This window comes from Astyanax mexicanus, chromosome 2, assembly GCF_023375975.1.
Source record: "Astyanax mexicanus isolate ESR-SI-001 chromosome 2, AstMex3_surface, whole genome shotgun sequence".
Classification (NCBI taxonomy): Eukaryota; Metazoa; Chordata; class Actinopteri; order Characiformes; family Acestrorhamphidae; genus Astyanax; species Astyanax mexicanus.
This window is the reverse complement of record NC_064409.1, coordinates 1,665,852-1,787,747: the sequence shown is the minus strand read 5'-3', so window position 1 is coordinate 1,787,747 and position 121,896 is coordinate 1,665,852. Positions and strand designations below refer to the sequence as shown.

The 121,896-nt window shown below is 35.7% G+C and overlaps 5 protein-coding genes across 11 annotated transcripts in view; 1 reads left to right on the top strand and 4 right to left on the bottom strand.

The window, feature by feature from the left end:
• Positions 1-638: 638 nt before the first annotated feature.
• Positions 639-13,186, bottom strand: prdm4 (PR domain containing 4). 2 transcript variants are annotated; one of them, XM_022671731.2, is made up of 12 exons: positions 13,112-13,186; positions 12,214-12,262; positions 11,561-11,676; positions 11,258-11,446; positions 8,764-9,522; positions 7,937-8,086; positions 7,155-7,273; positions 6,077-6,162; positions 5,821-5,948; positions 4,279-4,704; positions 3,215-3,383; positions 639-1,942 (listed from the first exon to the last, which is right to left on the bottom strand). In XM_022671731.2, the coding sequence occupies exons 3-12, from the start codon at positions 11,673-11,675 to the stop codon at positions 1,594-1,596; spliced, it is 2,490 nt and encodes an 829-aa protein (XP_022527452.2). In that variant the 5' UTR covers position 11,676; positions 12,214-12,262; positions 13,112-13,186; the 3' UTR covers positions 639-1,593. The 2 variants fall into 2 exon arrangements, with proteins under 2 accessions (XP_022527452.2, XP_049330957.1); XM_049475000.1 differs by lacking the exon at positions 12,214-12,262 and having other exon boundaries at positions 13,112-13,155.
• A 763-nt stretch (positions 13,187-13,949) lies between these two features.
• psmc2 (proteasome 26S subunit, ATPase 2) lies at positions 13,950-25,975 on the top strand. Its single transcript, XM_022671737.2, has 12 exons — positions 13,950-14,117; positions 15,365-15,402; positions 15,539-15,620; positions 15,917-16,016; positions 17,180-17,311; positions 17,408-17,480; positions 18,665-18,760; positions 20,394-20,558; positions 21,143-21,230; positions 22,156-22,358; positions 24,379-24,475; positions 25,676-25,975. The coding sequence occupies exons 1-12, from the start codon at positions 14,048-14,050 to the stop codon at positions 25,831-25,833; spliced, it is 1,302 nt and encodes a 433-aa protein (XP_022527458.2). The 5' UTR covers positions 13,950-14,047; the 3' UTR covers positions 25,834-25,975.
• Positions 25,976-27,709: 1,734 nt separating this feature from the next.
• Positions 27,710-57,913, bottom strand: slc26a5 (solute carrier family 26 member 5). 2 transcript variants are annotated; one of them, XM_022671730.2, is made up of 19 exons: positions 57,790-57,913; positions 54,450-54,702; positions 53,255-53,394; positions 52,890-53,000; positions 46,030-46,202; positions 44,931-45,095; positions 43,591-43,743; positions 42,312-42,394; positions 42,062-42,209; positions 41,763-41,876; positions 40,332-40,409; positions 39,215-39,310; positions 38,490-38,596; positions 38,120-38,189; positions 37,343-37,435; positions 35,102-35,233; positions 33,229-33,441; positions 31,495-31,549; positions 27,710-30,405 (listed from the first exon to the last, which is right to left on the bottom strand). In XM_022671730.2, exons 2-19 carry the CDS (start codon positions 54,614-54,616, stop codon positions 30,266-30,268), a joined length of 2,238 nt encoding a protein of 745 aa, XP_022527451.2. In that variant the 5' UTR covers positions 54,617-54,702; positions 57,790-57,913; the 3' UTR covers positions 27,710-30,265. The 2 variants fall into 2 exon arrangements, with proteins under 2 accessions (XP_022527451.2, XP_049329050.1); XM_049473093.1 differs by lacking the exons at positions 52,890-53,000; positions 53,255-53,394; positions 54,450-54,702; positions 57,790-57,913 and adding an exon at positions 49,480-49,599.
• Positions 57,914-64,179: 6,266 nt separating this feature from the next.
• Positions 64,180-76,998, bottom strand: pwp1 (PWP1 homolog, endonuclein). Its single transcript, XM_007230684.4, has 15 exons — positions 76,836-76,998; positions 75,754-75,812; positions 75,227-75,408; positions 74,703-74,788; positions 74,114-74,210; positions 73,894-74,004; positions 72,067-72,194; positions 70,983-71,047; positions 70,794-70,890; positions 70,017-70,078; positions 68,863-68,974; positions 68,648-68,738; positions 67,545-67,666; positions 67,274-67,379; positions 64,180-65,629 (listed from the first exon to the last, which is right to left on the bottom strand). The coding sequence occupies exons 1-15, from the start codon at positions 76,899-76,901 to the stop codon at positions 65,538-65,540; spliced, it is 1,476 nt and encodes a 491-aa protein (XP_007230746.3). The 5' UTR covers positions 76,902-76,998; the 3' UTR covers positions 64,180-65,537.
• A 9,486-nt stretch (positions 76,999-86,484) lies between these two features.
• The window catches only part of cacna1c (calcium channel, voltage-dependent, L type, alpha 1C subunit), a 326,406-nt gene continuing 290,994 nt past the window's right edge, over positions 86,485-121,896 (bottom strand). For 2 of the 5 annotated variants that reach the window (XM_049473023.1, XM_049473052.1), the window contains exons 31-47: positions 115,778-115,825; positions 113,435-113,572; positions 111,302-111,367; positions 109,954-110,045; positions 108,865-109,021; positions 106,921-107,048; positions 106,198-106,294; positions 105,161-105,263; positions 104,496-104,597; positions 103,932-104,059; positions 102,560-102,694; positions 96,677-97,014; positions 96,004-96,129; positions 94,080-94,198; positions 93,903-94,000; positions 91,650-91,979; positions 86,485-91,212 (exon numbers count right to left, since the gene is read on the bottom strand). In XM_049473023.1, the coding sequence (XP_049328980.1) occupies positions 90,847-91,212; positions 91,650-91,979; positions 93,903-94,000; positions 94,080-94,198; positions 96,004-96,129; positions 96,677-97,014; positions 102,560-102,694; positions 103,932-104,059; positions 104,496-104,597; positions 105,161-105,263; positions 106,198-106,294; positions 106,921-107,048; positions 108,865-109,021; positions 109,954-110,045; positions 111,302-111,367; positions 113,435-113,572; positions 115,778-115,825 (2,571 nt within the window). In that variant the 3' untranslated portion in view covers positions 86,485-90,846. Of the gene's footprint in view, positions 91,213-91,649; positions 91,980-93,902; positions 94,001-94,079; positions 94,199-96,003; positions 96,130-96,676; positions 97,015-102,553; positions 102,695-103,931; positions 104,060-104,495; positions 104,598-105,160; positions 105,264-106,197; positions 106,295-106,920; positions 107,049-108,864; positions 109,022-109,953; positions 110,046-111,301; positions 111,368-113,434; positions 113,573-115,777; positions 115,826-121,896 lie in introns of all 5 variants that reach the window. The other 3 variants (XM_049473038.1, XM_049473045.1, XM_049473030.1) reach the window with 2 other exon arrangements.

Here is a 121,896-nt window from a genome sequence, read left to right as displayed (position 1 = left end):
AAAATGAATTTTGTGCCAAAGATTTAATGCTAACAAATATAAAATCTGCTAGAAAGATTTTAAGAATCAAAAAGAAAAAGTGTACCTACATATTGCACATTCCACCAAATCTGTAACATAACTTTTTGTCCCCATGAAATGACATGTATAAATATGCGCACAAAATAACTTACATTTAATAAAATGCATTTTTTATTAAGCATAGTGTTGCGCTACGACAGCGTTTTAAAGTAAAAACTCGAGTTTACTTTGAGAATAAAGACATAATATTACAAGAATAAAGAATTACTATTACGAGATTAAATGTGTAATAAATGTGTATTAAGAGAATAAAGTAAAAAAAATTGTATTATATAACAAAGATGTATATTTAAATATTCTTGTTTACTTCATTATTCTTTTCTGTTAATGGATTTTGCCAGTCTTTGCTTTCAGTTTTGTGTTTTTATAGATTTTCTGTGGATTTTAGTAATAAAGTATTTTGCTTCTGGGATCTCTTGATTGCTTTATATTTTTTTGCTTTTATACGTAAATAATCTGCAATTTTGATCAGCTAAATCAACTTTTCAGTTACATTTTTGCAAACGATTTCTAAGAATTTCTTTTTAGATTTCAAATAAAATACGACACACGTGTGACCATGAGTTATAGAATTGATTTTATTTATAAAATAAATTACATAATTCTATAACACGCCTCGTCTGACAGAAAATAATGCAACAAATAAATAACAACCAAGGCAAAGTAGTACAGAGGTACTTGGTGAATTCATCTTTTAGTACTCAATATATAAAGTAAAACAACATTAGTATGATAAGCAGGCAGTATGTTCATTGGTTCCCAGAACTTCAGACTATTTATACTTATTTGAGTATCATAATGTGTTGATTTTAACCCATAAGAGCCCAGACCTACTTCGGAATATTGATGCCAAATTCAAAACTGAATCAGATTAATTTAGAGAGCAGCTCATTCATGTTTTCTTATTGTGATGAAGCACAATATTAATATTTTATAAGCATAATATTTTAAGGTTGAAGTCCTAATGTAACATAAATGCCACACTTATTTTCTAAACTGTGTTTAACAGTTTGTTCTAAAAAAATCAGGTCAGAATTAGGTGTATAGAACATAGCTAAAACATTTAATTGGTAGCTATCTAGCATTTGAATGGTTAAATGGTTGGAAAAGAGCTGTAGAAGCTAAAATACACTTTTTTAAAAAGGAGTTATTTTAGTTTTATCTCCAGCACTATCCCTAAAGCTCTCCTTAGATACTTTAACATGAGTGACAGAAAGAGTTATGTAAGGAATTTTAAGCAGATTTTAAAGGGTCTGTGACACATATATATCACAATGGGCTCTTATGGGTTAACTATTTATTACCATTATTATCATCATACATTGTTTTCTTTTAGCTTAATTTGTGGCAAAGAAGATTTTATCTTTCTGAAACTTTACAATTCGAAGTAGGATGAGTATCATCACACACCAGTAACATGAATTTTGGCAACATCATGAAATCAAAGATGAAACAGAAAGAAAAAGGGTTAAATAAATAAATATAAGACACAAGGTGAATCACAGTAAAAGGTTACAGGGTCTTGTCAGCGGAGTAACTCGCCATTCCAATGCCACAGTGTTCCTGATCATCTGGTCCCCTGGTACTTCTTTCTTCTTCCTCCTCTTCCTCCTCCTCCTCCGCCTCCTCCTCTTCATCCTCCTCATCCTCCTCTCCTTCCTCCTCGTGGGAAAGTCCTCTGCCAGTCTTCGGGCCCTTGCAGATTTTAAGGTGGCGCGTGAGGTGGTATTTTGTAAGAAAGCCCTTGTTGCATTTCTCACAGATGAAGTCCCGTTTCCCGTCATGGGAGTTCAGGTGCTTCTTCAGGTGATCGGTCTTGAGGAACTGCTTGTCGCACTTCGGGCAGGTGATCTGGCGGTCTCTGTAGTAAAAAAACGACAGCAGACAAGTGATGAGAGGAAAATTAAAGGATAGATCCAACAGCTCATCTCTGTTCTCCTTCAGCATTCCCAAATACAGCACTTTTAGCCAATTCTCCCAACACGCATATAATGCTATCGATAGAGGCATAGATAGAGTTACCCATGCAAAAAAAAAACAAACACTTATTTTACACCATTAACAACAAGCTCAAAGTAGCTCCACACTTTATTAGTAGAATTTCTAAAGACCCTGACATTTAAAATAAACTATCTGAAGGTACTGTGTGTATAATAAACAGTGTTTTTAATCAATCAATATGTTCACTTTTAAAGTTATCACTGTCTCGTTTTAAATGTCATTGCCAACAAAGTCTGAAGCAACTTCGAGCTTGTTGTTAATGGTGTAAAATGAGTGATTTATCTGCATGGACTACACTATGCCACTATCACTAGAATTGCACTGTATTTGTGAATATACCATTATTTTTCCTCTCGTCTTGCTGCTTTACTCATATTATTGGTCACATTGCATGTGTCTTTATTACAGTAGCACAAGCCACAGCACTATGTGCAAGCAGCTGCTATTTATCTGTATATTTTCTTAAATACACTTTATTACCTTCAGTAAATCACTCACATGATAGATGTTCGAATTTGCAATTCCACCTTAAATGCTGCCAATTTACTATACCACCTTAAATGCTGCTGGCTGAAGATGAGTTTTTAGGTGATTTGAAATTAACGTCTTCAGCTTTTAAGGTGGAAAAGACCATTCAAATAAAAATCTGCCTTTTAAAGTGGAAGGGAAACATTATAAAATAATATAAAATCACAAGATTTATTATGACACAATATTATATTGATTATTTTAGTCAACAATAAAGTCATGTTCAATACCTCAAAATACGTCACGATACGATTCTTGGCGTCTACAACCAGCACAGAAAGGAATCGTGCAAATAATGTTTAACTGCGTGTAAAAAAACGCATGCATCCATATTTTTGCATCAAATCGATTCACTGGGTCGCTTACAGTTTGGATCGATGCATTGATAGATACAGATTGATGTATTGTTACATCACTAGAACAAACACAAGCAGACAAAACACTGCCCCCAACTGTCATTGTATAATTCAGACCCTGAAAAGTGGTATATAAAAGGAGAAATGTGAAGTCAATTATAACATGGCATTAATTAAACATGCAGCCATTGCATGTGTGCAAGTGTGCAATATTTCAATATACAGAGAGAACAGCTGAATATACTTACAGTGAATGTGAATACATGTGCTGCTTAAGGTCCTGTTTCCTGTTGAAGGTCTTGTCACAGTGATCACACTTGATATTCTTGCCACCCGTGTGAATTACCATATGAGACTCCACATGAGCTTTCTGAGTGAAAGACTTCCCACACACAGTGCACCTGAAATTCTTCTGACCTTCAGGACAGAAAAAGAAAGAGTTAAATACCAGAGGGGTAAAGTAATAAAATACAAATACTTGATTATGTTACTTAAATAGAAATGTAGGTTATCTATACTTTACTGCAGTAATTATTTGACATTTTCACACAATTATCTGAACTTTCTGCTCCTTACATCTGAATAAAAACAGCCTTATTACTATTCACTATTTCATATTATATTTCATACTATACTATTGTTTACTATATACGCTTGTTTTTATTATGCCTTCTCATTGTTCAATAAAAGAAGAAAAACGTATAGGACCCTTACATTACTTTTACTTTTATACTTTAAGTAGTTTTGAAACCATAGCAGGTAATACATGGTGTCACCATGTTTTCCTTATAATGTGGAAGGGCCTAAGTAAACAGAACTTAAATTACTTTAAACGAGCGCTGGATGTTAATCTACACAGATTAATCTCCGAAAAAAATTATTTGTGTGAGTAAAGCGCTTTTATTTATTTACAGTAAGCTTAAAATTCCCATATTTTGTCTAAGAATTTGCAGTAAAGTTTCTCCAGCACTAAGGCTTGGTGCAGCAGCATTAGCATTAGCTGCTAATCACAGACTGAGGAACCCTGAGTGTTCTGTAACCCAGGGCGCTATCAGCTAACGGTTTGTCCCATGTAGCTTGTTTGTTTTAACACGTAATAATGCATACTACAGTCTAATATACTTCCTCCTGAAAGGGGCGAAAGAGCTAGCGTTGCGCTTAGCGGCTACTGCTAATGCTTCTGCACCCAGCCTTAGTGCTGGAACAACTTCACTGAAAACTCTTATATGAACCCTTATAAAGCTTTACTTCAGTGGAGTGACTTTACTGCTCCTTATTACCTGACAAATTTTTGTATAGAAGTGTGAAATACCTGTGTGGATTCTCAGGTGCATCCTCAGGTTGCTCGGGTCACTGAACGCCTTGCTGCAGTAGCTGCATTTGTGTGGTCTCACCCCCATGTGTCCCATAAAGTGCACGTTCAGCTTGGTGGACGTGGTGAACGCTCGTGAACACATGGTGCACTTGAACTTCCTCTCTCTGCCGTGGCGGTGCCCGTTGCTGCTGGCCTGCCCATCACTGTGGGAGTGGCACTGCCAGGACGGGGAGGAGGTGGGGCTGGGGGCTTCACTGGAGAGCTTCTCCTGAGAGTGAGTCTGGCTGTGGACAGTGCGGTTTGGGTCCTCGTGGGCGGGGCTCTGACTGCGGGCGTGGCTGCTGAGGTGAGATTTCAGCTCGGAGAAGGAGGCACATTCTTTTCCACAGTGACAAATCTGACCCTCTGGCACCTGGGGAACACCTGAGGGATTAAGAGTAATAGTACACGTCACTATTCATCAACATTTCTCCCAAATCCCAAATAAAATATGGTCATTTAGAGCATTTCAGAAATCAAGTTCAAAAATCAATTTTTAGTGGAATAACCCTGTTTTTTAATCACAGTTTTTTTCATGCATCTTGGCATCATGTTCTCCTCCACCAGTCTTACACACTGCTTTTGGATAACTTTATGCTGCTTTACTCCTGGTGTAAAAATTCAAGCAGTTCAGTTTGGTGGTTTGATGGTTTGTGATCATCCATCTTCCTCTTGATTATATTCCAGAAGTTTCAAAGAAACTCATCATTTTTAAGTGGTGTCTTATTTTTTTCCAGAGTTGTATAAAAGTTATTTAAATAGGTCATTTGTATTGGAAGCCTGTGCTTAACATGTACATCTTATATTTAATGTTGATGTTACAAACCATCTTTAAACAGTAAAATAAAAATGATGAGAAGAATAAATAATGCTGTTTTTTTCCCCAGTTCAGTGGGCAGGGCTAAGCTAATGTTTCATTAGCTTGTACACTTTTTCATTGGCTGGTTCTGATGGACAACGTGTTTCAATTAGATTGTAATTGTAATTCGTATTAAAATATTTTCTCAAACGAGCGCTATATGTTAATCTAAACAGATTTCTCTCCTGAAAATGTGCTTCCATTAATTTACAGCACAGATTTTCAATATTTCGTCTAAGGGTGAGTCTGCTGGGTGCAGCAGCATTAGCATTAGCTGCTAAACACAGCCCTAGCTGGACGTAAACGCCACCCGATAGTACTAGACTGAGGAACCCCAATAACCCAGAGCACCATCAACTATGTGGTTCATTCCACATAGCTTGTTTTCACTTGGTAAACACACAGACATTTTTTGGGAAGATTAAAGAATTTTAAGTGCGACATATAGTCTAAAAAATATGGTACCTATAGCCCTATTTTATCAAAGGGCACAGGGACAAAAAAAACAAAAAAGTTACTGTGGGTTAAATAGCCTGAGAGTTCCCACACTCTATAGTATTACTCCCAATGAATCCTCATATAACCTACTTTTCTTTTTTTGCTAGAAATCAATTCCCTCATGAGTTGTGCTGAACTCTTACCGAGCTGTCGACTGTAATCTCTGCTGTAATAGAACAGCAGCTCCTGCTCTGGGAGAATCTCTCTGGAGGTGCAGAAATAAAGCTTCCCATTATCAATATATGCCACCAGATTCTGCTCCTCTGAGCTCCTGCAAACACAAAAAAAAACATTTTTTTATGTATTAAATGAGACACTGAGTCAAAGATACTGTTCAAATATACTGAAAACTGTCACTCAGTCATTGGAATTATAATCTGTAAGATTAAGAAGAGTTACCTTGCTTTTCTCACAAACATCATCCAGTTGCATTCGTGTTCATCTGTTGTTAATATACAAAACTCCAGGAGGTCATTGTGGAACATCTGAGAGTCAGAAGCAGGAAAATCTGATTTTACCTTTAATATACAATAATAGTGTGCGTCCGTTGTAAGACATGGGGGAACATTTCTACTCATTTACTAGTGTTAGAGTCTTAAAGCTGGTTTGGAAGTCTGTGTTGAGTCAAAGTGTTGCCTATGGCGAAACCTGAGCACCCTATGCAGCCAAGCATGGTTATACCTCTGCATTCGTGCATCTGCAACTCTGCAGTTTAAATCGTAGAGCTGGGCGATATGGCCCAAAAAAAAAAAAAATTTGATTTTCAATTTAAATCGATTTTTTCCCCTACTAAAATCTCCTAAAAGTCGCTAAATGACGTCGTCGACTAATTTGCATAATACATGTTTTTAAAGCTGTAAAGGATTAACATTGTGAAAGAGAAAAAAGTGAGTAAAAAACACTCTAAATATGTCAGAAATGCTACAATTGAACTCCAACAAATGAACAATTTCTGTTGCTTTTTAAATAGGCAGTCACGTCTCAAAATAACTTTATTTTTACGTAAATAATATTTTTATTTATTACATAAATCAGTTTTTTGCCGTGTTGTTAAATGTTATTATAAGAGCAGTTTTTAATTTTTAATTTTTTATTTATTATTATTATTTTTTTTTTTTAGCATTCCTAAGTTTTCTTTAGGAAGGGAGAGAGGGGCGGGGCTGCACGCGGGAGAGAGGGGCGGGGCTAAGATCAGGGGAGCGTCGGTGGTGAATATTAAAACTCAGAGAAAATCGATTTTCATAAAAACACATCGTCCTTAACTGTAAATTCGAATTAATCGACAAAATCGATTAATCGCCCAGCTCTATTAAATCGTGAAGACGGGAAAATGTTTGGGTAGCTCCGTAGACCAATCACAGCTGTTGCTGTCCGCGTTGTGTGACGTGTGGTTACATTTTTGGAGAGGTGTGCATTGCAGGTGTGAAGCAGAAGTATAATTTGGGCTTTAGGTTAAAGGATGAGGATGAACAATAACCTTCCACAGCTGAGGCGTGTCCTTATCAGACCAGTCTGTGAGTTCCACACTGCTACAGTGCTGCCCAACCATTGGTCCAAAGCAAGTCCTGGTAGGGATGGTCTCTCGTGCAAAGACACCTGGGAATGATATATAAGGAGAAAAGGGTAGCAAGAAAATGATGCAAAGTCCTGATCCAATATGAAGTAAAAAAAATAAAAAAAACAAGTTTTATTTTTGATTAATTATTCATACTAAAACAATGATGTTAAACCATACAATTTTTAGTACTAATTAGCCGTATATACTAATAAAAGTGTATATAAAATCAAATATCAGAGAGAAAAGCCTCGCCACGAAAAACTGCAAACGTGCATTTTAAAAATTAGAGTTTAAAATATGTTATAGTTTAAAAATGTGAGCTGATGAATATTCCCTGTTAATCTGTTAAAATAATGCCTAAGTAGCGTAATTCTACAACTCTGATATTTATTTTTACGCATTTTTGATAAATCAGTGATTCAGATCTTTCTACCCTATTCTGATCCTTTGAAAATTACATGATCAACCCCTAATTTCTGATCATATAATCGGATGAGGGGCATCCCTTTTGTTTTATTCAGGGTTTCTTCAGGGCTACAAAGGAATACCTGGTGTTTTCATACATGTAGTGCAATAAAAACAAGACTAAAACATTATTTAAAAGGTCTTTAAAACACTAAAATTAATCGACTTTCAACTTTTTTAACATTTAAAACATGAGAGCATCTAACTGCAGTATCCCATCCCTCATCTGTACTCACCACTGGGCTCATCAGCCACAGATACTCGAAGGCACAGCGGGCGGGGTAAAGAAAGGCGGGCCCTGCTCTGAATGGGCGTGTCTGGGATAAAGGTGACGGGTCCATGCTCAGGACAGTCTGAGCTGTAAGATCTCTCACATAAAGTGCACCCTGTTCAAAAAACAGAATTAGATATGATAAGAAAATATGAAACGTATGCAAACCAAAAGCTCCTGTGTTATTTGTGCAAATAACACATCAGTGTTTATATACTTTACCCAGTAATTCAGAGCTAAGAAACAAATGGTTAGAATTAGTCTATGGAGGAAAAACACCACCAGCCAAGTACTATTGAGATAGGTAAGTGTAAAAACAGTTACTATAGGTTTAAATAGGATCTCCGGTGGATTTGGCGTTTTACTCTGAGAGACTCTATAAGACTAGGTCAGTGGCTGAACTGCACTTAGCAGGGCATTATTACACATGTTGTAAAGTAACTTATGACATAGCAAAGACTGTGTGTAAAAGTGTAAAAATGTCTTTATTTTAAAATGATTCTAACTGTTGTTCGTCTCACTGCCTCACAGTGCTGTTACCCAATCAGAGGTGATATGTTTGCATGTATGAATATTCACAAGCAAGAGCCGAAATCCCAAAATTCAAAAAACCCACTCCTCCACAGGACTAAAGCAGTGTTATTCCGGATCACCGGAGAATATATATATATATTTTTTTACAAAACAAAACAGCTCACATGGCATTCATTTATTCATATTAGAGACCACAACTAGACATTTTTAAATGAATGAAAAACGATGGAATAAGACTTTTAATTTTAAAGGACTTACAGATAGTAAACACAGTAGCTATGTTCTCCTTATTAGAAGTTGAGTCCTCCAGTTGTAGGGTTGAATTAACCAGCACCAAACTGTTATCAGGCCCCAGAGAAACCTCCGCAGTGATGGGGGACACATTCACGGGCTCCAGCACCATGCCTGAAGCTCCGTGCAGTGAATCCAGCTGAGTCTGCTGAGCCATGGCTCCGGTGAGCACCACGCTAACCACCCCCGAGTTCAGCTCTCCACTAGAGTGCAAAGCTTCACTCAGAGTCCCCGGACCTCCGGACGCAGCCGAGCCGTTCCCCACCCGTCCGCTCATATGCTCCTGTTCCATCACGACCGGCAGCTCCAGCTCAGAGCCGTGCAGAGGCATGACTCCCCCCGACGCGTCCACTCCACCCAGGCCCTCGTGGGTCTGAGTCCGGGCCCCTAACTGCTGCTGGGTCTCCGCCACCACCACACCGTCGATGCTGCCCAGCTCCTCTCCCATCCCGTCAGGAGACATGGGGCTGTTGACCCGTGACTCCATAGAGAGTCCAGTGGTGTCCAGCTGTACTTCGTGACCTCCTCCCTGGTGGAGATCAGCCTGGCCCCCAACCTGCCGCGAGTCTATAGACACCATCGCTTGCTCCAAAGGCCCGACCTGGCCGCTGTAAGGGTCCAGGCCAGAGGGATTATTATTAGGTACAGAAAGAGTCCCATCCATGTTAAGGCTGCTGGGGTGAATGTACTGTGGTGGAGGACGATCTGCCAGATACGACAGAATTCCTGGAAAACCAAAACGATAAACCATAATCAGTCATTAAAGGAGAATTCAGGATTATATTCAAGGGTACATACATTTTTTACCCAATAAATTTCCATGATTTTTTCATGACAATTCTAGGCCTTCAAGGCCAATTTTCAGGAGCATATGATGGACAATAAAAAAACAAAAATCAACTAAAACTATAATCAAAATGTATTATAGTCGGTCTAAACGAATCTGACCCACAATCTTTAATAATAAAATGTGTGTCAGATTCTGAGAGCTCCATTGTGAAGTGTTAAATTACCTTTGAATTAACTTTGAACTGATGTATTCGTAGTTCAAAATAGATTTTCTATGACTTTTCCAGGTTTTTCATGACCGTACGAACCCTGATATTCGCAGTAGTAAATGAAAAAATTATCAGGATTTGCCATCAGATAAGGAAACACTACTGTAAACTGTTGTCAGCAGAGCCGTATTTTATTACTATAAACTGTGCAGTACGTTAATTATATTTAAAAAACAATTTATAAACAATTATATCGCCAACATTTTTGAATATTAGGAACAATACTATACCTTAAAATATGGTGCCATATCACCCACCCCTAATTATCACATCAGGGTTCTACTTTTTTACTGTTTTTAGCAAAAGAAAAATTCACACTGTTCTCATTTCCCATTATATATCTACTGGAAACAGATTATATCTGTCCAGTATCATTTATTTTACTTTAATCCCGGATATATGGAGATATGTGGAGTGCATTATTAGTATTATCAGTTTTATGATATTCTGGATCATTGAGTTCTGTTACGAACCTGATAAAATTCTTGCTTATTTTTTATATCTCAGTTAGGGGTGTGCCATATCATATCTTATAATAACATTTTATATTCATTTTGTTGCAGTAGTGTATTCCTGAAATAGATTTTTTCAATTCAGTGTTTTTTCATATCACAAAGAGTATTGTTATCGTGAAAATACCATGAAATTTCATGATATTATTTTAGTGGCATACTGCCCACCCCTAGTGGATGTCAGGTTAAAAAACGCAACATCTGAGCTACAGCCATGGAAGCAGCCATTGAAGCTAGTAAGCTAATCTTAGCTGCTACACACCCTGAGAAGCCTCAGGATTCATCCAAAAAGCTCAAGGACCAACATTAAAATAAAACTAGAGTAAATATTAGCAGTGATTCGACAGATGGAGTATACTTCGAACCCAGAAGGACTACAAGACAGAAGCTGAGCTGGCTACTTTCATCCTGAACAAGTAGTTAAGCTACTTCTGCCAGGTTGACAGATTTCTTACCTCAATAAAAAACAAGTAACGGTGAAACATTTAGCTACAAGCTAATGTTAGCTATGTTAGCTGCAGACTTTACTGACACTAGATCTAACTGAGATCTAGATCAGGATGCAGATTTTAATGTTAACTGCTAATTTAAGCACTTTATTACTAGGGATCTGTAAAGTTTTTACTTTTTAGGGATGATTAATTAAATAAAAAGGTCAATATGAAATATAAAATATTACAAACAGGCTTCCAATGCAATTGAAATACAAATTTAGTTAAATCTGATTTATTTGCTATACAGATTGTATAGTATCATATTAAAAGTTTTTTCTGTGCATTACAGACAGAAAAACAGCATTTTTACATTATTTTTTCATTACAAAAGGTAATTTAGATCTGAAAGGGTTAAATAAGATCAGCATGAAGGTTAAGGACGTAACAAGTATTGTACCTGGAAGGATGTGTCGAAAATAGCTGCTCTCGAGGTGTGGATACGGGGGAGGCGGTAGTGTATAGTTCCTCTCTGGAAGGCCACACATCACTCCTCTGTCTCCTAATGGACCCATGGGTAGCATGAGGGACAGGGCAGAGGGCAGTGGTCCGAGAGATGGACCCAAGCTTGGTATGGCAACTGGCATGCCTACGACAGGATCAGTAGATTAGAAAGACATTTAGAGAGAACACATTAGAACACACAACACAATAAAATAAGAATATTAAAGAGGAAAACTTAGAAAATATACTAAGCTCTAACCTGGAGTGGCAATGGGGTTGTGAGTAGGTGAGGTAGGAAGGCCTAGATGACTGGCACTGACAGATGGTACACTGAGTTGGTCCATGCCCACAGGGCTAAGGTTCATGTCATTCATCCTGTGCCAAAAACGGAGCAAGATTCAATAAAGCATGAGTTATTTTCAACTATGCAGTTACGCAGTGTTTGCACATAAAAAAAAAAAAATACTAGAAATTATACCACAGTTAGTTTCAACCCTGCAATTTGATTGGCTGAGAGTAGTTCTATGAGTGCCATTATCAGCTGTTAATGCACTGTAACCTAAGCTTTTCATGTATTACTCTGCCACATACAGTTAACGTAGCAACAATGCAGCGCTTACAAGCCAAACAGCGCAGCTACAAACAGAGCAGCAATGGAACTATTTTAACTAGCGGCGTTTTTATTACCAATCACATACTGTTTTCTCCTCCTCTTTAACTCTTTTAAATCTTTCAATAAACAGTGATAACGTGACTTGTATAATCGTAATAAATCACTCGAGGTTCGTGCTATAATGTGTAATACTGGCACCACAGTAATGTCAATATTACACGTTATAGCACTCCCTCTAGTGTATTACTGCTTAAATTATGTCAGAATGTGTTGAATGAAAATGTAAATTATGAGATTACCTGAAAGACTCCTTTCAGTTGTGGCACTGCAAGGGATACATTTTTGAAACTGAAAAGTAACGGTAAGATTAATCTTCAAAAAACATAGATAATAGCAGATCTGTGTAATGTTGTTTAACCATTTCATAAGCCTTAAATAATTTTAATTAAAGTAATAATATCAGATCTACAGATTAACAGTCATTCAGTCTAGACATATGTTACAACTAGTTTACACATAAAAATCTCTCTTCTCTATGATTATTATCAAGAGAAAGATGGATGATCACAAGCCATCAAACCAAACTGAACTGCTTGAATTTTTGCACCAGGAGTAAAGCAGCATAAAGTTATCCAAAAGCAGTGTGTAAGACTGGTGGAGGAGAACATGATGCCAAGATGCATGAAAAAACTGTGATTAAAAACCAACCAGGGTTCTTCCACCAAATATTGATTTCTGAACTCTGAATGTTCATTTTACTCAAACATAAACCTATAAATAGCAAAATCAGAGAAACTGATTCAGAAACTGAAGTGATCTCTTCATTTTATCCAGAGCTGTATAAGCTAACTAGCTATACTATAACTTAGCTAGTTTAGAGTAAAGTAAACATTTCTCCAAGCTATAACGTTACCTATAAATGTATATTAGTGCACATTAATAATACGAACAATCTGCACTTTAAAACATTAACTTAACTCCAGCTAAATTTGAATTAAATGTTTTAAGGCATGCTAACCCTAGCTGACCAGCTAATGCTCTGGTTAAGCAGTTTGTTAGCTATTCTAACTATATATAAAGGAAACTAACGCCTGATAGTCACACTGCAGTGTTTACTCCACCACTTCACAAACAGCAGCACACTGAAACAACCCAGAAATATCTGTATCAACAATTAATACAGGTGAAAATACTCACAATCCAATCTGAAGTTAGCCTCTCTGCTAACAGAAAATACAGAGGAAAACAATAACATGGCTCACAGAGGGACGGTATTTCAAAATAAGAGCCTCAAAGCGCTTTTCATTGGATATCAGTTTCCCTCCCTACTACTGAAATTATTTGATTAAACGTTACAAAAGTGTACATAGCAAAACAAAAAGAAAACGATTTATTATCACGTCTTATCACTTCGATCACCCTCTTGTTAGGCTGTTAGTTGTAGAATATGCATTTATGAAAAATAAATCAAGAATTATCACAGCCTTATTTATTTATTATTATTATTATTATTATTTGATATATATATGTAATTGTCTTAAATTTCATTTATTTAATTCATTTTAATTTTTTTTTGCAATTGATATCGCTAAGCAGCTTTACAGAAATGTAATCACTGGGCGGAGAATCAGACAAATCATTGAACATCCAACACAGGCTTTAATGCCTACGATTTAATTAACTGGTCCCCACACCTTAATAAGTCATAGCCACGCCTTTTGATATCTCGCTCCCACGCTTTAGGATCTCTTTCCACAACCTAATTATCACATTCCTACGCATTAGGTTCTCGTTCCCATGCTTTAATAAGTCGTGGTCATGCAATTGTAGCTAAAATTCAATTAACGTTAACTCGTTCCCATGCATTAGGATCTCACTCCCACGCCTTAATTAGCTTGCTTCCACGCGTTATTTTTTTAACATAATGTCACCTTATAGGCTAAATAAATTCCGTGTCTGAAATGCAGCTGTTTATAATAAGGGACTTTAATTTTGAAGCTTTGGGTAACCGAGTCACCGGAAGGTAGCTAGGCTAGGCTAACAGTACTAGCTAAAACCTGCTGTGTAATCTCGGCAGCGCTGCGTTCTGATCAGTCCTGAGGAATAAAGCCTATAATCTATAATCTATAAAACATGCCTGATTATTTAGGAACCGAGCAGCGCAAAGTGAAGGAGGAGGAGAAGGACGACGGGCCGATTCGGGGTAAATTCTAATTAATGATTTGCTGTGTGTAAATATATTTACTGTAAATTCATCCCAGCGGTGCTGCGGATCTGCCTGCTAGCCTAGCCTAGCTACTGTGCTGCTCTCTCTCTTTGCTAAACACAGATAAATCTAGAGTTTATGGGTTTATATACAGATTAACCTGCTTAGAAAAGGAGATAAAGAGCTAAATATGAAAAACTGTCCATTAATAACAGTTCAGGTAACTCTGAAGGCTTACTGCAGCTTTACCAGCGCTGATTAAGGTTTTAAGCTACTAGCTAACGAGCTAAACGTCAACTATTCAAAGTCAATTTACTATATTTTAGCAATAAACTCATTTAATCATTCACTATTCAAGGTATTTTTTATAGTACATCCTTATTTTATTTAATTTTTTCATGTCTTACCTTTTGAATAAACGCCAGTTTTGTATCACTACCCCTCTAATGCACAACATGGGTCAAAAACGACCAGCATTAATTTTCTATGCTAATTAATGTAACAGTTATAGCTGAGGGTTTCTATAATAAAGCTTTGGAAAAAAGAAATAAGAGTACCTAAAATTGATGAGATAATCAAGAGAAAGATGGATGATAACAAGCCATCAAACCTTACTGAACTGCTTGAATTTTTGCACCAGGAGTAAAGCAACATAAAGTTATCCAAAAGCAGTGTGTAAGACTGGTGGAGAACATGATGTCAACATGCATGAAAAAAAAACTGCGATTAAAAAAACAGGGTTATTCCACCAAATATTGCTTTATAACTATTAAAACTTTATCAATATGAACTTTTCATTGCATTATTTGAGGTTTGAAAGCTCTGCATTCATTTTTACCATTTTGTATCACTATCCCTGTAATGCACAAAAAGAGTAAAAAACGGCCCATATTTATTTTCTATGTTAATTCATGTATGGCTGAGGGTTTATTTAGCACAAATTATTATTTTTATTGTCTTTTTTTTTTACTTTATAAAGTAGAAGCTTTTGTATGTAAACATGTATCATGTTTACACACACAGGTCAGATATGACCCACATTTACCATTTCCCAGCTCAGCACAGCTCCAGTTTCCACCATCAGAAGTACACTGAACAGCAATGTTGTGCATGGAGATTTGCAAGGAGAAAGTCATTTTAAAGCTTGATGTTTAGATTCCGTTGTGTTAAAGTTTTGTCTAAAATTGCCTTATTGTACTATTAAAAATGATTATGATTTTATTTTTTGCTTTGTGTTTTTACAGCTTTGGATGAAGGTGATATTGCTCTTCTGAAAACTTATGTAAGTTGGATATGTCTGATATCTAGCTAATATAATACAATATTCAGCCATACTCTGAATTATATTGTCTATATTCTATTGTTAAGCACTGAAATGGATCTGTGACCATATTTTCAAAACTTGTATAATTTCACAGGGTCAGAGCACCTATTCTCGTCAGATTAAACAAGTGGAAGATGATATTCAGCAGCTCCTCAAGAAGATAAATGAACTCACAGGTATGTGTATTATGATTGAGCTTGTAGAGATATATAAGGAAAGGTGATATCACAACAATTAACCCAACATGTTTGACTGAAAGTGCTTAGATCCATTACCAACTGTACAGAACTAACATAAAACACAGGAAATAGATATACATTGGCAGTTTGGCTGCTTTAAACATCTAAAAGACTTGTTTTATTAAGATAAAATAATTATAATTGTTTTAACTCATGTGGACTGTTAAAGAGGTACTGGTAACATTTTGTTTTAATGTTTTAAACTTCTTAAATGTCCTTTACTGTGTGTGTAGGCATTAAAGAGTCAGACACAGGGCTGGCCCCTCCTGCATTATGGGACTTGGCTGCAGACAAACAGACCCTGCAGAGTGAGCAGCCCCTACAGGTTGCCAGGTATTGCAAAGAAAATGCATTAAAATTATTTTTAACAATATGTAGTCAATAATCGTTAACTTTAGGGTTTATTGTATCTCTTCAGAAAGGGAGCAGATGATGCAGCAATTAATTATTAGAATCCATTCCTTAATTCCTCTGTGATATGGAGCTGAAATTAGCTTTTATTTTATTTTTATTTATTTTTCCATTCCACCTTAAATTAAGCAGTTTCTGTTCTGTTTTGCACCATTTAAGGTGGAATGGGAAATTTGGCTAGCTACAGTTGTGGTCAAAAGTTTACATACACTTGTAAAAAAACATAATGTTATGGCTGTCTTGAGTTTTCAATAAGTTCTACAACTCTTATTTTTCTGTGATAGAGTGATCGGAACACATACATGTTTGTCACAAAAAACAGTCATAAAATTTGGTTCTTTCATAAATTTATTATGGGTCTGCTGAAAATGTCACCAAATCTGCTGGGTCAAAAATATACATACAGCAACATTAGTATTTGGTTACATGTCCCTTGGCCATTTTCACGGCAACTAGGCACTTTTGGTAGCCATCCACAAGCTCCTGGCAAGCTTCAGGTCGAATGTTTGACCACTCTTCTTGACAGAATTGGTGCAGTTCAGCTAAATGTGATGGTTTTCTTGCATGAACCCGTTTCTTTAGCACTGTCCACATGTTCTCAATGGGGTTTAAGTCAGGACTTTGGGAAGGCCATTCTAAAACCTTAATTCTAGCCTGGTTTAGCCATTCCTTTACCACTTTTGATGTGTGTTTTGGGTCATTGTCTTGTTGGAACACCCAACTGCGCCCAAGACCCAACCTTCGGGCTGATGGTTTTAAGTTTTCCTGCAGAATTTGGAGGTAATCCTCCTTCTTCATTACAGAGACGAGACATATTACTAACGATTGGTTTATGCCTGTTTTAAAGAAAATGGCCATAAAACATTGAAAATATACAATAATTTATTAATTCTTATAATTTTTTTATTTAAAATCTAATACTCTTTACACTTTACCCTAACCCTTAAACCAAACCTAACAAGAATCACCCTACCCTTAGCTGTGAATGTATATAAAAAATAGTAAAATGAGATCAAAATTAAGATTTATATGAGATAAAAGATTTTTTTTTTTACATTTTTAATGATGTAATCTCAACTTTTTAGATGTACCAAGATCATCAATGCTGACTCTGAGGACCCAAAGTACATCATTAATGTGAAGCAGTTCGCAAAGTTTGTGGTGGACCTGAGTGATCAGGTTGCTCCCACTGACATCGAGGAAGGAATGAGAGTTGGGTAAGCAGAAGAGAGCAAGACTGAGGGATCAAGAGTCATTTTTTAGAAAGTCTGGATTCGACTTTAATGTTCTTGCATTGTTTGCTTGCCTTCTAGTGTCGACAGAAACAAGTACCAGATCCACATTCCCCTCCCACCCAAAATTGATCCCACAGTGACCATGATGCAGGTGCGGAGAAATTACCCCAGTATAAAGCATGCAGAGATAAATGTGCACTATGTAAATGTTAGATTTAAGTTTTTGGTTTTTGAATAATGTGAGGTGGAAAGTAAACTGAACCAGTTTTCTGAGTTTATGTTCACATTACAAGCCACGTTGCTCAAATCCGATTTTTTGCACAGATCAGATTTGGCTATCTTGACGGTTTAAGCCAGGTTAACACTACATGACGCAGGGTCGCAATTTACACGATTTCTTCGCTGTGGGAAATCGCCGACTCACCTCACAGCTCTCCAGAAACACGTTAATCACGAGAACACCAGAACTAAACACACGAGAGAACTAGTGATGCCATGCAGAGAATCTCTATAGTGGAGAATACGCACTTAAAGTGAGTCTAACATGAATAAGTTCATATAAAGCAACTGAGTAAAATCAGATTTTATAAATGTCTAATCAGTTTTATACTGAAATATGTACTTATGTCCTCCACACATACTTTTTTTTTATTATTATTTTCATAATTAAACATGCTCTACCTTTAGCCTTCAAGATCAGCTCACCAACCAATCAGCTCACAGTAGCAGTAATGCTTTACAGTGCTTTACAGTGTAAAACCTGTTTTCTGTAGATAAACTAAAATATACAGGCACGCTTTTTTTTTTAGCTTCTTTAGTAAAATACTTTCTTCTACTTTCTAAAATTAAAGAAATACTCAGAATAAGTAAATTCATTATTATTTTTAATTTAAACTTTTTGGCTTTTATATTCATTCACCCCTTTATAGAGGGCTCGCTCACTTGTGAGTTGAAGTTATTTACTGATATAACAGGAGGACAGAATGTGTTCAGACTCTCTCTATAAACGGCTCTGGTGTTTTTTGGAACCGTGGTTCTCTTTCTGTGATCTCATTGGCTGTATGTAGCTGCTGCTCCTGACTCCCAGTCGCCGACTGAGTCAGATATTAAACCGATTTGACCGTTCACAGTCATGTCGCATGTCCATGGATCGGATATGTATCTGATTTGGGACTACATATGAAAGTGACTCAAATCTGATTTGAAACAATCGGATTCGGCACGTTCACACAGCCATGAAAAAACAAAACAAAAAGATTTGACCCACATTAAGCAAAAAATCTGATTCAGCTTGGTAATATTCTCAAATAATCCTATTTTTTTCTTGTTAACTAGGTGGAGGAGAAGCCTGATGTAACCTACAGTGATGTGGGCGGCTGCAAAGAGCAGATTGAGAAGCTCAGAGAAGTAGTTGAGACTCCTCTGCTGCATGTAAGTCATACATTCTGAGTTCTCCTAAATGTCACACATGATTAAAATCATCTAGTTCCCCTCTGAGCTTTATAACACCGACAAAGGTTGCTAGGAACCTGGGTGTTCTGGTTGATGACCAACTCTCCTTCACGCACCATGTGGCCTCAGTTGCTCGGTCCTGCCGCTTTGCGCTCTATAACATCCAAAAAATTAGACCGTTCCTGACGCAACAGGCCACCCAAATCCTGGTGCAAGCGGTCGTCATCTCACGCCTCGACTACTGCAATGCCCTGCTAACTGGCCTCCCGGCCTGCGTAGTAAAACCACTCCAGATGATCCAGAACGCAGCAGCACGTCTGGTCTTCAACCAACCAAAACGGGCACATGTCACTCCGCTGCTCATTGAGCTCCATTGGCTACCAGTTGATGCTCGCATCAAATTCAAAGCTCTTACAATCGCCTACAAGGTGATACAGAACAGCTCCTTCCTACCTGCACTCGCTCCTGAAGGCTTACGCTACCTCCCGGCCGCTGCGCTCCTCCAGTGAATGTCGCCTCGCTTTGCCAAACACTCACACAAAGCAATCCAGACTGTTCTCATACAGAGTTCCCCAATGGTGGAACAAACTACCTTCCACTACCAGATCAGGAGAATCTCTCACTATCTTTAAGAAACTCCTGAAGACTGAGCTCTTCAAAGAGCACTTACTCTCCTAACACCTCTAACTAACTACCTTCTACTACCAGATTAGGAGAATCTCTCACTATCATTAAGAAACTCCTGAAGACAGAGCTCTTCAAAGAGCACTTACTCTCCTAACACCTCTAACTAACTACCTTCTACTACCAGATCAGGAGAATCTCTCACTATCTTTAATAAACTCCTGAAGGCAGAGCTCTTCAAAGAGCACTTACTCTCCTAACACCTCTAACTAACTACCTTCCACTACCAGATCAGGAGAATCTCTCACTATCTTTAATAAACTCCTGAAGACAGAGCTCTTCAAAGAGCACTTACTCTCCTAACACCTCTAACTAACTACCTTCTACTACCAGATTAGGAGAATCTCTCACTATCATTAAGAAACTCCTGAAGACAGAGCTCTTCAAAGAGCACTTACTCTCCTAACACCTCTAACTAACTACCTTCTACTACCAGATCAGGAGAATCTCTCACTATCATTAAGAAACTCCTGAAGACAGAGCTCTTCAAAGAGCACTTACTCTCCTAACACCTCTAACTAACTACCTTCTACTACCAGATTAGGAGAATCTCTCACTATCATTAAGAAACTCCTGAAGACAGAGCTCTTCAAAGAGCACTTACTCTCCTAACACCTCTAACTAACTACCTTCTACTACCAGATCAGGAGAATCTCTCACTATCTTTAATAAACTCCTGAAGACAGAGCTCTTCAAAGAGCACTTACTCTCCTAACACCTCTAACACACTAACTACTTCTAACCTCATTTCCTTCTTCCCCTCCTTCACTCCTCTATCCTATTATTCCCCTTTGTCCTCCTTTTATCCCTATCCAAAGATGTTTTTCCTTTAAACTTATTTTACATTGTACTTGACTATTGTAAGTCGCTTTGGACAAAAGCGTCTGCCAAATGTAATGTAATGTAATAATTCTGTCTGTACCTGCAGCCGGAGCGCTTTGTGAACCTGGGTATTGAGCCTCCTAAAGGAGTTCTGCTGTTCGGACCCCCAGGAACAGGAAAGACCCTGTGTGCTCGGGCTGTGGCCAACCGGACCGATGCTTGCTTCATCAGAGTCATCGGCTCTGAGCTGGTACAGAAGTATGTGGGAGAGGTGAGTTTTTTTAAATAGCCTTTAGCTGGAAAAAACCTGTTTAAAAGTTAAGACAAGATGTTTCTGATTGAACATATGGAACAGTTTGCACACTGGCACAGTTTGGTCCGATTAAAACAGACTCTGGTTTAGTTGTACTCTTGGTGTGGTTTGTTATAAATAGCTGTTCAGGTGCAATTTAACCTGATTTATGACCCAGATATTTACCATAGCTTTGAACAAATGCTGTGCTCCATGCCAAGCTGTTCACATGCTGTTTAGCGTTCACTGCATTACTTATCTGTACAGCGTATTTCATTAAAAACACAGTTTTTAAAAGCGCAGCTGCAAATTATCAGCGTTCAGTGTTAAAGCAGCTTTACATACATGCTGCACAGATATACGTACTGGTCTGGAACAGAGGACCTTCTTGCTGTTTTTTCTTTTTTGCTTCTGCGCCATACAGCTCTATCCAATCAGAGGTGACATTTTGATGCGTTTAGGATTGTGCCTGCGTGAAGAAAAACCAAACCAGACCATAGGAACCAACTACAGGAGTGAAAGTACAATAGTAATTACTGTTGAATACGTTTTTCTCTCTGTAGGGTGCCCGGATGGTTCGAGAACTGTTTGAGATGGCTAGGACTAAGAAGGCTTGCCTCATCTTCTTTGATGAAATTGATGCTATTGGAGGTACTGTTTCCTACTGAGGTCCTTTTATAGCATGAGATCATTTGCACATTAAGCTACATAGCATTTCACAATTACGGTGATAATGATCACAGGAATTCAGAATTGTTGACATGTAACACAAAGACTGCTAAGTAATTCAGTAATTCATTTGAAAATGTAAAAGTGATATATTGATGTATTACACACAGAGTGATCTATTTTAAGCATTCATTTCTTTTATTGTTGATTTATCGGGTAGTGTGCCAAATCCTGCTGGAAAATGAAATCTGCAACTTTGGACTTGATAATAAAACACAGTGGATCAACACCAGCAAATGACAGACATGTCTCTCTACAAACCATCACTGATTGGTGGAAACTTCACACTAGACCTCAAGCAGTTTGGACTGTGTGTCTCTCCACTCTTCCTCCAGACTCTGATCCTTTGATTTACTTTAAATGAAATGTAAAATGTACTGATGATCAGTGATGGTTTGGAGAGACATGTCTGTCATCTGCTGGTGTTGATCCACTGTGTTTTATTATCAAGTCTAAAGTCAGTGCAGTTTTGTTTTCCCACAAAATCTTACAGCACTTCATATCTTACAGCTTCCCTCTGCTGATAACAACTTTTATGGAGATGCGGATTTCATTTTCCAGCAGGACTTGGCACACTGCCCACACTGTGCCACTGTACTAAAAGTACCAATTGATCTTATATAATCTATTTTTTTTTTATGGCTTTTGGGTTTCCATTGGCTGTAAGCTTAATAATCATCAACAATAAAATAAATAAACACTTAAAATAGATCACTCTGTGTGTAACACAGCTATATATAATATGAGTTTCTCATTTTCAACTAAATTACTTTTCAATGATATTCTAATTTTTGAGATACGCCTGTAAATCACAAATCTAATGGTCCTGCTCTGGTGTTTTGAACAGGTGCTCGTTTTGATGATGGAGCTGGAGGAGATAACGAGGTGCAGAGGACCATGCTGGAGCTGATTAACCAGCTGGATGGATTTGATCCAAGAGGAAACATCAAGGTTCTGATGGCCACAAACAGACCCGACACTCTTGACCCGGCTCTGATGAGACCCGGCCGTCTGGACCGAAAGATTGAGTTCAGTCTGCCGGACCTGGAGGTGAGGGATTTTTATTTATTTATTTTATTTATTTTAGTGTTTTTTTTTTTAGAAATAAGACACCCGCTGGCCAAATATGGTCTAATTGTCTAAAAATAAATAGGACAGAAGCGTGCTTTGACTAAAAACTACATTTCCCACAATGCACGTTGATTGTGTTACCTGCAGTTACAGCTTACCTCCACTACACGGCAGTGTAGTCATTGATGTGTTTATTGTAATTAGGCTTGTCACAATAATTGCAATATCGATTTATCGTACAATAAATGAACATGACCTCTATAAGTTTTGATCATTGTGATATGGTCTATTGTGTTTATTTGTATGTTTGTTCACATATATAACAGTGAAGAGTATTTAAGCCAGTCATGCTGTGAGTCCATACACTCAGTGTGGACTAAACTAGATGAATTATAAAACTAATTATAATAAATAATTTATTTAAATTTTGTTGTACTTAAAGTGTATGCATGCTTTTTATGATATTCTGTTATCATCATATCTGTGGCATTTAATAGTCTTAAATTTAGAAAAATATCGTATATCGCAATCATTTCTGGGACAATATATCGTCCACAAAAAAAATCTTATCGTGACCAGCCAAATTATAATCAAAGCAACTCATTAGTTTGATGCAAGTCAATTTTTTGTCACATGAACACATGTTCTTAGCAGCTTACAATTTTTCATTTTGTATTAATTTAAACTTTTCAGTATATCAAATGTTTTGATTAAAGTTAATATTATAACTTGTGTTTGATGATGTTTTTTTTTTATTCACTTGAATAGTTTGATCCTTGATAGATTGGAGTTTGTGGATTTCATAACATGACAATTTAAAAGGATTTATGTTAAAACAGAGCAACAAACAAACATATATATATTTCCCATGCAACTGTAATGTTTTAATTGGGTAAGGTTTCCACTTTAAAAAAAGACTACCTTTATAAATGTTTCATACATGGTTTACAATTAGTTTATTAATGGTTACTAATTAGGTTGTAAATGCCTTACAAATCATTAATAATCAGTTATGACACATACATAGAAAGCACAACAATGACCTGTTGTTTATAAATGACTAATAAATAGTTAGTGGTGGCATTTACAACCTAATTAGTAACTATTAATAAACTAATTGTAAACCATTTATAAACCCTTTATAAAGGTAGTCTTATTTTAAAGTGGTACCTGGATAAATAATACATTCAACGTTATTTAACATTAGGGGCTAGTTACATTTATTTTCTATTACCGGTACATTTTGTTAAATTTATAAGTTACCTCTGGCCCTTTGAAGACAGCCGTTATATAATTTTTTTAAGGTGGTATTGTAAAAATGGACAGAGTAAGCTGGAGCAGTCAGATTATGATGTTTTGCTGCCATCTACTGATGAAGAATCATGATTTCATGTAAAACAAGTGTCAAAGTGGTTTTTATTGTCATTTCAGCTATATACAGAGTACACAGTGAAACGAAACAACGTTCCTCCAGGGACCATGGTGCACATAAACACAGTGTAGACAGAACAATAGTACAACAGTACAAAAGTGCAGACAGACAATATAACACAATACAGACAAAGAATAATAAATAACAAGACAGTGTGCAAATTATGCAGTGTGCAAAAAAGACCAGTGAGGTAGTAATTACTCTATTACACAGTGTGCAATAGAGTCCAGTGAGGTAGTAGGGTTTTTAGTGCTTTCCATTTTCTGGGGTAAGTGGGGTAAGAGTGTGTGTGCATGTACAGAAAAACCATCAGTTCAGTCTCTGCAGTTGAGGAGTCTGATGGCTTGGGGGTAGAAGCTGTTGCAGAATCTGGTCGTGCTGGACCGGATGCTGCGGTACCTTCTTCCCGAAGGCAGGAGGGAGAACAGTTTGTGTGAAGGATAGGAATATCACAATAGGAAGTAGGAAATAGGAAATCACTAAATGAAGAACTGAAAGTGAATGCAGCACTGTGCACAAATTACCCACAATTACCCTAATCCACTGTTTCTCTGCTTCTGCTTTCAGGGAAGAACTCATATCTTTAAAATCCACGCTCGGTCTATGAGTGTGGAGAGAGATATCCGGTTTGAGCTGCTGGCTCGGCTCTGTCCCAACAGCACAGGTACCTTTTATATAAATTACTTTAATAAAAAGTTTCTTTAATAATGCAAAATCCTCAACCAAGCCTTTAATATATGATCTCATATCTGACAAATTTCAGTTAGTTATCAGTTCAGTCTCTTCTGGGTTCTACCTAGAGCTGGGCAGTTCATAAATACATATTTAGATTAATCAAATTATTGTTTTACTGCTGTTTTTTTCTTTAATGAGAGAATGGAGAGTTGTACATCTTTATAAGTATAGAACGTTTCCTTGTAAAAGAAAATTGTATTTAAGTATATATTTTGTTTAAGTATTATAAATACTTTTAACATTAAAATTAGTACATACTTAGTAAATACTAAATGCACAGTTTTGCAGCAACTTATAGCAATGTAAGTATATTTTGATTTACGCTCTATTTAAATACAACATAAAAGCATTAGGTTGTGCTTTTGAGTGCTTTTTTCGAATATCTTCTGTGAACTTCTGTTTTTTTAACATTATTTTAATACACTTGAAGTATTTTGAAATTTAGTATTTTGCGTCTTGATGCACATATTGTGTACACCTTAATGACACTGGAAAAAAATATATATTTTTTACTAACACAATGTTTAGTTTAAAGCATATAAAATAAATTTTATGAAAATAGAGTATATTTAATTTGTATTAAAACAAAGTTTATTACATTGAAAATGTACTTTTAGTGTTCTTTCCTAATTTGGGCTACAGGGGAAGGTGATACAAACCCCTTTTTCTGCAGTAAAATAAGTTATTTACAGTATGAAAACATTTTATAATTTCTATTTATTATCATTATTATTATTTTGAATAGAAATCCTCAAGATATATGTTTGTGTAATATCAGGCACAAAATTGATAAAAATGCCTAGCTTTTAAGGGTTAAAGAAACCTGTAAAAACACACATATCTGTCGCTGATTTTCATATTTTGTACTGTTCTTTAACTCAAAAGTAAGCTTCTAGTAAGGCTGTAAGGAGCTGCTCTCATTTCTCTTTTTGCAAAATGTAAAATTAATCTTTTAGCTCTTTTTCAATTATTTAAGAACTAAAAAAACAAACAAACACAGGTCAGAATTGCAATGGAGGGAGAATCGCTTGAGATTTTTATTTATCTATACAATATCGCCCAGCCCTCGTTCTAGAATTAACCCTGTGTGTGTGTGTGTGTGTGTGTGTTTGGTAATGTCGTCCTATAGGAGCTGAGATCAGGAGTGTGTGCACGGAGGCGGGCATGTTCGCCATCAGAGCTCGAAGGAAAATCGCCACAGAGAAAGACTTCCTGGAGGCCGTGAACAAGGTCATCAAATCCTACGCCAAGTTCAGCGCCACGCCGCGATACATGACCTACAACTAGAGAGATCTCCCCTCCACGCCTTACTCTTCCTTATTTGTCCTTTTTCAGCTCCTTTGCTAAAGATCTAAGCAGCGTATTAACAGTTAATCACAGTTTAATGTTTTCTTCAGTGTTCTCAGTAATTAATAAACATAAAAATGTACGTCTCGTTTGTAAGCATCTTCTTCTTTTATAAACTCTCTGCTTCTGAAAGCCATATTATTATATATATTTTATCTATTTTATATATATATTTTTTTTATTATTATTATTTTATCATCTTATCTGTGATATCTTTATTACTGCAGTTCTTCTTCTCCTGTCAGATTAACTCTAATTCTAATTCTTCTCATCAGTTCTGCTGAAACTGAGACTCAGTCCTTATTAATCATGTTAATCTAAAGAGCTAAAGGCTAAAGCTGCTGTTTCCATGTGGGTCAGCCAGACGTCTTCCTGTAGCAGTATTTTTTATCTCCAGTTTCCAACAGTCTTTTTTAAAGATGTAGGAAACCCAAACCAGGATTAATTTTAGTTTTGAACTGTATACAATTTTAAATGGTGATTTTTATATATTTTTTCCATTTACAACTGACCCTTTATTACTGTATTTACTGCGCAAGTAGCTGATTACTCCCTCTGTTAGTTTGCCTTGCAGAGACTCTTCAATTTCAATTAGACTATAAATTCAGGTCTTATTTTTAATAGTAATAAAAAACAGTCTTGTTACTCCTATTTAATTTCAGCTGGTTTTCATTCCGGCTTCTCATCGTTCAATAAAATAAAACCCCTATCCAGATAAATCTCTCCATCCAGATAGAGTGAATCTGATTGTGATTGGATGTAGAGAATTATAAACATATACCATTCCCACTCCCTATTGGTTTATACTGTGATCCTAAGCTTTTTTTTAAATATATATTTTCTGTGCAAAATCCCATATTATATTATCAACATTTACATTTTAATATTTTAACATTATAGGTATTATAGCTTTTAGAAAAATGTGTTTTGGGGAGGGGGGGGTGTAGTGCACTATAGGATTTTGTTCTTAATAGCTTTATTTTTTTCTCTTACCATTACTTTTACTTCTATACTTCAAGTAGTTTTAAACTTTTAAGTACTTTTACTATACTTTTACTTAAAGAGTAAAAAGCTTGAGTTGATGCTTCAACTTTTAAAAAAGTTGTATTTCTTTTTAAACTTAAGTATCTATACTTATACCTAAAGAGTAATGAATATAGATAGTTTTCACACCTTTGCCTGTGTTAAATCAGTTTTGGTAGTTATTATTATTATTAATACTATTAGTATTATTATAAGCGTGTTGAGCTGTTTAATGATAATGTGCTAACAGCATTTCTAGACAACACGATTCTTTGTTAGCTTTTGTTAAACAAAACAAAATGGCTTTAGGTTTTTTAGATTTATGAGCAGAAGAAACGAGCTCGAACCTTTCAGAAAAAAAAGATCCTTAAAATGATGATCTTTACCTTGAGATTTCTCTCAAATGCACAGAAACAGCAGTGATAATGTAGAAAAAAGGGCTCTGTGGGCGTGGCCTAAGCTTTTGTTCTTAATGGCTTTATTTTTTCCTCTTACATTACTTTTACTTTTATACTTTAAGTAGTTTAAAAGTTTTGAAAGCAGTACTTTTTTAAAACACTTTTACTTAAAGAGTAAAAAGCTTGAGTTAATACTTTTTCAACTTCTACAGAAGTATTTTATTAAACTCTAGTATCTATACTCTATTCTACCTACAGAGTAATGACTTTTAAAACATAATTCTAAATCATATTAAGATTAAATTAGTGAAATATAAATCACAATTTTTTTATTTAAAAACAGCATTTTTCAAGTTAAATTAAGAACATATCTAAAAAAGATGAAGACAACACAATTCTTTGTTAGCTTTTATTAAAACAAAATAAAATTCACAAAATATCTGCCACTTCTTTTTGTGGCTTTAGGTTTTTTCAAAGATTTATAAGCAGAAGAAACGAGCTCGAACCTTTCAGAATAAAAAAAGATGCTTAAAATGATGATCTTCACCTTGAGATTTCTCTCAAATGCACAGAGACAGCAGTGAAGACTGTTCACCACCAAACGAGCACCAAATCACACTGGTTTGGCCTTCAGTTGGTGATGAATTATTATGATAAAGATGAAGAATGTTAATGATCTTACGATGTTGAAGCTTTTTAAATAACTGCATTTGATAAATAGTAAAGACTTTACTGCGCTGTGTACAAAAATAACTAACTTCAATTTTAATATTTCAAAGAAAATGTAGAAAATAAAAATCAGCATTTGGATTACAGTGCCATAATATGATCCAGTAGAAAAGGCCTTTAAACTCTCATGACCTACTTTATACAGAACATTTTGAGAGAGAGAGAGAGAGGTTATATATTGAGGTTATGGCCTTCAATATATAAAATATAAAATCGTACTGCGTTTAAAACTGTGTCACGAGGCTGTATCACATGCATGACATCTAGGTTAACAGCATAAAAAGTAAGTACAGAAATTTGTGTGGTTGATTTTGACTTTATTGTAACAACTAGTGCATCTCAAATTAGAATTAGAATATCATTGAGTTACTTTAGTTTCTTTATTTTTAGTAATTTAGTTCAAAATGTGAAACTCATTTACCATATAGATGTATTAAACACACAAAGTGATCTATTTTAAGCGTTTATTTATTTAATTGTTGATGATTATGTCCAAAAATCATTGTTTCCAGAAAATTCGATTATTTTATAAGACTCCTTGGTACTTTTGGAGCAGTGTGGGCAGTGTGCCAAATCCTGCTGGAAAATGAAATCCGCATCTTCATAAGAAGTTGTGGATCTAGTTAAAAGAGACATTAACAAACTTTCCAGCACTATATGATTTATAGTCAAGAAAATAAAACTAAAGTTAGAACAAAGAAATAATAAATTCTACCAAACACAAATTTCTTCCTTCGTTTTTGTGCAACGCTTCAGTTCTATAAATAATAAATAGGCAATAATGAGAAGTTCCCATTACCAACATTTATAAATCACTGTAACAGTCTATATCTACTATCTATAATCTCAGTTTTCATGATGGATATTTGACCTTGATGAATAAATATAGTGCATTGCCAGAAAAGCACAGAAAAGCAGAAAAAGAACAGGATATAGACCCTTGATTTAAAATTCATTTAAAGTAATTTTCTGTTCATCCTATTACATGTAAATACAGCTCTGGAAACAAAATAAGAGAGCACTTAAAAATGATGAGTTTCTTTGATTTTACCAAATTAAAAACCTCTGGAATATAATCAAGAGGAAGATGGATGATCACAAACCATCAAACCACCAAACTGAACTGCTTGAATTTTTACACCAGGAGTAAAGCAGCATAAAGTTATCCAAAAGCAGTGTGTAAGACTGGTGGAGGAGAACATGATGCCAAGATGCATGAAAATTAAAATTGTGATTAAAAACCAGGATTATTTCACCGAATATTGATTTCTGAACTCTTAAAACTTAGTTGTTTGTTATTTCAGTCATTTCTCATTTTTTGCAAATAAATGCTTTAAATGAGAATATTTTTATTTGGAATTTGGGATATTTGAAATGTTGTCTGTAGTTTATAGAATAAAACAACAATGTTCATTTTACTCAAATATAAACCTATAAATAGTAAAATCAGAGAAACTGAGGTCTCAGATTTTTTTTTCCAGAGCTGTATTTATCTAAGTTAAAATAAATCAGCAGTTTTTTGTCAATATGATTTTTTTTTTCTAAATTCCTCAGATATAGACTGTTTTTTATTAATTGCACTTCAGGGAATTAATTGAGAGTCTGCACACTGTGTAACTAAATGTTAGATATAAAATTTTAGGCAGAAACAGAGATTATTTTGTGCTCAGTACAAAAATAAATCAAAAATGCTGAGGAATGCTACAGAAATCCATAAATATGATTTGATATCTACTCCACACCCACGTGTCAGTTCTGTCACTGCGTCAGTGCTGAGGCCTGGTGGAGGCAGCGTACCTGAAAAACCTGGACGTTTCTCTGTCTGCATCTCTCTGCAGCATCCACAATACTTCTACAATACTTCGTTTTTTTTCTACACAATATTCTATATTTCTTGGATTTCTGTCTGTAGAGGACGTTCTTTAGTTGCAGAAACCACTTTAAATAAGTTTAAACAGCCGTAACACTGTTTAGATAATGACACTTTAGAAAATATATTTATTTTATTCATCCTTAAGGTCCCTCTTTATTCTTTTTATTTCTGAGGCTGCCCTTTTAAAGTCCTTATAAGAAATAAAAATAAAAATAACACACACAGGCAAAGGGCAGCAACTGCAACACTTATCAGAGCAAAACTAGATCTAGTGATCTTTCCTTTCCTGCACGATGACATACTCTCACCACATAGCCTCACTATCTCAGGGCTGGCATTTCCTGTGTTCTCATTGGACCTCGGGGGAGAGAAGGAGGGCCCTCTTGTGTTGGCAGTACAGAACAGCATCGTGAATAGTTGGGAAGATGATATCTGTGGTCACGGGTCCACTGAAGAATTGCATTTTCCTGAGGTCAGACAGCAGAGTTCCTGTTCAGGACAAGACACAAAGTTACACACAGATCAAAAGATCAAAACAAGATCAAAAGAGATTCATTCGTTTTAAAAAAAATTAGGTTTAGTTGCATCTGATACTGAACAATCATTACCATGATCCACTTATATATCTACATATATTTTAAACTATACTGTGTTTTGAAACCTAAATCTCTGCACAGTACATACTGTACAAATTTTGTGTACCTTTAAAGGACCTGTATATACATAAGTGTTTTTTTTGTATTTACTCAGGTTATATTTGTCTTTTATATTTGTCTAAGTATAAAATAAGTATGACAAAAATAAAAATAAAAAAAATCTGTAAGGGGGCAAAACTTTTTAAGCCACTGTGTGTGTGTGTGTGTGTGTATATATATATATATATATATATATATATATATATATATATATATATATATATATATATATTACTATGACACTGGTGGTGTCAATCGCTTAAAAAATTTAATCAGATTAATTCTATCAAAATTCCGTGATTAACTGAGATTAATTGCACTTTTTACTTTTTTTTTTAGTTTCAGTTTTATACTGGATATTTAAATGTAATTAAATAAATAAAAAATGAATGTCAAAGGTTTGGATACGCCTTAAATTCAGTATTTTTCCATTATTTTAAAATGTTTTGTAATGTAATGTGATTGGCTGAGAGGCGTTCTATGAGTGACGTTATCAGCCGGTAATGCACTGTAACTGAAGCATGTATTACTACACTACATACAGGTAACCTAGCAACGCGTACAACGCTTATGCAGCGCTTACAAACCAAACAGCACAGCTACAAACAGAGCAGCAATTAAACTATAACTTTAACTATTGGAGTTTTATAACCAAACAGGTCCTATTTTCTCCTCCTCTTTAATTCTTTAATTTTTTTTAATAAACAGTAATAATGGAACTGTGGTATAATCACAATAATACACTTGAGATTCGTGCTACTGTAACAGTAGAGTAACCTTTATTTCTGTGTATTATTGCTTTATCGTGCAGCCCTAGTTTTGAGGATATTGGATGATTTACACATGCCAAGAAAATATATAGAATAAAAATATAAACACTCACTGTTACAGCCAGCAAGGACCACCCTCACGTCTACAGCTGCATACTCCTTAATAACCTGCGGAATAAACAGAATTAAAAAATCACAGATCAGCCACAATCAAACAAACAGAAGCATATTTATAATAAACATCATGATTACAGTACCTGTATTACTCTAGATGGAATAAGGACCACCCCACACAGTAATAAATAATAATCACAGCGCATTCACGCTGCTCGAGAACTGATAGCAGCTGTACAGAGTATAAAAGTTTGGGTCTAAAGCAAAGTATCAGGTGTGAAAGAGGGAGTGAACCACGATCTGGAGCCAAGGAACCAGAGGGTTCTTCAAACCTAAGGAATCTGTCTCCCCAGCGCGTCGCACAAGATTAACCCTTATTTATATTTATAAACAGAAATAAAAGAAATCTAAAGGAGAATCTTATATCTTATTCTGCTGCAGGGGGCGCTGTGTGAACATGAAGGGGAGTCGGATTCTGACAGAGCGCTAGAATTCAGCACAACACCTGAAAAAGCAAAGTAATTGAAAGCCGAACTCTATTTTTATAATGCACATTTTGGGAAAATCATTAGAATGTGCTCAGTGTTATTTTTCATGTTTTTGCTCATTCTGTGCTAAAAACTCATTCCTGTTACTTTCATTCCTGTTACTCAAAACATAAAAAGTAACAGGAATGAGTGCCAGTAACAGGAGAGATTTTTGTCATAAATATTAATTCTTTGAACATGCAGTCAACTAAGAGTTTCTTACATAGGTGCACTCTTTTTAAAACTGATTTTTTGGGGGGGGTATACACCAATTCTTGTTTTTTTTGTGTGTGCACGCACACTTTCACTACAGAAGCTATGCAGAGTTTTATAAATGAGGCTCCTAATGAATGACTGGACAGAAAAAAGTTCATATATATTATATATATATATATATATATATATATATATATATATATATATATATATATGATTTTAAAATAAATACTGTCCACAGCTTTAACAAGTACAGGACAGATCCTGAAAAGAAAGACTGAGCACAGGTTCATGCTCTTCGTTTTCGGTGCCCAAAATACACCACGGTACTCTGGAGTGCAATCTGACACTGGCCTGTTGAAACGATTGGCTGAGCCAGTGCCAGTGTTGTTATCACTGAGCCTCACAGAGTAATGGTGTAAATGTGTAAATCACCCAATATCCTTAATCGAACTTCTAAAATAAGAGTATTAACAAGTGACACCAAACCAATCAGCTCAAAACAGCTCCGTACAGAGCGCAAGGACACTGCCAGACCTTTAATGGTACTTTTTGGTAACTGGTAGCAGTCCTGGCCTAAATGATACTACCACCACCATGTTTTATAAGGCTCTTATGCTGGAATGCAGTGTTTTCCTTTTTCCAAACATAACGCTTTTATTCAATCCAAAAAGTTCAATTTTTGATCTCAGCAGCCCATAAACTTTCTTCCAATAGTCTTCAAGCTTGCTCACGTCATCTTTATCAAACTGCAGACGAGCAGAAATGTTCTTTTTATTTTTATGTGTTGGTATATATTTATTGACTGCTTATTAATGGGTTTTAAAGTATTACCTATTTAATAACCAGTCATAAAGCCTTTATAAAGGTGGTCTTATTTTTTTTTTTGTAAGTGGTGTCGTTATTTCCTGTCTTGTCCTGTAAAGTTGCTGTTTTGGAGATGCTTGTTTTTCATTGGACGGTGACGATATGTTGCAACTATTTACTCACAGCTTTGATGGCCTTGATTCCTACAGAGTCCATGAAGTTCACGGGGGTGAAGTCCAGGATAATGGAATGAACAGGACAGAGCGGCTGTAGAAACAGGACCTTCTCAGAGTCGCAAATTTCAGACTGAGCTTCAGGAAGTTGCCCATTACCATGAAGTTCCACCTGCTTCTCAGATTCGTCCAGAACCTCATGAGCCACGCCCAGCTCCATATCCTGCCAACAAAGTGAGGGAGATCTTTACGAGATAGAAGAGTCAGTATCTGCACATGAATCCAGGCTATCTCACTATCTGCTCCAAGCTCTAAATCACAGCATGTGCCAAACGCAGATGCCTGAAAATATGGGACCACATAGCTGGTAACTCTATCCAACAGAGTTAAGAGCTGATCTTTAGAAAGCCACGCAGCTCCAACACGAGTTCCCCACCCTCAGTACAGTCTATTCCCCACAGACTCCATGTGTTCAGGAGTATGATATACTAGTGCATCTAAAAAAATTAGAATATCATTGAAAAATTACTTTAATTTCAGTAATATCAGTCATATTATAAAGAGTGATTTATTTTAAGCATTTATTTATTTTTTGTTGATGACTATGGTGTACAGCCAATAAAAATCAGTGTAAAAAAAATAAATAATAATATTATATAAGATCAATTAATTACTTTTGGAGCAGTGTGGGCAAAAAAAAAAAAAAAAAAACTTCTATGCAGATGCAGATTTCATTTTCCAGCAGGATTTGGCACACTGCCCACACTGCTCCAAAAAGTACCAATTGTTCTTATATCAGATTTATTTAATACATTTTCTGAGAGACAGATTTTTTTGGGGGGGGTTCATTGGCTCTAAGCTTCATAATCATCAACAATAAAAGAAATAAACACTTAAAATAGATCACTCTATACATCTATATAATATATATTTTCTTAATAATAAATTCCCATTCAAAGCCTAGTTCTGCACCATACAGCATTAACAAACAGCTACAGACTCCATGTGTTTAGGAGTATAATATACTAGTGCCTCTATAAAACAATAGAATATCAGTGAAAAGTTACTTTATTTCAGTAATTCAGTTGAAAACAAATGTGAAACTCATATTATATAGAGTGATCTATTTTAAGCATTTATATGTCTTTAATTTTTGATGATTATGAAGCTTACAGCTAATTAAAAAAAAAAAATCAGTGTCTAAAAAAATATTAATATTAAATAAGGAATATTAAATATTTTGAAGCAATGTGGGCCGTGTGCCAAATCCTGCTGGAAAATGAAATCCTCATCTCTCTAAACCATCACTAATCATCAGTTAATTTTCATTAAAATCATTTAAAAAATAAGAGACCAGAGTCTGGAGGAAGAGTGGAGAGACACACAGTCCAAACTGCTCGAGGTCTAGTGTGACGTTTCCACCAATCAGTGATGGTTTGGAGAGCCATGTCTGTCATCTGCTGGTGTTGATCCACTGCGTTTTATTATCAAGTCTAAAGTCAGTGCAGTTTTGTTTTCCCACAAAATCTTACAGCACTTCATATCTTACAGCTTCCCTCTGCTGATAACAACTTTTATGGAGATGTAGATTTCATTTTCCAGCAGGACTTGGCACACTACCCACACTACCAAACGTATCAGTTGTTCTTATATCATATTTATATAATACATTTTCTGAGGGTTTTCATTGGCTGTAAGTCATAATCAACAACAAAAAAATAACACTTAAAAAAACTGTGTGTAATACATCTACAAAATATGTATTTTTTCAATAATAAATTCAAAGCCTAGTCCTGCACTATACAGCATTAACAAGCAGCTACAACTTGAGTTCCTCCATGTGTTTAGGAGTAACATATACTCAGATAAGATAATATTCATACCAGTTTGGCAACTGCATTCCTCTTCTGTGGAGAACTGCTGTCCTTCAAGTTTTTCTTCTCCTCCTTCTTTGTTTTCGCGTGTTTCTGTTGAGACTTTCTCTCAGCCAGCAGCCGCGTTGGATCAATACCTGTCTGAAATGACAAAATTCACACCACTGAGAATAAGAATTAACATATAACTTCAAAATGCTGAAGAAAAATCTAAGAAAGATATCTAAAATATTTGCGGATTTTTTTTGCTAGTTAATTCCTTGGTTCCATAGTTTTTTTAATATATTATACATTTATTAATGGTGTCAAATTATTAAAAAATGTTTTGTTCTTCTTAAGACGCAAGTCTTTATAGATGATATTTAAATATAAATTAAAGCATGAATGTAAGAAATGTAAACTGCAATTATATTTATATTAGTGGTGTCATTTAAAATACTAGTATATACAGTAATTGTATGTTTGAGGGGAGATAAAGCCAACGTGGGGCACTGGAATAAAGAATGCATGATAAATTAGATAAAGGACACTCTCAGCTTGGTGGTTAGGATTTCTGAATTAGAGTATGAAAAAGCGTTTTTACACCCGTAGTTGTGAAAGTTTCTATGATCCGGATCAGTTGATGATAATGGTGTGACGAGACACTAATATCAAGAGATGAGACGAGACAAAATGGGTTTATGAGAACAAGACGAGACGAGATTTAAAAATAACATTTTAAAGCTCACCTTCCGCGAAAATCCGATTTTTCTTGTTTTTTTGTGGAATACAGTAGGTCTCTCCGAGTTGAATGTGTACACCTGCACATTAAACTGTTTTGCAGCCCCCATTGTCTGCAGGAGCTAAGCAAAGAAATCCCCCCTCCCCCCCTCCGAAAAACGGGTGAATTTTGAATTATCTTTCTGCCTACGTAGGCAGAAACTCACAGACCAGCCCACCTTGGCTCGAGAAACTCCCAGAGGCGGAGCTGAAGCGACGCAACATCACCGCTCATCAGTTAGGAGGTGGGAGGCAGTGAGCGGCAGAGCGGTGGAGGGGCGTCGCAGTGCTCCTAGCCAATCAGAGGAGAGATATTTGCATGCTGTTTGCATGTATGAATATTCATGAGCAAAGCTGGAATCCGGTCATTTTGGACACACCCCTAAAACAGTCCATTAAAAAAGAGCTATACAGAGACACCTGAGCACTTTTTTTTTTACAAAAACGGCTCACATGTCATTCATTCATACTAGAGACCACAACTAGACATTTTAAAATGAAAGAAAAAACGACGGAAGGTGAGCTTTAAAGAAAACGTCAAAAATGAAAAAAGGCTTGAAAACTAAAGTTTTATTTGACAAAATCATATAACGCAAACTTAACAGACTGGTTTCTCTCACATATTGATTCTATAAGAAATAAGAATAAAAAATAAAAATAAAACTTTTCTAGGTCTTATATAGTGCAAACAATAAGTGCAAACCATAACCAGTCATATTAAGACTATGGTTTGTGTTTTTTTTCTTCTAAATCTCTTGTAATTTAACTATGAATAACCATAACCAGTCATATTAAGACTATGCTTGAAGTGAAACAGAGACAGAACATGATTTTAAATACAGTACAGAGCTAAGGGATTAGTACAGCTGTCTATGAAACAGTCACGTGTAGGATTTACTTACAGCATTTACTAGGGCTGTGAATTTTTGGGACAGTAGAAGCTTTTTAACTGTACCGCGGAGCTCATCTACTGTTTTTTTCCCGCGAGACAGGTTTAAGCTTGACGAGAAATATCGTCACGTTTTAATCTCGCGAGATCTCGTGGCACCCTTAGTTGATGATTGGTTTATTTGGAGCGTTTCTCGCTCTGTTTGGTTTGTTTTCACACAGGCATAAAAACCTAAGCGCATTTTCCCAAATTTTACTATAATAAAAAAAAAATATATATATTCCTGTGCCTCTCCAAAATGAAATGTCACTAATCTTGACAGAACTGCTACCCAGGCTGCTGCTAGTGTCAGTTTTCGTGAGGTTAGAGCCAAGAGATGTTTGGAGGTGGTTTACAGGTGGTTATTTTAGATTTATTTTAAATCCGTCTTAAAATGTTAGGGATACTGAAGCTCGGTTGGGCTGGTGGGACGGCTCAAAGCGGGCGGGGGAAAATGTCCCTTATTTTTAAATCCAAAACTCAACAGGACCGTATATAGATAAGTACAAAATCCCATTTAAATAATTCCAAATAGCAGTGTAAACAGCAGTTTTAATACTTACTTTATCCTTGAGATGATTTACATACTGGTCACTATTCGCAAAGTAGATGGAAGAATTTGAGTGGAAAATCTTAACCCCTGAACATTCAGAGGCCTGGAGCAAGTAAACAAACAAATAATGAGAAACAACAGCTGAGAAAAACATACAATATCACAGATACAGTAACAAAAATTAACAGTTTGGCCACACCTTCTTATACATAGTAAATAAATAGTGAAGTGATCTATCAGATTATAAAGGAACACATAAGGAATCATGTAGTAACTTAAAACCAGTGTTAAACAAACCTAAATACTCTGCGTACACATGTTTCGTATACATGTTGTACATGTAACCTGTACAACAGAGGAAACTCTCGCTCTGGGGCGGTCCTGATGAGTGCCAGTTTCATCATCATTATGTTTTTTCTTTATTTAGTTGAGTAGTTCTTTGCTTCTCATAATCTGAACAGTACTCAAATATTCACTATTATTCACTGTATACCTGTAACTCTACCTCTTCACTACTTTACTTTAACTGATGCTCTCAAACTTTACATTAAGAGACAAGAAATTCAAGTAATTAACTCTTGATGAGTTCAGCACAGCTGTTAACTGAAAGCCTGAATTCCAGGAGACTCTACCTCATAAAACTGACCAGCAGAGATGTTCAAAACTCATCATCTAAACAAGATGAGCTACTTTATAGAATCTAAAATCTAAAATATAATATCCAGTATTAATATTCAGTATTAATATACAATGCAGATTTTATTCACAAACCAGTGCTATATGTTACCTCTTCATATTCATCGATGTCATAGTAGAGTCCAGTGTTTGGGATCTGTCCAAGAATAACACTTTTGGGTCTGAAAATTTTAATAATTCAGGATTAATATGATTAAACAGCATAAACCAATTCTATATAACCAACAGGAATGCATCATATCGTATATATCGTATCGTACGCAATAATATAACCAACATTTTTTTAATATAGCGAACAATATTATACCCTAAAATATGGTGCCATAATATCACCCACCCCTAATTATCACATCAGACTACTCCTATTTTCTGTTTTTAGTAAAAGAGTCTCGAGGAGAGAAGCAGGATCGGTAGGAAAAAACAGTACTTTTTGAGGTTTCTGAGCTCTAAACTCTTCTTACCTTTGTGTTCTATAGATTACCGTAAGTATGGCAAACCCAACTGCCACCAGCAGACCAAAGTCCAGCCCCAGCAGGACTGATGCCACGAAGGCCACCAACCAAACCGCCTTAAAAAAACCACAAAATCAAATATATATTAATGTAAATGTATCCAAATAAATCTAAACAGCTTTATTTTTAAAGGTGTTTTCACACCAGCACTATTTGTTCTGGTTAAAACAGACTCTAGTTGGGTTGTACTCAGTTATCATATATACTCTTATATACTTTTATTTGAGCTAAACTGTGGATTAAGCACAGTTTAATCTGAAATATTAGCTGCTGCTCCATGCTGTTTACACACTAGGAGCGTGGTATGTGCAGCGTTCACTGTTTGCAGCCAAACGACTCCGTTCAGTATGTGTGTATGTGCACATTTTTTAGCATTCTTCACACTGCACAGATATACAGATATACACACTGAAACACAGAATCTTCACACTATATTTACTTTTTTTGGAGATTATATGCATGTGTGGTTTATTGGTGTGTATTTTGGTGCATTTAGGTTTATACCTGTGTGAAAACAAACCAAACAGAGTGAGAAACGCTCCAAATAAACCAACTTATCAACTCATCCAGACCATAGAAACCAACTAGAGGTGTGAAAATGCCTTTAGATGAGTAACTTTTCCTCTAAAACTGTTTACTCTCTCACTGTTGATTAGACATGCTTTACAACTCACCAACTCTATTTTGCTGGTCCTCCACAGAGCAGGAATGTCTCTCACTTGTTTGAACATGCCCAGCAGGTTAACCATGATGATAGCAGCCAAGACAGTCTGTTACAGGAGAGAAATATACTAAATATTTAAGGTTTTCACTGTGTGAAAGCATTTCAATAAATGTATAGACTTTTCCATGCTAAAACTGGCAAAAAAATATTATTAAAGGTCTTATTCCATCGTTTTTTCATTTACTTTAAATTGTCTAATGAAATGAGCTGGTTTTTGTGAAAAAAAGTGCTCCGGTAATCTGGTATAACACTGCTTTAGTCCAGTGGAGGAGTGAAGGGGCGGGGAGAAGCGTCAGGATTTCGGCTCTTGCTCATGAATATTCATACAGGCAAACATATATCGCCTCTAATAGGCTAACAGACAGACAGACAACAGTTAGAAACTTAAAATATATATACATTTTACTCTGTTTTAATAACAGTCTTTGCAATGTCATATGTTACTTTACAACATGTGTAATAATGTTCTGCTAAGTGCAGTTCAGCCACTGATCTAGTCTTAGAGTCTCTGTAAAACACCAAATCCACCGGAGATCCTATTTAAACCTATAGTTACTTACACACAGAGGTGGGTAGTCCAAGTCCAGAAAGTAAAAATCCTCCCCCTACCCATACACCTACCTATCTCAATTGTACTTGGCTGGTGTTGTTTTTCCTCCATAGACTAATTCTAACCATTTGTTTCTTAGCTCTGAATTACTGGGTAAAGTATATAAACACTGATGTGTTATTCGCACAAATAACACAGGAATGAACTGCATGCTGTTCCTAGCGCTGTTAGTTATCTCCTATCTGACGAGACGGCGTTGCCGCCCGGCTTCAGCTCTGCTCTGCTCTGTCTGTGGGCGGTCCCGAGCCGAGGTGGGCGGGGCCATGAATACTAATTCACGGGTTGATGTAGACACGGCTTTTTCTGATCGACTTGTTTTAATGAATATTTTCTTTTACTAGCTGCTGAGTTTCATGTGCAGACCCACTGTATTTCACAAAGTACAAGAAAAACGTGGATTTTAGACCTTTAAACCTAATAATAATAATATAATAAAGAGGGAATTGATTTGATTTACCTGTGGCAGGGGCTCGAACATAAACCCGATGGCCACGATTACCAGCAGAACAAGCAGGGAGCCCAACAGTCCAGCAATCTATACACACACACACACACACATATATATATATATATCTGTAGAAGCATTTCACTACAACAGAAGCAAGGACTCTATATCTAATCTCTATTGCTTTACAGCTGTAATTAGGCCACTGTCATGAGGTGATCAGTACAGCCTGCACCACCTTAAACAAAGCCCGCACACAGAGCATAAACCAGAACATAAATTACTTTATTATCTCCATATCAGTCTGAAAACAAAAACGCCCATTTCCAGGAGGCATACAGTTTTATACAGTATATCCACACAGGAAAGAGAGGAGAGAGTACGGGGAAAAGCAAAAGAAAAAAAACTTATTTTAATGTTTATTACATTTACTTTAAAATTTTTCATTCTAGGATGAGAGTTTTAAGGGTGCTGAGCACCCAAATAACCCAGTCTCACCGCTCCCCCTTAAACAGTACATCATTATTATTTTTAAGTCGCTTTGGGAAAAAAAGCATCCGCTAAATGCAATGTAATGTAATATAATGTAAAAATATTAATGCGTGTCTTTTATAGATGACTGTAAGTATGGCAAACAGAATTGCCACCAGCAGGCCAAAGTCCAGCCCATGCAGGACTGAAGCCACGAAGGCCACCAACCAAACCGCCTTAAAAACACAATCAAATATATGAATGTAAATTCATCTAAATAAATTTAAACAGTTTTATTTTTAAGGATGTTAAAATCATTAATAATCAGTTACAGCACATACATAGAAAAGGCAATAATGACCTGTTGTTTGCCAAATAGTGAACTATATTACACAGCCGTCTATATTGTTGCCCTTTCTAATAATGTGTTATAACTGATTATTAATGATTTTTAAGGCATTTACAACCTAATTAGTAACCATTAATGAATTTATTGTAAACCATTTATAAACCCTTTATAAAGGTAGTCTTATTTTAAAGTGGTGCCGCCATATCATATCGTATGCAATAATATAATTTAATCTCTATTTTGTTGCAGTAGTGTATTCTTAAAATATATATATATTTTTTTAATTCAGTGTTTTTTCATATCGCCAAGATCAGTATCGTTATCGTGAGAAAAAACAAGAAATATCGTGATATTATTTGAGCTGGAGATAAAACTAAACTCTCATTTTATTTTATAAGAGTATTTTTGGCTTTTAAAGCTCTATAAAGGTTTTAGGTTTCATAGAACGCAAGTTATTACACATCTATAGTGTCAAAACTGGTTAATTAATTCAAATGATTAAATTGTGGATTTTTTTATCTATATTTAGAACTGGCTCTGTGCTTTTATGGGTTAAAAATGTTTCATTCTCCTGTAAATTTGGCATTTTAGAGATGTAAACATGTTGAATGTGTGTGTATTACCTGAGTCTTCCCCCCTGTGCTCTCCTGCACCAAACTGCGAGACATAGAGGACGTGATGACGAAGGTTTGGAAAAAGGAACTGGCAAAATTACACAACCCCAGAGCGATCATCTCCTGCAGTTACAGATCAGAACATCATAAGGTTACACTGGCTTAAAATCAAAGCCGTAAAATACTCTGGCATTGCATAACGACAGAGTTTACAGCAAGAAACATCACACCAAAGCTATAAACATTACCCAGCACTGCTTTAACTAACTCCATATCCCTTTAACCCTTTAAACTTCGTAACTTTTTACCTGGTTTCCATCAACGCTGTAGCCGTACTTCAGAGCGAAGATTTTAGCCAGAGAGATTCCCATCGAGAAGCCAACAACTGCTATAGCGACAGCATCCGCCACCAGGTTGGGGAAGAGGGTAAAATCTGGAATGACGGGTGGCAGCAATCTGGAGAAGAAAGAAAATAAGAGAATAAATATATTAATCAAGTTTAAAAGCATTAATTGAGGTCAGAAGTTCATCAGTAACTGATTCAGTACATGAGCTTACCCCACAGGGATACTCCCCACAATGTCCACCTGGTAGTTCTCAAACAGAGCCATGCCGTACGAGACGCCGGTCGAAACAATCACCTTAACATTAACAGGAGAAAAATAAGCATTTTTGAAGCATATACTAATGTGAATAACTTGCATTCTTAAAAAATATAAAATGTTTTTTTTAGAACAATTCCATTGAAGAAGAAAAAACACATTTCTGTGATGTGTATGATCTATTTTAATTTAAATAAGGTAATTAAGGGAAGTTATTATGGGAAAAAAAGGTAAAATGGTAAAATATAGCGATGTATTTGGTATTTGATTTTGAGTATTTGCCGATACCAAGTCCCGATTCGATATTCGTGTAAACGAGATAAAAAAAAAGAAAAAAAAGAAAAATGAGTATTTTAGCAAAAAAACAAAACAAGTAATAAATATTGATATAATATCAACATTCCATTTAAATCATTGCATCTTTTCTTAAATAAAAACACTAAAAATGTCAGACAACAACAATTGTGATTAATCATAATTCAGACCAGTATTTATTTTCGTTTTTCAGGTATTTGCCTGTATTTTTGGGAGGGAGACAGTAGGCTAGATTTAGATTAGACATTTTTTATTGTATTACAATATCTTAGTGTAGATTTGATGCTTTTTCAACTTGAATAGTGTAATTTTACTATGTTGTTGAGTCTTCAGCACAGTGACTCGTTTTGACAGTTCGGAGGAAAATGAAGTGTGGATAAAACTAGCGGATGGCTCGAAAGGTAACTTAGCATGTTTGCTAAACAAACAGCATGACAGTTACACACCAGGAGGGTGAAGACTAGCACACGCCTCCTGCGATACATGTGAAGTCAAGCCTCTTTTTGAACTGCTGATGATACAGCGACTCGGTTCTGATACAGCAGCTCACAGACGCAGCCTTGTGCTGATCCACATCACCCTAGGAGTGATGAGGGGAAAGAGAGAGCGCCATCTACTGTACTGTACCCACCCAGAGAGAGAGCAAGACCAATTGGGCTCTCTCAGACTCTGGCTGCTAATGGCAAACAGTATGGATTCGAACCAGCAATCTCCCCGATCATAGTGGCACTGCCTTAATTTGCTGGACCCCTCTGAGCTCATACAATACATTTTTTGATAAATCAATGATTCAGATCTTTTCCACCAGATTCTGATCCTTTTAAAAATATTTGATCAGATTGGGGACATCCCGAGTAAAATGCATTAATTTAACATTAATTTAACATTTATTATTGCAAAGCAAGTGAATAACCTCTTACCACTATGATTTCTCCAGGGATGGGTATAGGCAATTTCTTTTTAAATCTTTCATTTACATCCTTCACACTGTAGAGGAACACAACGCACACCAAGCCCACGATGAGAGTGGTGACGTTAGTGCTGGTGATGTCTTTAAAAACAGCGATGAGACTCTGCAGAAAAAGAAAGAGAACAATCACAAAAAACCTAGAATCTACTATTTAGAGAAATTATGTTTCTCAGCAAGAAATACGAGGAAAATAGTAATTATTAATGTTAACTGTAATTATTTGGTATAAAACTTGTTTAAACTGAATACAGATGATTTTGTGAAACACAGAACTGCCAATTTCAAGTTTATCCTTGATTCTTAAGTTGACTATACTTTAGGCCCAATCCTATTTCACCTTTTGACCCCACCACTTACCCCTACCCCTTCTTTTCGAGTGTAACCCCTCCCCGTAGAAGAGAGTTAGACGAGGAAGGGGTAAAGTCCTCCTACTAAGAATTTGGGAAACTCTTCAAAAGCACCACCTATTCGTCATCAGGAGTGCTGAAGTTCAGCAACCGAACTGCTGCTGCTGCTTACTAGTTAACTTTAGAGCATATTTTACTGTACGTCTTTACAAAGTGGGTAGATGTTGCAGAAAATTTGTTGCACCATTTAAGGTGGAACGGGAAAGTTAGATCTTTTTATGCTTGTTACGAAGCATTTGGCCATATAACATTTTAACTACACATTAATACCTTAAAATGCCCTGTCCTGTATACAGGTTTCAGGTGTAGGTGATACAAAACCCTTTTTTCTGCAGTAAAATAACTTATTTACATTCTGAAAAGTAACAGTAACAGGAATCAACCCAAATTCTGCAGGTTAAAAAAAAAAAAAGACAAAAAAAAACTAGACAAACATAAAACTAAAGGTTTGGAGGAGATTTGTATTCAGGAAAATATTAATTTTAAAATGGATTTCAGGAAAGAGACAATTTTTGATTTTTTTTTTAGCAGATTTACTTGACTATTTTTCTATATTTTCTATTATAATTACAATTATGATTTTCAGTAATGTTTCTTATCAAACATGAAACCTTTTTATGTAACGCTTGACAAAAAAATGGACAAAATCCTTGGCATGTTAAGGGGTTAAACTATGGTAATATTAGTGCTAATCGTTACTTTTATCAAGGAAAATACTGAAATTTATGGGTTTCTTGGCGTGCACTCAGAGTGAAATGGGATTAGGCCTACACAGTTATTAAAAAAACTAAACAATGCTGTATCCACAGGAAAATAATCACACGAAGCATCAAAAACAAAAGAAAGGATCTTGAGATTAAGGTTAAAGGAGGAGGTCACTCACATACAGCACAGACAGAGGACCACTGAAGCGCTTGGTTTTAACCCCAAACAGGTATTTGAGCTGAGAGACAAACACGTGAATAGCAGCTGCCGTGGTGAAGCCTCTCACTAACGGTTCAGCCAAATAAATCGCCACGAAACCAAACCGCAGCACCCCCAGGAACAGCTGCAGAGAGGAACGATGGTTAATCAGGGTACAACTTTTTAGCTTTGTATGGCAAAAAGGAAAATTCACACTTTTCTTATTTGATATTACATAATATCTGCTACAGAAAGATTATGGATTATATCGGTCTAGTATAATCATTATTAGTATCATCACATTTTGGATCATTGACTAATAATAATAAGTCATAATCTTGTGAAAATCTCAATTAGCAGTGTGTCATATAATCTATATCATATCATATGCAACAATATTGCCAAATAAACCTTATTATTCACAGTTTTGCAGGAGAGTATTCCTGATTTTTTTCTCATATTTCTCATTTCTTTTTCTTTTTCTATTATTTTGACACTAGTTAGGATGCCTACATTGAAGTGAACTAGGATGTCGCCATGTTTCCTTTCTAATGGGGAATCTGGGGAAAGCACCTTAGTAAACAAAACTGTAATTTCTAAAAAGAACACTTTCGTTTAAAGTTAAACGAGTGCTGGATGTTAATTTACACAGATTTCTCTCCTGAAAACTTATGTTTATTCGGTTGAGTAAAGCACTTCTGTTTTTTTACAGTAAACTTAGATTTCCAATATTTTGAGGGTGAGTTTCAGTGAAGTTTCTCCAGCACTAAGGCTGGGAGCAGCAGCATTAGCATTAGTCACTTATTGCTAATGCTAATGCTGCTGCACCTAGCCTTAGTGCTGGAGAAACTTCACTGAAACTCACCCTGTATAACTCTGTACTTCAGTGGAGTGTCTTTACTGCTCCTTAAGTGCGTCTTATAGTCCAACAAATATGGCAAATGTGCTATTACTGCTTCATTTTGTCCCATAACACCTTAAATATAACTGCTGATATTTTATTGATCATAAATGCTACTAGTAATGGTTTAAAAGTTCATGTTTTTAAGGTTATGAGTGTTGTGAGGGTGGTGCTGTACCTGAATTAGTCCCACTAGTGTAGTGAGGGCTACAGCAACCTGCACCCTTCTGGCGTCTCGCGCCTCGAAATCCACCAGACCCGTAACATTGGTCCCATTCAGAGGAAACATGGAGTCCGGGGCTTCCCTCACAGCCACGCCCCCAATCATCAGACTGATCACTGCAAACGTACCTGCAGCACAGAAGAAGAGCCTTTATTATAGGAATTATAACCTACAGAACTACAGAAAGCCACGTTACAGAGTGTAGAGTATTGTCTGTATTGTATAAATCTTTTTATATAGAATATACTTCATCAGGACACTGTTACTATGCACCTCTGAGGGATGACCGTTAGTACCTAGAGTCCTTAGAAATCTCCAGGTACTCCAAGATAGAGAAGAACGAACAGAACTTGGAAACTACAGCCAGATAGGGACTTGAACCCAGGACCACAGCACTGGGGGGCAAACATGCTAACCACAAAGCCACCGTGCCACCCCTATTTCATTAACAAAATAATAGCAAAAGCATGAATAAATGAGGAGCTAACTATTGAAAATATAGTCATAAGACAAATAACAGACACATTCATAGACATAGAAGTGAGCATAATTCTACAGACATACTTAGATATAACACAAGACTAATAATATATTAAAATAACAAAAAAAGATCTATTATTGTCCTGTTAATATGAATATGTATGAACGCAGTATAATCAGTTGTTAGTAGTTAGTAATTAAGTGGTTTTAATACAAATATATACAGAGATTAGTCTTATCAGGGGATCATGTATAAGCGACGGCCTTGTGCTGTTTGTGAACAATTATAATAGTCTCAATTATAATAGTTATATGATGTGATGTCAAAATATATATTTTATGCACTAATTATGGTACACCTACATGGCTTGTTAAGACGTTTTTGATTTAAACAGCTTTTTTTATTTTAGTAGTATTAGTATTTTAGTATTTTAGCGTGACCACTTAATGCTGGAAGTTAAAAAAAAAAATCATTTGCAGTTCTTTACAATCTATAAAACATATTATGCAACTGTTGTGCATAATAATTTGGAACTGTGCATTTTAAGTTTTTATTTAAAAATTACTATTATTATCATTGGGAGGTTTGTTAAAAAGAAATGGATTTATACTTAATGAGTCGTGACATAAAAAAATATACTAAAACAATCTGAGAAAAAGATAACTTGCATTATAATTTGGAGCACGGTGTAATGTGCACAACTGGTAAAATATGTTGATCCAGACTTTATTAAGTGGTAGAAGATATGTAGAGGCTCATTTTTGGTCTTCGGTTTTCATTTATTAAAGAAAAAAAAAATCCCATAGTAAATTTATTATTTATGTTTTTATATTCTCTGTTAAAAGACAACTTTTATGGAGATGCAGATTTTATTTTCCAGCAGGACTTGGCACTGAGATACTGATTTTTGGGTTTTTATTGGCTGTAAGCCATAATAATCAACAATAATAATAAACAAACAAAAAAAAAAAAAAACGCTTGAAATACTTTGTGTGTAATACATCTATATAATATACGAGTTTAACATTTTTCACAACTAAATTACTCAAATAAATAAACTTTTAAGTGACGTTTCCATTTTTTGAGATGCACTGGCATATATTTATTGCATGTTTATATTTGTTTTATTTTATATTGAATTACTAAGGGGAGAACACTGAAAATAAAGATATTCATATTCAATTACAAAGCCTGCTGACTGATTGGCCTGTCCTACCTTCTTTTTATGCCACTCTGAGCACTGCTTTCCAACAAGAATTTAAATTACTATTGCTCTTATCACCAAATGCAAATAACATGTGTCAATACTCTGTTAATACTCAGGAGTAGGAAGTAGACAGTCATAATCAGGTGCTACGCATGTTACATTATTTTAACCCACATTTCAAGAAAGTGAATATTATTATTATAGTGTTATTATATTATTACAGCTTTAATCTGATGAACACAAGCACTATTACGATCAGCAGCACTGATATATATTCATTATAGAGATTTAGTTTTATTATTTAATGGCATTTCTCAGTCATCTGTCGTCGTATGAAATTCCTAATCTAATCTAGAATGTGATCACAATCAGATCATCAAGTTCATGATCTGAAAAGCATCCAGTGCGTTTGGGAGCGGCCAGAATAAGGTTGGTCAGGTGAAGGAACATTATCATGTTACACATGCCCACACCCTCAGATGGACCTTAGAACCTCAGATCTGTTTATAAATCTATTATAATTTCAAGAGATTGTGATATTCATGGTTTATTTTGTTAAAAAACTGTATTTATTTGAGATAAACTATGTTACAGTAACTCAAAAGCTCATTTTTTAAATTTTCTTTTACATAATGTACATGAATATTACAGTTTTTTCACACTATGATTGATGACACTTCCATAAAAGTTATGTTTTTTCTCAATTTATTAAAAAAACTAATAAAGAATGCAAAGCTCATTCAAGCAGCCAATAGTTTGCAGTACTAAAACATGATTTAAAAAACCCAATCACATTCCCAACATTTATTATTGTCTCATATCAGTTCAACTTAAATTGTTTTATGTGTGCCAGTGGTGCTTCCATTGCCTTATTATAGATTTATTACTGCATTTTATTGTCTTTTCTTTCATTCTGTGACTGTTTGCTGAAAGTTGTTCTTATTGTAGAACAACTAGATTGGACTTTTAAGTGTGAATATACATCGTCATCTCTGAAATACCAGAAAATAATAAACATTTTTACCTATATTTTTAGCATTTAAGCTCTGAGGAAAGCGCAGCGACTCGGTTCTGATACATCAGCTCACAGATGCAGCCTTGTGCTGATCCTCATCACCCTAGGAGTGATGAGGGGAAAAAAAGAGAGCGCCATCTACTGTACTGTACCCACCCAGAGAGAGCAAAACCAATTGTGCTCTTTCAAGGCTCAGGCAGCTGATGGCAAGCTGCATGACCGGGATTCGAACCATCAAGTCTTTGTCTGTAGTAAAGCAGTGCTGGACACATTCACACTTTCATCATAATAACGGTGTGTACTGTTTTCTACACCTTAAATAAAGACTCTTGGAAACTGGAGAAAAAAACTGCTACAGGAAGACATCTGGCTGACCCACATGGAAACAGCAGCTTTAGCCTTTAGCTCTTTAGATTAACATGATTAATAAGGACTGAGTCTCAGTTTCAGCAGAGAAGAGTTAGAGGAGGTCTGGCAGGAGAAGAACTGCAGTAATAAAGTTATTAATAAGATATAGATAAAATAAAAAAGGAGCTTATCTGGGCCAAACAGCACTACAGCTACTGGACTACTAAACTATTGGGGCGTTATTACCTTGCGAAATAGTAAAATGCAATATATGTGTACAATATATGGTTACGAAACTTTGCATGTGACAGTTTGAAGCAGAAGATTCCTATCTAACTTTCCATATATTTTCACCTGGCATTTGCAAATATGTTGCTGAGGGGACAGCCAATCACGCACAGCATACTCTCAACCGGAAGTTTAAAACAGCAGATTCCTATCCAACTTCCCACATACAGCTCTGGAAAAAGAGAGAACTTAAAAACGATAAATTTCTTTGATTTTACCAAATTATAAACCTGTGGAATATAATCAAGAGGAAGATGGATGATCACAAACCATCCAACCACCAAACTGAACTGCTTGAATTTTCACACCAGGAGTAAAGCAGCATAAAGTTATCCAAAAGCAGTGTGTAAGACTGGTGGAGGAGGAGAACATGATGCCAAGATGTATGAAAAAAAAAACGGATTAAAAACCAACCAGGAGTATTCCCCCAAATATTGATTATTTCTGAACTCTTAAAACTTTATGAATATGAACTTGTTTTCTTTGCATTATTTGAGGTCTGAAAGCTCTGCATCTTTTTTGTTATTTCAGTCATTTCTCATTTTCTGTAAATAAATGCTCTAAATGAGAATATTTTTATTTGGAATTTGGGAGAAATGTTGTCTGTAGTTTATAGAATAAAACAACAATGTTCATTTTACTCAAACATAAACCTATAAATAGTAAAATCAGAGAAACTGATTCAGAAAATGAAGTGAAATCTTCATTTTTTCAGAGCTGTATTTTCACCTCTCCCTTCTGTGGTTGTCTGTGTGGCACTAGCAAATATGCTGATGAGCAGATATGTGTGTGTGTGTGTGTGTGTGTGTGCTGTAGAGGTTAGCAAAAAAGGTCACACACACTAGTGTAAACACACAAACTCACGATAACTGGATCACAAGTCATGATAAGTGCTGAATACAGTTCAGTACTCACACTGAAGCACTACCACTCACATGAATCATGTAGTGATCAGACTGGTGTCTCCAAGAAACGATTATGTGATCACTCTGGATGGTATTTGAGGTGTGTCTACAGTATACAGGATTTGCTTGCGTCACTGTGACAGTTGGCTGGACTGATAACATCTACAGAACGGGAGGTTTTACACGCAGCAGCAGCATGGTGTCCTACTGTAGGGTTCTGTGAGGAACATGTCACGCCTCTGTAATTAGGGTTTCTACTGCAGTTACAGCAAAAATATCTAAATTCTCCATATAAAAGAGGGTTTTTTTCCTATGAGGGAAATTTCTTATATGTCAACATGCTGTGCAAAGAGTGTGAGTTCAGTAAACAGTGGACAGAGCTCTCTTGCACAACTCCTGAACAAGCAGATACTTCCCCAACAGGAGAAAGACCACCAGACTGAAAAAAAAACAATCTCAGTCTTCTTTACAAGCTTATACTCAAGTTATGGGACAGATTATTAAGTACAAATACTTTGTTTCCTTACTTAAATACAAATGTTGGTTATCTTTACTTTACTGTAGTAATTATTTTCACATTTACACACAATTATCATTTTAAAAACAGCCTCGTTACTCCTGTTTCATTTTAGCTGGTTTTCATTCCAGCTTCTCATCGTTCAATAAAATAAAACCCCCTATCCAGATAAATCTCTCCATCCAGATAGAATCAGTGAATCTGATTGTGATTGGGGTTTTTTTGTGGGTGTGGCCTATGCTTTTGTATCTAATAGCTTTATGTTTCCCCCTTACATTACTTTTACTTTTTTACTTTAATTGTTTTGAAACCAGTACTTTTTTACTTTTACTTAAAAAGTAAAAAAGAAAAAAAGCTTGAGTTGATACTTTTTCAACTTCTACAGAAGTATTTTATTAAACTCTAGTATTTGTACTTCTACCTACATTACATAACATTACATTACATTACGTTACATTACATTTGGCAGACGCTTTTGTCCAAAGCGACTTACAATAGTCAAGTACAAAAGTAATAGAAATTAAAGGTAAAAACATCTTTAGACAGGGCCTAAAGGAGGTTAAAGGGAGGAGGGGAAGAAGGAAATGAGGTTAGAATAGTTTGTTAGAGGTGTTAAGAGAATATAATAATAAATAAGTAAAAAAATGTCTTAGAACCCAGTAGGTTCTACGTCTGACGTACTGTAGACTTCAGTTACTGTTGTATTTGGCAGCGGTCGTGGAAAACTGACATTTTATCCAGCTGGAGTCCGCAGGAGTCCAGAATCAGGGATCAAGGCTGTGTTTGTTTTCCTGCTGATTAGTTTTCATTATAGCGGCTAACAGATAGAGCCCTTTAGCCTCGGCTCCACAGTCATAGCTACACAATTTACACTACCGGTCAAAAGATTTAGAACATCCTCATTTTTCCCCCTTTATTTTTGCCATTAAAGCTCTTCGGATCCAGTCAATTACAACAGTAAAAAAATAAATCCAGTATACAAATTTTTGCAGTGAACTTCCAGGTCCTTTAATGGGTAACTAAACTCCCTAATTTTAGCTGACTGCACAATCATCTCAAATAAAAAAAAATGCAAAAAAATAATAATAATAAAATAGGAGGAGTATTTTGGGAGGGGAGGGGCACTGGGTGATGTATGGGTTTAGAGCTGGGACAGGAGGGAGAGCTTATTGGCTGAAATCCAGCAAATATTCCTTCTTAAAAGGTCTAAGCTTTTAAATGTATTGATACTTATGTTAAGATGCCATATATGCAGCTCTGGACCACTTCAGTTTCTGAATCAGTTTTGCTGATTTTGCTATTTATAGGTTTATATTTGAGTAAAATGAATACGGTTGGTCTATTTTATAAACTATTGTTTTTCTGCATTTATTTGCAGAAAATGAGAAATGGCTGAAATAACAAAAAAAGATGCAGAGCTTTCAAAAATCTATATTTGGTGAAATAACCCTGTTTTTTTAGTCACAGTTTTTTTTCATGCATCTTGGCATCATGTTCTCCTCCACCAGTCTTACACACTGCTTTTGGATAACTTTATGCTGCTTTACTCCTGGTGCAAAAATTCAAGCAGTTCAGTTTGGTGGTTTGATGGTTTGTGATCATCTATCTTCCTCTTGATTATATTCCAGAGGTTTTTAATTTGGTAAAATCAAAGAAAATCATCATTTTTAATTGCTCTCTTTGTGATGATGCAGCATATTTAACATAGCTCATATATATAACATATTCATCATATATATATATATATATATATATATATACACACATTGTTTATTTATTTATTTATTTATTTATTCTGAACAAAGCTTTTACTGCCTTTTATACCAACTGAAAGCAAGGCACTGATTATTTATTTATTTATTTTTTAAGATTGCGTTGCTTCTACCCAAAGAATGTGAGCAAAGATGCACAGAGATACTGTATATAGGTCAATAACAAACTTAAGCTTGTTTTTAAGGGAACAATGCAAGACTTTAGACTTCAGATGTCCACATTTTTAGACATTTTACAATAAAAAAAGCTCTAAAACCAAAAGTGATCTATAAGCTACTTACCCATTGATATGTGTCTGGATGTACCGAATAGAGTGTACAGAAGAACAGGGTAGAATGAAGAGTAGAGGCCATATACTGGAGGAACTGCTGCTAGCATGGCATAGGCCAGACCTGGTGAAAGAAAGAAAGGGAAAGAGCGACATGTCCTACGTATTATAAACTCACTATAGAATTTGTTCCATCACTATCACTCAACAAATAAATGGCTTACAGAGAGAAAGCTTAGCTGCAAGAGAGTATATAACATTTGTGCACATAGCTTTTGATCACTGTCAATTCCAGCTTACAAAATATTAAAATAGAAAATATTATAAAGTGCAACATTTCATATTGATGCCATATATAACACAATAATCTGAACTGACCTTGCGGCAGCTGCATGACTCCTGTGCTGAGGCCAGAAACTATGTCCCCAAACAGGTACTCCTTGACCGGGTACGATGGTAGCCATGATAGAATGGGCAGAAAGCTGAAGATAGCTGACTTGGCTCTTTCAGATGAACAGCTATGAGGGAAAAGTGAGTTAAAAGTTATTAAAAAGTTTTTATTTCAGGCATTTCAGAGTTAATATAGACCTATTAATCTACACTTCTCTGTTTTACAATGACGTCAAATTAGCATTACTATACTGATAACAGGATAACAGGATTGATAGCAGCTCTTTTTCAGTCAGGTTATACAATGCAATACAGTTTAAGATCAATTTAAAGTGACAGTCTGTTGGTTTTTGGTGAAAATGAGTAATAGACTATGTTCTCTTTCTACTTCAGCTCTATTTCTGCATTTCTTTGGTTTAAAAAGTACATTAAAGACTGAGTTTGTCATTCTGATATCCCTATGTGTGCAGTAGCTCTTGTATCAGCACCATATTTAAGATAACCAGAAAATGTTATATGTTATAGCCAGAAAAAAAAAAAACACCAGACACCCTGTTTTTTTAGAATTAATATACTAGGGCATCTCAATAAAAAAAATAGAATATCATTGAAAAGTTAAGTTTAAAAAAGTTTGTTTTAAGTATTTCTTTTTTTTCTTGATGATTATGGCTTAAAGCCAATGAGAACCCCAAAAAATCTGAGAAAATTAGAATATTATATAAGATCAATTGGTATTTTTGGCAGTGTGGGCAGTGTGCCAAGTCCTGCTGGAAAATGAAATCTGCCTCTCCATAAAAGTTGTCAGCTGAGGGAAGCATGAAGTGCTGTAAGATTTTGTGGGAAAACAAAACTGCACTGACACATGTTAAGCTAAATGTATTAACTTGTGTAATATATTGTATACAATACATGACTCCTCCTATATCTAGTGATGCCCCAACACAAGCTCCGACAGCTGATGGCAAGCTACATCACCAGGATTCGAACTATTAATCTCCTAATTATAGTGGCAGTGCTTTAGACAGCTGGAGCACTCAGAGCCCTTAAGGAACAATAAATTTAAAGCAAATCACAAACACACAAACAACAATTATAAAACTGTAAAAACAAAAAATGATATTTAATAAACACAATTTAAGCATAATTATTGTGTTTATAGCAGTATAATGAACGATCTGCTTACCGACAGCTTTCGGCTAATCTCTGCCCAATACTCTTGGGTGTTCTTTCCTTCTTGTGCAGAAGTTGCGAGCTGAGATGCTCCTCATCAAACACATTACGCTGGACCCGATACTCCAACACAGCAGCAGCAGCAGCAGGGGGCTCTTCATCAGCAGTTACATGTTCCATAACAACAGAGGAGACCTTCGCATGACAGACTCTCAAACTCCGAGGATGCAGTCAGCTCTCCTGTTCTCTCGTTCTGTTCTTTATTCCTGATTAAAGGGATAAAAATAATGGACATTAAATGAAGAGAGCGATTCAGTTTCTGAATCAGTTTCTCTGATTTTGCTATTTATAGGTTTATGTTTGAGTAAAATGAACATTGTTGTTTTATTCTATAAACTACAGACAACATTTCTCCCAAATTTTAAATAAAAATATTCTCATTTAGAGCATTTATTTACAGAAAATGAGAAATGACTGAAATAACAAAAATGCTAGAGCTTTTAGACCTCAAATAATGCAAAGAAAAAACAAGTTCATATTCATAAAGTTTTAAGAGTTCAGAAATAATCAATATTTGGTGGAATAAGTTTTTATACATCTTGGCATCATGTTCTCCTCCACCAGTCTTACACACTGCTTTTGGATAACTTTATGCTGCTTTACTCCCGGTTCAAAAAACATTGTGAATAGTGGAGTTCCACAGTGTTCAATTGTAGGTTCTATGAAACTGTAAAAAATTGAAGTGTCCAACAGGTTAAACACTAAAACACAAACAAAACTGACTGTGAGAAAATTTGTATAAATATTTTCTATTTAACTATTATTAGCATGTAGCTGTTTTAGTTTTTTAGGGTTTCTTTATTATTTTCTTTCTTTTTTCTAGTTTTTCCTCTTATTTATTTATTTATTCGTTTTTTTTTTACTTTTTCCATTATCTATATATTTTTTCTTGTTTTTACTGTTTTTAAGCTATTGATTATTTATATGATATGTGTCAAGTTAGTTTTATTTATTCATCTGTTGTTGCCTTTTGATTTATTATTATGACTTTAGATTTTTTTTATAACTCTTATTCTTAAACTTTTATTTGTATTATTTCTTGTACATCTTATTTTTATATCTTATATATTTGATTAACTTTATTTCCTTTTTTTCTTTAACAATTTCTACTTTATGTTTTGGCTCGACTACAGTGTAAATGAGGGCCACCTTCAATGTACTCAGATTTTAAATAAATGTTGTTTGATTGATGAACTGTAATCAGTGTGTAATAGTTTATTAATCTGTATTCAGTGTCTGACAGCAGGTTATTGAGCTCCCAGCTTCCTCTGAGAGTGATATTTAAAGCTGTAATGATTGCTGACAACCCGTCTGTTTTCATAGAGACTAAAGTGCTGAGAAACAATCGGGGTGAAGCAACAAGCTGATAAACGCAGGAGAAGGACGGACTGCTTTAGCCTTTACTGCTGCCAAGACAGAGCGGAGGGGTGGGTGACCTTTCAGAGTGAATAGTGAACACACAGCCAATCACTACGAATAAACGAATAAAACGGCATTGTTCCCTCACTGTTTACCCTGCGAACAGAGTGGACACAGATTTGTGGATCTACTTTAATAATCTGTGTGTGTGTGTGTGTGTGTGTGTGTGTGTGTGTGTGTGTGTGTCTGTAATTTCCTTTAGAACACACACTCATACACATACACCTTCTCATTCAATGGTTTTCCTTATGTCATTTATTTTCAACATTTTAGACTAATATTAAAGACTATTCCAGATGACACTTAAAATAATCTAAAAGTATAAAACATATTCTGGTTGGTTTAAGACTTTTAGCTTTAATACAGTCTTTAAAATAAATGTACAATGGAAAAAATAAATCATAAAAAGCAAAGAAGGGGTGTGTCTAGGCTTTTGGCTGGTATTGCATATACACAAACTGTGTGGAATATGGAGCTACACTAACATTTTATTTTTTGGATTAAAAAATCTCAGTTAAACTCAGTAACTCAGAATATTACAATATTCTAGTTTAAAAAGCATCAAAACTCCCCTTAAATATTATAATACAGTTAAACTAACCTGAGACATTTAATTTTGCTGTAACTTTGGGAAGGAAAGAAATGTAATTTTAATTCTCTGTCCTACACTAATATTTATTTCCTACAGCAATTGAATAAGAAGAAAAGGTGTGTCTAAGCTTTTGACTAGTATTGCTTGTACACAAACTGTGTGGAATACGGAGCTAAACTAACGTTTATTTTCTCCATTAAAACTCTCAGTTAAACTCAGAACATTACAATATTCTATTTTAAAAAAGCAGAAAAACTGCACTTAGATATTATAATACAGTAAAACTACCCTGAGATATTATAGTACAGTAAAACTACCCTGAGATATTATAGTACAGTAAAACTACCCTGATATAATATTATACAGTAAATCTAAGATATTATAAATTACAAATTATATTAAATTGTATTTTGCTGTACTTGCTATAACTTTTGGAAGGAGAGTAATGTAATTTTAATTCTGTCCTACACTAATATTTATTTCCTACATTAAAACTCTAAATTAAACTCAGAACATTGCAATAATCTAGTTTAAAAAACACCAAATATACCTGAATATATTATAGTATAATAAATCAACCCTGATATATTATAATACAGTAAATCTAACCTGATATATTTAAAAAAGCAGTTAAAAATGTAATCATTAATTTATCCACAATTTTGTCATGGTATTAGCACCATAAAATACAAATCTAAGTGTTTCTAACATGTATTATTATAATAATATATTTCTTTACATTTAAATACCCATTATCAAAAGATTAGCCTTAAGAAGGAAAGGTTTGATTAATCTTATGAACTTTTACGATTATTTTTTTTTTCTTTGAATCGATTAACACCACAAATATATACACATAAATACATACATACATATATACATAAATACATATATACATATATACACAGAGAGACCCTCACATACTCACACACCTATAGGAAATGACAGCTCGCTCCAGCAGGAGCAGTAAGTTAACCTACGTGATGCTAATCACAGCCTTCAGAACCCTAACTGGACTTCTGTTCCCTATCTAAGCGAGGTTCCGCCTGATCCTATCGATCCAATCTAGAACCCCTAATCTAGATAAATAAGAACAGTTCTAGATAACTCCACAGGCGAGTTCTGTACAATCCAGCACTTGAACTTCATTGGCTAACTACCTATTCCAGCTAACCCCCAGTGGATGGAGGCGGATGTTCTCCCCCCGTGCTATCAGTGATCAGAACCCCGGTACTGAGGTTCTCCGCGCGGTTCTGTTCAGCAGGAGAACCGCAAAACCTACCTGAAGATCTCCAGCCTGAGACAGAGGGATGAGACACGCGGACCCGAGCTGGATCTGCCGCGGCGCTCGCGCATCAAGTGTTCGGTTACAGTTTAACCGGGGAATGTCCTTTAACTCCGCCGCAGCTGCGCAGTACGACCCCTGTGCGTAATCCGCCTGGTGCTTCCTGGGAAATGTAGTTCAGTACAACTCCCACCATGAAAAGATGCGCAGTAATGCTTACAGAGCATAAATTAAAATTTTTAGAGTTTACTCCTTTTAGAATCAACGCTTTAGAATTAACCATTTTAGAAATAACCATTTTAGAGCCTGTGATTGTTTTAAATTAGTTTTTAAATGAGTTTATCTTTTTCTTCCTATTAAATGTTTTACTTTTGTTTTATTTTTACTTATTTATTTATTTGTTTATTTTTGGATTCCTATGTTCTCAGCTCATTTTACTTTACTTTTATTAGTAGTATTTTATTATAGTTTTATATTTTATAACTTTTTTGTGAAAATTAATTTTTTATGGTCTTCAAGAATTGTATTTTTTTTACACATATATTTTATTTATTTATATTGAAAGTTTATATTGTATTTATACATTTTATATATTTTTTCTTTTATTTATTATTGTTTTACTATTTTGTTCCTTATTATTTCTAATTTCTTATTAAATAACCAATAAATATTAATATAAAAATATTATAACCAATAAACAAATTTACATGGGTTTTAGAACACTTTTTAAATCATGTTTGGGGATAGTTTGTGAAAGATAAAGGTCAATATCAAATATAAAATAAAAAAGTATAAACATATACCATTCTGACTCCCTACTGGTTTATACTGTGATCCATCACACCTGCACACCTGCAGAGATTCAAGGACTCTGTGGGCGTGGCCTAAGCTTTTGTTTTTAATGTCTTTATTTTTTCCCCTTACATTACTTTTACTTTTATACTTTAAGTAGTTTTAAAACCAGTACTTTTACACTTTTACTAAAAAGCTTGTAAAAAGCTTAAATAGATTCTTTAACTTATACAAAAGTATTTTATTATTCTACCTACAGAGTAATTAATGGGTAATTAAGTATTTGTACTGCATTATTTCATATTTCTGAGCTCATCTGGCTCAGTGTTAAATGTAATGTGCTCGGCTCGTCTGTGCAGCTTAGATAGGTATCTTATTTCCCATAATATCAGTCTTTGTGTCAGTTTAAACTATTCTTGCCATTCTCTGCTGAACTCACTCATCAACAATACACCTCTGTCTACAGAAATGCAGAATATGAGCTGTATTTTCTTAATTGCAGAATTCTGAATAAACTCTAGACATTGTTGTGCTGAGAATCTCAGGAGATCAGCAGTTCTAGAAACTCTCAAAGCAGCCAGTGTGGAAACAACAATTACACCACACAAACACTCAGCATAATCACATTCCTCCTCCTGTTTTACTTAAAGTTTCTGGTCTGTATCTGCATGGTTTTATGCATTACACTAAAGCAGGCTGATTAGATAATTATATTATTAATTCTATTTTTAGGTTTATGTTTGAGTAAAATGAACATTGCTGTTTTGTTCTATAAACTACAGAGAACATTTCTCCCAAATTAAAAATATTGTAATTTAGAGCATTTATTTACAGAAAATGAGAAATGTCTGAAATAACAAAACAAATGCAGAGCTTTCAGACCTCAAATAATGCAAAGAAAACAAGTTCATATTCATAAAGTTTTAAGAGTTCAGAAATAATCAATATTTGGTGGAATAACCCTGGTTTTTAATCATAGTTTTAATTTCATGCATCTTGGCATCATGTTCTTCTCCTCCACCAGTCTTACACACTGCTTTTGGATAACTTTATGCTGCTTTACTCCTGGTGCAAAAATGTAAGCAGTTCAGTTTAATTTGAAAAAATTAAAGAAACTCATAATTTTTAAGTGGTTTAATTTTTTTCCAGAGCTGTAAAAAAAAAATCTCAAGATGTTTTTCCACCAAAATTCTTTCCGGGTTAAGGAACATCTTGTTGCCCAATTAACAATCTGAAACAAAGTCAAAGTCATTATAACTTCGTTTTTTTTCCACAGACATCTGAGTGGGATGCTGCTCAACCCAATATAGAAATAAGCAAATGCTCATGATCACGCTTCACACCAAACCAGAAATACACCAAAAACAACTAAGTTCACATGAATATGAGTTATTTGGGTGGTATAATGAGAAGTAACATATTTAAAAATATATAATGAAGTGTTTTCACCCTGCTGAAATTACACCACTGCAGTTTTAAACAGTCTCCTGTCATATGTGGGAACAATAACGTCACAAAAGTATGATGCTCTGAAATGAGGGGGAGTATGTTAAAAAACAAGTGTTGTAATTACCACATACAATAAAACAAATACTTAAAGTAAGAAAGTCTTCAATTTAATGTACACTTTCATCACATCTGATTGGTTGTATGTGGTTTTCTTTTTTAACTGTGAAGCACAGCAGCAGATCAAGGAAACTTGTTTATTAGAATGTCCTTTAATTTTGAGTATGTGCCGATACTGAGTCCCTGATCTGATACGTTGGCATTGCAGCATGTATAAATATATATATATATATATACATATATTATTATTGAAATATCGGCATCAATAGCCAATTTTTAGCACAAAATACAAGTACTAAAAGTACTAAATAGCCATATAAATAATGTCCATATAATTATGCATCTTTTTTTAAACAACCAAACTAAAAAAATGTCACGCCACAACAATTCTGTGATTATTTCTAATTAAAATATTATCAATATTAATGATTTAAAAAAATGGTTGTTTCTTTTTCATTTGGTAGGGAGAGAGTAATAATAGTGCAGTTTGGTTTATTAGACTTTGGATGCTTTTCAAATGATGTTTCAATAGTAATGTGCTGAAAATAGAGGAGATGAACAGTAGCGTAGATTCATATATTGCCTTTTTTTATATACATTATATTGCGCGTGTCATAAATACACTCATGACACAAGGGACTTATATTAGGGTCTATATTGAACTTGTGGAGTAACAATGTAATGTTATGTTATTGATAAATAACATGGATATTCCCGGCTTCACCACCGTAAGAGCAGACAGAGACCCCAAACGGAGCGAAAAAAACAGAGGTTAGGGACTGTTTTGAGTCCACTGAATGGAGTGTATTGCAGGAGCCATACGGTGAGGACATTGAGGGGATTACACATTGCATGACGGACTACATGAACTTTTGCATGGACATTGTTGTTCCTGTGAAAACTGTGCGTTGTTTTGCTAACAACAAGCCCTGGATAACCAGCAATGTTAAAGGCCTTTTAAACAAGAAGAACAGGGCCTTTAAAGAAAACAACCAGGAGGAGCTTAGGAGCGTACAGAGGGAGCTCAAAGTCCATTTGCGAGAGGCCAAGGAGTCCTACAGGAAGAAGGTGGAGCAGAAGCTGAGGGAAAATGACATGAGGGAGGTATGGAATGGAATGAAGACAATCACTGGCTGTAAGCAGAGGATGGACAGTGCTGCAGATGGTGAAGTAGAGAGAGCCAATGAGTTCAACACCTTCTACAACCGGTTTGACTGCCCTGTTCAAGACCCTACAGCTCTGGCAGACACCTCCTCCACACCCCCCCTCATCTCATCAAGCAACTCAGCCCCCGCTCCCCCCTACTCCCCACACTCAGCTGTCCTGACCACCAGCACCACTGTAGCCCCCCCCTCCTCCTCCCCCTCTGCACACCTTCACTGCTGACCAGGTTAGAGGTGAACTTAGGAGACTCCACCCAAGAAAGGCAGCTGGCCCAGACAAAGTGTGTCCCAGACTACTTAAGTCCTGTGCAGCTGAGCTGGGGGCTCCCCTGCAGCACATCTTCAACCTGAGTCTGCATTTGGGGAGGGTCCCCACACTGTGGAAGACAACATGCCTGGTTCCAGTACCCAAAAAGACGCATCCCAGTGAGCTCAATGACTTCAGGCCGGTCGCTCTTACATCACATATCATGAAGACCCTGGAACGTCTGCTTCTACACCACCTCAGACCCCAGGTTCAACATGCAATGGACCCCTTGCAATTCGCCTACAGAGAGAAAGTGGGAGTGGATGATGCCATACTGTACTTTCTCCACCGGACCCACTCTCATCTGGACAGAGGAGGCAGCACTGTGAGAGTCATGTTCTTTGATTTTTCCAGTGCTTTCAACACCATTCAGCCTCTCCTACTGAAAGACAAGCTGGTGGGGATGCAGGTGGATCCATATTTGGTCTCCTGGATCACAGACTACCTCACTGACAGACCTCAGTATGTCAGGTTGAAGGACTGTACATCAGAGACTGTAGTCTGCAGCACAGGAGCACCACAGGGGACTGTGCTTTCCCCGTTCCTGTTCACACTCTACACCTCAGACTTCCAGTACAACTCTGAGACATGCCACATGCAGAAGTTTTTGGACGACACTGCTATTGTGGCATGTATACGGGGAGGAAAGGAGGAGGAGTACAGAGACCTTGTGGAAGACTTTGTGGCGTGGTGCAATAGGAACAACCTGCTGTTGAACACCTCCAAGACCAAGGAGATGGTGGTGGACTTCCGCAGAGCCAGGCCACCCACACAGCCAGTATCTATTGTGGGAGTTGATGTGGAGATTGTGAAGACCTACAGGTATCTCGGACTGCATCTGGATGATAGGCTGGACTGGTCAGCCAACACAGACATCCTCTACACTCTAAGAAATATAAGTACAGATTTGTACTTAAAAGAGTACAAAGCTTGTCGCTGGGGCTGTACCTTATATTGAGGCACAAAAAAGTACCTTTCAGTGAAAGTCCTTTTTTGTACCCATGGTTTTTGTGGCAGTAAAGATCATAAAAATTATAAACATTATCATCAACTAAATATGGCTCAAAAACTTGATGATACAAAATTGTCTGGCTTTCAAATAAAAAATGTGCAATTAAAATATATATTGTTTATTAGTACAGTGATGCAGAATACTGAATGTACCCTTTGGCTGGTTAAATGGTACAAATTTGTACTTATTGCTGTTAGAAATTACTTTGTACTTCAGAGGGAACAAATCTGACCCCGTAAAGACCAATACTGTACCTTTGAGGGTACAATTATAAAGAGTGTACCTTCGAGTACAAAAAAGTACTCATATCGTACCTCTGTTTTTTAGAGTGTACAAGAAGGGACAGAGCCGGCTCTACTTCCTGAGGAGGCTGGGGTCTTTTAACATCTGTCGGAAGCTCCTGCTGATGTTTTATCAGACTGTGGTGTCCATCTGTCTTTTCTATGCTGTGGTGTGCTGGGGAGGAAGCATGAAGAAGAGGGACGAGATGCGTCTGAACAAGTTGGTCAGGCGTGCGGGGTCCGTGGTTGGCGTGGAGCTGGACTCTGTGGTAACGGTGGCAGAGAGGAGGACACTGCACAAACTACTCTCCATCATGGATGATGATGGTCACCCATTACATTCCATCATCATGGATCATAGGAGCAGTTTCAGTGGCAGGTTCTTGTCACAGAGCTGCTCTACGGACAGACTGAGAAGATCGTTCGTCCCGAGAGCCATCAGACTCTTCAACTCCTCCCAGTGGAGCCGGAAGAGAGAAGACAGATGAGAAACAAGGCTCATATGTGCTTTCTTAATCACAGCCTTTTTTTTTATCTGTACTGGAAAAACACCATACACATCTACACCCTGAGACTCTTTTGCCTCTTTACTGTATATACTGTTTATTTGCACTCCTGGACACTTGTCACTTTACTGTACATCCTGTACACTTGCACTCCTGGACACTCTACTGTACATCCTGTACACTTGCACTCCTGGACACTTTACTGACACTTTACTGTACATCCTGTACTTTTGCACCCCTGGACACTACACTACGCACCTAACTTAAATATAATACTTGCACATGTTTATGTTTATGTTTAATAGTCATATCTACTAATACCTCCTATACTTTAGTTTATTCTTTTACTGCACTACCTCATATCTACGACTGTTTACTTCCACACTTTCTATAGTTTTTTTGTATTTATATATTTATGTATATATATTTTTTTAAGTCTCAATTTAGAATTTTATCCCTCAATAAGTGTATTGTACTACACTTATTGTTTGTTTCTACTGTGTATTGTTTTTGTTTCTACTGTGTTGTGTAATTGCTACTGGCTGCTAAATTTCCTTCGGGATCAATAAAGTATCTATCTATCTATCTATCTAAATCATTGATTCTGATCATTACCACCCGATTCCATTCCTTTTGAGAGAAAAAAAAGCTTGATTGGCCCTGATTTCTGATCACATGACATCCCTATTGATTTTGAGATTACACAAGAAGAAAGAATCATAATCATCATTATCTTGTACTGAAATAAAATAAATAAAAAAACACTTAAAAATGAATTTTATTAATTCAGTCAACTGCTGAAAGGAGCTTACAGCTGTTATAGTTGTTATATGTCAGGCTGAAACAGGCAATATTTATTCTGCTCTAAAATGATCATCTGCTGATAATAATCAATAATAACAACAACAACAACTCTGTGGCTGCCTCACCTCCAGTCTTACTGAATCAATTAATCAATTAATTAATAGCCTAATTCAACTGCATTCACTTCTGAGACTTTCTAACTGAAAGTAACTGAACATTTCCATTCTTATTTCTTCTTTTTAATTCACAAAGAATTCCCAAACCATTGCAGTCAACAGTAAATCTGCGTAATTCAAATGTATTGTGGAGTTAGAATTACCGTATTTTTCATACTATAAGGTTCACTTAAAATCCTTTAATTTTCCCAAAAATTGACAGTGTGACTTATGTATGAATTTTACCAGTACTATTAGCATTAGCCGCTAATCGTGTGAAGCACTAGCTCTTTGGCCTTCCAGAGGTGAGTATTATCAGCCTGTAGCCTGCTGCTAACCTCAGCTAGCACTTCGGGAGCATCATTAGCATTTCTCACTAACCGCGCTAAGAGCTAATACTCCAGCTTTTTTGGAAATCTGGAAATCTAAGCTTACTGTAAATAAACAGAAGCGCTTAACTCACCCAAATAAACAGTTTTTAAGAGAGAAATCTGTGTAGATTAACATCCAGCACTTGTTTCACTTGTATGACTCGTCTAAAATATTTTTTTTAAGACAGTTTACAGTTTTGGTGACACTGGACACCCCTGTTCCTTACTAGAGTCACATAAAAAGCACCTTATATATAAAAATAGACGAGAAAAGAGATGTTTATTGATAGTTCGCCTTATAGTGCGAAAAATACGGTACTTTTAAAGCCAAATTACTTTCGCTTTGTGTTGCATAAAAATGCATTATGAACATCACACCATCCCTTTAATGTTATCTGCTTAAATAAAAGCATATCATGACATATTAAGTTACTTCTCCTTAATATTAATTACTAAGTACATGAAGAATTGTCAATGTGAAGTCAACATATGCTGTAAACCTTTTACCAAAAGTGCATACACAACAGATCATTTCTGTTTGAAGCAAATAACAGCATAATATCTACAGATTTTTTGAGTGTTTTTTTGGTGTTTTGGTCGAAAAAGAAAACCACCAATAAGATCTTCTGATTATTCAGCAGCGAAGTTCCTTTACTTAATGGTCCTTTGTTTCTCTACATAAATAAGTTATGGAAAATCTCCTTCCATATAGAGTCAAGTACGGACTTGGGATCTTCTTTAAGGAGGAGTATCAGTTCCTCTGGTGTATTTGAGTCAAATGCAGAAAGTTATGAGACCTCCATATCAGCAGAACCACTGCTGGAAGCTCCAGACACCGCGTTAGCCACCAAGCGCTCCCGACCTCCGAAAACCTCGGACACTGTGGATTAAAAAAAGAGATTAATTAGCTATTTTAAATGTTAAGTAATTAATTTTACTGTAATATTTTACATAAAGAACAATTTAATAATAGATAGGTAGGGCTGCAACGCAAACAACAAATGAATATGGTGTTTTATTCTATAAACTACAGACAACATTTCTCCCAAATTCCAAATAAATATATTGTAATTTAGAGCATTTATTTACAGAAAATGAGAAATGGCTGAAATAACAAAAAAAAAAAAAAGATGCAGAACTTTCAGACCTCAAATAATGCAAAGAAAATCAATATTTGGTGGAATAACCCTGGTTGGTTTTTAATCACAGTTTGTTTCATGCATCTTGGCATCATGTTCTCCTCCTCCACCAGTCTTACACACTGCTTTTGGATAACTTTATGCTGCTTTACTCCTGGTGCAAAAATGAATTCAAGCAGTTCAGTTTGGTGGTTTGATGGTTTGTGATCATCCATCTTCCTCTTGATTATATTCCAGAGATTTTCAATTTGATAAAATGACAAAAAAACTCATCATTTTTAAAAGGTTTAATTTTTTCCAGCACTGTAAAAAAAGGATGTTTTCCCACCAAAATTCTTTAACGTAAAATCAATAACGTAAACCCTGTGGGAGGGGTAATGAGCTCAAACACTCTGATCTTTCTTCGTGACTCCAAGAATGTAAACACACCAGATATGAGACAAGACAACACCCAGACTCATCACTGTATATCAGCTCACGTATACATATAAACATATTCTCAAGTGTTTAAATCCCACATATAATAGCTTCTGTTGTCTCTGGAGTGATAAAGAGAGAAAACAGGCAGAGAGAGTTATCAACAGCTACAGCCAGGGTTGCCAGGTCCACCAAAAATCCTGCACAAAGTCTGTCTGAAACCTGCCACAATATCCAAGACATTCAAAATACAGTACATTTACATTTTAAACAGTTCGCAATGAAGGCTTCTTGGTGGCTACAATAAATATAAAAATAGATATATCAAAATAATATGAAATAGTATATAAATATAAAAATAAAAATAAAAAAACCCTTGTCCGTTTAATAATCCACAATTCTGGCAACTCGGGTAACAGAAGCAATTCTACAGTGCAATGAAAAAGGAAATATTAATAATAAAAGAAGTAAATACCAATAAATAAAATTAACTAATAATATAGAAATAATATAGAGACTTAAATGGAGTTTACATCAATTACATGACTATAATCTGATTTATAATATTAAACATATATCTAAAAAAGCTATCAGAATGTTCTGTAAAATCTGTCTAGGGCTTTAAAAGTTTAAACGTCAAAATGTAGTAAAACATGCACTGAATCACCAATAGGAAACACAAATGTTTCCAAGAGTAGCATCACAGCGCTAACGCTCGGAGGAAAAAGCGCAGTGACTCGGTTCTGATACAGCAGCTCACAGACGCAGCCTTGTGCTGATCCACATCACCCTAGGAGTGATGAGGGGAAAGAGCTCCATCTACTGTACTGTACCCACCCAGAGAGAGCCAGACCAACTGTGCTGCTCTCTCGGGGCTCCGGCAGCTTATAGCAAGCTACATAAATAGGATTAGAACAGGCAATCTCCTAATCATAGAGTCTTTATAACTATATAAACATGTTTCATACCAGCAGCTACATCACTGATGTCCCACACTCGCAGTCCGTCCTTCTGTCCTCCAAACGCGTAGACGAACGGCAGGTCAGGACAGCAGGCTGCACAGAACAACACGCCCTATTGGACAAAAATAAAATCATTTAGGTAAACAGATACGTTCCAGCAACTGAACACATTATTCATCAACATTATTAACATTCTTCAAATGGTTTATTATAGTAGCAAAACTGCTCTAAAACTTAGCAAACAATTAAAATCAGAGTTAAGCTTTAGAAGTTTTACCATTTTCATATCTCTGGAGTGAATTAAACTGGGCTTGTTGCCCAGGATGTCCCAGATCTTCACTTGTTTGTCAGCTGAAGACGTTACCAGACAGCCAGTGACCTGACTGCTGAGATCCATACCTAAAAAAAGATTAGAAAATATATTACATAAAACAAACAATTAAAAACTGATTAAAAACTGATAAAGTGATGGTGGATTAACAGTAAATAAAAATACTTAATGAATATGGGTAGAGGAAATATTTGATTGTTAGAAGAATAAAGATCATGGACAATTTTGAATGAATTCACAAATGATAAAATGGTAAATCTAGATTATAACGGGGCTCAAAAGGAAAAACGCCCAGACACACATCATCAGCAACAAACCTAAATGGCTCCAAATTGCGATCTCATAGGAAATCTGCCTGGGTTAGCATTAGCACATCTTTTACATGTTTGTTATCTGTTGTGTGTTTACTTCCACTCAAACATCTATACATACCTGCTCCCTGTCTTAGTTCTCATTTGACTTCTATATATATATATATATATATATATATATATATATATATATATATATATATATATATATATATATATATATATATATATTTTTTTTTTTTTTTTTAATAGTGCTTTTATTAACAGTATATAAGCAACTATTTCACTTCTCTTCATGTGTACATTTCTAAACATTGTTTTAATGAATGTCAAACAAATAATAGTTATTATTGTTGTCTTTGTGGCGTTATTTTTATTATTTAAAGGGAAACTATTTAAATTTACTTGCACTTATATATCAAATAATCCACTATTGGGACCCATTCGTGTGTGTAAACTAGTGCACCTCAAAAAGACATACATCAATCAAAAGTTACTTTATTTCAGTAAGACTTTCTGGGAAACCAGAATTTTATGAATTTTGATTTCTTTGAGATGCACTAGTATATGAAGCATTACGAAACCTATTATATTAGAATGTGCTATAATCCGTTACATATTAAACACAGATCAGCCACATCATTAAAACCAGCTCTGAGTAAAAAAACAAAGTACTCTATTAAAGTATAAATAAGCAAAATTTCTACTTAAGTAAGGTATTGTGTAGAAGTGTCTTACCTGACACTTCTCCATCATGTGCCCTCAGGGTAAACACCAGCTTGTCTGACCGGGCGTCCAAACAGTAAATAAACCCATCGTCTGTACTCGCCTGAAAGATACAGATATAACTGTTATGTTTTATGTTGACACATCAAACACGGCGGGTCAACAAAAATGTAATACTCTGAGCTAAAATTACAGAAAATAACAATATAAAAATAACAAATCCTCACAAGGAAGTTGCACGGAGAGAAATGATTCCACACCAGCCTCTCCACCTGCCCACTAAACCGCCAGATCCGATGACTGGAGTCCGGACTCCGGCAGTCGTACAGAATAGCAGACCTACAAAATACAGACGATAAACACTGATTATTATACTTAAAATACAGATATAACCATTAGGAAACATTTATACCATAAAATTAGTGAAACAGAATTTTATTGCAGACGCATCATGACTGTGCAGAGTGCAGAAAATCCTGCGGGAGAAGAAACCGGCTCCAAAAATGTAAACACTCCAGATAAGGGACAAGACAACGCCCACTCTCATTCTGCACATAATCATTACACATTTAAACACATTCTCAGCATTTAAATCCCACTTACAGAGCTCCTGATGCTCTTGCAGTGATAAATAAAAAAGCAGAGTGAGTTACCGCGAGTTACTGCCCGCTGCAGCCAGGGTTGCCAGATCCAGCAAAAAAAAATTCACCCCAAAGTTTGTTTTAAACCTGGCCACTTAACTAGCTTAAACTAGCCCAATATCTGAGATTGTCACAGATATTCACAACACAGTCTTTTTATTTCTTTTAAACTTTTTGTAATGAAGGCTTTTTGGAAGCCACGATAAATATAAATATACAAAAAAATATATATATATATAAAAAAAAAACAATCTACTGCGACTTTTCAACAAGCCCAGTTTCGTAGGAAAACTACCAACATGGCAACTCATGCTATAGAGGCTGTTCAAAAATATGAATACTAAAATAAGTAAATACTACTAATAAAAAATATATAACATATAATAAATGGACTTAGTTTCTGAATATTGATGCAACATTTAAAATCAAATCTTAAATTTAGTAAGCAGCTCATTCACGTTTGTTTCTATTGCAAAAACAAGATTGAACATATTTTAAGGTTAAAATCCTAATCTTATAAAAATTATAACATTTTCCTAATTATTATTAAATTTCGTTTTAGAAGTCAGGTCAGAAATAGTTATATGGAATGTAAAACGTTTGAATGGTTAAAATGGTTGGAATACATCTGTAAAAGATGTAAAAAATTTTTTTTAAAAAGAGCTACTTTAGTTTTATCACTAAAATCAGAAAGAGAAAAGAGGAAATGCTGTTAAAGAGAAATGTGGTGTTTGACGTACTTATCATAAGACCCAGTGACAAGGGTCTGAGCCTCAAATGGGTGAAACTTCAGAGTTTGGACCTGAAACACAAAAAATATCATTAGGAATTATACTTATAATTTTATTCACATTTTTAAAATGATTAATTATGTATAAATTAATATCAGAGCATGAACTAAACATTTATATCCAGGCTTAACTTAATCTATCTTGATCATCAAAAGATGAATTATAATTATATTTGTGTATGTTCATATTCATAACTTTTTCAAATAGGACTGGGGGATATTGTATATATTCTTAAAATGACCAATTTTTAATTGTATAACTTTGATTTTTAGTTCTTACAAAACTACTTCAGTTTTCTTAAAAACTGCAAAAGTAAAAAAAAAAAACAGGACTATTTAAAGTGATGCGCAAGATATTGTTTCCTTTATTTAATTTCTTATTTATTTTAATTTTTAAATGAATAGTAAGTTGCCTACTATAATAATCCTACATGCAGCTTTTATATTAAACACTGTTTAATCATAATAGAACCTCCTTATATTTTTTAGTTCAGAAAAAAGTGTAAAATATTTACAATCTATCTACTAAGATTCATTCTGAAGCATCTATATGTAAAGATATACACTCTCGCATTAAGAAAATCATATTAAAACAGTAATTCCATTAATTAAATTAATTTTAAATGAATTTTATTACCCTCTCAGCCCTAATTTAGAATAAATAAAATAAAGGATTTTTAGGCCAGTCTAATTCTGTGTAAGGAAACTACAAAAACTGTTAAATTACCTTATCTGTGTGTAATTTTAGCGTTGTTGCTGGTTTTCCTTGCACTAAATCCCAAAGAATCACAGTTTCATCAGCTGAAGCACTGCCCAACACATTCCTGCACACAACAAACATCATGTTTAGTATAAAAGTGATTCTATTTTAGAAATGCTCTAAATGCTAGATTTATTAAACTCCAGTATATCTCACCTGACCAGTTTATTCCACGATAGATCCAGAACAGCATCAGTGTGTCCCTCCACGCTCTCAGCAGCCTGAACATATACATATATATATTAAATACAAACACAAAGTACAAAACAGACACTTCACTGTTAAAACTAGTTAAAAACTAGTTAACTAGTTTTTTCTTCAACAATTTATTTATTTATTTCCAAAACCAAGAAAATACATACAAAGCCTCATACATTTTGTTCATTCATCAGAAATCAATTTAAAAACAGCTGCATTATTCTGGAAATTATAGTAAATTAACATTTTAAACGTATTAAAGGGTAACTCCAACCTCATATTTAAAAAAAGGCTTTAAAAAAAATAGGAGGGGTAGTTTGGGAGGGACACTGGGTGATGTATGGGTTTAGGGGCAGTGGAATGCAGACGGTTGGATGTCAGCGGAAAGGGGGCGGGATTATTGATTGATTGATTGATTGCACAGTTAGCACAGTTAAACCTGAGAGGAGCTACAGACGCAGAAATTACCTCAATAAAAGCGTTTTTTTTTTTTTTCAGGTTAGCAAATTTTAATATTTAATTTTAATTTTAGAAATTTTAAGCTTACTTCAAAAGGAACACATTTTACTAATAAAAAAATTAAGGATTTAGTCACTCTAACAATATAAAAAAATATGATAACATAAGATTTATTTCACAAATTTACAAAAAGGCAGATAATTTCGTTTAAAATATACAACTTTGGTATATTTAATTAAAACAGAGTTTACAACTAATCTATTGTCCCACGTTCTGAGTTTCTGTAATATCTAAACTTTGTTTAAAATTCATAAAAGCTTTTTTTAATAGTTTATATTCAGTGTATATTTTATTTTTAAAACATTTTGGTCAACATTTAACATTAACATTTGTCTTCTCCAATATAAACAATTCTTTAGATTTTTTTTTCTCTTAAGTTAAAAGTCACTTAAATTAATCTGAAATTTACAAAAATATGAGTTTGCAAAAAGCATCACTTGAATGTTCTTCTCCATGTTCATGTACATCAGCAAGCTGTTAATAGCAATGCTTTTATTTTTCTCAAAGCATTTAAAACAATTACCTTCTTGTTCTTCTTCTTCTTCTTGGCTTTCTTGCTGCCCAGAGAGAACACAGGCTCTAGACAGTCCACCACATCCAGATCCCACACGTCTATAACCGGAGTCATGTTCCCGATCGCTGCATAATTCCCTGTGAGAAAGAACACGGCAGATTACAGAAGGTCAGAAGGTCCCAGAAAAGAGGATCCTAACAGTTAAAAACACAGCGCTGGAGGAAACATGATCTCAGCGCATGGTGTGCAGCGCGGCACTGATACATACATGTGCAAAATAACATGTTTTTCATTAAAAAACATAAGAAACGCTTTGAAATGTTCTATATTTCTGAATAAGGGTGTGTCATTTCGTATTGTACATAATAATATCACCAATATTTAAGTATTGTGAACAATATTATACCCTGAAATATGATACCATATCACCCACCCCTAATGATCACATCAGGGTTCTACTTTTTTACTGTTTTCATCAAAAGAAAAATTCACACTGTTCTCATTTCCCATTATATCTACTAGATACAGATGATTATATCTGTCCAGTATCATTTATTTTACTTTAATCCTGCATATATGGAGATATTTGGAGTGTATTATTATTAGTATCATGACTAATAATTCTGGATCATTGACTTCTGTTACAAATCTGATCAAATTCTTGTATTTTTTTTAATATCTCAGTTATTAGGGGCGTGCCATTATCATATCGTATGCAACAATAAAATAAAATGTCATTTTAATTTTATTCACTAGTGTATTCTTGCAATGTTTTGTCATATCACCAAGAGTATAGCTATCACCAAAGTCCACAGAAACTTCATCCTCGTCTATAGCACAGTTAAACCTGAGAGGGCGCTGCAGAGGCAGAAATTACCTCAATAAAAGCCTTTTTTTTTTAAAGGTTAGCAATTTTTTTTTTTTTTTTAATTTTAGAAATTTTAAGCAGTTCCTTACGTCAAAGGATCACATTTTACTAATGAAAAAAAGTTTTTGGTTAAGGGTTTAGTGGCTCTCTAATAATATAAAAAAAATAATGATAACATTTTAGCCGTATTTCACAAATTTACAAATAGGCAGAGCATTTTGATTGAAATATATAACTGGTATTTTAAAACAGAGTTTACAACTAATCTATTGTCCTACTTTCTAAGTTTCTGTAATATCCCAACTTTGTTTAAAATTCATAAAGGCTTTTTTTTTTAGTTTATATTCAGTGCATATTTTATTTGTTGTATAATAAAAAAATGTTATCAACATTTAACATTAGTCTTCTCCAATGTATTCAATTATTTAGATTTGCTATTATGAAAATACCATAAAATATTGTGATATTATTTTAGGGTCATATCGCTCTCTCCTATTTTTGAATAAATATGAACTGAAGCGTCATCATATTTTGATACAGACACTACACTTTTAAAACTTACATAAACTTTTTTTTTCCAACAATATTATTATTTATTTCCAATATAAAGAAAATACCAAGCCTTATACATATATAAATTGGTTTATTAATCAGAAATCAATTTCAATTACTGTAAATTAAGCAACTTAAATGTAATAAAGGGCAAAAAGCACAAAATGATTGGCTCTCAGAAAGCTGAGGGAGAGCGGAGGTGAGCTATTCAACAAAGGTAAGTACTTTTTATCATGTTTTAAAACACCAAAAGTCAATTTCACACACAAGTTCTCCTTTAATACAGCTATTATATACACACACACACACACACACACACACATATATATATAATAGCTGTATTAAAAGAGGAGATATATATATATGATTTACACATTGTCTTAGAGATTTAAACATCTATACACAGACGTGTTTACCTGCTCCTTCTTCAGGGTTGGGGTCAAAGTTCAGCCACTCTATACTCAGCGGGTAAGCAGGGAGGAGGATGTCGTGATGTACGTACATAGAGTCCTCTTCAGGATTATACACTGAATACATAAACATAATTCATAACTACTCACAATTAAACAGCACTGTACAGATTATTAAACAGAGAAAACACACTAATTTCATAAGAGACTAATACAGATCACTGACCATAAACCTCCAGATTACAGCAGTCCTTCTCCGCCCTGCCGGCCAGAATCAGATTATCTGTAGGCTTAATCTGGAAGTCCTCTCGTTCATACTGGTCCTGAGATTAAAGATAGATCTGTTACACAGAGCTGAACAGAAATCTGTACATTATATTATATAGTCTGCTTGGAAAAGAAAGACAGAAAGAGATAACACACAGACATAAACATTTCTGATATATATATATATATAGGATATATATATATATATATATATATATGAATAAATTATGATAATATGTTAATAGTGGCAATCTGTCTTGAAAGCTGTTAAATTTTTCAGAATATATTAAAGGCTACCAGTATCAGCAGTGTTTTGTAAGGTATAAGAAGAAAAAAAAAAAAAAAGTAAAAAAAAAAAATATCCAGAAATGTTTGGAACTCAAATCATCACTAAGGTAGTTTAACATTTTACTATACATATATATTTATATACATATATACACTTTTTTTTTTATAAAAGCTGTATGACAACATTTGAAAGATCTAAAGCGAATTATACATTTATTAAACAAGGAAGTACAGTCTAATCTAATGTTTTAATCACTTACTGTGTCTTTAATGGTGATATAAGGGTCTTCTTCATTGTTGCCGAACACAGTCAAGCCCGCCAGACTGTCTCCAAGATTAGTCGTCTCTAGATAAAAACAAAAAGAAATAAAAATACACTGTTAGATATACTCAGCACTTATCCACTCACCAAGCGGTGAGAAATAATAGCCAATCACAGACATCGTACTCTCAAACGGAAACAACTGTCCACCTGAAGGACCGCATCCAACACTGAGGAGTTGATTGATGACAGAGTCTGTCTGTCTGTCTACTAGTCTGTCTAACATACATATTTACTTAAAACCAAACACACATACACTGTTTAGAGAATGCAATTTGTATTGTCAATTAAGTTTATCCAATTTACCTTATCAGAAAAAAACAGTGATTTATTACAAACATTGTCTACATATATACATATATATACATACATAACAATAATATATAAAATATAACCTATATATATATAAAATATGTCTTCCACCTACAATACAACACACAAACAAACAGAGACAGGAATTACCGACGTCCTGCTCGTCATATTTATCCAGGTCATACTCCGCGAGCTCATCTTCTTCCTCTTGTTTTTCTTCCTCATTGTCCTTCATTTCCTGAGGTACTGAAGCTTCAGTGTCTTCATGCTTATTCGCTGTGCTCTTATCACCATCGTCATTATTATCCACATCATCGTCATCATCGTCTTGCCTGGAAAACATGATTAAACCATTAGTATTATAAGGGATGCTGAAAGTGTTAAAGGTATTTTACCACATTTTGATCAAAGATTTACTTAGTACTTAATACATTTAAAAAGGATGTTCTGTATTACTTCAGTCAATACAGTCACTGATTTTATTAAACATCTTTTCATTTATATTTTCTGCCCTGGGGCTTTTATTATGAAGCCCAAAATGGCAGAATAAGTGATAACGGCTCACAGCTAACTGTTTATACCTATTTTTCTTCTGTAACGTTATAATACGAACAGTTATTCACTTTAGATACTAGACTGAACACAGACAGACAGACGGTCTAAAAACGTGTTTTTACCGTAGTTCATCCTTTGCCTCGGCTATGATGCGCTGCAGCTCATCTTTACTGAGCTCAACCTGAAGAAAAAGAGATTAAGATGAACATCAGAGATACAAAAATGGGAATTTAAGAGCCAAAAGGGGAACATAGACCAAAAATGACAAATATAGTAAAATCATTAAGACACATTGTCTTATTTACATATTGCATAATGATAATGTAATGTTTAAAATTTTCCAAAAAGGCATATTTTTGGTTTGAAGTGGGACCTTTTTATTTTATTCCTTAATATAAAAAAAACAGCTGAGTTGTACTTATTTTTTATGTCAATTTTTTAACGTTACATCTAATGTGAAACAAAACATCAAACATATCAATCCATCCTTATGATTCCCCCAATCAAATGGCCCAATAATGTGTTTTATACCTATTCTAAACAGTATCTTTTTCCAAAAACAGGTATCAAATCCAGGTATATTATTTATAGGTATATTTATATTAGAATTATATTATTTATATCTAAATAATATCATTCTAATGCAAGTTTTACTCCATAAAACGAGACCTTCTCTACAGACAGACTGAGGAGATCTTTTATACCAAGAGCATCAGATTTTTTAACTTCTGTCTGTCTGCCCGCCTGCCTGTCTCTCTCTCTCTCTCTATATCCATCCATCCATCTGCCTGTCTCCCCGCCTACCAGTGTCTATCTTTCTCTATCAATCTGCCCATCTCTCTGCCTACCGGTCTGTCTCTCTCCATCTATCTGCCTGTCTCTCTGCCTACCAGTCTTTCTCTATCTATCTGCCTTCCAGTGTGTCTCTCTCTCTATCTGCTTGTCTCTCTGCATACCAGTCTGTCTCTCTCTCTCTATCTGCTTGTCTCTCTGCCTACCAGTCTGTCTCTCTCTCTCTATCTGCTTGTCTCTTGGCATACCAGTCTGTCTCTCTCTCTCTAACTATCTGCCTGTCTCTCTGCCTACCAGTCTGTCTCTCTCTACAGGTTTTATAGTATAGTTCTTCAGGTGTAGTTCTGTAGATGTACAGTGTACGTTAGTTTTGTTTTGTAGTTTTATATTGTAGTTCTGTAGTTTAACTCACTTTCTCTGGAGTTTCCTTGGCGATGCCTCTTTTTACCCAGGAGACACAGGTGATCTGGGAGCTCATGGTTTAATCTGTTTCTCTTCAGCCCGAAAAATACGAAACTCCAAACCCTCAAAACACGAGGTTCACCGGGGTCCTTCTACTACCGGTCTCCAGCTGATGACGCTCAGACCCCGCCCACTCCTGTATTCACCGCTAGAGGGAGCCCGCGAGAGAGACCAAAATGAATGGGAGTGAATGGAGCTTAACGGCTAAAACAGAAATTAAAAATAGAAACTAACCACTTGTCGGGGATATTCCATTAATTTTAGAAAGTAGAATAATATATTTCGCTAAAATGTACCTGCATGGGAGTGAATGGAGCAAAACAGCTAAAACACAAATTAAAAATAAAAATTAACTACCTACTCAGGTGTTGCTTTAATTTTATAAAGTATATGGATGTAATTTGCTAAATGAGTAAAGAAAGATTACCTACATATTTCAGTTTTCCTACATTAAAGGTTTTTAGGAAGTAAACGCTGTATTAATGCTATCGTGATGGAGAAAAAGTGAAAAAACACAAATTAAAAATAGTAACTATCATATACCCACGGTATTCCTTTAATTTTAGAAAGTAGAGGGATGTATTTTGCTAAATAACTAAAGAAAGCTAACATATATATTTCAGTTTTTATAACATAAAAGTTTTTTAGGCAGAAAAACTACCACTTCTAATCTCAGAAAATTACTGGGGGAGAATGGAGCTAAACAGCTAAAAACTCAAATTAAAAATAGTAATTAACTAATTGTCGGAAATATTTCTTTAATTATAGAAATAAAAAATGTAGTATTTCACTAGAAAGCAAACAAAACTTACCTTTATATTCCAGTTTTCCTTCAGTAATGGGATTTTAAGCAGAACACTCGCTAGAATTACTGATATCTATAAACTGATTGGTTGATGAACAGATGCTTAAAACGTTTAAAAGCTTGTCTTCCTTATTAAAACATTCGATATTGCTCAGTGTTGAGAAAATGAGTGTATATTATACACTAAATGTATTTATACAGTGTATAAATTATTAGACAATTATAAAATTGATTTTAAAATACATAAAATTGATTTTTATACATTTGTCAAATTTGACTCACGCAGGGGGCGCCCTCTGGTGGTCAGACAACTCCATAACACATTCTCAAATTGATGTTCTCTTCTCTATGGTAGGTTGTCTCCAGCTTCTCACGTGGACTAATTTTCAAAATAAAAGTCACAGTATTTATTTATTTATTTTTCTTTCTTTCTGTTTTTCGTTTTAAATAAAATATTTGGTTATATAGCCTCTGATTGGTGATGATGCTCATGCCAAAGGGACACTGATGGATCAACATTTGTTTTCTGCAATCTTTCATAATATCAATCATAATTTAAATTACGGTTGTTGAAATATCTGTATATATAAATTAACACATATTGCATTAAGCTATAGGTATATAATCCTATATATATATATATATATATATATATATATATATATATATATATATAATCAAACACACTGGCAAAATAAAGAAGAAATCCACAGGGAAGAAGAAATAAAAACAATAACATTAAGAGAAGAGCTATAGAAAATTCAATTTATTTGCAATTTCTTTAATAACATCATTCCTCAGATAAAAATGCAATGTTACAGGAATATACATCAGTACATCAGAGATTAAAACTTGCTTTCAAGGACCATAAAGTCTATTATATATATATATATATATATATATATATATATATATATATATATATATATATATATATATATATATATATATAAATTTATTTTACTGATAGCGTGCGTTATATGCAAGACACACTCTGTCACCAAAGACAGGCTGACGGTTACAGATACAAACTGTACATCACTTATTTACAAATATTTTGTTACAATTTTTGTTTGCTTTTCTATAGAATTTTTTTTTTTGAAAATAGGAGTAGAAAAGTGATTGAATATTCTGACTTATCATATTCATATTCCCTTTTGAAAAACTAAATGAAAGAATGAATCAAATGAAAAGAGTTTTAAATGTAGAGGAGGGAATGGTGGACATTTCTCAGTGAGAACACCCTAAAACCGGATTGGCCTCTGGACCTGTGGAGGCGGAGCCTCTCGCCTCCAGAAACTAGCGAGAAACGCAATATACATTCTAAAATTGAAATCAGCTTTTTAACCTTATAAATAACGCTAAACTACGTCTCCATTCGCGCCGCTATAATCTGAATTACACACACAAGCTACCCAAGTGGTTTTCCTGATAAAACAGAAAAACGTGATTATGTGAGATGTGCCCGCGTGACGGGGCTCGTTTAAGTGTGATAAAGATGAACTCAACAGTGGGAACTCAACCCTACTACCTCACTGGACTCTATTGCACACTGTGTAATAGAGGTAATTACTACCTCACTGGTCTTTTTTGCACACTTTTTGCACACTGCATAATTTGCACACTGTCTTGTTATTTATTATTCTTTGTCTGTATTGTGTTGTATTGTCTGTCTGCACTTTTGTACTGTTGCACTGTTGTTCTGTCTACACTGTGTTTATGTGCACCATGGTCCCTGGAGGAACGTTGTTTCGTTTCACTGTGTACTCTGTATATAGCTGAAATGACAATAAAAACCACTTTGACTTTGACTTTGTTTGGCTTTTTGCAGGCTTTAATCGATCGCTCCAAATAAAAAAAAATCTCAGGTTACGTTCACATTATCAGGCTGAAGTGATTCAAATCGGATTTTTTGCTCAATGTGGCTCAGATCTGATTTTTTCATTTGTGGTCCTAAATCAGATACATGCGACATGAATGTGAACGGTCGAATCATGAAATCAGAATTCATGCTTTTACGCATTTGCATTAGCATTAGCATTAGCATTAACGCTACATGCTTTTCTCTCGTACCCACACTGTATCTCTTGGTGCAGCTGTGCAGCTATAGCTGCAAAAAAACAGCAAAAGCAAACCACCTGTCCCTTTTTCACCTTCAGAGCAGCTGTTTCCTGTTTCTCCACTCCAGCAAAAGATGCTCCACACATGAGCTGCTAACTCATCCATTTCCCTTTATAAAGCTACGAGTCTCTCCTCTCTCTAATATGAGGGTTTTTGTTGTTTTACGTTGTTGGTGAAGAAGGAGGCGTTTATACAGTATCTTCACTTCAATACGAGCAAAAAAAAATCTGATTTGAGCATCGTGGCTGGTAGTAATGTGAACGTAGCCTCAGTTCTTCATTTCTTGTAGAACATACGGCAAGAAAAGAGGCTCAAATGAGCATCGTACCATATCGAACCATACCAAACTGTACCATACTCATAGTATTGTATGTTTTACCAATAGAATAAATCATTTTTATCATCACAGGGGGTGAAACCCAAGACTCTCCCAATTCACAGACACTATTAATAAAGAAATTAAACAATGGAACAGTTTATTTAAAATAATTAAATTAAAAATAAAAGAATCAACAGGCAAAGGAGCCACTCGACCTCGAGCTAGACCTAAAGACGAATCACAGATTTCTGAAGACGTAATCAATTCAAGGCAACTTCTACCACACTGCTCCTCAACTCCAGAACTTCCTGAACTTCCAGAACTTCCTGAACTCCATCCTCACACACCTCCAGCTCCTCCTCCAGCTCTTTGGTGCTACATCTGCTGGGTTGATCTGGAGGTTAAAGCAACGGCGGTGCTGGAAAACCCTCCTTCCTTCCTCCTTCTTTAATAGAACTGTGTGTGTTTGTGTGGAGATCTCTTAAAGCTCCATAGCGGATCAAGCATGAGGCCTATAAAAATAGCTTATAACTAATATTAATATATATTTATATATATATATTAATATACCTGCAATGAGACAGAAGCAGAAATGGTGCATCATCATCATAATAATCATAATAATCTATCAGCTAGCTTTTTTTTGTTGTTGAATGCATACGGCAGAATCTGCGTCGTGGGCAGAGCAAATCAATAAATCAATCAATAAATCAATCAATCAATAAATCAATCAGTGAATATTTACACATCGATACGTCTCATATATAATGGATGCCGAATAACGAAGATCTCAAATAAATATGCTTTTAAATGTGCAAACAGTGATGGCTTCTGCAGACACTGATCATTATTGCATTATTAGAGCTATAACACCACCACATCTGCATTTTTCTTTTTCCTCAATTAATTCACTCACTTTTTTAGCTGATGATAATATCAAATTAACAGTCGTTTGAAGAAGGATGTCAAGAGAGTTAAAAGAGATGTGCTACATAAAAAGATCATGCGTTAAACTCTTATCTTAACAAGTTATCTTAGCGTTTAGCAGTGAGGGCGCCACCTGCCTGTCCTTTTTTCTGTCTGAGATCATCCGAGATACAGAGCGTACTTTATTATTTATTCATCCACCAAACTTGCATACGTTCCACATTCACCTATCCAATATATAATAAATATATATTTTATCTATATGTGTATATATATGTATATATATCATCACCATCCTGCATCACCCCTATGCATGCCCTTCTTATACACTGGCTCACATCTGTGGCCATTATATATTTTATATATATGTATATTAGATAAAATACACAAAATACTCTTCCTTCATTTATATGAACATCGAAGATTGAAACTTAGATTGAGTCCAAGATAATAATCCCAATAAACCCAAGGTAATTTGGTCTGATAAATATAAATATAAATATAAATATGCATAATATATCATTAATACACACAAAACAAAAGAAAACCAAAAAACGAGAGCTTTCTATTTTTAAACAGACCGTACATTCACGCTCACACGCCGTCCAGAGCACTGATAAAAAAATACTTTGTGTTTCCAAGTAAATCCAGCCAAACCTTTCTAATATACAGCTCTGGAAAAAAAATAAAATAAAAATAAGAGAGCACTTAAAAATTATGAGTTTCTTTGATTTTATCAAATTAAAAACTTTTAGAATATTATCAAGAGGAAGATGGATGATCACAAACCATCAAACCACCAAACTGAACTGCTTGAATTTTTACACCAGGAGTAAAGCAGCATAAAGTTATCCAAAAGCAGTGTGTAAGACTGGTGGAGGAGAACATGATGCCAAGATGCATGAAAAAAAAACTGTGATTAAAAACCAGGATTATTCCACCAAATATTGATTTCTGAATTCTTAAAACTTGAGAGCGAATGAATATGAACTTGTTTTCTTTTATAAATGTTTTTATATATTTTTTATATATTTGGCAAGCTTTTGTAAATAAATGCTCTAAATGAGAAGTGCTCTCTTATTTTTTTTTCAGAGCTGTATTTATTAACCATAATAATTATAATTATATTTTTGGAGCATCCTGCAGTATAATTATACATTATACATAAATTATATAAATTCCTGTATCTCTTTAAAGCTAAACTGATTAAAATCTCCCATTAAAATCCCTTCTTTTAGATCTTCACGCAGGTCTTTACACAAATAATCCATATCTGATAATCTGAGATGCAGGAAGGAAATACATTACAAAGTATTACAAGTATTTGAATATTTAAAGTATTTAAATATATACCCCACAAGTGAATTAAAGTGTTAATACATTCCCTTCAGTCCGAGAGACGTCGCTCTTCATGCCTTTGCAGTCATAACACAGCCTCTTTAAAGCGCAGATTCAGTTCTGATAGTCAAATAACACAAAAATAATATTTAATACAATTTAATATTCAGTATCTCCCATCTCTAAAACACTTTAATCACCGGATCTCTCCGCTCTACATGCTCTGTACGCTCGTCCCCGACACGCTCAGCGCTCAGTATAAAAATATATATAGGTAATATAGGCCAATAATTAATTCAATTAATTCCATACAGACCACCTTAAAAGATTTAGAGGTTTAAATAATAATTACATATAATATATTTTATATATTATTAAAGCAACTAGATGCAACTAGATGTAATATTATTTAAAATACTGCAGACATTCACTTCCTTTCATCTTCCTTTCTTCCATCTAAATACTGTAGATAATACTTAAGGATGCACCAATAGGAATATTCTGTAACACTTTCTATGAATGTCATCTCTATTAGACTCTATAAACACATTCATATCATATAATAATGCATTCATAAGGCATTATAAACATGGCTATACATATTTATAAAAATGCATAACCCATTATAGCCATGTTTATTAAGCATTATGACTGATCATAATACATTATAAGCTGGGCTTATAATATATATGTTAAAATAGTGCATATATATCAATAATAATGTAGTCCCACAATGAAAGTCTGTCACTTTACTTAGAGCGCACAAAGACCTGTTATAATACATTACAATTGACTATAACTAATATTATATTCAAGACGAGAATAATTTATGAGTGGTTGAAAATATATTTATAGGATTATTGAGGGTGTGTTTATAAGTTGGAAGCTTTTTTAGTCATAATACAGTCTGCAAGTAGGGACTGAGTTTCTTGCCTTAAGAATGCATTATAATGTGTTATGAGTATGTTTATAAAGTCTTATAGAGATGACATTCATAGAAAGTGTTCCCGAATATTCTTTATTATTAAGTATAAACATGTATGTTTAATATATTTTTCATAAATTCTTCAAAATTCTAATTTAAAATCCTTCTTATTCTTTGAAATTCTTTATTTTCAAGGCTTTCCAACCACTTTCTGACTGTACTGTTTTTGTACAGACTTATAAAATGGCCAATACATGCAGTAATATAAACAAAAAGCTGATTATGATTTTAGCATGTATAAACATTCAGCTTATCTGAAGCACAAACAGAGTTTCGTAAAATTTAGGTAAAAAAAAAATCTGAACCTCGATCCAATCATCCAAAGATGATTAATTTCAAACAATTATCTGCTCATTTTAATATAATTCCAATGTCACCGTAAATCTCATAGAGTCTCATTATTCTAAATAATACTATAAATGAACGTATCCAAAAATATATACAAAATGAAGCACACTCATGGATTTTTTTTTTACTATACTTTATGCATCTGAAATTCTGAAAAATAGAACTTATGCACATATATAGAAAATGGGAAAGTGTCTAATAGCCAAAATATTTAGTTTTTGTTACAATTTCATCCCTAAACCCAAGTTGCTACATGAGTATTTGTTGATTTATAACATGCATCATTTAGATCAACCTATTCCAGCATCCAATACCGATCAATACCGATAAATACAGATCAATACCGATCAATACTTCCACACGGGGTCATGCTTATTCCCAGCGCCAACATTCAAACAAAGCAAAATCTGGAAATCCACTCGTCTACATTCCTTTACTTTTACAAACTAAACAATCTTTTTATTTAAACAAGGTTTTATTTGGTTTTCAAAGTCATTTTTCAAAGTTTTAATCATTTCAGAATTGACAGCTTTATTAATATTTGTATTAATTTGTGTATTTATATTTTTGTGTAGAAATGGCCAGGGTAAAAATATGAGGTGAGAATATATGTGTGTGTGTGTGTGTTCACGTGAAACAAGCAAACTAAGGATTGACCATAGAATTTCTAATATCCCTCCGTATCTCAGTAATTCAAAATAAAAGTCCCAAAACAAGCAGCAAGCGTTCGCTCAACACCGGGGCCACAATTCAAACCGTAGACTCTACTAAACTCCATCACTTATTCTATAATTCTGTAGACTTTACTTTATATATGTGTATAGAAATTCTCACTTAAATATCAGCGAGAGTGTATATAAATGTTTATATATATATTTATAAATTATTCTCCTAAGACCTGGCGTCCACATATGTGGACATCACATTTTCGGTGGTGTAGACCAAGGTTGAATGAAATAACGAAAACTGAAAGTAAAAGAAATCTTTTTTTTAACTGAAACTAATAAAAATGGTATTAAAAAAAAAACAGTAACTAACTGGAACTGAATTGAGTGTTTAGAAAACTAACTAAATCTAACTAAAATGATAGAAATTATAGAATTATAGAAAATATGTTTTTTTTCTTGTTTGTTAATTTATTTAATTTTGGTGAAAATGAGTAAACCATTGTATATATGTGTATTTATGTTTTTCTCCCTGGTGCGTTTTAAGTTAATGTGTGTTCTGGTCTACTGACTATTTTATTATTTGTTAATGGTTTACTTTGTCGAGTTTTTATTACACAATACTGTTTTGAATCGCCTCACAAATAACTATAAAACTAAGTATAAATAAAAACTGAAACTAATACTAAAACTAAGCATTTATCAAGAAATAAAAACGAATTAAAACTAATTGAATTAGAAGAGGAAAGGTCAAAACAAAATAAACTATAAATTAATTGAACTATAATTAAAAATTCAAAACTATTATAACCTTGGTCTAGACCACAACAGTACATTTTGCTCTACAAAGGCCTGGTGTCCTCGTATGAGGCCAAAATACTGTCACCTAGTGGTGGCAGAAGAGTTTAACACCTTACAGTTTCAATTTTTTGTTTAGAAATTGAAATGAACAGTAAATACAATAAATGTTTTAAGCAACACTTCAAATGAGCCATATTGCTTAAAGGGGAAAAATTGAAGAAGTTGTTTCTACTTTTGTTTTGCACTCAGGAAAAATAAACAATGCTAGTGTTTTATCGAAATATAAAACTAAAGTCCTCATATGTGGACTATGTCGATTTTTTTTTATTGAAACTACACCACGTAAAAAGATAATTCTTTGTTTTTACACTAATCAGGTGCCCAAATAGCAAAGAGAAATAAAAAATGCATGCCATTCAAGAGTTAAGGTCTTAGGAGTTTAATATATATATATATATATATATATATATATATATATATATATATATATATATATATATATATATATATATATATATATATATATATATGTATATTGTCACTGCCACATAAAAAACCTTGTATCTCACTTTTGGATATTTTTCTTTAGTGACATAACTTATAAAATAATCTGCCAATTGAGCAATAGAGATTGCTCAAATTATTTGGAATAAAATGTTTTTTTATAAGGATATTAATACATTACAGAGAGACATATAAGGTTATTCCTATTAAAACGATGGGGCAGGACACTTATTGGTGTAGCAAAGGAACGTAGGGACGTAGGCGTCTGTTTTTTAATGCTATTTTTATTTTATATAAAGCTATAGTGTGATAATCACAATATAGCAATTTATCAATTGCAAATTTATTTGTGTTGCAGCACTGTGCATTGCCTTATTACGTTTTTTTTGTGTTTTTGTACTTCATTTAGAAATTATTTTCTATTATGAAACCTTGCTAAGTTATATTAGATTAGAGGAAAGTCATTTAGACATCATTTTGAGATCTGTTTGTAATAAACATTTGTATTAAATAATAGGTCTATGCTTCTTCGGTGTTGCAATGTCAATTAACATCATTCTGAACAGATTTTTCTCATTTAAACATCCTGAAAATGTTTTTCTAAAGCTCAGTTTTAAGGCTTTACTTACTAAAAAATATGTGGGGTTTAAATGGGGCTCATAATGACAGTTTATGGGGCGGATCGGGGCGGGTCTGGCTATATGTATGTTTTAGGCCTGATCTAAGCTCTGAATCCTGGTATCCCACATGATTCACACCTTTTTATCTTTTTATGAGACATTGGCAATATATATATATATATATAAATGTATATATGTATACACACTCTCGCTGATATTTCTGCTCAGATTCCTCAAGAGTAGAAGAAGAGAAAGAACCAAAAAAAAAAAAAAAGTTTGGTGTGGATTTAATGGATTTAACACAGAGGTGAAAAGAGAGAAATGCTGGTCTGAGTTTATATACAGCCACTTTTCAACTGGATGAACTGGATGAACACAAGATATGCAAAATCAGCTTTACGCCACGTACATCCTATAACGCTTTCTATAACAGCAACACACACTTCTCCCTCCTCCCTTATTTACACACTTTAATCTGAATAAAAATAAAACATTTATCTTCAGCTCCGTCAGCAATCAGAACTTCTGTTCAGGATGAAAATCAAAAAATAAAAGAAATATGAAAATAGAAGAGATGCTAAAATGAACTTCATGCACCTTTAAATGACTTGTGCACCTAGTTATCGAAAAAAAGTAAATAAACTAAAGCAAAAAAAAAAAAAGATTGAAAAGAGAGAGAGAAAAACAGAGAAAGAGAGAGAGAACAAACTTAAACCAAATCTGGCACTATATATGTACATATATACATATATATGTACATATATAGTTTTGTACTGAAAATACTGAAATGCACCTGATTTCAAGTATAACAGGTTTCTTTTTTAAATGTAAAGATCTGTAACGTAATACACAACAACTGTATATAACTGAATATATTATATCTATATTTTTTACAGCTATATTTCTTTTTTTTAATTCTAGTATACAGTCATAGTTGTTATTGCATTGTTTTTGCATATCTTGTGGTATGCAGGCACACATCCACATAATCATCTGTGCATTCTGCATATATACTGCACACACATGGGCCACGAACCAGACGCGCACTCTCTCCATACTCTTGCGTGCTCTCGCTCTCTCTCTCTCTCTCTCTCTCTCTCTCTCTCTCTCTCTCTCGCGTGCTCTCTCTCTCTCTCTCTCTCTCTCTCTCTCATGTTCCACGCACAGTCGTGGCCTAGCGTAACACATGGCACATTGTGTAAAAGAGAAAACTAATGGTCAGGATCGGGGGGAGGGACTGATGCGGTGGCTTTGGGAGGATATTCAGCTACATGTCTTTATTTTAGGTTTTCCCATAAACTTCTCTTTTTCCTTTCTTTCATTTAAAGTGGAGAACAGTACGTTTGTTCACTTTCAGCAGGTGAGAAACACTTTAAATTGAACTAAAAGTCATAAAACAGAAGAATCTTGAAAAGCGACTAAGGGCTTTGTGTAGGAGATCTATAAACGAGCAGTCAAATATGATTTAGGGTCAGTATCAGTGTGTCTTCGCTATCATAACGTCGGGAAAAGTACAGCGTGTCACTTGCTCATCATTCCCTTTAAGAACCAGGTGAGCTCTGACTTTGGCGGATTGCTATTTTAAGGGTGCAGCTACCTGGACGTGTTCAACAAACGCTTCTCAGCATTCGCCAATGTTATTTAATTTAGTATTCTGTTTATTGTTGATGTAAAAGTTGGGTTTGTGCTGCCAAGATAGCGATGAACGTCTGACTGTTGGCGTCTGTCTAGGTTGTATTCAGTCAGTGGAGCTCCTGTGTTTTTCTTTGTCAAGAACACACCTCATTTCCAGAACACCACGCCCATCAGTGTAGATACGAATATTCATGAGCTCTGTTGCTATTTAAACAAGGCAGGTGGAAGGCATGATAATAATAACAATAATAATATAAATATATATAGGTGGGGTTTAAAATAGGGCACTAAATGTTCGATTGAGTTAAATTTAAGAAGCCTGGTATGAAGCACACACACACACTTTAACACACACTTAAACACACACACACACAGTATTGCAACAAACATCTCAGCTAAGTTTCAATCTGGGAAACTAAAACAAACCAGAACAAAATTAAAAAAGAGACTGACGCTCAACTCACCTACCCAAAGCTATAATAATTATAACCAAATTTACCGATACCCAGAATGCAAAGCAGTGACATAACCTCCTTTATCGCCGTGGTAAAGAGTCATGGAGTTAATAAAGAGTCCGCTATCAAAGTACGCTATCAGTTCTCACGATCGTCAAATTGAAAAGTCTTCAGAAGCACACGCGTCGTTCTGGCTCACGTAACAATAATATAACCTAGAACATCTGAACAACCTTATTTTCTTATTTGCATAATAGTTCGCTAAAATTCTTCCTCTCTGAGTATGTGTCTTGTGTGATTGTATGAATGCATGCATACACTGCTAAACCAAGCAAAATAGTTCAGACAACAGCAACAACAACCATAATCATAATCATAATAACAGTAATAATAATAATAATAACCATAATCATAATCATAATAATGTATAATCTAACCGTGACTTTTAATGATGATATATTTAGCCCTGTGTAAACTACATTAGAAAGAGTGTCTTAAATGATAGGCTACCCAGATGTCCCTGAATAAATAAATGTTTTTTTTTTTCTCTTCGCTCCTATCTCTCCCCAAAGTGCACCTTTTATTTTTAACGTCATGATTAGTTTAGCAGTATTCTCTCCCTGCTCGTGGGAGAGGAGGATCCTTTTTTTTTTTTTTTAAGTGGTTCTACGTTAACTGCGAGAACAGTTAAGCTGTGAAAGTCACACCGTATCAAATAAAAAGCGTTTTGGCAGTTTGAGCCGTCCGGCTACTTCAGTAGTTTGACTCCATCGGACCATCGGTCGACCAACACGAGAGCAGCAATAAGAACGAAAGCCTTGGAAGCATGTCCGCCTTCGGTACCTCCGGCTGAGCAGGACGTCAGCACGCTTCTGCTACCTTATGATTTACCTGAACGCAACAATAGAGAGCATCCCCACTGAGCACACGTCCTCTCTCTGGGAGAAATAAATAAATAAATACAGTTTAAAACCTGTCAGAGGTGCTGCGACCCCGGCAGAGACACTCCACCATGCTATGCGTTTAGGATATTTAACATCATGTTCAACTCCCATCCGGAACAAACAAATAAAATAAAATAAAATAAAAACTAATACAAATGAAAAGAAACGGGGGGTGAGAGTGCACTCTCTTTGCAAATCAGGATAAATTGCAAAAATGCAATACTGGCAAAAGGCTGGCCTTAGGAAAGAAAAAGAAATTAAAGTAGATCTTTTTTTAATGCAAAAAAAATATATACTGTTAATTTTATCAAATACAGCATGCGCCGACACAGAAACAGATTCTCGGCCTGAACCGTTCCCCCAGCCCACTGTGGAGGAGATATCTCTTTATGTTTCCTTGTTTTCTTCAAGCTTAATCTCCTCCTACTGTTCTCAGAATCACACCATCACCACCACCACCATCACCACCACAGGGTGAGCTTTAGAACTGGCCTACAAAAATCTACAAAAATAAAAACCTAAAGAAAAAACAAAAGAATCAATGCCAAAAAGCAATTCCAAGAAAACGATTAAAAACAGTTCAAACAATTCAAAAGTAAAGTAAATCAAAGTAACGAGTCGAGACAAGTCGAGGTATATGGTGGGCTGGGATGCAGGCCTCCTCCTTTTAGTGGTCAGCTGAACAGAGGAAGAAGAAGTCGAGAGGAGACTTGTAGCACAGCTGCACAAAGCTCTTAACTCCTGCACTTTTTGTAGTCTCTCCGCTGTACGCTTCTCTTCCCAGCGCTCGCTTCACTTTACTTTACTTTAAAAAATAAAACCCCACACCGACAGCCTGCTGGAGGACGCCGGTGCTTAGAACCACCGCTCTGCACGTCGAACAACGCAAGCAAGAGGAGAGGAGAGGAACCAGAAGCTGCTTCTGCTCCGCGGCGTCGTCTCCGACCCGAAGACGGACCGGCGTGAACTCGCACGGCCCCCGCCGGGCCCTCGCAGGCGGCCTGATGAAACCTTAACGATGAAGCGACGAGAGAAAAGAGTGTGTACGACAAAAAAAGAGTGACAAAGTAGAGTCCTACTTTTTTTTGTGTTTCTGTGTTGTCGAAAGTCTTTTTTTGTCTTTGCATCTTTACGTCTATCTCTCAGTCAAAGTTCTAAGAACTGTGAGGCACTTTAGATACTTTCTCTCGCGTTCACTCTCGCACTCTCTCACGTCACGTCGCGCGCCCACGAACACGCGCGCACACATTTGCTCACAGCCATTCGCACCTTAAAAAAAGAGAAAGAAAAATAAGAGAAAGAGAAAATTAGGAAATTAAAGAATCGGTTTCGGCTAAGACGAATTGCATTATGCTCCTACGATAAATACAGGTTTGAAAGAGAGAGACTGTTCCGACTAGAGGCCGCCGGCGTCCCCGGACGCAGCGAGGGAACCGGTGCGAGAACGAGAGCGTCGGGCGAGACGGAGGACGTCCTCCGTGCTGATGTTATTCCCTACAAGCTGGTCACGCACTCCATGTCCTCGTCCTCCATCAGCCCGCTGTTCCTTTGACTCCCCCCAGCCGCCCGCAGCCCCCCCGCCCCCGTCTCGTTGTCCTCCAGGCCGCTCCTCAGCAGCTCCTCGGTCTCCTCGGCTCGGGAGCGCCGCCGCGGCGTTTCCTGGCTGCCGGTGTCCCTGCAGTGCATATAGGGCAGAAGGTTGCCGTTAGGGCTGGGAGGTCCGTTGGCGTTTAGTATGTTATCCGCCGCGTTCTCCATCTCCTCCATTGTCATGTCGCAGGCGTCTGCGAGCTCCTGCTTCGCCACTGCAATGAAGGAGGGGTCCTGTGCATAGCAACCCAGTCCCTCAGATATCAACACCTGAGAGAAGAGAGAGAGAGAGACAGAGAGAGAAAGAGAGAAGTAGAGAGAGAGTGACAATTTACTACTTATTACTTATTGCAGCATTATTTCTAACATTCATTATTCACTATTTGAGTGATCTTTACATGAGCTCTCAACCGTGCATCGTGCATGCTTGACTTAGAGCGTGTCAGTGTGTCTTTGCTATCGTAACAACGGGAAAAGATTGCTATTTTAACGATGCAGCTACCTGGACGTGTTCAACAAACAAACGCTTCTCAGCAGAGGAAACTGAGCTGCTGGTTGACGCTGTGAAGGAGCTCCAGCAGCTCATTTATTTACGGGAACAGCAATGTTATTTTATTTACTATTCTGTTTATTGTTGATGTAAAAGTTGAATATAGAATGAAACCACAATGGTTATTTTGCTCAAACATATATTGAGTTTTCCTCACCGCTTCTACAAGACTGCCAGCGCTGCCGTGTGAGTGCAGGCCGGTCTCTTTGCATGTTACGGAGGGCACTGTTAGAGAGACGGGGCGCAGCGCTCTCCGGGAGCTCCGGGTGTCGTTGCCGTTGCTGTCGCTGCTGCACGGCCCACAGTTCACCGACGGGAGGCTGCTGTTGAGCTTCTCGTAAGAACTGGTTCCCTGCAGTCTCAGCGAGGGTACGGGCTGATCGCACAGCCCCCCCGGACTGGCAGGAGGTGTGGAACACAGACGAGTGAAGAGGGTCGGAGAATGACTTCTTCTCAACAAGGGACTCAATCCTGCTACAGCCAGTGCCTGCGGGGAAGTGTGTGAGCGAACAGAACCAAAAACCCAGTGAGATACTGTAAAACAACTCAAATACACACTCAGTCCTGTTACTGTAACACTGTACAACATCTGAAACATCTAGAACATTCTACAACAGGAAGTTACATCATCAGCTGGTTCCTCTGAGGATCATGGGAAGACCAGAATTAAGTAAGTAGGAGTAAGTAAGGAGCTCAGTCTCAACACTCAGTCCTGTTACTGTAACACTGTACCCCATCTGAAACATCTGGAACATTCTACAACAGGAAGTCACATCTACAACAGGAAGTGACATCATCAGCTGGTTCTTCTGAAGATCATGGGAACACCACAATTAAGTAAGTAGGAGTAAGTAAGGAGCTCAGTCTCAACACTCAGTCCTGTTACCGTAACACTGTACCCCATCTGGAACATTCTACAACAGGAAGTTACATCTACAACAGGAAGTGACATCATCAGCTGCTTTCTCTGAGGATCATGGGAAGACCAGAATTAAGCAAGTAGGAGTAAGTAAGGAGCTCAATCTCAACACTCAGTCCTGTTACCTAAATTAATACTTAGATCTCATTGGTTTATTTTTAAAATACACTTTTTGGTAAAATCAGTAGAATGTGCTCATTGTTCATGTTTTTGCGAATTATATGCTTATAAACTTAATAAACTTATTCCTGTTATTTTCAGTCCTGTTACTCAAAACATAAAAAGTAACAGGAATGAGTTCCAGTAACAGAAATCAGTGCCAGTAACAGGAGTGATTTTTTGTCATAAATATCAATTTCTTTAAAATAAAGACTTTCTTGAGAGAAAATCAAAGAAATTAGTGGACTTGCCTTCAAACATGCTCTTTAAATGTCACAAGAGTTTGGCTAAGAAACCTTGTAAAAAATTAAGTAAAGCTGAGTTTGACCAACACATGTTTTGAATAGTTAAATATTTGTGTTATTAAATATGTTTAATTTGGTGGAATGGCCTGTATACTGTAGTAATCTCCATAAATATTATTTTTCATGCATTAGTAAATATTAATAATATTAGTTATACCACAGTTAGTTCCGACTCTGCAATGTGATTGACTAAGAGGTGTTCTATGAGTACCCTTATCAGCCGGTAATGCACTGTAACCAAAGCTCTCCATGTATTACTTTGCTACATACAGGTAGCCTAGCCTAAGCAGCGCTTACAAGCCAAATACAAACCAAATGTGATGTCATTATACACCACTGGGGGGCACAGTGAAGAAACGCCAAGCCATGTCTCCAATAGACGGTGCGGACAAAGACTTGGTTGCACAAATAAATAAGCCCAGCAATTCAAAAATATGCATTATTATACACATTATCAACCACCAATATCAGATTAAGGGCTGTTATTATTAAAATAAAAGCTTAATTGTATATAAATACCTGTTAAAATAGGGTATTTTAAGCTGAATTTCTGTAATTCCGCAGGTTTTGCCGCTTGGGCACCGAAGTGAACAAAACTTTAATTCTTAAAAAATCTAGGTTTATTTACAATATACTTAGATTTTCACAATTTTGACTGAAATGGGCAATAATGCAGAGCTTACAGCAACTATGAAACTATTTTAACTGGCGTGTTTGGAGTGGAGTGTTTATAATCAAATCGATTCTATTTTCTCTTCCTCTTTACCTTAAAATCTTTCAATAAACAGTGATAATGGAACTGTAGTATAATCACAATAATAAACTCGAGGTATAATGTGTAATATTGGCACTGCTGTGCTGATCTACAGCGTTCAGCCTTCGGTTTCTTGCTACGACCGCATCACAGCAGTGCCAATATTACACATCATAGCACAAACCTCTAGTGTATTATTGCTTAAGTAACTTCCATTTTTTATGCATGAGTAAATATGAATAATATTAAATATTAATTGGTATTATTTCTGACCTGGTGGTGTACTAAGTGCAGGGGTACTGCTGTCTTCTGAGAGGAATCAGATCTCGTCTGTCTCCTCAAACACTCGAGATGGAAGGAAGATCTTCGGCCTGTGTTTTAAGAAAGAACTGAAATTAGTAAAGGTGTTCTGCATGACTTTATGCACCTTTATGTATGAATTATTCTCACCTAGTGCAGTAGGACAGAGAAAAGCTCGTCTGGGAGACTGCCATGGTCTTCTGTCCTCACCCACACCCCCTTCCTCTATCTCAGCTAACTGCTTACACTCTTCATCCTGCAGTGCTAACCTGTTATAAACACATTTAATCAACGAAACGTTAAATTACAGTTCAGTGCACAGCAGGATTTTAGCTATACCTATACAAAATTAATATACAGTACCAGTCAAATGTTAAGACATAATACATTCATTTAACGTAACTCTTTCAGTCCCTGCGTCCATTACAATGGACATCATGTATTTTCTTTTTTTTTCTGATGTTTTGCTGCACATTACACTATACAAAGAAAGCGTGAAATTTACTTTTTAAAAGTTTCACAACTTTCTGCATTTGCCTTTTTAATTTAATTTTTAGATAAATTTAAGTAACTTCAACTCGGTTTCAAGATTTAAATGTTACACAGAGTAAATAAGTGAACTGAACTTCAGTCAATCCTTTCTTTTAGTAAACTTTACTTCATTTATTTTTACTGAATCAATCCTTTCTTTTAGTAAACTTTACTTCATTTATTTTTACTGAATCAATCCTTTCTTTTAGTAAACTTTACTTCATTTATTTTTACTGAATCAATCCTTTCTTTTAGTAAACTTTACTTCATTTATTTTTACTGAATCAATCCTTTCTTTTAGTAAACTTTACTTCATTTATTTTTACTGAATCAATCCTTTCTTTTAGTAAACTTTACATAAATTTATTTTTACTGAATCAATCCTTTCTTTTAGTAAACTTTACTTTATTTATTTTTACTGAATCAATCCTTTCTTTTAGTAAACTTTACTTCATTTATTTTTACTGAATCAATCCTTTCTTTTAGTAAACTTTACTTCATTTATTTTACTGAATCAATCCTTTCTTTTAGTAAACTTTACTTCATTTATTTTTACTGAATCAATCCTTTCTTTTAGTAAACTTTACTTCATTTATTTTTACTGAATCAATCCTTTCTTTTAGTAAACTTTACTTCATTTATTTTTACTGAATCAATCCTTTCTTTTAGTAAACTTTACTTCATTTATTTTTACTGAATCAATCCTTTCTTTTAGTAAACTTTACTTCATTTATTTTTACTGAATCAATCCTTTCTTTTAGTAAACTTTACTTCATTTATTTTTACTGAATCAATCCTTTCTTTTAGTAAACTTTACTTCATTTATTTTTACTGAATCAATCCTTTCTTTTAGTAAACTTTACTTCATTTATTTTTACTGAATCAATCCTTTCTTTTAGTAAACTTTACTTCATTTATTTTTACTGAATCAATCCTTTCTTTTAGTAAACTTTACTTCATTTATTTTTACTGAATCAATCCTTTCTTTTAGTAAACTTTACTTCATTTATTTTTACTGAATCAATCCTTTCTTTTAGTAAACTTTACTTCATTTATTTTTACTGAATCAATCCTTTCTTTTAGTAAACTTTACTTCATTTATTTTTACTGAATCAATCCTTTCTTTTAGTAAACTTTACTTCATTTATTTTTACTGAATCAATCCTTTCTTTTAGTAAACTTTACTTAAATTCTGCATACAATAATACCTAAACTTAAATTATAATTTTTTTTACATATTTCTCAACACATGGATGGCATGTAATACATTGTATTTATTATACTATAAAGAATGTATTACATGCCATCCATGTGTTGAGACAGTGTAATATGTGAGTTTTAACTAAAAATATAAACAATTCAGGAATTATAATATATTATGTATCATAAAATATTTAAGTAATATTGTGTAAATGAAGTAATTGTAATTAGGTAATATTGTAATAAATGAGAAGGTGTGTCCGAATGTTTGACTGGTACTGTATAGCTGCTGTTGATTTGTGAAATATTATAGTTTTTATCATAAAATTGTTGTGTGTGTTACATTTCAGTGGACAGCATGTTCTGCTCGGGATGGCACTCTCTCTCTTTAAACATCTCATCATACGTTTCATCAGCAGACTCCTCCTCCCGCCGGATGATCGGGAGGCAGCTGTCACTTGAGTCCGAGCTGAAACATTTATATAAAACATTATAAACAGAACATCCAACAAAACGTCCTAAAATTTTACAAAATAAACGCAAACATAGTTTTGAACCATTTTGTTTGTCATCTGTAGTTTGAATTTTAGTAGGAGGAAAAAAATCTAATCGAAATCGTGTTTTTATGTAAAAACTGAGACTTAATACAATGTTAAGCTGAGTTTCCATGTGGGTCAGCCAAACAGAAGTTCTCCTATTAGGCCCCAAAGCTGCTATAAATAAATTATCTGACTTAATGCTAAATCTGGCCGATTTCTCCCTCACACCTGGTTCAGCTGCTAAAAATCTTGACGTTTTAAAAAATCTTGATGTTTTATTTTATTTTATTTGTTGTTCTTAAAGGCCCTGGCAGTTTACTGCAATTTTTCTGAATAAAGGTAAACATAGTTTTGAACCATTTCTTTGTCATCCGAATCGAACCGAAATCAAGTTTTTTGTAAATAAAATCAAGATTTTTTTTTTTTTGCCCATAATCGGCCAGCTCTATTGGAGATATTCTAATGCTTTCTTCATACCTCTTGTTAGGGAAGCACCATGAAGAGTGAGGCAGTAGCACAGGTGCCAGCAGGGGTCTGGTGTGGCCGTCTACAGTACTGATGGAGGGGCTGGGGTAGTGTCCGATGGCGGTGTTGTTGGCGTTGTTGATGTTGGCGTTGGAACCTGAGGAGGAGTAGCTGCTCGGGGTGAAGGTGGAGTCCACCAGTTTCTCGTGCGACGGCGACTCTCCCTCTCCAGGGCTTCCCGACTTGCTGATGTGCAGCGGCCGCTGGGTGGTGAAGGACTGTGGGAAGGAGGCGCGGCCGTCGCTCTGATGGTAATAGTTCACGTGGTTTCCGAAGAGACCACCTGATCGCTGGAGACGGAAAAGATCTCGATTAAACGCTAAAACACTAACCCCAAAAAAACCCCAATGCACAACAAGACGAGTTTAGATATATTCCACCTCCGTTTACTGATTAAAATCATATTAAAATATATTTAACTTGCATTGGCATTAATACACACAACTTCATTCTTCATTCTTGGCTCTTAGTATGAATGAGAGCAAAGCGCAAACATGCATTCATGTAAATGAAATATTCCGCAGTATATATTGCATATTGACCAGGTCAAGTGTCCCTTCCATTCAGCTGCTAGTCAGCTGTATATCCCCCCTGTATATCCCTCAACATTGTTCTCTCTCAGGGCTCTGGCAGCTGATGGCAAGCTGCATGACCAGGATTCGAACCAACAATCTCCCGATCATAGTGTAGTGAAAATGAATACATTGAGGTAAATATTGTAAAGATGTGCTGTTAAATCATTACTGATATTTAGTAGATGCAATATTGATATGTTACATGAAATAGACTTAATATGGTACTTTTACTTAACCGAATCCTAAACCTAACCTTAATCTCAGTCCAAAACCCAACCCTGAAAATGACTTTAATCCTAATCCTAACCTCAACACACAACTTAATCTTAAACCTGAAACTAATCCTAATCCTAACCTCAAGATAAAGCCTATGTCACGGACAGGCATGAGAGATCGGATGATATTTATTAAATAAACAAGTAAACAAGTAAAACAAACACAGCAACAAGACTAAGAAAACAAACTAAGAAAACTAGACTAAGAACATAAAACAAACTTACTGACATGAAAAACCTTTGAAGCAACAGAAAGCATAAGACAGATACAGGGAATACTAAAAACACACAAAAAAACACACAAAAGACCTAAACAAAGGTCTCTATATACAAAAAGAGGATAGGAAACACCTGTGGGAGGAATCAAGTGGGCGGGGTTACAAATGAGACACGAGAGAACACAAATGACAGAGCGGGGCTAAGGCGAGACAAGACAATAACACAAAGCCATGTGCTTATAGGGCACAGGGGGAAGAAAAACCAAAGAGGTTAAAAAGCAGGAAAAGGATAGAAAAGACTAAAAAAAGAGAAAAACCTTAATCTTAGTCCAAGACCCAAACCTAACCATTACTCTGGTCCTTGTTCTAAATTTAAACTCGATCCAAACCCTAGTTCTTACCCTAATCTAAAGATTCAAGACCTAAATCTGCTCCTTTAATCTCCTCCCTAATAAAAAAAATCAATATATATATATCAATATATATATAATCAATATATATACTTATACTTCCGGCGCCGACGCGAGTGGCTGCCTGTTCCAGTAGCTCCGTCTCTTTGTGTGTTTTTCTGAGTTTTTTTACGTTTATTTATCGTCTCTGTGCTACTACACACGTCTAGTGTGCATCTTATTTATATCCTAAGGATATTTTTGGTGTAAATATGCGGGGCAGCGAGGAATACCGTGTTTATTCCCGGGAAGAACTGCTAGCCCTCCGACCCGCGGGACGTGGGGGCATTGTCCACACAATACCGGATGATCTGAGAAGGAGGTACCGAGGTTGCAGGGCCGGCGCTATGCTAAAGGCTAAGCTAAAGGCTAAGAAGTCGGAGCAGCGCTGGAGGTACAAACCCTCAGTTCCGTCGGTGGTTATGGGGAATGTTAACTCACTGACCAACAAAACCGACGAGCTAGCCTGTCTGGTGAAGAATCAGAAGCTCTACAGGGAGTGTAGCATGCTGTGTTTCACCGAGACCTGGCTCACCCCCGACACGCCGGATGCTAACGTGCAGCTACCCGGCTTTTCTTCAGTGAGGGCGGATCGGGACCCGGTGCTTTGCGGGAAGCGGAAAGGTGGAGGAATCGCGCTGTTTATTAACAACAGATGGTGCAACCCTGGACATGTGTACGTGAAGGAGGTGATCTGCTGTCGGGATATTGAACTGTTAGCGGTGAGTCTCCGACCTTATTACATGCCGCGGGAGCTCTCTCACGCGATCCTCGTGTGTGTTTACATCCAGCCGAGAGCGGACGTGCAGGCGGCGTGTGACGTCATCCACTCCACCGTCGCAGCGCTGCAGACACAGCACCCTGACGCCTTCTATGTGATCACTGGTGACTTTAATCACGTAACGCTGGACTCTACCCTGCCTGCCTTTTTCCAGTTTGTGGACTGTCCCACCAGGAAAAACAGGACCATAGACTTGCTGTATGCTAATGTGAAGGATGCATACAGGGCTATTCCACTACCACCGCTGGGGAAATCAGATCACAATCTGGTGTTCCTGCAGCCTCAGTACAAACCACTGGTACTGAGGCAGCCCACTACCACACGCTCATTCAGAGTCTGGTCTCCTGAAGCAGAAGAAGCCCTAAGGGACTGCTATGACACCACTGACTGGAGCGTGCTGCTGCACCCACATGGTGAGGACATTGAGGGGGTGACTCACTGTGTTACGGACTACTTGAATTTCTGTATGGATGTTGCTGTTCCCACAAAGACTGTACGCTGCTTTCCAAACAACAAACCCTGGATTACCAGCACCGTCAAGGACCTCCTCAACCAAAAGAAGAGCGCGTTCAAAGATGGAAACTTGGTAGAGCTGAAGCGCGTACAGGGGGAACTCAAGGTACGTCTTAAAGAGGCCAAGGAGTCTTACAGGAAGAAGGTGGAAAGAAAGCTGCAAGACAACAACATGAAGGAAGTCTGGGGTGCAATGAAAACCATCACTGGGTGCAAGAACAACAACGGCAACCCAGTAGATGGCGGTGTGGACAGAGCAAACCAGTTCAACAACTTTTACAACAGGTTTGACTGTCCTGCTCCTGCTGCCCCCTCCTCCTACCCTCCTGCAGCATCACCAACATCTTCTCCATCTCTACCATCATCACCACCATCTCCATCACCTTCAACTCCAACTCCACCATCTTCATCACCACCACCATTACCCTCACCTCCATCTTCATCAACATCATCACCGTCATCATCATCACCACCACCACCCTCACCTCCATCATCATCTTCATCACCATCAGCACAATCACCCTCACCTCCACCATCTTCATCAGCACCATCATCACCCTCACCTCCACCATCTTCATCATCACCACCATCAACACTATCAACTGGCAGACAAATCATCTCCTCCAGTCCACCAACCTTTACTGCTGACCAGGTCAGGAGACAGCTGAGGAGACTTCACCCCAGGAAGCCAGCTGGCCCGGACAGAGTGTGCCCCAGAATGCTCAAGGCATGTGCTGTTCAACTGGGTGAGCCCCTCCAACATGTTTTTAACCTGAGTCTGCGTATAGGGAGAGTTCCTGCCACGTGGAAGACAACCTGTCTCATTCCTGTTCCCAAGAAGGCACACCTGAAGGAGCTGAATGACTACAGGCCGGTTGCTTTGACATCTCACGTGATGAAGACCATGGAGCGACTGCTGCTGGACCAACTCAGACCTCAGGTCCACCATGCTGAGGACCCACTGCAGTTTGCGTACCGGGAAAAGGTGGGAGTGGAAGATGCCATCCTCTATCTCCTGCACAGAGCTCACTCTCATCTGGACAAGGGGGGAGGTGCTGTGAGGGTCATGTTCTTCGACTTCTCCAGTGCCTTCAACACCATCCAGCCCCTACTACTGAGAGACAAGCTGATGGAGATGGAGGTGGATATGCACCTGGTCACCTGGATCACTGACTACCTTACTGGGAGACCACAACATGTCAGGATCAGGGACTGCTCCTCTGATACAGTGATCAGCAGCACAGGAGCACCACAGGGGACTGTTCTCTCTCCAGTCCTGTTCACACTGTACACATCAGACTTCAAATACCACTCGGAGTCATGCCACATGCAGAAGTTCTCTGACGACACTGCAATTGTGGGGTGTGTGCGTAATGGTGATGAGAGGGAGTACAGAAGCCTGGTTGAGGAATTTGTGATGTGGTGCAAGATGAACCATCTGCAGCTGAACATCTCCAAAACCAAGGAGATGTGCATAGACTTCAGGAGGTCCAGGCCCTCTGCTCAGCGGCCAATCTCCATCGAGGGGGTCGACGTGGAGGTGGTCAAATCCTACAAATACCTTGGTGTGCACCTGGACGACAGGCTGGACTGGTCAGTGAACACTGACTCCCTCTACAGGAAGGCTCAGAGCAGACTGTACTTCCTCAGAAGGCTCAGGGCTTTCAACATCTGCCAGAAACTCCTCCTGATGTTCTACCAGTCTGTGGTAGCCAGCGTCCTCTTTTACACTGTTGTGTGTTGGGGAGGCAGCATCAGCAAGAGGGATGCTGGACGACTGGACAGGCTGGTGAGGAAAGCTGGTTCTGTGTTGGGACTAGAGCTGGAGTCCTTAACACCACTGGCAGAGAGGAGAGCCCTCAGTAAGCTGCTGAACATCATGGACAATGTTCACCACCCTCTGCACAGCACCATCACCAGGCAGAGGAGCTCATTCAGCGGCAGACTGCTGTCCCAGTCCTGCTCCACAGACAGACTCCGAAAGTCTTTTGTTCCTCAGGCCATAAGACTGTTCAACTCCTCTCAGCACAGCAAACTAAAGACTCTGTGAAACTTTTTCATTCCGGCCACTCTGGCCACACCATGGACACACCCCCAGCTATGGACACACTCTCAGACTTGCTGATGCCTAGAACACTTTTTATAGTTCTACCATATTTTGCACTAGTAGTTCATTCACTAGTTAATTCATCTACTGTTTACGTATCTTTTGCACTGCTTAATTTAATTTAAATTATTATATAACTGTGTATTTGCACTTTCTGTTTGGCTGACATCAGTTATCCTCACATTATGCACATCAACTGGTGTTCACTGTCTATTGTGTTCAACTGCACTACCTCCATTCTCCATCTCCATTACACACACACACACGAAGACTGTACATTTACACTGTATATTCTATTTCTTATTTGATTGTATTTATATGTATCTTTATATTTTATATTTTATCTTTTTTAACTTTGTGTATTGTGTAACCTGCTGCTGGATGCCAAGAATTTCCCCCCGGGGATCAATAAAGTATCTATCTATCTATCTATCTATCTATCTATCTATCTATCTATCTATCTATCTATCTATCTATCTATCTATCTATCTATCTATCTATCTATATATATTAAAACACTCAAAATAAAGTGAAAAACAGCTAAATTCAGTAGAAGTCTTCAGTAAAAGTTACAGAGGTTCTGATTATTGTTTATTTCATTTAAGTTGGGCCAAAGGTGTTTTTCAGTAACTTAGCCAATTATATGACTAGTTTATTAGTCAGTATAGTCAGTATTAAGTATTGTATATTTGCCTATTATGTGAACACATTAAGCAAGCTCTATTAGAATCCACCAACACACTGAACTCAGTAAAGATTATCATTTCTGTCAGTATTGTGATGCTATGTAAGCGTAATGAGCAGATCTGGCTGTGAGGTGCAGTGATCACCCAAACGCTCAGGAAGCTCCAGCAGCAGAAGCGATGATCTGATCTGATCTGATTGGAGGAAAAGAGAAAAATGTATCAGACCTTTACCCTGAAGATATCGTCTTCAGACGCCGCACACACCGTCTCCTTCATGGCCTTCTCCAGCTCCTCCTCCACAGTCAGGTCCCCAGATATCGCCCTCCTGATCTCTGGACCTATATCATGTAGAGTTCGCAGGCCAGCCTGCAACACAAACACAAATATACGTTATCTGATTAATGACTGGTAGTGCCCACTGATGTCAGTAACATGTAGTAAAGTAATTACTAATGCTTTTCCTCTAATCTGACCATTTATTTCAGTAGTGAGTAATCTAAGGATCTAATCTAGATTTCTAATCAAGTAATCACATAAAAAAAGTTACTTTTCCAAGTTACTGTGCATTGCTATTTTGTAATTTTCCTTAGTAAAATATATTGTAGATTTTTGCTGTCGTCGCTTTATTGCTTGAACTGTCGGCCGTAATCACGCCAAAATAACAACAGGCTAGCGAGCTAAGAGCTAACAAGCTAACAGGCTAAACACACAGCAAGCCCTCCTCTCTCTCCACCTCTCACACACAAACACACACACACACACAGTGAGCCCCCCTCACTCTCCACCTCTCACACACACACACACACACAAACACACACACACACACACACACAGTGAGCCCCCCTCACTCTCCACCTCTCACACACACACACACACACACACACAGTGAGCCCCCCTCACTCTCCACCTCTCACACACACACACACACACACACACACACACACACACACACACACACACACACACACACACAGTGAGCCCCCCTCACTCTCCACCTCTCACACACAAACACACACACACACAGTGAGCCCCCCTCACTCTCCACCTCTCACACACAAACACACACACACACAGTGAGCCCCCCTCTCTCTCCACCTCTCACACACAAACACACACACACACACACACACACACACAGTGAGCCCCCCTCACTCTCCACCTCTCACACACACACACACACACGCACAGTGAGCCCCCCTCACTCTCCACCTCTCACACACAAACACATGCACACACACACACAACGAGCCCCCCTATTTCTCCACCTCTCTCACACACACGCACACAGTAAGCCCCCCTCATCTCAAACACGCACACACACACACACACACACACACACAGCGAGCCTTCCTTCTTCTGCTTCTCACACACACACACACACACACACACACACACAAATATCTAGCTTCAAAACAACATCAAATATGAAGAAATGTTTGGAGTCACAGCAACACACTTAAAGAACAAGCTCCAAAGGTGGAGCAAAGCTTTCAATAAAGCAAGTTTTGGCAAAACTGTTATGTTGAGGCAGCAGTAACTTAAAAGTAACTTTGAAAAGCAAAGTGTATGTAATATATAAACAGTGTTTGGAATAGTAACTGACCTGCAGAGAGAGAGCAGTCTTTGGAGGTACTTTAGCCACCAGACCCTGCTCCTTCCGTTTCTTAAACTTCCTGAAGTATTCCTGAATGAGGAATGTGGCATAGAACTTCCCCACGGTCACCTCATCATCTAGAGACAAAATCCAGCATCAACAGACTGATAAATTACTAAAATAAATTACTTTCATTATAGCTATTTATTACAATTTTCAAACTGTGGTGTTCAAGCAATGTGGCTGCATTAAACATTAAATATCATAATCATTTCAATGCCTCCTTGATGCAAGTCACATGTCCACTAAGCACAAGGCCATTTATTTTGGATTGAAACATCTTTGACACTGACCTTCGTCTCTGTATGGCAAAATAAAAGTCACTAAATAATCTCTGCCAACTAACGATGCTTTAAAAGCTTTTATTTAAAGAAGAGCTATTATTCTGATGGACCAACATTTCTGATTTGCATCCTTGACATGTTTCAGACTACATCATCATGATATATGTTTTTATTATTACTATTTTACAGCTTTATTAAACATCAGCTAATGCCCAAAGCCTTTGCTGACCTCCAGCTGGGGGCACGACCTGATCCAGCAGCTTCATGCTGGTTCTCTTCCAGATTTTCTTTACTATCGCCCTCAGTTCTTCATTCGCCTGCTCCAGATTACCTAAAAACACACAGCCATTAATACACACACACACACACACACACACACCACAGTAATGATGTTAGAGCTGATTCAACACATGGTAAAAATTGGTTCCGCTCCAAAACAAAACCAACAACACAGAGGAATCATACTGTAGTTAGTGTAACATTTATCAGTTTAATTTTCTGATCGTTTGAGGCTTAATGCAAAAAAGTAAAATTATTTTATTTACTTTCTGATTTTTTTCATTTTTGCATTTTGTAACAAAAGGTAGTTGAATTTAACCATCAAAAATGGAAAAATCTGAAAATCGAGAAAAAGATTAACTTTTTCCCATTTTTCCTGAAATTCTGTTTAAGAAAGGCTAAAATGAAAAACTAGAAAATTAAAAAATCTGGATAAATGATCAGCCATATCACTGAAAAGCATTAAAAGCCTGTTTTGCGTATCGGCTAAAAGCACTGTGTTTGTGAATGCAGGAGGGGAATGGAGTTGAGCTATTCAACAAAAAATCTTCCTTTCTTTAAAATATTACGCTTTACACCAATGTATTGTTTTTTATTTTAAATTAAACTTCTTACCTTCAGTTTTAATGCGGAGGGCGGTGCGCACCAGAGCGAACAGTGTAGCGTTGAACATCACTGTACCATCACTGTTCAGCGGCATGTTCATGGACACCAGCCGCTGAGGTACAGAAATCACACACACAGTTAAGATGGACACAGATGTAAAGCTCTCGAAGTAAAACCATGTTCTGTATTTTTTCCACTATAAGGCGCACTGGATTATGGTGCATTTTAAGAGACAGGGGGGTAGTTAACTAATTTAAATGAACCAAAGCTAAGCTAAATAAACAAAATTGTAATTCTTAAAAAAATACTTTATTTTAAAGTTAAACGAGTGCTGGATGTTAATCTACACATATTTCTCTCCTGAGAACTGTTTATTTGGTAAATGAAGTGCTTCTGTGCTTTATTTAAAGTAAGCTTAGATTCCCAAATTTCTCCAGCACTAAGGCTGGAGCATTAGCAATTAGCCGCTAACTGAAAGCTAATGTCGCCCAACAAAGCTACACCAGTAAGACAAGATGATATTAGCTAGCGGTTCGTCACACTTAGCTTGTATTAACATGGTAATCGTGCAGACTTTGGTCCAAAATACTTCCTTCTGAAAGATGAAAAAGCTAGCATGGTTAATGCTAATGCACAGCTAATGCTAATGCTGCTCCAGCAGTGCTAGCCTGCTAAACTGAAACTCCTGTATAACTCTGTACTTCAGTGGAGTGACTTTACTGCTCCTTAATACCTGACTGATAGAATTCATACATAAGGAGCTCTGATGATTTTTGGGTAAATTAAAGGATTTTAAGTGCAGCTTATAGTGCGAAAAATATGGTATTTCCAAAAGAAATAACCATAAATGACAGTCAAAGTACAAATATTTTATTCCAAGTCATTTTGGACCATTTCTATTGGTTCATTCATCCTAAAATTCTGGTATAAACTAAACAACAAATGCCAGATTCACATTAATTCAGAAAATACACAGACAAAAATGAAGATACAAGGTTTTTGCATGATGGCAACAATATGCATAAGGGGGTAGACTATGTCGGTACCTTGCAGGCCACTCTGTGTGGACAGAGTTTGCCAAAGCCCAGCGGCGGCTGAATCCTCCTCAACAACGTCACCACATCCAGATGCTTTATCCTCCCCCTGTGATTAACATACACAACACATAGCATCAAGCAAATAAAGAAAAGTGTCTCAGAGTGTCTTTGCTATCATAACGGTGGGAAAAGTACACTTTGTGCGGCTCGAAACGCACAAAAAGCATGTGGATGTTGTTAATTTTGGGCATAACGTAAAATAAACCAATCAGAGTATCACTTGCTTGTTCATCATTCCCTTTAAGAGTAGAATCAGGTGAGCTCTGTCTTTGGTGGATTGCTATTTTAACAGTGCAGCTACCTGGACGTGTCCAACAAACTCTTCTCAGTAGAGGAAACTGAGCTGCTGGTTGACGCTGTGAAGGAGCTCCAGCAGCTCATTTACGGGAACAGCAATGTTATTTTATTTACTATTCTGTTGGCCTGTGTTGCCAAGATAGCGATGAACGTCTGACTGTTGGCGTCTGTCTAGGTTGTATTCAGTCAGTGGAGCTCCTGTGTTTTCTGTTACCAAGATAAACAAGATAAAACTCCAGAAATGTACCTGAACACACCAGAACACCACGCCCATAAGTGTAGATATATTCAGAAGTTCTGCTGCACTGTTGCTAATTTGGTGGGTGTAAGATAGCAATGAGCATCACAATAATAAGAAAACAGAAAGGAACTAACTTGGCTTCAGGGTCGTACTCTGCCCATATCCTCTTGAACTCATCCAGGTGATGCGGCCCCAGGATTGACCAATCACGTGTCAGATAGTCAAAGTTGTCCATGATGACAGCCACAAACAGATTGATAATCTTTTTTGTTACAGGAAAAACAGAAACACAGGTTAATGCAGTGATTTTAATTTCGTTTTATATGATATTTGAGTATTTCCTTGTTAACAAGTACAATAACTACTATATTACCATGGTTTAATGTTCAGTTTCAATCTTTTATGGCCATTTTCTTCATAACAAGCATAAAAAATCACTACTAGTTTGTCTCAGTAACTAGCTAACAAGCCAACATTTCCCATTCCACCTTAAATAGTGCAACAGACAGCAAGAGGCTGCGGCATTTAAGGTGGAATCAATCAATCAATAAATTAACCTTTATTTTGAGTCAGAAAAACATTGAAGGCAACAGCCATTTTTTATGTAGTCGAGCATTTACATATACAGGGATTGACATGGCAATACAATTGATAACTACATTTAATCATTTAAAATGAAAGGAAAATGTAAAATAACAATGAATAAAAGAGAATAAATTAAGATAAAAAGAAAATAAGAGGTTAATAAAAAAGTAAAAATTAAGCTAAGACAAACTTACATAGTAAAATAATAGTAAATAAATAAATAAATGAATAAATAAAATATTTAATTATTTTAAATTGAAAAAAATTAAAAGAACAGTGAATAAAATTAGATAACAAATAAGCTAAAAGAAACTTACATAATACAATGTTTTATTTTGATTTGATTATTATTATTTTTATTAATACTACTTCTGCTTCCACTACTACTACTACTACTACTACTACTACTAATAATAATAATAATACTTATAGAAACAATTTAAAATAAATTAAAAAGTATTAATACAAAATAAAATAACGATATATATATATATATTTATAGTTAAAGAAAAAAACTTAGAGAAGAACTAAAACAAGAAATTGTAAGGGTGCAGACTGTGGCTGGGCAACCTGCTATGCCACCCCCAGCCACCAGAGGGAAACCCAGAACCACTGCACCCTGATTACAGGCAATTAGCAACACCTGGTCCTCTCCTATTTAAGGAGAGCCAACCCCTAGCCCTGTGCTCAGTCTTGAGTTTGCCTGACACGCACAAGTCTCTCTCGAGTGTTCTCCTTGAATCTCTTGCTCTTTGCTATTGTGTATCCCAGACCTACCCTTCTGAGGTTTCCTCTCAGGGTTTCTCTGGAAACTCTCCTTTCCAAAAAAAAAAAAAAAAAAAGTGAAAGGGAAAGAAATAGTTTTCCCTCTAAGTATTTTGAGTTTGTTTATTTGTTTGGGAAGTTTAGTCTTGGATTTTCTTTGCTCTGTGATATTTGAGCTGGCCAGCCTTCCCCTGGCAGTCTAAGTTGTCCCTTTGGTCCAAATCACTTATTTAACTCCTCCAGCAGTGCAGTGCATTTTCATTTGTTTTACTAAGCAGAGGTTGGGTTTTTTCCCTCTGTAAAGCAACTTTTCATTTTCTATTTAAAATACATATATCCCTTGTTAACCCTTATCTCAGTTCCACTCTGCACTTGGGTCTCTCTATAAATAATTCAGTTGGTAGCTCACTTAGTTTACTCTAGTCCCCCACCCATAAGGTTGGTGGTTAAAATCCACCTTTAGGTGAGCTACCACGTTACAGAAATAAAAGCTAAGGATAAATAAGATTACGTAAAACACTTAGAGGCTCTCTTAAGGTGGTTAGATTGTATATATTATATATATCTGTATTGACTACTTGAAGTTTTTTTTAATTCTTTTATTAGGAAAAAGATTTAACCCCTTTCTCTGGTAACTCTGTTCCAAGGGAAAGGGTAAAACTAGAGGTAGGGTAAAAATGAAAAATGGAATTGGGCCTAAATGATCTAAATAAAGATATCTCACTCACCAGAAAGGCACAGAGCATGTAGAAGCTGACGAAGTAGATAATGGCGAAGTGGCTGCCGCACTCCTCTGTGGTAGGACCCTCTTCAGAGCCCTTTTCACACGGGCGGTTCGGGGAGCAGGCCAGCATGATTTCCTGCCATGCCTCACCTGTCGCACACCTGTATATAAACACACCAACACAATGAAGACAGTAAAAATGGGTCTGAATTAGTGTTGTCTTAAAAAATGAATGCAGCAGTGCTTGGAAGTTTGTGAACCCTGTAGAATTGTCTAAATACAAATATACAGCTCTGAAAAAAATAAGAGATCACTTAAAAATGATGAGTTTCTTAGATTTTTCCTCTGGAATATAATCAAGAAATTCAACTTGCTTGAATTTTTGCACCAGAAGTAAAGGCATAAAGTTTTCCTAAAGCAGTGTGTAAGACTGCTGGAGGAGAACATGATGCCAAGATGCATGAAAACTGTAATTAAAAACCACCAGGGTTATTTCACCAAATACTGATTTCTGAACTTTTAAAACTTTCTCATTTTCCGCAAAGAGAAAGATGCATGATCACAAGCCATCAAACCAAACTGAATTGCTTAAATTTCTGCACCAGGAGTAAAGCAGCATAAAGTTATCCAAAAGCAGTGTGTAAGACTGGTGGAGGAGAACATGACCAGGTGCATGAAACCAATGATTAAAAACAAACCAGGATTATTCCACCAAATATTGATTTCTGAACTCTTAAAACTTTATGAATATGAACTTGTTTTCTTTGCATTATTTGAGGTCTGAAAGCTCTGCATCTTTTTTGTTATTTCAGACATTTCTCATTTTCTGTAAATAAATGCTCTATATGAGAATATTTTTATTTGTAATTTGGGAGAAATGTTGTCTGTAGTTTATAGAATAAAACAACAATGTTCATTTTACTCAAACATAAACCTATAAATAGCAAAATCAGAGAAACTCATTCAGAAACTGAAGTGCCCTCGTAATTTTTTCTAGAGCTGTATTTATTGTAAATAACTGTAATTTTGTTATTATGTTGTTATTATAAATTGATTGAGAATTGATTGAATTGATGGATAAAGAGAGTCTGACCTGAAGAGAAGTAGCACAGCTTGTGGGAAGGTCTGAAAGTTGTTGTTTCGGTTGATCTGGGTGTTGTCCCTCAGTGCTATTTTACCAAACACCTGTAAAATAATGTAAGAGAGAGAGTTACTATTAGCAAAAATATAAGAGCCATTCAACCGAATCTGTGCCATTTCTGACCCCGGGAAATTACATGTATACATGTGCACACAAAATAACTTTAAAATTCATTTTATTATTAAAAATAGTGTCTGGTATATTGACCTAATAGCGAAAGTAAGATATGTTATTAAAAACATTAGTAAAAACTACTTAAAACACTGAAAGAATAGCATTTGTTCCCCATCCTCCCCACTCTCTAACTATAAATAAAGATAATTATTAAAATCCTCAGAGATCATCTATCATCTATGCTTTAACTCAGTCCTGTTACCGTAAGACATTACCCTGATCATCTGAAACATGGAACATTCCACAACAGGAAGTCACATCTATAACAGGAAGTTCATAGGAAGACCAAAATTAAGTTCCCTCATTAGTTTTTCTGTATATTTGATCTTATTGTAACAATGACCGAGGAGCTCAATCTCAACACTCAGTCCTGTTACCTACATCAATTCTTACATCTTATTTATTTGTTTTTAAAATACAATTTTTGGGGGAAAATCACTAGAATGCGCTGGTCAGTGTCCTCATGCTATTAGCATAGGCACCATTTAGCCAATTCTATGTCCTGTTACTCAAAACATAAAACGTACTAGGAGTGAGTGCCAGTAACAGCAGTCATTTCCAGAGACTGTAAAAAAAGATGGACGCCGTGTTGCTGTTCCCCCCGAAACCCGAGTCTGCGCAGGGAGAAAGACTGTGGAGAGACAGCCTACTCATTTAAATAACCCCGCCCCTGAGGGCTGCCTCGAGGTCACAGGCTGCAGAGCGGAGCGGAGCTGATGGTCTGTTATTGGTCCCGCCCATAACCAGCCTTTTTACAATAACCATTGAATCCTATGGGGATGGGTGGGGTTACACAGCTTTCTGAAACCGAACAGCAGGGGGGCGCCCGACCTGTGGTGGCTTCACTTTTGACAGACGATGCTCTGTCCAGCTATATACAGTCTATGGTCATTTCTTTAAGATAAAGACTTTCTTGAAAGAAAATGAAAGGAATTAGTGGAATTGATTTTAAACATGCTTTTTAAATGTCACATGGATGTACCATATAGAGTCAATAGTGTCCAAGAGTGCAAATGTACAGGACGTAGAGTAAAGTGACAATAAGTTCCTGTTTTGGAGATACGTGTTTTTCTCTGGAGAGCAATAATATAATGACGCGCTGCACAGGAGATGTGCGCTTTCTTACCTGCATTCCAATAACAGCGTAGATGAAGAAGAGCATTACGATGAGCAATGCTACATATGGAAGAGCCTGTGGAGAGAAAGAGACCGATCATTAACTAAACATTTATTTAGATTTTTTTTTTTATCATTGACAAACATATATTTGGCAAATGTTGGAGCTCATGGAGGACCAAAGATAACGTATATATATGAATGAAATATAAATAAATAAATACACATATAAACATAGAAATAAATACATATATAAATAAATAAATAAATGGTGAAATAGGTAAATATACACTACCGTTCAAAAGTTTGGGGTCACATTGAAACGTCCTTATTTTTGAAGGAAAAGCACTGTACTTTTCAATGAAGATAACTTTAAACTAGTCCTAACTTTAAACAAATACACTCTGTACATTGCTAATGTGGTAAATGACTATTCTAGCTGCAAATGTCTGGTTTTGGTGCAATATCTACATAGGTGTATAGAGGCCCATTTCCAGCAACTATCACTCCAGTGTTCTAATGGTACAATGTGTTTGCTCATTGGCTCAGAAGGCTAATTGATGATTAGAAAACCCTTGTGCAATCATGTTCACACACCTGAAAACAGTCTAGCTCATTACAGAAGCTACAAAACTGACCTTCCTTTGAGCAGATTGAGTTTCTGGAGCATCACATTTGTGGGGTCAATTAAACGCTCAAAATGGCCAGAAAAAGAGAACTTTCATCTGAAACTCGACAGTCTATTCTTGTTCTTAGAAATGAAGGCTATTCCATGCGAGAAATTGCTAAGAAATTGAAGATTTCCTACAACGGTGTGTACTACTCCCTTCAGAGGACAGCACAAACAGGCTCTAACCAGAGTAGAAAAAGAAGTGGGAGGCCGCGTTGCACAACTAAGCAAGAAGATAAGTACATTAGAGTCTCTAGTTTGAGAAACAGACGCCTCACAGGTCCCCAACTGGCATCTTCATTAAATAGTACCCGCAAAACACCAGTGTCAACATCTACAGTGAAGAGGCGGCTGCGGGATTTTGAGCCAATTTCGTCCTACAACAGGACAATGACCCTAAACACACCTCCAAATTGTGCAAGAACTATTTACAGCAGAAGCAGGCAGCTGGTATTCTATTGGTAATGGAGTGGCCAGCGCAGTCACCAGGTCTGAACCCCATTGAGCTGTTGTGGGAGCAGCTTGACCGTATGGTACGCCAGAAGTGCCCATCCAACCAATCCAACTTGTGGGAGCTGCTTCTAGAAGCGTGGGGTGCAATTTCTCCAGCTTACCTCAACAAATTAACAGCTAGAATGCCAAAGGTGTGCAATGCTGTAATTGCTGCAAATGGAGGATTCTTTGATGAAAGCAAAGTTTGATGTAAAAACAATGTTATTTCAAATACAAATCATTATTTCTAACCTTGTCAATGTCTTGACTCTATTTTCTATTCATTTCACAACGTATGGTGGTAAGTGTGACTTTTCATGGAAAACACAAAATTGTTTGAGTGACCCCAAACTTTTGAACGGTAGTGTATATATATATATATGTATATATATATGTATATATATATATACATATATATATATATATATATTATATATATATATATATATATATATATATATATATATATATATATATATATATATATATATAAATGCACATATATATATAAATAAATAAATGCACGCATAAATAATTGTATAGGTAAATAAATAAATTAATAAGTATATTTCTTATTTATTTATATATTTATTTATTAAATTATATGTGCATTTATTTATTTATTTATTTATTTATTCATTTATTTATTTCCACATTTCTGTATTTCTGCATTTGTATGGTTATTAATTAGAACCGCCTACCTAATTACCATACAAATGCAAAAATACAGAAATAAATAAATTAAGAAATGTTGAAATAAATAAATAAATACATGTAGAAATGTTGAAATAAATAAATAAATAAATAGGAAATGTATTTATTCATTTATTCATTTACTTATACAATTATTTATGCGTGTATTTATTTTTTAATCTATTTATTTATTTATACATTTATATGTGCATTTATTTATTTATACTTATGTCATTTTTGGTCCTCAATTGGAGCTCGTGACTCGTGATTTGCTCAGTATCTGCTCACTTGGAAGGATTTGATGAAGGTCCACAGAAGAGTCCGGATTCCCTCTCCGCGAGATAGCAGCTTAACCAGTCTCATCACGCGAAAGAGCCGGAAGAAGGTGATGGAGATTCTGGCATTATCTTCCGTGTTCTGGAGCCCCTTTCAGGGAGTGACGGACACAGACGACCGCACGGATGCACCAAGCAGTGCATACATGTGCAAGCACAAACACACACACACACACACACACACACACACACACACACACACACACACACACAAGAACACACACACACACACACACACACACACAAAGCCACGTATGAGCCACATGTGCATCACAATGAATACATACAAAAAAAAGCACACAAACACACATACACATACACACAAGACACACACATTAGTATGTTGCAATAAAACAAATATTAATAAAAAAAATCATAAATCAGCGCGCACCTATCTAACAATCAACACCCAGCTCATGAGAGAATCAGATTACAGACAAATAGAAAGAATAAAAATAGAAATAGAAGAGTTCACCCTCCTGTAACAGGCCTCGGTACACGATACTGTGCATGATAACCTATATTTTCAGCTACATCTCAATATATCACACTTTCTCTAATATATATATATATGAGTATTGCAATGCAATTAACTGCCACAACCCTTTAGCATTTTCTGTATTTCTGCATAAATATGATCAAAAACATCATCAGATTTTTTTTTCACAAGTTCTAAAAGTAAATAAAGCTAAAGATAAAACTTCAGTTTCTAAATACGTTTCTCTGATTTTGCTATTTATAGGTTTATATTTGAGTAAAATGAACATTGTTGTTTTATTCTATAAACTACAGACAACATTTCTCCCAAATTACAAATAAAAATATTCTCATTTAGAGCATTTATTTACAGAAAATTAGATAGTTTTAAAAGTTTAGAAATCAACATTTGATGGAATAAACCTGATGGTTTTTAATCACAGTTTTTTTTTCGTGCATCTTGGCATCATGTTCTCCTCCACCAGTCTTACACACTGCTTTTGGATAACTTTATGCTGCTTTACTCCTGGTGTAAAAATTCAAGCAGTTCAGTTTGGTGGTTTGATGGTTTGTGATCATCCATCTTCCTCTTGATTATATTCCAGAGATTTTCAATTTGCTAAAATCATTTTCAAATGTTTAAAAGTTCAAAAGCATAATATTTTTCTTGTTTGTTTGTTTACCTACTTACTTACTAATCTACTTATTTATTTATTTGTAATTATACATGTTTACTCAGGTATATTTATTATAATCATTTGTTTATTTAATTAATTATTTATAAATATGTTTTAATAGTGTTTTTATTAAAATGGGTTAAAAACAAATGGCACAAAATGGCACGTAAAAAAAGAGAGACAGCTTTCAGCTTCAAATGAAGCACACAATTACTCAAAAAAATAAAAAAAATCTCCATTTTGCTTTCTTTTAAGATCTTTTATATCTCTTTTTCTATGGCTTTAATTTTAGATCTTTTTGTTTCTTTTTGTGAGCCTTTTGCTTCTTTTCTTTTCTTTTCCTACACCCTCTGTTTCCGGTCACCTCTCTACAAAGGTGCGACAGAGAAGTGTGGGTTTGACTGTGGTTTATATAGAGTGGTTCACAGGTGTGGCTGGCTGCCACTGATCACATCACAGCCGGGGACTCTGGGAATTGGAGTTTTGGGACCCAAATCTTCTTATTTTTCCCCCTGTTGCCCATCTCACCTACTTTTAGGACTTGTGTGAAAAGCTGATGATGTTTTAGATCATATATTTCTGCAGAAATACTATTCGAGAACCACTGTAAACCGCCACAGCACTAATAAAAGCTATATAATCATTCTGAAAAGCAGCTGTGAACACACAAACCTACAAGCGATGATAACTGATGATTACTGGACAGATTAGGACGAATGATGTTTATTAATAAATAATGATTTTCTGCAGCTTTTTCTTTTCTGTTAGAAAGACTGTTAGAAGTACTGCATCTTGATATTATAGCGAGGGGAGGGGTAATACACAGAGCACAGCACAATGAGCACAATAATACTCACAGAGCGTGGTAGTAATAATAATAATAATAATAATAATAATAATAGAGAGACAACAAGCACAAAGACATGCACTAGAGATGTAGTAACTATGTAATAACGATGTAATAGCGATGTAATAACAATGTAGTAACAATGCAACTGACACACAACCACTTTCAGTATGTGTGTGTGTTTCTGTGTGTGTGTACAAGGGTGGGACATGCTGGATGGCTGATGGATGATGGGATAGGTACGGGTATGAGGGGGTGGAGTTTGAGGCGGGCTCTGATTGCCGTCGGTGCGTACCATTGGTCTTACCACAGAGGAGGGGGTGGAGGAGGACGGGTCAGCTGGCTTTAAAGAAAGGTAGACAGATCAAAGCTATTGCAGCGCTGACCTCCCATCACACAGCTGCCACAAAACAGTGTGTGTGTGTGTGTGTGTGTGTGTGTGTGTATGTGTGTACATATGTGTGTGTGTGTGTGTGTACAAGTGTTTAATGATAATAGCATTAAATGTGCATTAAATGTGTTGTAGCAGTTCTACGTATGCAAGGGTTTGTGAATGTATTTGAAGTGTATTTGTAGTGTTTTATAGTGTATTTGAAGTGTATTTGTAGTGTTTTATAGTGTATTTGAAGTGTATTTGTAGTGTTTTATAGTGTATTTGAAGTGTATTTGTAGTGTTTTATAGTGTATTCGAAGTGTATTTGTAGTGTTTTATAGTGTATTTGAAGTGTATTTGTAGTGTTTTATAGTGTATTTGAAGTGTATTTGTAGTGTTTTATAGTGTATTTGAAGTGTATTTGTAGTGTTTTATAGTGTATTTGAAGTGTATTTGTAGTGTTTTATAGTGTATTTGAAGTGTATTTGTAGTGTTTTATAGTGTATTTGTAGCGTATTTGTAGTGTTTTATAGTGTATTTGAAGTGTATTTGTAGTGTTTTATAGTGTATTTGAAGTGTATTTGTAGTGTTTTATAGTGTATTTGAAGTGTATTTGTAGTGTTTTATAGTGTATTTGAAGTGTATTTGTAGTGTTTTATAGTGTATTTGAAGTGTATTTGTAGTGTTTTATAGTGTATTTGAAGTGTATTTGTAGTGTTTTATAGTGTATTTGAAGTGTATTTGTAGTGTTTTATAGTGTATTTGAAGTGTATTTGTAGTGTTTTATAGTGTATTTGAAGTGTATTTGTAGTGTTTTATAGTGTATTTGAAGTGTATTTGTAGTGTTTTATAGTGTATTTGAAGTGTATTTGTAGTGTTTTATAGTGTATTTGTAGCGTATTTGTAGTGTTTTATAGTGTATTTGAAGTGTATTTGTAGTGTTTTATAGTGTATTTGTAGCGTATTTGTAGTGTTTTATAGTGTATTTGAAGTGTATTTGTAGTGTTTTATAGTGTATTTGAAGTGTATTTGTAGTGTTTTATAGTGTATTTGAAGTGTATTTGTAGTGTTTTATAGTGTATTTGAAGTGTATTTTTAGTGTTTTATAGTGTATTTGAAGTGTATTTGTAGTGTTTTATAGTGTATTTGAAGTGTATTTGTAGTGTTTTATAGTGTATTTGAAGTGTATTTGTAGTGTTTTATAGTGTATTTGAAGTGTATTTGTAGTGTTTTATAGTGTATTTGAAGTGTATTTGTAGTGTTTTATAGTGTATTTGAAGTGTATTTGTAGTGTTTTATAGTGTATTTGAAGTGTATTTGTAGTGTTTTATAGTGTATTTGTAGCGTATTTGTAGTGTTTTATAGTGTATTTGAAGTGTATTTGTAGTGTTTTATAGTGTATTTGAAGTGTATTTGTAGTGTTTTATAGTGTATTTGAAGTGTATTTGTAGTGTTTTATAGTGTATTTGAAGTGTATTTGTAGTGTTTTATAGTGTATTTGAAGTGTATTTGTAGTGTTTTATAGTGTATTTGAAGTGTATTTGTAGTGTTTTATAGTGTATTTGAAGTGTATTTGTAGTGTTTTATAGTGTATTTGAAGTGTATTTGTAGTGTTTTATAGTGTATTTGAAGTGTATTTGTAGTGTTTTATAGTGTATTTGAAGTGTATTTGTAGTGTTTTATAGTGTATTTGAAGTGTATTTGTAGTGTTTTATAGTGTATTTGAAGTGTATTTGTAGTGTTTTATAGTGTATTTGAAGTGTATTTGTAGTGTTTTATAGTGTATTTGAAGTGTATTTGTAGTGTGTGTGTGCTTGTGTGTGTTTGTGTGACAGTATGTGTGTATGTGAGTGTGTCTCCAGTAGGCAGGGTTGGGATAACTGTGGTATACGTTCTCAGAATACACAAATAGAGTATCTGTATTCAGTACATGATACATTTTGAAAAGGCAGAATATAATCAGTATACTTCAGAAAATGCATTCTCAATACTTGACTCCTTTAACATTATCAATATAGGAACTTTACATAATTAAAAGGTTTTTTAAACCATTTAAAAGTATTGTCCATTTTGCAAATCTTGTTTTTTGGGGGGGGGGGAATCAGAAGTGAAGTTTAACATTTAAAGAAGCTCCTCATAAAGGAACAGTTCTGGAAATAACTCTAAATTACTTTTTTATTGTGTTATATATGTTAAGTCACTTCTTTTATGCTTCTGGTTATAACTTATAGCTAGTTTTAGAACCCTCCTATAGTCTTTTTTTTTCATTTTATCTTTATATAATTAATAACTGTATTACTGCAGTTCTTCTTCTCCTGTCAGATTAATTCTAATTCTAATTCTAATTCTAATTCTTCTCTTCTCTGCTGAAACTGAGACTCAATGCTTATTAATCATGTTAATCTAAAGAGCTAAAGGCTAAAGCTGCTGTTTCCATGTGGGTCAGCCAGACGTCTTTTAAAGGAGTAGGAAACAGTACTCACCACTCTCTGGCTTTATCTGTAATTTCTAATCTAAAGAAAATACTTATATTTATATGTACTTATATATTTTATGACTAAGAGATGTATGCTGATAATCAATTAATTGTGAGCTAAAAATCACCCCTCTGTTTTTAAAAACTCTATATGGTTTGAAAACAAATGTAGAATATACTTTTACAATATCTTTACAAACAACATTACTTTTTTCAGTGTCCAGATCACTTGCTTTCTTAAAGGCTCTGGCACTTTGTACACTAGATTTTGTACCATTTCAGCTTAAATGGCAAAATAAAGGGAATAAATTGGCATGTTTTAAAACTTTTGAACAGTTTTCAGAAATAGGGAACTGAAAATGGTTCTTTTATGGTTATGGACATAACCCTTCAAACATCCTTTTTTTTTACTGTTCTCTGTTTTATGGGTAAAAAAGCTCTAAATCCTTAGTTTTTTAAACATCATGTTTAAAATATTCTTCACCAGAGACAAGGCAAGGTCCATTTAAAGGTGTTTTTAATAGTCTATAAGCTCACTCATACTTCTACTGTACTAATAATCTGCCTTTTCAAGATGTATTGTGCATGCATTCTGAACAAGTTACTCTTTTCATGTATTTCAGTACTTTTTAAAAGTACGGTGTGGAGGAGACGCCTGATAGCGTATCTGTCTGGGCGTTAGGCAGCATGTTCCCTGTGAACAGGAAACATTCACTGTCTGAGCCCCGAACTGCAATCCCACGCTAGAGAAATGTGTGATACACTATATATCCAAAAGTATACAAACGATCCTTCTTATTAGAAAGCTAATAATGCACTACTAATGCACTACTCTTGATTAGCCACACTATATACCAGGGGTCGGCAATTAATACAGACTAGTAGCTCTCCAGCCCAGAGGGTTGTTGAATCTAATTGCAGAACAGTTAATCTCAAAGCAGGTAAACCCAAGAAGAAATGAAAAAAAAACTAATGCTGCTCCTGCTAGTGAATTGGGACACAACCGGGGAAAAAAAACGCCCTTATAAAGAGCTAGGGAGCCCGAGAATGGGCGGAAAAGCTGAAAACGGGCGGGAAATAAAGGATTTTAATTCAAGCCGAGCGCGACAGAGAGAGAGAGACAGGGGAGGGATGTAAACAAAAGCTCTCCAGAGAAACATTTTATTTTTTATTTTCCATAATCAACCATTACAACCTCACAGGCCAGATATTTCATGCTGTATCACGTCTTGGCAACCCCTGTACTATACCATATTATACTTTACTATATACTGTACTATATACTTTACAGTTGTGTGAAAGGTCTCTTTTGTCTTTTGCATTTTTATAAAATTGACATTTTGTCAAATCAACAAACATTTAATATCAGACAAATATAACCTAAATGTAACCTAAATATAAAAAGCTTTTTTTTAATGATAATTTCATTTATTAAAGGAAAACAATCTACCCTAAAAACAGGTTTGGTGACTTTAACTGAGAGAGTATATTTAATGTGTATTAAAAAAAAAAGTATAATAAAATGAAAATGTACCTAATTTAAACATACTTTTAATGCTCTTAAGTAAATTTCCTTTTTCACAAGGGTAACTTTTTAAATTATAGCTTTATATTATTAAATGATTAAAGGACAACATGATTAAAATTCTCAATGCATTAAGTTATAGAGCTGTGGATCTGTCTGTATTATCATTCCCTCAAATACCAACATAATAAATCATATATTTCTGTTAATAAGTAGGTGTTTATATATTTTTGAACACACAGTGTATTCACAGAACAGCGTCTGTCATCATTTCGGTATCTGTGGCGATTACTGTGGTACGTGAGGAGTACATTTAGTTAGTGTAAATCTAAAGAGAAAGATAAAGAGAGAGAAAGTGGAGGGATGGGAATGGGAGATTATTGTGTGTGTGTGTGTGTGTGTGTGTTTGTGAAAGTGTGTGTGTATATGTATGTGTGTATAGTGTGGTATTGTGGGGTAATGGGTGTATGTTCTCTGTCTACATGGTATATGGAGGAAAATACATTGTCCTCTTTACTCAAATCCTCTGCAGATCCGCCGTAAACCACAATATAATATAATAGTGTTTTTTCGTTCACGATTACACACTTTAACGTTTGCACAATGTTTGCACTTTTAATACAAAGATTATATGGTGTTCGCGGATAACTGCAAAGGATCTGGCAACCCTGTCCATGCACACGCACAACACTACCGGCTCGGTCGTGGATTTCCGGATGTGCAATTGCGAGACTGCCAGAGAAGCACGAGACTCTACTCGCAGGCAACTTTCATTTTACAGCATTTTACACTCAGAAAAGAAGTTCTCTCATGTTGCATAGAATCAGAGACTTGGAAAATACTGGCTAGCCCTGCTCCCTGGAGCTCAAATTAATTTAATTTAAGTAATTTAATTAATTCATTTTGTAAAAGCATCATTTTTTAATTCAATGTACAGTGGCTAGCAAAAGCATTCATATCTATTCACCTTACAACCACAAACTTACCATATTGTTCACACTACAAGGCAGCCTGATTATAAGGAGCACTATGAGACACTAGTAAGGAACAGGGGTGTCTCCATGTTTTCCTTCTAATTCAGCAGGTCACCTCTGAACCTGTAAACCTGTAAAGCTAAGCTAAGTAAGTTAAGTAAACAAAACTGTAATTCTTAAAAAAGTCAAACGAGTGCTGGATGTTAATCTACACAGATTTCTCTCCTGAAAAACTGCTTATTTGGGTTTTGAGTTCAAACCCAAACCATCTCCAAACCATCACTGATTGGTGGAAACTTCACACTAGACCTCGAGCAGTTTGGACTGTGTGTCTCTCCACTCTTCCTCCAGACTCTGATCCCTTGATTTACTTGAAATGAAAATTAAATGTAAAATTTACTGATGATCAGTGATGGTTTGGAGAGACATGTCTGTCATCTGCTGCTGTTGATCCACTGTGTTTTATTATCAAGTCTAAAGTCAGTGCAGTTTTGTTTTCCCACAAAATCTTACAGCACTTCATATCTTACAGCTTCCCTCTGCTACTGACAACTTTTATGGAGATGCGGTTAGATTTCATTTTCCAGCAGGACTTGGCACACTGCCCACACTGAGTACCAAAATACCAATTGGTCTTATACTGTATAATATTCGAATTTTCTGAGACACTGATTTTTGGGTTTTCATTGGCTGCAAGCCATAATCATAAACAATAAAAGAAATAATGCCTAAAATATATTAATTTGTTAATATATTTGGAAGGAGGTTCTGCAGTCTTCGATGTGGGATGTCCAGGTTCAAAAACAGCTTTTAAACACTAGAAAAATAATACTTGTTCAATATTAGTGTTTTGGCTCTATATATGCAATATATGATTATGCGTTGCAGGCATATAGTACAGTGTATATATGATGAATGTATATATAGTTGTATATACTAATATATAATACATATATAAAGTATTACTGTTACTTGTTGTTTCTCCTAACTACTTGGCCGTTGCAACGGAATTTCCTTGCTTTGTGCACTACTAGTATAAAACTGAATCACAATAAAGTAAGTCTAA

What these genes read in the sequence shown, in the direction of transcription:
- prdm4 (XM_022671731.2), bottom strand. Translation starts at nt 11,675, where the DNA reads ATGAATGACATGAACCTTAGCCCTGTGGGCATGGACCAACTCAGTGTA. An exon ending in GCACCTGAGAATCCACACAG is followed by an intron (nt 3,384 to 4,278) that starts GTATTTCACACT and finishes TCTGTCCTGAAG; the next exon opens with GTCAGAAGAATTTCAGGTGC. An exon ending in CACATGTATTCACATTCACT is followed by an intron (nt 1,943 to 3,214) that starts GTAAGTATATTC and finishes TTTTTACTACAG; the next exon opens with AGACCGCCAGATCACCTGCC.
- psmc2 (XM_022671737.2), top strand. Translation starts at nt 14,048, where the DNA reads ATGCCTGATTATTTAGGAACCGAGCAGCGCAAAGTGAAGGAGGAGGAG. An exon ending in TTGCTCTTCTGAAAACTTAT is followed by an intron (nt 15,403 to 15,538) that starts GTAAGTTGGATA and finishes ATAATTTCACAG; the next exon opens with GGTCAGAGCACCTATTCTCG. An exon ending in TTGAGACTCCTCTGCTGCAT is followed by an intron (nt 18,761 to 20,393) that starts GTAAGTCATACA and finishes CTGTACCTGCAG; the next exon opens with CCGGAGCGCTTTGTGAACCT.
- slc26a5 (XM_022671730.2), bottom strand. Translation starts at nt 54,616, where the DNA reads ATGGAACATGTAACTGCTGATGAAGAGCCCCCTGCTGCTGCTGCTGCT. An exon ending in ACATCGATGAATATGAAGAG is followed by an intron (nt 37,436 to 38,119) that starts GTAACATATAGC and finishes TACTTGCTCCAG; the next exon opens with GCCTCTGAATGTTCAGGGGT. An exon ending in GGAATGCAGTTGCCAAACTG is followed by an intron (nt 33,442 to 35,101) that starts GTATGAATATTA and finishes CTTTGTTGGCAG; the next exon opens with GATATGGAGCTGGGCGTGGC.
- pwp1 (XM_007230684.4), bottom strand. Translation starts at nt 76,901, where the DNA reads ATGAGCTCCCAGATCACCTGTGTCTCCTGGGTAAAAAGAGGCATCGCC. An exon ending in ATATCACCATTAAAGACACA is followed by an intron (nt 74,211 to 74,702) that starts GTAAGTGATTAA and finishes CTTTAATCTCAG; the next exon opens with GACCAGTATGAACGAGAGGA. An exon ending in GTCACTGGGTCTTATGATAA is followed by an intron (nt 68,975 to 70,016) that starts GTACGTCAAACA and finishes TGTATTTTGTAG; the next exon opens with GTCTGCTATTCTGTACGACT.